Consider the following 144,179-nt stretch of genomic DNA (forward strand, 5'->3'; position numbering starts at 1 on the left):
GCAGAGGACTGGAAGCCATCGACGAAGTCAAGTTGATAATGGCAGAGGTAGCCCCCAAGATGGGGGCGTATAAACAATTGTGTAGACGTTACAAAAGAATGTCCGAAGAACTGAAAGCATGTTCTAAACTGGTACAACGCATGTCTAATGCTGGAGCTTTGAGCGACGAAGTAACTCTTGGAATCGACTCTTATATTAGCGATTTAAAGGTACAATTTGAATTTCAGAAGAAGACTTTGGAAACGATCCGTCGGATTCACAGTCCCTATACCAAAGAGCTCGATGAGCTATTGTTAAAATTACAAGATAATGTTAGTGTAGTCGATAAATTGATTCCTTGTGAATGTGATAAGGGTGAATGGGACCTGGATACGGTAGAAGCCAATGTAAATGCCATGGTTGAACAGGCCAGAAAAGCCTCTGCTAAAAAAGAAGAAAAGATTCCTATGATGGAACAACGACCTTTGAAACGTTCGGCAGGTGACATGCTGTCTGAAGCATGCATGGAAATCGATCACACCACTAAGATGGAGAAGTATATTAAACGTAAAAAAAGGGAACACAAGAAGGTCGAAAAAGAACTGGCCCCCCTGGCAACTCCGTTGGTATAAATAGAAGCTTGTACATAGCATTGTTAGATTGATGAAAAGGCATGGTTTAGATATGAATGTTTTAAACAAATTGTTAGCTCTGCTGTTTGCGTTGAGTTTGGTCATTTTACAACCATTTGTATATATTAGGCATGAATTGATACGTAGAGGTATTTTAGAAGAATGGACAGCCGCAAACTGTACTCAGAAATTAGTGCTTGGTTTAAGAAAAATATCTGTCACTCCAAAACTATAGAGGTACTACGTGAAATTATTGTGAACTCTTTGAGACGGTGTATACATCCGGGCGAATCACCACCTTCGTGTGCGCACTCTCCACATATTCCTCCTCCTCGAGACATCTATAAAACGGACATCGACACAGATCGAAAACCACATTCGAGAAGTTATACTCGAGGACGGTACTACTAGAAAGAGACTCTGAGCCAAGTCTATGATCGCCATGGGATCTTCACTACCTTTTTGTTTGAACAACCGCAGGAAGAGGAGCGCCGAGGCAGTACCTTCAACTGCCCCGGCGGACTACGAATGGTTGTACTACAGGCAAGCTGTCGCCAACGGATGCTGTCCCATTCTTTGCGAAGACAACAATTATTCGTCAGGCATCGACTTTGAATTGGACTATAACATATACATGGCCGATCAAACAGCCCTCGATGGGATACCCAGGACACCGCGCATCTTCAGCTATATGTTTGATGGACCCGAAACCCTGAGTTCAACGGGACAAAGCCTTCGCGATGTGGTGTTGGCTGTGCGGGATGTGACAGCAGGCAAGGTGACCATCGCTCCCTACAAAGTGTTGTACCACAAAGGCAACAGGTTTGATAACCACAGTCAGATAGAGGAAGACAACCTGTACTTTAATGCCATCCCTCGAGGAAAGCTGATGAGAGTGCAAGGAGCAGGGTTTACAGTCACCTGCAACCAGTTTCAAAACCTGCTGACAAATACAGGAACCAGTGTGTTGACTGATCTTGGGATCCCAACATCTTCTGACAAACCATCTACATCAGGGCTGAAGAGAGAGAGACCCATCACCATGTTTCCAGAGCAGAAAGAGGAGGAACTTGAAGAAGGAGAGATTCCATCGGGACAACCCCCTAGTGTGAAGAGATCCGTTCCCATGCTCATCCCAGGAGCCAAACCTCGACACAAGCTGATGCGATGAACAAAAAAACTCTTATTTGTATATAAATAACCATGTAGTTTGCGGCAGTGTAGTTAGTGTAAGATTTTTTATGATGTGGCAAGGTGAAAACGAGGGGTTTCTTGATGTGTCCGACACTGATGTGCCTTACGGGGGGTATAAGCATCCTTTTACAATGGTCATATCAGGTCCTACGGGGTGTGGTAAAACGTATTGGCTCTTGCATCTGTTAAAAAACGAAGAAACCGCTTTTGATGTGCGCTTTAAAGAGATAATTTGGATTTATGGGGCCGATCAGCCCGAATTGTTTAGACGTCTGCGCACTTTGTTTAAATCTAGGATCAAATTTCATAGAGGGTTGCCTTCGGAAGATTGTGAAGAATGGTTGGATAAACATGTAAAAAAACAAAGTCTTATTGTAGTCGATGATTTGTTGCATGAATGTAACGATAATTTGTTTGTACAGAATTGTTTTACTAAATATTCGCATCACAAGGATGTTAGCATTGTATTTATTATGCAGAATTTTTTTCACAAAGGCAAGTGTATACGTAATATTACATTGAATGCACATTATACCGTGTTGTTTAAAAATCCTCGAGACCAAGGGCAAATAAAATGTCTTGCTAGACAGTTTGAAAATACAAACGAAGGTGTGAATGCATTTTTATCCATGTACAATGCAGCTACTGGATGTGAAAGAGGGTGTATGGTGATTAATGTAAGGCCCGGGTGCAAAAATACTGCTTTGCAATACAGGGCCGAAATGTTTGATGGTGATGATTGGTGTCAAGATTTTATGGTGCGTCGTTAGATATAAATAGAGAGAGTGATTGATTAAAAAAGAGAATGATGGAAGATTTGATGTATAAATCGTTGCCTCTTTGGATCGGGGCTGCTAAGAGCAAATCCGATGCCAAAAGTTATTTACAAAATCATCCTAAACCTGTTGTATATGCTTTAAACCATATTAAAAAGGGAGAATTTGGTAAACCTGGACAAGCGGATATTGTAAACGATTTTGATCCTAGTTTAAAACAAATTCGAAAAAAAGCCAAAAAATGGAATCGGTTTTTGTCAGAAAAGAATGAAAAAAAACAAAAAAAGATTTTAAAACAGATGAAAGATGTTGATTTTAAGGCTGTGGGTAAAATTGTAAGCCCTCATGTGACTGCTTCTTATCTAAACCAGAAAGGAGGAAAAATAAGCGAAGGGGTAAAAAGTGCTTTGACCGATGTGGGGGTGGGGGCTGCCCAAAGTGCCGCATCTGCAGGATTGATGGCTGCAGGCATGTCCATGGGTCCCGCAGCTTTGCTACCCTTGGCTGTAGAGGTTGTGGTAAGGAGTATAAAGGAGGCAATCAAATCGGCAAACGACCCAAAAGGGACACGTTTGCGCTTAGCAAGAAAACCAGTTAAAAAGAGAAAGCCACCGGAAAAAAATCCAAGGTTACGGAGAAGAAATAAATTTAGGGCTGCTGCAAGGTTGAGGTTTTAACATGTCACAATTTAGGCAAATGTCATTGGTGCCTCGAAATATTTTAGACAAACTGGGAGGGCGCATAAGTCATTTGGAACAGATGATGGGAAGGGAAAGCGTTATACCAGCACCCATGTTTACAGGAGCTCAAGCTACTGCTTTGGACCAAACACCCACAATAAAAGGAGGGGTTACCTTGACAGCGTTACCCGACGACGACGAAGCCATCACTCTGAGCAAGAAACAAAAAGAAATTGAATCCATGTTAAAGCGTATTTCCAACAGTCGTTTTTTGACCCCTTCCCAAAAGTCTGTGTTGTTAAAAAAATATTTATACGATCAAAAAGTAACCCGCACCCAATTTACCACCCCCGCTTCCAACATCAAACCCCCATCTCGTTCACCATCTCCCACCCCTAGTGACGCAGAGCAAATTAGCGATGAAGAAGAAATGGATGTGACACCCTATACCCCCTCTACGTCCGCGGTTGGACCTAGGACTTCGGGTAGATCTTTGTCGACGTCTTATCTAAGAGACGCGAAACTGTCTCAATCGGTCCGTGAAAAATCGGAACCTGTTATAAATAGTCTGCTTGAAAAAAAATATGGCATAGATAAACAGGGATATTTGCTCGATCCGACCGGTCGGCGAATACATCGTTTAGATCCCATCTTAACTCACTATTTGGGCCGTGGACACGCACCTGCCCTAAGCCACGGACGTAAACAAGAAATTGACGGTTTATTCAAGGCTGCAGGTATAACACCTAAAATCACCTCAAAGTTTCCCGCTGTCAAAACGCCAAGTCGCGTTTCTAAACCAAAAAGAGGCGGTATCACTCCTCGTTTTGTGTCTGAACAGCTCTAAAATGGGTAATCTACAAAGCCTTAAGATGAAAAATAAGTTGGATTTATTGAGCGCCTGTTGTGGGGGGCAGGTAAACATCACTTCGAGACAAGATTCAAACCCTCGTTCGCGTTCTTCTTCTTTTTTGACGAGGGCGCTCAAATTAGAAACTATAAATAGGTGGAAAGAAAACCTAGACAATAAGAAAAGCACGCTATCTCAGCAGGGATAAGAGAGGATGGAAAATTTTTACATCACATTGAGTGGAAAAGGGGCCGGAGCTAACCATATTTTAACCACTTTAGATAGACCCGTTGAGTTAAAAGGAGCATGGTCTGTTTCGATGATCGACTTTGCTTATCGTTCGGCGACCTCTTATCTAAAATTTGCCACTCGTTTAGAACAACTAAAAGAAGAACCCGATGAAAACTATAGCTTTATCGGGGCTCAAATCAACCAGGGAACCATCATGTACGATGTTTTGGATAATGGTTCTGCATTATACCGGCTACAGATAGGAAATGGGAAACCGGTCCACGAAGGAAGAACTCTTCACGAGAGGACCATCGAGTTAGAAGCTCCCGATGCTCCCATTGCCATCAAGATAGCAAACGGACAATACCCTAGCCGCGTTCACGTTGCCCAAGCCGTTGTAGACGCAGTGCAATCTAATACCGTTATCAGCGAAAACTTTGATGCCTATGTTACCGACAGAGGCGAATTTGGATTAAAATTAAAATCGCTCGGCGACCAGGTCCATGCTGCCGGTCGATTTGACGGGCGACAGTTTATTTTTGCAGGACCCGTTGTAAATATTTTAGGTTTGACTCCCAATGTCAGTACTCAAGGTGCTGAGACCCCCATTTTAGTAAGCAACGTGTGCATAGGCAAGTCGCCCGCTTTTTACGACATCGATGACGCTAATAGTACAGACTCAAATTATGTCTCTTATCGCGATTATGGAAGAATACCTGTCATAACAGGAACTGGGCATGAGGTACCATTTTATAACATCAATTCGACAGACACGGACCATTTTATCGAAGGCAATTATCCCATTACCATACCCCATCGCGAAACGCAACTAGATTTGGTAGAAACCATATCGTATCCTACCACAACAGGGTCTGACGATGTAAACACACTAGATGGAACCGGTACCAGTACAACGTATACTGCTACCCAAACACCGCCGCCCATAGAAGCTATTCCTAATGCCACCTTAGATTATCGGTTGTGGATGATCGGGCATGATCACCGAGACATGATTCAAAATGCCCTTGTTCGGGAAATATTACCGATGTTGTTACTCACGAATCGGAAACTGAACATGAAACATTTGAACCCGAAGATGATGACTATGATCCCAATGCACCCATCACACATTGTACGGTAAACGGATATTATTCTGGTGACATTCGATATTATTGCGGTCACAACCCTGAAGTAGACAGTTGGGTCAAGATATTTAATAAATGGAACAACGCTATCGTTAAAATTTTAGAAAAAAACCGTTCTGATACCGACAGTGCTTTTTCTACAAGCAACAAGAAAAAAGTGAGAGTAGGATTGTTTTACGATGATGATGACACTCTAAAAACTAAAGCCACACAAACCCAATCTTATAACTATAAAGCTATATCTTCAACATATTTAACGGGCGACAGCAACCCCCACCCTCCTGATGAAGATTTTAACAGCGAAACATACAAAGCTTATTATTATAAATTATGCAATGTGTTAACGATCCCAGCAGGGGTCGATGTGTATACATTTAATAAATTAGAAGCCAGCAGTGGTATACAACTAGACCCTGACCTCTTTCCATCTTCATACAAAAGACTTCAAATCCAAACAGGATATCAAATCGGAGGGTCTGTGCAAACGCAAGCTACGTTGATCAATGCTACCGATTTTGGATTTGTATATTGCGATCTTGCGCAACCCAGTTGGGTGGGTAATGTATTGGTGTCCCTGGTAGGTATTGTCCCCATCAACCAAGGAGAGGCAAAAAGTATAAAACTAGGATCTTCCGAAGGAAAACGAAAACATTTTGTATCAAACAGCCGCTTTCAACAGATCGAATGTGTGATCGCTACTTCTAGAGGAACATTTTTTGAATTTAACCCCGGTAGCGAAGTATACATTACCTTGCAATTTACCAAAGAAGCATCTCAAAAAGTACAAAGCACCCACGGACTGTAGTAAAAATGGAAGATACATTTTATGTGGTATTAACAGGATACAGAGACACCGTGTCCGCTCTGTCCGTCAAGTTAGACAAACCCTTAGAATTAAAAGGAGACTGGGAAGTCAGCATATCTGATTTTTCGTACAGTGGTACCAAATCAAAGCTTGATTTTGTCTATGATTTTGGTGATGCTTTGCGCGATCCGACAAAATCCTTTATCGGGATTTGCAGGTATGGAGGTATCAACATCAGCAAAGACAGCCAAGGAAACGTAAAATATCATCCTCAGATTGCCAGCAAAGCGGGACTTTTTCCATCAAGAAATTTGGTGGGTTTTGATGCTTCTAATCGTGTGTTTTCGGTCATGTGCCCTCCGGGGTTTTACAGGACCAAAGAACATTTGGTAAAAACCATTCAAAAGTATATTCCACCAGCGTTAAGGGCCGAGTTTGCCATTTCAATCGATGTTCAGGATAATCTAAAAGAGGTTACCTTTGAATTTTATCAAACACCTGCAGACGCTCGAGCTGCTCCGGGCCGGTTTAACGGTCATCAGATGATATTTATCGGACCTGTTGTTTCGTTTTTAGGATTAGAAGATAATATTTACCGCGAAGCTGATGGAAGAGGGGCAATTTTAGAACATTTTCGAGATCTTGATGGTATTTTGGCAATTCTCAATAACAAATGGTTTGAAGCCGGAACCGGTTACGGAGATGTCTTGTCGTTTCAAGGTGTCGATGACATACCCCCCATCCGTTTGTTTCCTCCGTTTACCCGATACATGACCGATGCAACTGCCTTTACAGATCAAAGAATTGCATCAAATTATAATACCGTAAGATTACCGGGAGAAAGCGACCCTCAAACCCTTTCTTATAAATTTGTTCACCTGGCTTCTCACAATCCTGTCGGAACTAACGACCCTCAATTATTTAAAGGGGTGTTAATGCCATGGTTTTATCCCAATGGTAACACGGTTACACCCCATGTATATTTGCCAAACGCCCCTGACAAAGACAGTTTCTTGTCGGGATATAATACAGAATCGCTTAGCTATTCAAGCATGTTTAAATTTTTGGACAGATCGTTTTTGATAAAAACCCTCGATAAAAAGTATTTGCTTTATGCTCCCGAATTTGATCATGTAACAAGTGCTACAACCATCGATAACAGAGCAGGCACCCAGATGAATAATATGACTGTTGGAGTTGCTAACAGGTTCTGTCGTTTGATGCATGCACCCCCCACTGTTCCAGTCAGCATTGTCAACAAACACTCTATCATCAACCCTACAAAAACAACGGGAGATAGCCATAGTTACTATACCGTTCACAGCACGTCAGCCAAACCCATCAAGCTGGGTCAATTTCTTAACATCCCCAAAGATGTCAGCCATGCCGACGCGGCCTTTTTTTATTGCGATTTAATTTACCCTTGTTATTTAGAAAACAAACGCACCAACCTGCTCGATATCTTTATCGTCAATCAAGAGACAAGTGAGAGTGTGTCACTCAATTCTGCTTACAGTAAACGGACGCACAGGTTGCAAAACTCTCGGTTTCAATCTATTCAGGTCGATATTCGAGATAAAAACGGTCAACCGTTTGAATTTTTTCCGGAAAGCGAAGTGTATCTAACATTGGAGTTTAAAAAGGCTTCTAGCGTTTATACACAAGGTATATAAATAGCGACTTTACATTATTTTTAAATATTATATCATTGTCATGAAGACCAAAAAAGGTAAAAAGAGGGTTCCAAAGAAAAAAAATGGATCAAAAAGAAAAACCGTTAAAAAAATACGAGTCTTGCCCAGTCGGGGAAACAAACGAAAACAGGTGGTACATATAGGACGTATGCAATCGGAGGTCAAGTCAAAACAGGCAATGTTAGACCATCAAATAGGAAAAAGAAATTTAAAACGACAGTTTGGAGCGCGCCTCTCTAATCCTGTTCAAGAAAAGAAAAGAAAGTTGACTTCGGAATACGTTCCTTATTTTCCAGGCCATGTCTACACGCGAGGAAACAGCGCCCTGACACAAACAGGGTTGGGGGTTTCGCCTAATGTTCCGGTCTTTCAAAGAGGTGGTGGAATGCCCCTTCCTGTTTTTCAAAGGGGTGGTGGGGGTCTTCCTATGGCTGTTTATCAAAGGGGTGGTGATGGGACCTCTTTAGGAGGTTTTCAAGTGTTTAAGCAAGAGGGGTCTGGCAAAGAAATACCACTATCGGACGGTGATGAAATTGTTCAAAACGGGGGAATAAATTACATGCGTCCTAAAAGATACAACAGGTATGGTTCAAGACCCATGGTATTTTCAAATAATACATTGTACAGCGATCCAAAAAGACACGAACTGGTAAGTCAAGAAGGAAGCGGGTTTTTTAGTTTATTTTCGACAGGAGCCAAGCTTTTGGCAAGAACGGGTATTAGAGCTGCTGGAAAATCTGCAGCCAAGGCGGCAGCAAGGAGAATCGCAACAAGAGCATCTAAAGCCATTGGTCAAGCTGTAACTAAAAAAGCTGTCGCGGGCATGGCAAAAAAAGCTGCGCGAAAGTTGGTTGCATCGGGTAAAGATTTGACTAAAAAAGCAGCCACCGCTATAGCCCGCGAAGGTACCAAGACTGCCATGAGTGTATTAAGCGGTCGTAGAAAGCTCAATAAAAAAACGTTAACAACCATGACTAAAAAAATTGTGCGCGATGTCGGAAAAACGGGAGTATCTAAAAAACAATTAAAAAAATCGCTAAAAAAAACGGTAACAAAGGTCAACAAACAAGTTAAAAAGAAAGCGGCCAAAAACGTCAGAAAAGCCATTAAAAAATCAGTACCAAAAAGTGCCCCTCTATCGGTAGCCCAATTGCAAAGTTTGGGTGCTTCCGAAAACATGTTTTAGTATAAATAGACCTTTTTTTAAAAAAAATATGACACTATCGCTCAAAAGGTATATAAAGCCTCTACCATGGTAAAATCAAAACATCACAACCGGACCTACCGGAGAAAACACCCCTTACCCAAAAGTCGAGCGGCGATCAACAAGATTCTCAAAGCCGGAGGGATACTAAAAAAATTGCGAAATACCTTTAAAAAGAAGGCTGTAACAGTAGGTCGCCACATTGCAAAGGCAAGCAAAAAATTAAAGCGTAAGAGAAAGAGAAAGCGTTATTAAAAATGGCAGATGTCGATAACAGAGGAATGGCAGACCAAGTCCAGTTAGGTAATGTACGAAAACATGTCATGTCATCAGCCGTCGATGTGTGGTCTACCAAACCCTTTCAGGTAGGTATCGATCAATTTGTAGTCGAAAAAATATACCCACAACAGGCGATCAATCAACAAAATCAATCGAGTCAAATTGAATTTAAAATCGGTGCCAAACCGGGCCAGTTAATTGATTTGAACGATGTCCGTATAGAAACCAGTTTTAAAGTAGTTAAAGTGGCAGGGACCGCTTTAGACTCTACAACAGGTACCAAAGCCGAAGAATATAGTCTGGTTAATTATGTCAACGGTTCTCTATGGAAACAAGTCGATGTTTTGCTAAACGATGTACAGATTTCCGATTCATCTCCCCATTATTCATACCGTGCTTATCTCGACACACTTCTTCATACCACCAAAGACGAACAGATGAGCACTTTGTCTTCGGCAGGGTGGTATAGAGATTCGACAGGAAAAAATGGTACCCATGTAAACATGGAACAAAATACATTTCCCGCAACCCCTGTCCCCGCCACCAACGGTCAAAATTTGGGTGGTGAAAAAAGAAATACTCTCTATGTGGTTTCAGGAAGTGGTCCGGTGTTTGGAAGACTCCATTCGGATATCTTTCAACAGATGCGTTATCTAATTCCAAATGTAGACCTACGTATTCTTTTAAGGCGTCAAAACGATGCATTTTTGCTCATGTCGGGAGTGGCAACTGCCAGCACAAAAGTAAAGCTTGAAATAACAGGGGTGACTTTGCATGTTAAAACGTTGACTCCTTCTATCGATCTGTTTGATTCGATGGAAAGACGTCTTTTGAATAACAGTTATGCGCGTTATCCCATTACCAGGGTTTTGATCAAAACCCATTTTATTCCAAAAGGTGTTTTAAACTATCAAATTGCCAACATGGCAACCGGGGTCATGCCCAAAAAAGTTGTCATAGGGTTTGTCGAACCTGAAGCTTTTCAAGGCGACTACGAAAAAAACCCTTATAATTTTCAATCATTTTCTCTGTCTAAACTGGAATTGCTGATGGGCAATCGAAGGCTTCCCTTTACTCCTTGGGTTATCGAACCTCCTGAAACAGGTGCATCAGGTAGTGAAGTCGGTAACAGTACCATGAATGTAAGACCTTATTATGAATCGTTGGAAGCGCTTAAGTTTTCAACGTATGAAAAACCTCAAATCAGCTTGGAAGAATGGACCGAGGGGTTTAGACTGTATGGATTTGATTTAACTAAGACCGGGGATTCTATGTCGGCCCTGGATACCATGTCTGGAGGAACCTTAAATGTTAACATTCAATTTAGAGATGTGACCCCGGATGAAGGATACCAAGCTGTATTTTATTTGATGTATGACAATGAAATTGCAATAACACAGCCAAGAAACGTGGTAACCGATTACAATAATTAACACGTAAAAGTATAAATAGCCGTGTGTTATTTTTAAAAGATCCTCATTAAGATTTACATCCCTGTATTTTGATCGACAATAATTAAAATGACCAGCATTTTAGATACTAAGGTGCCTACGGCATCAGAATTGGGGTTGGGAATGTCCGATCGCTCGGCAACGCTTCAAAATGTCAATGTATGGACTCGAAGAGGATTTCAAACGGCTATCGATATGAATGAGATTGAAGAAATTTTACCACGTCAGGCGATCGGACAGCACAATCAGTTTAGCCCTTTTGAGTTTGTCATCGACAAACGACCCCATCAGTTTCTCGATCTAAATAATCTGTTTATCGAAACGACATTTAAATTAACCGACAACGAAGGGGCTAAATTAGAAAATACAACCGATAATAAAAAAACCGAAGAACTGACTTTGATCAATTATCCCAACGGATCAATTTGGAAAAATATCGATTTGTTTCTAAATGGTACACAAGTAAGCGACCCTCAACCCAACTATGCCTATCGAGCTTATCTCGATACTTTAGTACATGCCACCAAAGATCAACAGGTGGGAGAATATACCGCTGGAGGGTGGTTTAAAGATAGAGCGGGGTTAAGCGGAAGTAAACGCAACATCGAACAAAATAAATTTCCTACCACTGTAGCTCATACCACCAACGGAAACAATTGGGCTGCAGTGGTTCGAAACCAAGTTTACGTAAAACCGAGCGACAACGAAGTGCGTACTTGGGGAAAACTTCACATGGATTTGTTTAATCAAGACCGGTATCTGGTACCCAACGTAGAGGTCAGACTATTGTTGACGCGTCAACCGGATAACTTTATTTTGATGTCAGGAGCCTCCGCGCCCGAGTATATGTTGACGCTGACCAAGGTCAAGCTGTATTGTAAATTTTTAACACCTTCGGCAAGACTGTTGGATGCAACAGAAAGACAGATGGGAATCTACGGTAGCAGGTACCCGATTGAAAGGGTCATGGTCAACAGTTATTTTGTGCCCAAAGAGGCACTCGACCATCAAATCAAAAACATCGCCGTAGGACCCATGCCCAAACTGCTCATAGTGGGGTTGGTAGAACAAGGTACCTTTGCAGGCGACATGGCCACCACCCCCTATGATTTTAAACCGATGAAACTACAAGAACTAGACCTGCTACACGACAACGTCAGGATTCCATTTCATGCCTATGAACTAGACAACGAAGATGGTGCGGCAGCAGCCAACTGCAGACCCTACCTGGAAAGCATGCTGGCCATTCAATCTCGGTGGGATCACATTCCCCAAATTTCTCTGTCAGAATGGCACGATGGATACAGACTGTATGCCTTCGACATGACAAAAACGGGGCATCCTTCGGGTGCAGCAGATACTTTGCAGGGAGGAAATTTGGATTTAAACCTCCGGTTTTCAACAGCAAGAACCAAAAACACCCAAGTCGTCATCTATCAAGTATACGACAGCAACATCGTCATCACCCAAGCCAGAGACGTTTGCGTCGACTTTGGTCTATAAACAATCATGGAATATGACAGCACCCCCTTGGACACCAAGAACATTGTCAACATCATAGACGGCAAACTACCGGTCGGATACAATCAATATTTTAAAGGAGTTTTTCCCATCGACATCATGTATCACCATGTCGATGTATTAAACCAACCCCGCTCTTGTGTCATTGTAAACATGGCCCCCTCTAGCGAGATAGGATTGCATTGGATTGTATTGTTTAATGGCAACGAGGGTGCCATCGATGTATACGACCCTGCAGGGTCCGATGTGTACCAAGCGAGATATAAAAACCTGTGGACTACATTGTTTGCTCGCGGATTGATGTTGGATGCAAACATATCAAAGTTCCCCTTTCAGTTTCCAAATACAAACATATGCGGTCATTTGTGTGTTCATTATCTGTGTACCAGATTACTCCGAGGGCTCTCGCACAGAGACTATATAATCGAACATTTTACTGATCCAACCACACTTGCATTACAATCTATTCAATATGTTGGGAGGTGTTCTTAATACCGAGCATATGGCCGTCATGTCTCAAAATTTAGACGGCAAGTGGGAACTGTTGGCATCAAAGTTGGGTATAACACCCCAAGAGGTATATCACTGTAAAGCCGACAACCCACACTGTGTGACCAATCAAATCTATCAGATGCTCCATCTGTATAGGGGCAAAAATGGTGACAAAGTCACATGCACCAAAGTGATCTTGGCTTGTATAGAATTAGACAGACCCGAAGAGGTATACAGCATTTGTTATCATTGAATTGTAGTATAAGAGGTATCTAAGCAGTAGTTAAGTCGTATCTAAGCCATGCCTTACCTTGTATACTCATGTGTTCTATCTTGTTTTACACTGTTACACTGTTACACTGTTATCAATAAAAGACACGATGTGAAACATTGTTTTTGTTTTCATCGACAATGAAAATCATCGACTGCATTGTGCTTTATTTCAAGTCTTCTCTCAACAGTATTTACAAACAACACCGAGCCACATGCGGTGTTAAAAGGTACATGTATAATTTAATATCCATAAGGCAAGGTCCAACCATGTCCGAGGTCAGCAACCAACACTCTTTTAGTAGACAAGACCCTATATTCTTTGTCTTGTTTTCCGCTGACCAACCCGACATGTTTGTTCCTCTGAATCTTATGATTGTCAGTGACAACGCAACGTTCCATGTCTCCCAAGATCATTGTTTTGACAGTGTCAAAGTTAACCTTTTTTTGATTTTCGACATTCAAGGTAATCCCTCGAACCTTTACCACGTTCACATCTTCTTGGTTGGGCCGTTTGACTTTGTACGCATAGTTCTTGGGACCTCCGGCATAGAACTCGGATATGTAAGCCCCTTTTCCAAAATCCCCCATCACTTCATCGGTCAAATCACCTAGATAATTGCCCGTTTGAAGGGGACATGGAACGTCATTGCGTTGGATAAAAAATACACTGTCTGTATCATAGTACAATACTCTATCTTGCAAAGTTTCCAGGTATGTATACAGCTTCAATCTGGCATGAGAAGTAGTGTAAGCGGCCATGACCACATTGGTATTGCAAAATGCTGTTTCAAATTCTTCGTTTGGGTGACTGTGCACGCACATGATATCTGGGGTTAACAATTCCAAATCAGTTATTGTCTGAGTGCGGTTGTTCAAGTAATCATAGAAAGCATTGGGTTCGCAAAAATAAGTCTTGTTTGATATGTTGGACCGTTGACCCAACTTGCCCCATAATGAATTGAGGCACAATTTTGCCACCGCTCTCATGCCTGGATTCTTTGCTATCTTACAATAGTCCAACTGTACATTTTCATGGTTATAGTAATCTTCTATATACAACTGGCGACGAGATATCGTTTCTGCATCGCTCTCATCTTCCAATCCCGCAGGCCATCCCGAGGATTCTTGCTTGACCTTCATAAAGGTCTTCATGTAATTTTCAAACAAACTCTCTTTGTCTTCTTCTGTATCACTTTCTTTTTCTTTTTTTCCTCCTCCTCGAACCTCATCAAACTGCCAAATTTCATGAATTTTTCGAACGGTGTATCCCAACAAGGTTGCTTTTTGCAATTCCATGGTGGTCCAAGTACCTGTCATACACCGTTCATCATCGTTGTGAGTGCAGGTTTGCTGTTGCATGGATTCCATGCAACTTCTGCACAAGCCAAACAATAGTTTATGGTTGCAGCGATAAGGCAAGAGGGGGTGAAACAACCTGCGGGGAGGGATCACATCACACCATATTAACCCTTCGTACAAAAATACATTTTTTGCATCATATCGACGATGTCCCGGACGTATGACTGTAGGATGACCTACAGGATATTTACATGTTTTGTTGACCCATGGATACAGTGAACATACATCATAATATAAGATCTTCTCTCGTTCGTTTGTTTGACATTGAAGGCGACAAGGACCTGTACGCCCTCCGTAAAAAGCGTTTCTAGGATTCAGAGATCCCTTTAACCTGGGATGTTTGGTTATCAAGGTTTCTTTCCATGGTTGCAAAGGTTCAAAATCAATGTCATGTTCCCATATTTCGACAATATTTTCTTTGGGATCCATCCCTTTTTGTTTTAAGTATTCTATAATCTCGGCCCTGTTTGACAAGGCATCTTGGTAGGCCTTTTCAACGTTATAAACCTCAAACGGAACGAGAATAGACCTGGTGGGAAAACATTGAGGACACCCATGCCACACGCAAGGATGGTACACATACACTTTACCATCGCTACCTTCTCCTGTGGCCTTGACTGTTCCTGTCTCTCCCAAAACAATACAATCTTTTGTATAACTATACTTAAACTGGGTATCGTCGGTCGATTTCAATTTTTCATGTAACCACATTAATCCTTTTAACCGACTTTGATGGGTGGGATCGTACCCTTGAGGAGGGATGATCGGAATGGTTTCGGGTTGTAGATGGTTTGAACGAAACGTCTTCATACAAGCCCCTGCAATGGTAACACTTTCAAAGGGGTCTACCCCCGTCACCTCATAATACATTTTCTTAAATGTCATGGCAGCCCTGCACAAAACAAGCACATCGTTCTTACAATAAGCCAACATTTCATCTTGAAAATTCCAGGTATTGCCTACTTTCTTTTTTGTTTCTTCATGCCATACCATAAAATCAGCTACTTCTTTTTCTGATTTTCGGTACCCCAACCCGTAATACTCGGGATCTGGCAAGGGTCCGATGTAGTCTTGGTTTTCTTTGGTATTAAAGAAATGTGGAAAATCGCCCTTTTTAACATTCAATTCAAATGTCTTGCCCATCTTATTGAGTGACATGGGCAAAAAGTTCAATGTGTCCAAAAACAAAATGGTCTGATAGGATAATTTCATCAATTTACTACCGCATTCGATACCTTCGATAGCCACCCCTCTCTCGAAGAGGTATTGTTTGATAATCATCCCATCGTATCCTTTAAAGTTATGAGCAAAGGCTGTGCGATATTTGTTTGGGTTTCGCCCCATAAAATCAAAACAGGAGTTATCAAAGAGCCAATCGCAAAAAGGCACCTCACACCCATCACCTTTCCAAACCCACTCCCTTTGCTGACAAAGAAAACATGTTTCTTCAACGGGGCGATTCCAACAATAATCGCAGACTCTGTGAACAACAACCAAATTAGGAACATGTTTAAACAGAACCCCGTTTCCTTCATCATCATCGTCAGGATGCTTTGGTACAGAGCCTGCGTTACCCGCCTTTTTGGCATTTTTGTGTATTTCTACATCAACAGGTTCATCTTGGCGACATTCAAAATCATAGAATAGATAGGTCCCCACACAGTATCCATCTAGGACACCTTTGAAAAAGACACAACATTCTTGCAAAATATCTTTTTCGTTTTCTTTTTCTTTTTTTACTGTTTTCCATAACCTTTCTAGATTTTGTAGACAAGCATGCACGGGATCGGTATGTTGGTACATGTTCCAAGTTCCATCCAAATTTAGATGTTTCCAGACAGCAGACATAAATTCTTCGGCCTGTACAAGCGCTTCTTTTCGATCGGGGTCCCATGATGGGATCTCATCGGGGGTCTTTTTCTTACCCCTTCTTCGTTTGGTTCCTTTTTTTTGACCATCGCCAGAGGGTGGGTCGGTCTGTTCTTCTCTTTTCTGAAAGACATTTTTTATTTTAGTCATGTAACACCGATGATTGGCACATTCTGCCTGGGTCAGTTCAACGTGACATTGGCGGCAGTTGACAATGCCGCATTTATGCTGTCCTTTTTCAGACGAAATTATTCCGTTACACACCTTGCAACGTTTTAATGTCTTACAAGTCGATCTACCTTGAGAATCTTGTTCAAGATGTTTGACAAAGCACTGTCGGGACATAAGCCATCGATTACACTCTTCACACTTTATGTGTTCACTGCTTGGCCCTCGTTCACACTGACCCTTTTTGCACCCCGAACACACTCGGGTACATTGATGTTTGGTCTTTTTGTGAAAGTGTTGTCCGCACTGGGGACAACGATAGCCTACCCCAAAGAACGACTCCAATTTGGTCACAACACCACAATGATTCTTGTACATATACAGATTAAGTGCAACCGAGTTAGACTTGTTTTCAGGCTGTTTTCGGTAAATTACATGGTTCTTGTTTTCATAACTATAGACAGTTATGTAATAATGCCCTTTAAATTGACGTTTGATGTACTTATCGATGGTTTCTATGTCTTCCATCAAACAACCTCCTCGGTTTTCTACCTCGGTCAAAGAGACACCGCTCTCTTCTAGCAGGCGTGTGGCCACATCTCTTCGGATGGCTCTGTTCTCACGGGATGTCATCTGGCGGTATAGCTTTAGCGATTGAGAGTCATGTTCTTTTTTGGCATGGGCCATTGCCAGCGATATGGAAATTGGAATGCACAATACCCCAGGATCGTTGACCTGTAAAAACGACTTTGATTTTTTTAGATAATCTTCAATGTTTACAGATATAGGGTGCATCCCCACAGGACCCGGTCGTCTGATATACATAATATTAATGGTAAATCCGTCTTGGGCATCTCCCAACCCCATGATCCAGTCTTCGTTGGATTGTAAAACAGCACCAATGTTATTCATGATGGCGCCAATGTTCCAATTGGCTACTCTTCGCAACTGGCGGATATCTCCATGACGTAATCTAGGATGGGAGATATGGACATGGATCAAATCTTGGGGGCGCCTCTCTTCTTCGGGAGGTAAAAACTGATCGATGGCATCTTGAATCATAAAAGACACCACTTCATCCCCGTCATAATAGTTTAAAAAGTCATCAAGAGGTAACACTCTTAGTCCAAACAAGGTGGTTTGCTCACCAAACCTCCCTGGAAGACCCCCTTGTTGGACTCTATCCAAACGGTAATATCTCCTGACATTTTCTTCGGTCAGTTCAAAATTAGGAGGAATATCCCGCCTTTGTTGATCGTTGTCATCATCATCGTCATCATCGGCACCCCCCTGTTGTTGTTGGCGTTGCAATTCTTCGAGCAAGGCTGCTTCTTGAGCTTCCTGCCTCTGGCGCTCGTTTCTTTCCGCCACTTCTTGTTCAAGATCAAATACATCTTGGAGAATATTCTCCATTTCATTCTCTCTCTGGCGGATTTCTTCTTCTAGGTCGAGGATGTTGTTAAGTATTCGGTCATGGTCGGGGGGTCTTGCCAAAGCTTCATTTTCCATGTCTAAAACATCGTTCAAGATATTTTGTTCTTCTTGCCGGCGGTCTAGCAATCTTTCTTGGGCCAATTCTTCGGCACGTGCCAATTCGACATTTCTTCTTTCGATGTCTTCGCGCATTTCTTCGATGGCCCTTTCTAATCTCTCTTGCAATTCCAAATAACGGGCATATTGTTCGCCCTGATTTCGAAAATCAATCACATTGGCCATGTCATCTATTTCCTGATGCAAAGCCTCTAATAATCTCTCAAGATCGACAGGGTCTTGAACCCCACCCCCTTCATGTATTTCTTCTCGGACCTGGCGCACCTGTTCAAGAGCCTGTTCGTTTTGTTCCACCCCCTCAATAATCTCATTTTCTAAGTGATTGATATCTCTTTGGTGATGTTCCAAATTTCGTATTAGTTCGTTCACCTGGCGTTGTACCTCTTCCTCATCTCGGGGTTGTTCTAAAATCCCATCCAACTCGTTTTGATACCGTGCATGCTCCTCTACAATATCCTCAATGTTCAATTGATCTAACAGGTCGTTGTTTAATTCGATTTCTATTCTGACATTGGCCATTTCGGCATTGTAATTCTCGTATTCTCTGGCTAGATTAGCAGCCCTTTGACCGACTGCCATCCCCTCCCTTTGAACCTCTGCGGCTCTTTCCAATAGCCTTTCTTGTCCGTTCAAAATATCATTCAACCTGTTCACCTGATCAAATAGATCATGGGGGTCAACAGGGTGGTCCAACAACTCGTCTATTTCATTTTCAAGTTCTTCAACACCCTCTCTTCTCCTTTCCTGCCCTTCAGCCAACCCTATCTCTGCATCTATTCTATCAACAATTATATCTTGTTCTTCTAACACCTCTCTGCCTAATTGCTGTAAAGGGGCATCGTAAGGGGGTGGGGATAAAGGAGGCGCCACACCTTCTCTTTCAAATATTTCTCTTTCGGTTTGTTCTAAAGGGTCTCCCAATTCTTCTTCTAATCTTTCTCGTTCTCTTTCTAACCGGGCAGGAGAGATGGGACCCCTTAAAATTTCATCAAGGATGGTTTCATCCCCTTCTCTAAAATGCCAAGCCCTTCTCATGGCAGCTTCCAAATCTTCCCCCTCTCTCCTATCAATGTCTTCTCCATTAAACAAGATGGCTATTGCATTATACAGGTCTACCATTTCATCGCTCACAGCCAAGTTTACATTTTGGACCATGGGATACTCAATTTGCCCCCTCATCATCTCATCAATTTCTTCCGCTGTAAACCTTTCTCTTTCCCCCTCGTTTTTTTCTTCGTTCAAACTATCTATCAACCATCTAACATTGTTCAACATTTCTTCTCGCCTTTCCCTAACTTCGACATCTAAATCAAACTCGGGTAAAACATCGTCATAAGGTTCAACATTATTATTTACATTATTATTTACATTATCTCCGTACAACTCCACAAACGGAGGCGATTCATTTCCATATACATTCACAAAAGGGGGGGATTCGTTTCCCCCGCCATACAAATCCACAAACGGTGGCGATTCATTTCCATAAACATTTACAAAGGGGGGCGATTCATTTCCATATAGAGTCACAAAAGGGGGAGAGTCGTTACCGGTGCCGCCTTCCAATTCAGGAAAAGATGGCGATTGCCCCCGAGCTGCAACGCGGGTGCGTAAAGCTTCAAATCTACGAACAATATTGGTATAGATTGATTTCAAACTTCGATTTAACAACTGATAATCATTTAAAATGGGATATATTACAGTGGTTCGAAGTTCTTTGATCCAGGTTAAGGCTGTTTCTTTTTCTTGTGTTGACCCCAAAGAATCCAGGGCAAATTCGGTTAACTCGGCAATAAGTCCATTCACCTCTTCAATAAATTCGAGGGCTTGCAAACGTCGTTGAGTAGGAGACACCGGCGATGAAGGGGCTGTTTCCGCCATCTTTTCAGATGAATTTCTGCATAAAAAATATAAAGAAAAAAACATTAAGTATTTTTTTCAAACACACAACGCATCCATGCTAACATATAATTAGTTTTTTGGTAAATAAAATAATACACAAACAAATAGTTACCTTAATGACAAGATTTAGGACTCTTTCTTTTCAGGAGACGGGTAGAGCGTCTTCGATATGGTGTATCAGGGCGGAACTCTGTCAACAGATCCCGTCTAGCACGCTGTGGAGAGTTGACAATCTCTTCCCGATATACAGTGGTTGTGGGTTCTGAAGATAAAAAAGATGAATATAAAAAAATTTTAATCGAGAGGCCTGTTTTAAATACATTTCATAGCATATAAAAATACATGCATTTTTTACACTCTATTCGATACACAATTCTATAAACAAATACTTACGTTCAAATGGTGGAACATATCCTTCAAGACAGATCACATCGTCGTCTTCCTCTTCAATCGTTGGTGTTGGGAGCAGGTACCCCTCTGTTCCTCGGGTTGGGGAGTCTGGAATGTCGCGACGGTTGTAGCAAGGACTCCAAGGGGTCACAACGAAAGGTGTTGAGACCGGCAGATCGGTAGATGAGCTTACGATGTGTCTTTCATCTTGGTTCATGTCAGCATCCTCTTTGGCAGGGGTTAAGACAGCATCAACTTCTTGAACATTGAGAGCAGCAATCCCCTCGAAAGCGGCGTCTTCAAAGTTCCACTCCTCAAAGGATTCTGAGCAATCTAGCATGTTGGGTGGTGGTGTTGGTGGAACATGATCAGGTTTGGGTGTAGAGGTCCTGGGTTGTGGGGTGTGAAGAGCGGCTTCTGGTTCGAGAGTTGTAGGTCGAGAGGTCGATGCTTCTGTAAATAAATAAACAAAAAATAAACGATCGTTACCTTTTTTGCCAAGTTTTATAGATAAAACCAAATTGCAACGCAAAAAAATAATTAACTTTTACCTACCACGTTCTGCTCGGGGAATCCACAAATTGGCAATGTCGCGATGTTCAATGAGCTTCAGTAGGTTGCAATCGCTACACCTTTCGACCAAGGGCCTCGGTTGTTCAGGAGGGTCATCATAGGGATCACGGGGTATTTTGACCCGTTCCAGGTCTTCGATGACTTTTTCTTGGGCTGTCAGCTTCGCTTCAAACTCATCCCTCTCTCTCATGGCATACATCTGACGGCGCCTCGAAGCCTCTAACAGGACGGCCAACATCAGCCAGATGTCGTCTTGCCTGCTCAGCTGTAGTTCTCGGTCTTTGTCGTCCAACATGGTTAACGTATGAAGAAGGGTAGGAATGAGGAGAGTACTCAAGGTGTTGTATTTGCCATTGAGTTCCTTCACTACACCTGTCAGGTATTGGATTTCCCTTTCTTTTGCTACGTTTGCTACCAAGAGATCCCTTTCTGCGGGATTCTTGACGTTCAATTCAGTAATCTTTTTTGCCATGGACTCCGCCCTAGGATGATACCGGAAATAGGAAGGCATAAAGTCAAGCTTTCCACCACGCTCTACAATGGTATTCATTATCTCTTGGGCCTCTTTCACATATTCCGCTCGGGTACTCATGTGCTTATCCGCATCGTAGACAGTGCCAAAAACAGACTCCCACCAGGTATAATCTCTCATACCCTGGAACATGCTCTCGATTTTATCCACTGCCTCATTCTCAATCTTCTTACATTCTTCCATCTCCTGAGGGTTTGATTTCAGGTGTGCAATCTGACCGGCAACATACTTATCCCAAGCCATAAAGCCGGTTTTTCAGACAGTTTCTCAAACAGAGCCACGTAACTGATACCATAGCATTCGTCATACATTTCTTGCGCCTGTTGAAACGATACATACTCTTCTTCGGGGGCACGCCCCTCATCAACATCCAACCCGCTATTGTCAATCACCATCCCCTCATCCTTCTTGCTCGATTCGCCGAAAAACAAATCATCGACAATTTCATGGACACCTTTATCATGCTCGTTAGGAGAAGCGGGGCTTTCAAACGTCATACTGGTAGCGGTACTGCTAGTGCTGGTAGTGCTAGCAGTGCTACAGGTGCTGATGGTACTAGCAGGGCTCTCAGGGGAATTCATAGCATCATTCAAACAGGGATTTTTCAAGGCATCAGCCAAACTCACAATGGCTCCGTTAGGATCTCTAACACACAACTTTCGTCCTGGGGGTGTCATTGTTTCAGAGAAACGCCCCTCGCTCCTTTCACGACCGTCAGCATGGTCAACACACTCCCACCGGTTGTATAATTCTCGCGCCTCAATACAGTTTGCACATGGGCGTACCACCATTCTACTCACACAAGGGGGGGACAGATCCATTTTGACGCGGTCCATGGCAACGTAAGATTATCAAATATGAATTAAAACAAATTGACCAAAATTAATTGTTGGATTTCAAAGCGAGACCTCTCTGGTTGCTCAGAGCTAAAAACACAAAATAACAAAAAACATACAATTTATTCTTCATCACATGGACCCACAGTAAACATCAACTGTTCACAACGAATCGTCTTGTCATCTTCCGTTTGAAAATAAACACACACACCATAGGGTTCCCATAAATAACCAAAAGCTTTTTCGCGAGTATAATAAATGTGACAATAATCGCCTGCCCAATTTTCTTCTAAGCGAAGTAACACCTTACGAACGCAATAAGATTTATCATCGCATAATTCATATTCAACATCCGTGTCACTTTTCCACATGCAATTATCTACAAAATGAATTTCGCTATCAAAATTGGCAACTTCTTTCGAACCCATAATTTATCAGACACACGCTCTGAAAATAAGACTTAAATTTTTAACTTACCAATTAACATGTACAGAAAAAACCAATAATATCCAAAGCTAAACAACTGTTCTTGAAAATCTATCTATCCCTCCATGGATGACTAAACGCCATAGAATGAGCTTATCATTTCCATCCACATGCCTGCAAATTAAAGAATTGAAATACATGACAAATAAGTGCATCTTCAAAAGATATAAATTATGTACAAGTAAGATATAATGCAACCTTAGCCTCCACATACTTTTTACTTATAATATAATATACAATTTTCATTTGATGCAACCATTACCTTCTGGACACTTGCACGCTTACCATCATCAGGAATGAGATCAATCGCCGACATTGGTTTAAGGATGGAGACACTCTGTCTGGCATGGAGCAATATTGCTCCCAGGATCTTACCCAGTGCTCTCATCTCTCCATTTATTAGCCTGGAAGTGGAAGCAAGTGTTGAGGGTACCATTTTGCCTGCAATATTAAAATAAAAGAATGGCAAGTCAAATATTACGCATTCAACATTGTTTTTCCTTGCAGACAATCCAGATTTAGACACATACACAAATCAATTAGCATGGCAATTTGAAATGAATGCCAACTTTTGTTACAAATAAGTTGCATATTTCATTTACCAATGCAAACAGAATTTGCATTGGATTTGTACATACCACATCTGTAAAAAGAGCAAGATATGCAGTTCCCTCAAGGGCGTAGTACATGAAGCACAAGGCTTATCGAGTGTGTTTGCAAAGCACAGTATGGTCAACACTTTACATAAGTTACAGTGTATCTTTGATGCTTGACCATGTTCTATCCTGTATCCATCCACAAAGTTCTTTCCATATTCATCCTCTTGGTGAGTAGTTCCACGAGCTCTTGAACCAGCTTTCTTTCTCTTCACTAAACCAAAACACCCATCAATGCAAACAATCACTTGACCAGTGACCTTAAAATTAGATAAAGGCAACATCTTGTCAGCAAATAATATGGAAAACAAACTTTAGTACATGAATGAGTAGTTCTACCAGCACTTGAACCAGCTTTCTTTCTCCTCACCAAACCAAAGCACCCATTAATGCAAACAATAACTTGACCAGTGACCTTAAAATTAGATAAAGGCAACATCTTGTCAGCAAATGATATGGAAAACAAACTTTAGTACATGAATGAGTAGTTCCACCAGCACTTGAACCAGCTTTCTTTCTCCTCACCAAACCAAAGCACCCATCATTGCAAACAATCACTTGACCAGTGACCTTAAAATTAGATAAAGGCAACATCTTGTCAGCAAATAATATGGAAAACAAACTTTAGTCCATGAATGAAGACATTTTACCTGCAATAAAATTGGCAGAATTGTGATTTTATGTACCAATGCAAACAGAATTTGCGCATTGGATTTGTACATACCGCATTTGTGAGCAACTTTGGGTCTGACATGCACTTACAAAATCCTATATTGTATTTTTAATAATTGCTCATAGCTACTATGCTCATCATAGCTACTATGATCATAGCTACTATGCTTATGTTTGCTCAGAGCTACTATGAGCAAATTAACACATTAACTACATGTAAGCATGGTTTAAAGGGATCAATCGATTGTTCACCACACCAGCTAAGCCACTGCTTCCATGCCGACTCGTTGGTTCTATCTCGCCAAGAGGGGGCGATGAGACTTGAAGCGTGTTCAGAAAATCCAGCTGAGCGCCAACATTTGTTGAGATGATCCAAACAGTTAGCTTGAGGCCTGGAAATGGATTCCGATGCTTCACAAGAGGATTGGTTGGTAGGAGGGGTATGTCGATCAGAAACAGAAGGGTCTTGGGAAACCATGGTTGGCCCTCCAAAGGGGGGCGATTAACAACGCCTTGTCCACCTTGTCTTCTCGAAACTTCTGTAAGGAGACAAAATGGCGGAAATAAATACAAGATGAGCGAATGCCAAGAGATTGAAAAAGCATCCACCACAAATGCCCTTGGGTTACTCTTCCATAAGACATAACGTGGTAAGGTCCATACCCAGACCAAAGACGATTGTTGTCACGCCTGTGTTTTATCATCAGGAATGGCATTTATTCTTCGTAGGCTTGACACATTAGTGCTGGCATGAAACGTTTCCACTAACTGTGGTAAAGAGTTTTAATTTTTGTATCTAGAATATTACTAGACCTTGACCTAAGCTAGAGTGATTATACAAATACAAGCAAAGCAGCACAAATGGCAGCAGTTTTTTAGACTTCTAATTGTACTTCCAACCAAGTTCCAACATTTATGACTTCGATCATAGTTAGATTTCTACTCAGAATTTATAGGGTCTAGTTATTGACCAAATACTACTGAAATAAGTACTGGTAACTTGAGTTACCTCTACCAGTAAGAGTAAGTCTTTATAGAACATAGACTCTCAAGTAAATAATTACCAATTTTTATTCCCCAATCTTGCGGGCGCGTTGTCACCACCCCGTCTCTGAACTTCCTCACCGCCGAGGTGCAGCATCTGGTTCACACTGATCCGGGAGTAAACCCAATTGCTCTAGAGGCCGACCAACGCCAACTCCGACTTCCCCTGCTTGATTTACGTCTTCACCATCTCGCTCGACATCTGACTCCCACTCTGAATCAGTCGAAACGGGAGCGGGGCTTGAAATGGGCAACTCGATCTCGTCTGAATCCATCATTTCTTAGAAAGTTACCAGGCTAGGCCAGCGACAGAGCTAGATGATCATCATGCATAACATTCTCACATCTGAAAATTGGTCAACATGTTACGACGCAATGGCCATTGAAAGTTGAAGGTCACGCCCATTTTTATCAAAACAAGGAGAAAAGGGCGGGCTGTAGCGCAAGAACCGACGGACCGATTTGACTATTTTTTTTTGTTTTGTTCGTGGGCCATGGTGAATTTCATGTGTACCAATTTACAACGAATTCTGAGACGGTCGGGCGCAACCACTGGGTGAATCCAGATGGAATGACCCTACTTTCCTACTTGGTTAATTTTGGGTTAGCCTTTCAAAGAGGCCTACAATACTTTTTTTCTACTTTTCCTGTGTCTTGAATATTCAAGACTAGACTAGCGTTTTCTTCACTGGCTGAGGGTACATCAGGTTGAACACGTAAAATGCTGCCAAATATTCAGCAGTGGCTGACAATAATGTGCAACACTCAATCCTCTCCCCTTCGACACAAACACCATAACTGCACCCCTCCAGTGCTTCTCTTCCTTTGCACACAATCATCGGTCCCTCTGATGGTATCTGCGGGCAGAAAACAAACCACGGCATAGGAATAATTTTACCTGTCTGGTTAACTATCTGCGAAATTGCAGCAAATCATAAATTTTCTGTCACTTGGAAGTTGGAACAGTGTGTTTGTCATTACTAGAGGTATCTCTCTCCCTCTTCTTCCTTGCTTTCTACACAAAGCACTCTCCACCTTGAATAACTGAATTTAGGTAAACAGCATAAAATCTTAAACATACATGTATTTAGTGATACTCCAAATCATGCAACTAACTTGCTCACTAACAACTAGAAATATTACTAAAAGTGATTAATATCCCCCACCCAAAACAACAGAGTAGGATGCTTCACACTCTTTCCCCCGATTTATTGCCAGACTGGTCCAGAACACAATGAAAAATTCTTGACCATTCCTTGGGAAAGTTCGAAAGTTTTTTTTTATGTCATTGCTGCTTCTGAGTTTCCCATACTGTATTAAGAAAAATTGGCGATCAGTGGAAGAATTACCCAAGTACAAACGCCCTTATAGTGCCATAACCCAAATGGAATTATTTTGTAAAGTGAACATAACCAATACAAAATGGCTTTGTGTACTAAAGTACTTCCTTTCCAGAGGTGTTCAATTTCTATGTATCTGAATGTTTTAAGGAAACCATGTGAAAAAAAATGACATTTTGGATGCAACAATGTTTGTTTCATTTATCATAGATGTATACCCAGTTACAGGTTGGGTATCCAGACAGAGGAAATTAACTCTTATTTCAAAGAGAATGCAAGTTATGTTTCACGGAGATCCCAAAATGTACTGTTGACCACTTTATAAAGAAAAAGTAATCCCAATATTAACTTCACTTTATTTTTTTTGTGAAATCAAAGGGGGAAACAGGGTAGCTTGATTTTTGTTAAGTGTCCCGACACCCAACCATCATCCTACTTTAGGCACAACTCCACTACAGCAACATGCTGACCAATTTCTTTTAAAGACCCCAGCCAAAGAAATGTCATCCAATCTTCAACCAAGAGCTTAATAAAGTTACATTTAGAATACAAATATAGACGACTGAAATTCATATCACACTTCATTATTGCTCAAATGCCGGCTAAAATTGACTGTCCAACCCCTCTCAAGTACAGCCGTGATAGACAAAACAATGTCACTGTATTCGCTGACATGTTGTGTAGAGCAAACTTTATTCCCTTCAAAGATTAAATGTATTGCCTATGTACTTAATGAACATGTTTAGACTTTGTGAAGTGAAAATTGTTAATTTGGAAATTGAAGCTCATATCAGGCTGAAAATAGATACATCATAAATCAAGATAATACAGTATTCACCTTGATTTTAATAATTCTATGAAGTTTTCTCTGAATCCTCGTTTCTAAATAAAGAATTAATTTGATGTTCATTTTTAACAGAATTTGTTGATGTCACTAATTTCTTCTGAAATTGTGCATCACCCCAGTCACCCTGCAGTCTTTTATGATTCTATTCATGGTGCTGGGTTGTAAGAGGTGCTCCACATTTTTGCCTGTGACAAACAGTATCTTTGTGCCCTGAATATCAACATCATCATTTCTTATTTTTATTTCCATGTTAACATTTCAAGAGATTACCTTGAACAGTATTTGAAGAAACTGAATGGAAATCAATCCCATATCTTTCACAATCTGAGCTTATAACAATCTATTTTCCAGTCCAATACAATTTATATTTCCATATAATTGATTTTAATGATCAAAGTATATACATTTTACCAAGTACATTGGTAACATGTGTAAGTAGTGTAGGAGGTTTAAGATTACTCTACAAAACATGTCATCAAATGTAGACATACGGTCTGGTCTATCGTGGCCCTTCTACTGAATGATTGGACAGTCAAATTTAAGCCAATGTTTGTGCAATGATAACAGTTAAATATAACATTCAGTCATCTAAATTTGCATTCTACCTCTGCTTAGCTATTGGTCAAAGCGTGTTGAAGAAACAGGTGAATTTTCTCTTGCTGGGGTCTTAAAAAAAATGATGCGAACTTTGTGAAAATTGTTAATTCAACTTGGATTAAAAAAGAGCAATTCACACTTATGCTGTCCTCATACCCACTATCTAAGAGTTTTACCACCATCTTATTATTTACATTATATTTATTATAAGATTAGATTATTAGATTTTACTCTATTCCAACTGGGCTTTTTGACCCCCTCTTTTCACGGAGGGGGGGGGGTCAATCTGAATCCCCTTCAGATCTCGACCGATAAGTTTTAAAAGTCATGAAACAGCGGGCGGGATCATCTTGCATTACGGACTTATGACGTGAAATGTCGAGGAAGACAATTTACATCGCAATTTGACCCCCCCCCCTCCCCCTCCAGTTGGAATAGGGTTAAAGCCAAAAGTCTAAATCGACATTATCTTTGCAAAGACATTCGCAGAAAGACAGTGAATATTGCAATTGTAGCATAACTAGCAAAATGTTTCATGCAATATTTTTACCAAACATAAGTTTTAAAAAGGAAATCAGGAGATAAAAGAAAATACAATTCAGGCTAAAGGAGATGGGAGATAAGTTCTTTTGATATCTTCACAAATGGAAAAATATTTTCAAAGATATGGTACATCTTAAAATTTCAGAGTAGGTGGGTAACTTAAGTCTATGGCATAAATCAAACCCATTAGCAAAACACACGCTTTGGCAACACTGTCAATTCCATCCACAATCACGACATCAGCAAGAGGCTCTGCAGGTCCTTCTCCTTCCCTCCTCACCACGAGGATCTTCATAGGACACTGGCCAAGTTCTTCCATCAGGTTCTCATAGTCCTCTAATCCTTTAATGAAAATTATAATGTATACATGAAACAAAACATTTAATGATAGAAAAAGTAGAAAAGAATGCTGTGCGCAATGAGAGTATGTGTTATATTAATTGTTACAAGCAGTTGAGCAGAGCAGGTAAACAGAGGGGATTAAAAACTCTTGTTGGTCACAGTGGCAGAACTAGGGTGCCGTTATAAACCTGATAAGGCCAGGGGAGTGTTTCATGAAAGGACTTGTCGGACGTTCTATCCGACAAGTCTTGCTTTATCCGACAGTTACCATAGGAACTGTGTTTCTCAGCCAATCAAAATTAAGAAAGTTGTCAGATCTGACATCTTGTCGGACAAAAAATGTTGATGAAACGCTCCCCAGGGCTCCATAACACAAAGATTTGCAATCAATCGCAAAATATTAATGACCAATCAAAATCATCGTTGTATGTGCACTCGGTTTGAAATACTGACTGGGGGCCAATTAGTTCTTTCATATTTGCAATTCATCACAAACCTTTGTGTTATGGAGCCCAGGAGTGGAATCTTAACCACCCCCCCCCCCCCCTCCCCATCAACATTTTGTGCAACATATTACTTAGCAACTGGTACTTCGCATGGGCTTGTACATGTATGCATGGTATAATTGTTCTTGGGTTGTTGTGATTAATGTATTAGTGCTTTAATAAAAAATCTGATTTATAGAAATTGTAATTATAAAAAAGATATCTTATAATAATTGGTTACCATGGAAAATGTTACTTAGCAACAGTTGCTATGGTGCTCATTGTGTCTACCCATGGAAGCATTCATCACATGAGGAATCTATGGGACAGATTTAATTTCTGAGCTATTCTGAGTGAATAATAATGATCTGAACTAAGATAATGAATTTGTTGCTTAGGGAGAGGGTCACTTAGCAACCGTTGTTATGAATAAATGGATCAAAATTATTGTGATACAAAAGGAAGGTGCTTTAGATTAAAATTTGTATGACATATCGCCTGGGAAAATGTTACTCAAGCCCAAATAAGCTCAGTTACTAAGGTAAATATGTTACCTAGCAACCGTTGCTATGTTTGATGAACTTACATTGGCACCCCCTGCTAAAAATGTTTAGAATAACTCTCTACCTTTGTGCTGATTTTCATGCTTGTACCATTTTCTGAACATTTTTTTCACCAATCACCTAGACTACTTGTATATTGTGTATCATCCGTCTCACTTGGAACCAAGAACACATTCTGATTGTCCTCAAACCTCATGATTTTGTTGGGATCAATCTCAGATCCAGTTGCAATACTTGGCAGAAATCGAGACTAGAGCACTCTGTCCAGTCTGTTGTTGCAGACATCGATAAGACGTCTTTCATAATACATCTTCAACCCTTGTGACAATATCGACTAGCTGGTCCTCTCAAGGATCTGATCCTTCATTATGCGCATGGCAGATTCTGCGAAGTATTTTGTGTTGTTACGAATGTTCAGGACAGTTGGTAACACACATACAGCCCAAATCATCTTTCTGGCATAGATGTCCTCCAAATGCATATGTACATTTGCATTATGTCTTCGCGGTTTCATCATTTATGATTTCCTCATGCTTTGCCTCCAATGCTTCGACAGTATAACCTGAAGTGAAAAAAGACTATTTAATATCAGTGCCACATGTTGAGAAAATAAAGAAAATGCAGAAACAAAATTCACAACAAGAATAAGTGTCACATCCCCTCGCTGTATAGGATCAAACTGGGGCTGTATTTTTATGTCAGGTAGGGGAAGAAGGAGAGAGTGAACAGTTGTTTTGCCTTCTGCATGTTAGGACCAATATGACCAATAATCTTGTAGAAATAAGTAACTTGCCGTAAAATTCATTTATTTGGAAATATTATTTTTCCAATATGTAAATTTCTACCCCTCACAATGAAGGCATCGTCACCTTTGAAAAAAAAAAGAGTCAAATGGCTCAAATTGCCCAAACCTTGGGGGTAAGTTGAGCCCTTAAAAATATGTGCTAAAGCTATGTGGCAAGATTCGCAAGAACCAGCTTGACAATATTTTTTACAAAAAAAGTCTTTTCACTTGCTAATTCTGTATAAATAAAATCATCTACTAAAACAACTGTCTTGTCCTCTCTGCCCGCATTTCATTGGCTTTGTAAGAATTGTTTATATATACAGTTGAGGCCGGAAGTTTACATACACCCATGAAATTGAAATTTGTTGGTTTGCCGAACATCGTAAAATTCATTATATCTTCAGAAAAATAAATACTACCATGACGAATTTGGTGTCAAATAAAAGAGCATATTAAGCTCTTTGACATGATTGGAATGCCGCTGGGATTAAAGTGAATTTCAGGTGGAATTTTCTTTCAAGAAAAAAAGTAGGGGAAGGTGGGGCATAATGGAACACTTAATTTTAAACTTGCATTATGACGTCATCAAAGACACAAAAACAATAAAAACGGTTTGAGATGGGTGTTGTATGCACTTTATTATGTCAACAACAAAACAACAAAACCACTGTAAAATTCCAGAAAAACTCCAAACGAATTTTACAAAAGAAAAGTCCAACTTGCCCCATCCCTGGGGCATAATGGCACTCCCCCATGGGGCAAAATGGATCTACGGGTCCGTATTGCCCCTTCAGAATTCTAACGTTCTTTGTTGAGTAATATACCTAAGTATATTTGGTGGGCAGAACTGCATAATGAAAGTCTAAAGTAGCTTAAAACATTTCGAAAATTTATAGGACAACACTGGAAAGTAATCGTAGTAAACACTTGAAAAAATGTGCACTTCTCTCTAAATTTCTTAGAATTGAATCTGGGACAATTTTTGTTCTGATACAACCACTATTGTTAAATTATTGCATGCCGAGTCATTGTTTATAGAGATTGAAAATTCTAATTCCAAAAATATCATCATAGGATTAATTTATAGACCACCTGATACAAATATTGATCGTTTTCACGATGAACTAGAATATTTTCTTCATGAAATAGGGAATGAAAACAAACATTGTTTTTTGCTCGGTGATTTTAATATCAACTTCTTGCCCTCATCTCACATTAATAATTCATCAAATTTAATGAAATTATTATATTCGTTTGGTTTTATTTCTATTATTAATAAACCCACAAGGATTAACTTGAATTCATCAACTCAGATTGATAACATATTTTCGAATGTTCATAATAACAAAGCCATAGGAGGGATTTTATGTTCTGAAGTTTCGGACCACCTGCCTATTTTCTTAACTTGTGATTGTAAACTGTCTTACCCCAAATCAAACAAAGAATATACTTATCGTAAAGAATCTAAACAAAATATAGAATTACTGAAGCAAGATCTAGTTTTGGAAGAATGGGATGATGTTTATAATGAAGTAAATCCCAATATTGCATACAATAACTTCAATAATACATTAAAACATTATTATGAAAAGAATATCCCTATAGGTAAAGTAAAAAACCAACGTAACAAACCCAAAAATCCTTGGATAACGAAAGGTTTACTGAAGTCCATACAGACACGTAATCGCCTATATAAATATCACTTACGCAATCCAACTGATGATTCTTTAAAAAAATATAAGATATATCGTAATAAACTAACAAAATTAATTCGAATATCCCGAAAATTGCACTTTACTAACAAAATAAACGCTGCCAATGGAAATACAAATACAACTTGGAAAGTTATCAAAGAAGTGTTGGGTACTATAACACACCCCCCACCTAATGATAAAATCACTCTCAATGGATCTGAAATACTTGATCCCACTAATTATGCAAACTCATTTAATTCTTTCTTCACCAATATTGGACCCGAGCTTGCAAACAAAATTAATAGTCCCAACGCACATTTTACAGGTTACCTCACAGATCCAAATCAAGAATCTCTTTTTTTAACCCCAACAAACCCCTCCGAAATAATCACTATTGTTCGTTCCCTTCATAATTCTAGATCTTCTGGTTGCGATGGCATTAACATGTCTCTTCTTAAGCAAATAATCCACCCTCTTGCTAGCCCTCTTACTCACATATTTAATAACTCCCTATCCCAAGGTGTTTTTCCAGACTTATTCAAAATTGCAAAAGTTAATCCAATCTTTAAAAAAGACAACCCTCACGAAATAAGTAATTACCGTCCCATTTCCTTACTTCCAACAATATCTAAAATTCTCGAAAAAATAGTTTACACAAGACTTTGTAAATTCATAAACAAATACAACATTCTAAATTGTAATCAATATGGTTTTAGAAAAAATTATTCAACAGACTTAGCATTACTTCAAATTTATGACAAAATAACAAATGCCATAGCGAACAAAGAACACGTAATTGGCATTTTTTGCGATCTTAGTAAAGCGTTTGACACCCTCAACCATGAAATTTTACTTTCCAAACTCAACCATTATGGAATACGAGGTCAATGTCTCTCTTTTTTTAAAGACTACTTAAATAATCGAAGGCAATATGTCAATTTTAACAGTTGCGACTCTGATTCTCTTTTAGTTCGATGTGGTGTCCCTCAAGGTTCCATTTTAGGCCCACTTTTATTTTTACTCTACATTAACGACATTATTAGAACCTCCTCTATTTTATCCTTCGTATTATTTGCCGACGACACCAATATATTTTATTCTCATAGAGACCTTAATTCATTAAACAATATCGTTAATCGTGAAATAGACAAAGTGTCAAACTGGTTCAAAGCCAACAAACTCTCCCTTAATACAAAAAAGACACATTATATGTATTTCAGACACCATTCCCATAACATTAACACACCGATTCACATTAACATTGACGGCACCCCCCTTGAACAGAAAAACCAATCTAAATTTTTAGGTATAATTATGGATGAATTTTTGACTTGGAATCAACACATTCACCATGTTACGATGTCCGTCTCCAAAAGTATTGGAATAATTTCTAAGTTAAAATTCACTCTTCCTGACAAAACTTTATTCTTATTATACAATTCATTAGTCCTCCCTTATATAACATATTGTAATATCGTTTGGGCAAATTGTGGTTCTTTTAAACTAAACTCCATCTTTAAACTACAAAAAAGAGCAATCCGTATGTGCACAGGGTCACATTACTTGGCTCATTCTGACCCTTTGTTTCATAAACTTAAAACCTTAAAAATCTTTGATATCAATACGATTCAAGTAGCTATCTTTATGTTCAAATACTTTAATAATCAACTTCCTCCGTCCTTTAATAATATGTTTAGGTTTAACAGGTCTGTTCATTCCTACCCAACCCGCACATCAGGAAACCTTCATCTCACCAACCCTAAGTTATTAATAACTCATAAATCAATTCGACATTATGGTCCCGATATTTGGAACAACTTTCCAAACAACGTTAAGTCATGTTTAACAATATACTCATTTAAAGCCACTATTAAAAGAAAAACCATTGAATCATATGCATCCCCCTCTTCAAGTTAATTATTCAACTGCCCTTTACTGCACCCGCACCTGCATTGCACCCACTTGATCAATGAAAGAAATTTATGTACCATTTTACGAGGCCGCCATCATCTTCAAGCTTAACCGCTCACGATGGCGGTCTCCTGCATTCGTTTAAACTGTTATTTTATTTTCATTGAATATTGCTACTTTTTTATATTAATTTTTCATTGCTTTGTTATGACTATTTCTTAACTTGTTTTGTAAAACTCAATTGTATCACCTAGATGATATGTTGAATATTTATGCTGAGTGCAGAAATAAATTCAAAATCAAATCAAATCTATTGCATTGAAACCAACTGCTAGGCCCATGCATACTTTGAATTCTGCTTGCTTATAAATATTAAAAAAAAAATAACTGGGAAACTGAAAAAAAAAAAAAAATATATATATATATATATATATATAAAATATAACACATGTCTGTGTTTTTTACTTGAATCTGGGGCAAATATGTGTTGCGATAAGACTACTACTACGTTGAAACCAACTGCTAGGCCCATACTTTGAAAACCACTGTAATGAAAACCTTTGGAAAACGTAATTTTTCTTTCACCAAAGTGACAATGAAAAGTCATGTAAACGGCTAATGTATATCAACTTTAACACTGACAAACTATAATCCTGACACTGATGTCTACCTTGGGTCATATCTAGTCCTGATCTTAATGAAGTTTTTTTTTTTTTTTTTTTTAAGAACAGAGATCACATACGAATTCTTCATCAGAATCACCCTCTTTTCCCGTGCAAGCTTCATGTGCCCATCCAAAACAGAGTGAGCACTTGATCATGCCATCCTTGCCTGCACTCCACAGCTCACTGCAGTAGATACACTCGGCATCATCATCTTCATTGGATGAAGTGTCATTCTCTGCTTCTGGTTGTTCTGTCATGCGCTTTCTTTTCCCACCGGTCTGAGGCTGGACATCAGAAGATCGCTTGTTGCATGTGGGCGCTTTTCCTGAATTTCCCTTCTTTGCCCGAGTTGTCTTTGAGAGGATAAGTTCAGACTTGTAAGGGCTTTCTGTTAGGAACACAGCTTTGCCACGTCGTGCATTCGATCTCTTGGTCCTGGAGGTAGTACTAGCTTTAGGAGGTGGGGAAATGACAAATGGTGATTGTGTAATGTAGTGATTGTATGAATCACTACATATATGGACTAAAGGATTTGGATATAGGACTAAAGGGGTTTAATTATTGGGAAGGGGAAGGCAGTTCTTTGTTCTCTGATTGGAGTTTGTTTGACTATGAACAATAAGGGTTTTAATGGCTTGGATTAAATTAATGATAAGGGTTCTGAGAAGGGGGTTGAAAAGGATGGTTCTGAGAAGGGGGCATATACATTATGAAGTCTAGACTGTGTATATGTAGTGATTCATACAATCACTACATTACAATTGGTACCGAGAAGTTGAGGGACCTGCATTACCGTTGTCAGTATCAGGAGTTGTTGGAATGGCAAGCAGGTTTGGAGCCTTCTGTAGCTGCTCCATGAGTTTCCTTGTCAGGTTCTTCGGAGTCTACTGTGTCAGTCAACTCTGGAATGCCTTCTTCACCATCAACCTTATCCTCACAACCTGGAGCAGCTACTTCAACTCCTGATTCACCGTGTTCTTTGTTGTCTCTGTCATCCATGGGAAGATCTGTCACATCTGCCGCTAGGAATTCATGAGGGAGGAAGACATCTCTGTTGGTAGGATATATTCCTGTTTTGCGGAACCCACTAGCTGCCACCTGGGTAGTTGCTGCCCTCATGTATGCATTGCCAAACAACTCTGCAACCTGGAAGGACGTGATAACTCGACTTGGATTGTTTCTCAACCATTTTTCCAGTTCTTGGTCGTAGTATGATGACAGTGGCTTCATGAAGCTCACATCAAGTGGCTGCATTCTGTGAGAGCAATGTGGAGGCAGACACAGCATTACAACACCATTGTCTCTGGCAAGGTCTATGACGTCCAAGTTTCTGACATGTGTTGCATGGCCATCAAGTATCAACAACACTGGATTGTCCTTAGAAGCGCCAGACGAGCGGATGAAATGCTTGAACCATTTTGTGAATATGTCCATCTGCATCCATCCACTCTTGTGACACTCATGGATTGACCCTGGAGGAGCTTTATCCATTAGTTCATCTTCATTCTGACACGTGGGAAGACAAACATTGGTGGGATGAAAGACCCTGTAACGCTCATGCACGTTTCGACTGTGACGGTCTGACCACGTTCCGCTGAAACCAAGGACCCAACTTGTTTCCTTCCGGTCTTTGCAAGAACTTTTGATGGTCTGCTCTGCACAGTACTGATCCCCGTTTCGTCAACGTTGTAGATATTGTTTGGTGGAAACTTGTGCTTGTCCATAAGAGGTTCGAGCAGGTCAAAGAATATGTTTACTGGATGAAAATTCAGTGCTGAAGTTATTTCGCCATCTTCCCTTTTTCAAAGAATTTGCACAGAGGGCGGCTTTTTTAACATATGCTAATTTCAAAGTTCTGTTTTGCCCCCAGGGTCCGTTATGCCCCACTTTCTCCTACGAGCCGACGCCCTTTTCCACATCTGTGCAAGACCAATTCTTTGGCATGTCAAATCGTTCGCAACTGCTGCAGATACACCATAGGCAAGAATATTTCCCTGAAAAGATGAGATGCCCGTAATTTGAGACATTTCAAATCTCCTCCAACATACTTTTCAAGCAATATTTCTTTGCCATCTATGATTTTCAAATTCTTCAATTGAGTCATGGATGGCAGCTTTCAGAGCATTGTTCTTTTCTGGACATTTTGATGCGCACAGTATTGATCGCAATATTGCCCTCATCAACCTGCGTCCATACGAGGGAATTATACTTTCTTTTACACTTAAGTAGGCGCCTATATACCTCCCATCTACTTGTTTTATATCTATCATCAAATTTAGCTCTTGTCGTCTTTGTGTAACCTGAAATGCGTGAGTAAGAAATTTGTTTTCTTGAGCAGGAGAATGGTATTCTTTGACTTTCGTCTCATCCAATCCAATTCACCTTCTCCTTCAAAGTTTTCACTGCTCGTCAGATGTTAACTCTATCAACATAATTGTGATAATTTGCCAGATAAGGTGCCAGTATAGTGGCAACATTAGTATCATGGAGAGAGTTCGTGTATTTGGTTGTCAATGTGTACAAAGCAAAGTTATTCATGAACAGAGGAACTGAATGATGATATTCACTACTGACATTTAGACTACAGCCTACGAGATTGAATCCATAACATATAAAACACTACAAAAACTATTTGTGATGACCTGGTCAATGTAAATGTCACACATGAAACAGATAGCATTTCATGATATGCACATGTATGTATGGTAAATACCTTTAGAATCAAAGGGTCTTTCCATAAGAAGTCTGACAAGTATGACTCCGTCTAAGTATTCTTGTTTCATCATCCTCCTATACTAGTTGACCCTTTGATCAAATTAAAAGAATAAAAGGGTAACAGGTATTAGCTATGCCTAGTACTACTTCTAGAAGACATCTTTTCCAAATCTATAGTTAAATCAGTAGAATACTATTAAATGTGATGTTTTGCAAGAAAAGTTTCCAGTATAGTTGCAACATTATTTCATTGAGAGGATTTGTGTATTTGGTTGCCAATGTGTACAAAGACATTTGGAGTACAGTCTACGAGATCATATCATTCACACATATTACACTACAAAAACTATTTTGGATCACATGGTAGAAGTTTTATCTCTAAATATTTGAAGAATTACATATAGTGTAGATATGAAGTCTCTGGATGGAGGTCGCCATTTTTGCCGGGTTAGTTGAAAATTTTGACATCAACATTGAACTAAAACTAAATATACTTGCGTATTAGAGGAACTTGATTATTTGGAAATTTGGGGGAAAAATTAATATTGTAGTGAGTGGCGTAATTACCTATCTAGTACTTCAGCAGCAATTTTCGCATAGATCTTCCTCCATCAAATTCAAGAGTTGAAGAACCTCTTTGACGATGTACATACAGTGTGTCTCTGTAGATGTCAGCAGCATAATCGGGCAAAAAATCAGGCTCTGAAGTGGAGTGATTGCCAGATACTCTGGGTGGTATATCTTGCCCTTACACTAAAAAAAAGAAACAAGCAATCAAACAACGTAGTGTTTCTGTAGGCCTATATTTTGTGTAATTTATTTTTCTAATGGTGTAAAACATCCAATCAAAAGAACCAAGAGGGACTACTTTGCACGACATCACTAGAAAAGTTGTGGAGATGTAACCTCTGGCAAGGGAGTAAGGTTTCTGTAGTAGTCTACACACTAACATAAATATATGTGCTGCATACGCAATGTTCTGCTTGGAATCCTACCCCTCAAGTGTAGGACTAATACTCTGCCTTGGGTTCCCTGACCAAGAAGTCTCAAAATATTGCCCTGTGGACAGGTCATTACTGGAATTTGACAGAAAAAACAAAACTGATCTCGCTCAGTCCCGCAACTAGGGGTTTCTGGATTTATCCTAACCAATCGTTCCCACTTAGCCTTTGTAAAAGAGCTGGCACGTTTGGGTGTATCCCTACAGCCAACTTCCACCTCCCATCTTTGTGTATGGTGGGCTGTGGGCTTGCTCACTGGAGAGGAATTTGGGGTCCATATTAAAATGTGGGACACAAAAGTTCATGACCTCCTCCACCCCCCCCCCCCCCCCCCCCCCGCTCTACAGGGTGCTTCAACATCACTCTTTTTCCCTTTCTTTTCATATACCATCTACACCTTTTGGGATGAAAGTATATATCAAATCCTCTGGGCCACAACCATGTCATGAAGCCGTTCGGGGAAGGGTGAACAGGATAGGCCACATTTGTTTACTTACACATCGTCCATCCTACATTGTTTAGTACACTGGGCAGCTAGCTGTTCCCATCTGGGTCGTTTTGGGGAAGTCAGCTGTCCCCAGGTGTGCATGGGAAGGTCTCGTTTCCTTTTTTCATTTGGTTGCCAAATTTGCTATAAAGTGCTTCATTTAAAAAAAAAGATATTACATGAAGCAAGATTTACAAAATAAAGGTGTTAGGAACACCTTTACACAAGATATCAATTTGATTGATTAACTTTCTTGATGATGATGATGATTATGATCATGTTGAATAACATTTGTATAGTGCCATTTGTCCAAAAAAAAATCAATTTTTTTCATTCACAATAACCATTTGTAGATAATGACATTATGTCCTGTCGTACCCCAGGATATTTCCTTTGGGGCCACATCACTAAGGGTACTATGTAAAGTAAGATTTTGACTCCCTATTGGAGAGTATGAGCCAAGTCCAATTTACCATTCAGTTCATTGACATTAAGACTGGTTAATACATTCAGATGAATAGGCTTCTAATGAAAGAGGGTCTAATTTCACCTCGAAATCTGCAATGTCATTGAAAAGGCCATACTTTTTAAGTTTGTGTTTGCTCCAGTCAAGTCTTGTAGACGTCTACCTCAATTTCTTATGGTTACACTTTGTAATTCCGAAGGTTCGTATATCCAAAGGTTCTATATTCCGAAGGTTCGTAATTCCGAAACACGTAAATTGCCTATACCTCGATGTTCGTTAATCCGAAAACGTAAAAGGGTTCGTTAATCCGAACATTTTTGGCATTATTCCGAAGGTTCGATCATCCGAAAACGAAATAAGGTTTGATGTTCTGAAGGTTCATTAATGCAAAAACGAAATAAGGTTTGTTGTTCCGAAGGTTCGTTAGTCCGAAAACGAAATAAGGTTTGTTAATCATTGCATTTTCGGACTTACGAACCTTTGGATTTACTAACCTCATTTCGTTTTCTGATTAACGAACCTCACTCTTTTTCGGACTAACGAACCTTCGAAATAACGAATGTGTGCGATTTCTTACTATCCCATAATACTCCTTAGTGGTAGACCTGTTGCATTTAACCATAGTGGTGTGTACTTTGTCCTTGTATGTATGTATTTGCAATGAAATACTTATGAAAGAACAAGTCTGACAGGATCCAGGCCAGTGCTTTGGCCAAAATATGGATGTAACAGTGATGGTGATTGGCTGCTGCCTCTTGGCAATTGATTTTTATGCAACCCTTTTGAAATATAATCAACTGATAACTGTCATGTGCCTCTGCTTGGTTTCATTACTGCTTGGTTTATCAAAAGATTTTGATTTTTTTTCAAATAAGACTGAAATAACTACCAAAAATGTGTTTTACACTTTTACTTCTTGGCATGTATTGTACTTCTTCTTTTTTTAAAAGGATTTTGCTTGTTCCTTCAAACAAATGATTGAAAGAAAGAGAAGATGCGTTACACTTTGAATTGATTCAAAATTTACGTTCATTACAAATGGGCTTCTGTGTGAAAGTTGTGTGCAATCAGTTATCGTTATACATGGAATGAATAGTAAATGACTTGATAAATATTGGTTTTAATATTAGATCTTATGAAGATGTATGAGCCCATTTGAATTCATTCAGTACTTAATCTATTTCCCCTATAGTGACAAATATTGTACAGCTCGAGGAATAATTATTAGACCATAATGTTAAGGAGCTTAGTAGTCTAAAGATTATTTCCCGAGCTATATACATTGATGAATGTTTAAAAAAATCCAGTGTGCTGATGAGTATCATGTTTCTGTGAATGTTTAGTTGAACAATGAACAATGATAATAGAATCATGATGTCTGCAATATCATTTTTTTTTGTGTCTGGACAAGCTATTTGAAAAAATACAAAGGGTCAACACTGTGGTGTTAAAACTGACACCAATTGGTGTTAATAGAGGACCACACCCTCAGGTGTTAAAATTTCACCCTAAAGATTGAACATAACACCAAAGAGTGTAAATTAACAACAAAATGTGTTGTAATAACACCTATCGGTGTAAAAATAACACCACCAATTTACCACTGGTGTAAAATAACTGTTGTGGTCCTCTATGTACACCGGTTAGCACCACAGTTTTTGCTGTGTACGTTTCAATAATAGATGATTATAGTGAAAAAAAATGCTACGAAAAATGTAAAAAAAAAAAAAAATATGCACAAGTTGATTTGGTTTCTTCAGTATGGTATGACTGCAAAATGACTGTCATTTTAGGCAGATATGTTTCAAGGCATGAGGGTCTCATGTAGAACAAGATGATTTGAAGAGTGGTGCTACACTGTAAAAACTGTGGTGTTAAAACTGACACCAACTGGTGTTAATAGAGGACCACACCCTGAGGTGTTAAAATAACACCCTAGAGATTGAACATTGCACCAAAGAGTGTAAATGTAACAACCATATGTGTAAAACTAACACCACCAATTTAACACCGGTGTAAAATAACTGGTGTGGTCCTCTGTGTACACCGGTTAACACCACAGTTTTTGCTGTGTAAAAAGTTAGTGAACCCCACAAGAAAATGAACCTATTTCAAGTGTTCAAGTTTTAGACATTTTAATGTTCAAGTCGGGTGATAAAATATCACATTTATAAAGTTGGTTTTTCCTGGGCTTGCCGAACATTAGTCGTGCTGTCTCCATTGAACACTCAGCATGGAGGTGGGGTGGGTTCATTAACTTTTTAGCACCAATGTAGTTAAGATACCTACAATTATTGAAACAGCACAAAATGATTTCTCGATGTAAGGAAATTTAATTCCTGTTGAAGAATTCAATTTCTAAATCCCAAGTAATGGGATTTTTATCTGTCAAAGCGGTTGCCACTCTAATGCTGGCCAAAACATGTGAACAGCGCCTGAACATCATTCTGTAGCATGTAAACCCACAAAGTTATGTTCATTAAAATTCCTATGAATTATGATGCCTTCTTCATGTCAAACTCATTTTCATGAATTGTGTCTTTGAAATTATTTTTAGTACGGAGCAATGAATAAAATGTGCACTTTTTCTTATATTTATGAGTGAAGTTGTATTTTTATTGAATCGTGGACCTGGAATAATAATTATTTGGAAGGAGATGGGTGGATGTGGACATAAACTGGGTCCCGTAACACAAAGGTTAGCTATTGATTGTACGCTTGATTTTCACGATTGATTGTACATTGTAGTCATTGGAATCAATCGAAGAAAAATGTTCTACAATCATCGCTAAGCTTTGTATTACGGTCCCCTTGTGGAAAAGAAGCGAGAAATAAAGAGATTAAGAGAGAGGGGGGGGGGGTAGTGAATGAACAAGAGAAGGCGGCACGGGAGTTTGGGCACCAAACGAGTGTGTATTATGAAGAGAAAGGGTTGTGCGCAGAGTGTAGGTGTGTAAATGGATGAGAGAGGGAGAAGAGCGAAAATAGGAGCATGGCAGGGTGGGCACCAAATGAGTGTGGGTAGAGATGAAATGAGAGGGGGGAGGTACGTAGAGAGTCTGTGTGTGGGTGTGTAAGATGGATGAGAGAGGGAGCGAAAATAGAAAGGGAAAAGGGCAGGGTGGGTACGGAACGAGGGAGTATTATGAATAGAAAGGGTTTGGCAGGGAGTCTGTATGAGTGTATGGATGAGAGAGAGAGAGCGAAAATAAAAGGGGAGAATGGCAGGGCGGGTACCGGATGAGAGTAGATAGAGGTGAATTGAAAGAGGGGGAGGAGGTACGTAGAGAGGGTGTGTGCAGGTTTGAGATAAAGAGAGAATAAAAAAATATAGGACATGGGGGGGGGGCTACGGGATGAGTGTGGATAGAGAGGAAATAAGAGAGGGGATAAGGGGAGAGTGTGTGTGTGCGGAGTCTGTAGAGATTTTGTGGGTGTGTAAGATGGAATGGGAGAGTGTTGGTGCGTGTGTGTGTGTGTAGAGAGAGATAAAATCGGTACAAGAGTGGAAAGGATGAGAGAGAGGGTGCGTAGAGATTCTGTGTGTGGGTGTCAGGGGGTGCCATAAAAACCCGCCCCCCCCCCCTTTGATATTTCTACAAAGATTTAAATTTAAGAAAAAATGAAAGAGGAAAACGTGAGAAAAAAAGAGAGGGGAGACAAGGGAAAATAAACTGAAAAGAATTCGCTGTGTCATAAACCCTGATAATTTTTCAACCCCCTGTTTTCCATTAAAACATGAAGGGCGCCTTTTTAGTCACTTTGCACCCCCCCCCCCCTTAAATACGACGGCCATGGCGAAGAAATATCTTTTGGAACATTAATGTCACATTTCTTTATGAGGTTAATCTTGAAAAAAAACAATTATAGTAAAAATAGGGTAGCCTCAGACGGGAATGACCCATTATGGTTTGTTAGAAAAATCAATGAAATGTCATTTTCTCAAAAATTTGAAAACTGTTTTTATTTTACTTTCAGTTCATCAACAGACAAACAAATCATTTCACACCCGCTCATGATAGAAAAACATCTTTATTCATCAACCATCAATGAAATTGGAATTAATGCATTTTATTTTTGGCAGGTGCACGTATATGACGTCATTTTTTTCAATCTTTGATGGATTTTCATCAGACCTGCAATATTTCTTTTTCATTTTGGGGTGTAGGGTATTTTAACAAATTTATTTGTAGGGTTAACTTCCCATTTAATCATAGTTATTTATCATCCCCCCCCAAAAAAAAAAAAATGCCAGAAATTGCTGATTATGAGGGATACACTACATGTGTCAGGCCCATCGATGTAAGGCTGGAGAAAGAGCGAAAGATGGAGAGTGAATGAGAAAAAAAATTGATAAGTCGAAAGGTGCGCTTGTGTCGATTTACCACCTTATTATAAATAAAATTGCCAATTCATGCTGCAAATTGCCAACTGAAACTGAATTGGTTGCTTAAACATATTCCCTTTTGTTCTTTTCTCTGTACCCCCCCCCCTTTCCCCCCCCCCCCCTTCTCCCACCCCCTATCTCCTCCTCCCCTTCCAGTCTCTCTTAAAATCTGGCACTTGAATAGTAGAGATTTTACATGTTTAACGAATCCATGTTGAGAAGGAAATGAGAAAGAGAGAACGTAAATGTTGGTATAATGAATTTGAAATTAACTATTCTACTAATAGGTTTGTTACAATGAAAAAAATACAATGAAGAAACATCAGAAATTCGCACTACTCGTTTAATCTCTCATGATTTGTGAATAATTATTGAAAACGAAAATTTGAAATTCAAATGCTATATCTTAACATTAGAGAATGGGTTATGTTAACTAGGAATTATGACTGTTTTCCATAAATGACCAATGATCTTCAAGTCGCATTTTAGGAAGAAGCGTTCTGATGAGAATACATATTATGTTACGCTCACTGACAATTTTTCTATAATGGCTTTATTACCATTCTTCGTAAGCTTATTTCAGCTTTTGTTAATGAAATTAAGGAACCAAAATGGTATGAATCTCACTTGGCTTGGCTATAATTTTCTAGTCGTGGATAACTCATCAAAGAGATAATGGGGCATTCTTGGTCACGAAATGACCGAAATTATGACAAATCTTAACTTTATTTAGTTATGAATTTTCACATTTTAGAGATATAGTAATTCAATGGTTACAATAGCAACATGTTTAGTCAGCTATTATGGAAATATTTTTGTTGTCTTCAATATGCAGGTTCAAGGTCAGATGTCAAAAGAAGTGGGTTATCCGTGTGATTTCACACAGAAGCAAGATTATCAAAGTTTAATTCCATCGTAATTATTTACAATTCTCTATCTTTTTACATTAAGTGCCTGTAACTAAATAAAGTAAAGATTTATCGTAAACGTGACCAGAAATGGCCAAAGTTCAACTTGACATCAAGATAAAAGATCCTCAAAAATCAAATGGAAATCAATACTTGCTTGAAGATCCATGGCCCTACTTACATTTTTACTAATTTTTTTTTTATAAAATCCACAAAAAGTATGCATTAAACCCTTCAATTTCACTCGACGAAATACCAAAACACCATATGGACAAGCTCGCTCACTTCACTCAATCGCTTTTGAGTTTAAGAAAAAAACGTTGTGATGCCCCAGCGAAAAGTTTCAGCTTACGGCTATGTGCATGCAGATCTAAAGTAGATGTAGACTTATTGGTATTAGAACAAAGACAAATGTCGATTTTGCTATCACAATGCTAAATCAATCTTCTACCTTTTTTTACCTGATGAAAAAAAAAATACAATGCGGATTCACTGAAATCAACATGAAGTATTGTATTGTAAGATCTACAGTAGATCTAGAACTACTGCAGTCTTAAATCATAAGAATATTAACAAAAACAACAATCATAACTTTGGTTTATGTTATGATAATGAAACATTTATATTTTTTTGTATATCTATATTTTGTTTATTCGTAATTGTAAAGCGCATAGAAAACAGAACCAGCTAAATAAACACCTTATTTATTGTTAATAAGAGTAATAATGATAATAATTATCGATTCTATAAAAGAAAAAATATCATAGTATTTATGTCATTTATGATGTGGGAGATGCTAGCAAGTGACTTCACAAAGTCTGTTTTGCAAAAAATCAAAATGTTATTATTTGGGGAAAGCTCGTCAAACATCTATTGATGTTTCATCTTATTTTGTGCTATAATTCATAATACATGTAGATGATATTAATGTGGATTTTCATTAGCAGCTTCAATATTTGAAGGGAGAGTAAAGAATGCAACTTTTTTCTTGGGGGAAATGATTAAATTCATAAGCTTTCCGTAAGAATGATATATAAAGATGATTATGATAAAAAAAAACCTTTGTAAGGAGAGTCAAGAAAACTTATTTTCGGTGAAACATGATTACATTCATAAACTATCCGTTAAGAATGATAAATAAAGATGATAATAAAAGAAAACCTTTGTAAGGAGAGTCAAGAAAACAACTTATTTTCGGTGAAACATGATTAAATTCATAAGCTATCCGTTAGAACGATGAATAAAGTCGTAGATAATAACACAAAAAAAAACATAGTAAAATCACATTCATAATGTCAAAAGTACATTAAACTAATATAAAAATGATATCTTTGGAAATTGAAGCATTTAATGTACGTTCCTCAAAAAGTTATACGCCCGCAAGCAAATAATTGATTATTTCCATGGAGACCAATATTCCATTTCGGTATAATCTTGACTTGCGGTAAGGTTGTTCAGGGGTGTTCTGCAAGACGTGAACCAGACAGAGTCCCCAAGGTACTTAATATCGCCCTCCTCCCGAGGATGAATGTGAGGTATTGTCCTACACAGATCTCCTGGACGCAAGGGGTAGGTGTTGACTACCTCACCCCGACGTCTCCAGTCGTGGAATTTCCTGTACAAGGTCTCGTCGCGATCAACTTTCTGGAGGAATTCCGCAAGGTCCTTGATGTCCTCGAAATCACCAATATGGACAAAGGAATTTGGTGGTGCCACCTGCTCGTAATCCCTCTTGGGGGCACCTAGGACGAGTGGCACTGCACCGTACAGGAGAGATATCATCCAGAATTTTTCGGTGATGTAGTCGCGGCATTCAGAGTTAGGAATGGCCAGGAAGAACTTGTAACTAGCGAAGAACCTGTTGCATGCTTCCGACCTCCTCGGGAGGCACTTCTTGTGTCCGCACGCGCCGTAGTCATCCAAGGGTATTTCTTCGAGGATTTTCTGGATGAAGGGCATCCTCGGCCAAGACACTTCTTTACAGTTGCTTGCCACCCAGGAAAGAAGTCCTGTCCTGTTCCCGAAAAAGGCATCAGACATGACCGTATCATCCGTCGTGCCAGTGGTGTTGTCAAACTCTCTGTAATGCCCAAACGGAATAGGAATATCGGCTTCTCTGTTGTAGGTCATCAGAACGTGGTATTTCAAAGAAGCAATGTCAAAAGGCTGGGCCCAACGAGATACTCTGTAAGGAGACTCCGTACTGAAGTAGATCCAAGTTTGTGAGGGATCAGGAGATATATTCGAAATTATATGAAGCATGTCATGTCCCTTCCATATTGTAGGGACCATCCCAAAGATCACTGCATCTTTTCCTCTCATTGAGTGTAACCTGTCTCCGAGGGTAAGGACTATATCACAATGGTAACCCTCGGCCACGCAGTCGATGTCAGACTCGTAATCTGTCTTGGAGCTCGTTTGTAGAAATCTTCGAAAGTGATTCATTTCTGGAAACGTCATCGTGTGTTTCATACTCGAAAATATATGAACTCTTTTGATACATTTTGGTGTCTTCTCCGCCTCCAGTTCTGTATCATTGTCCATTTCCTCTTTCCCATCAATGACTGATGGGGCGCCCTCTTCAGGTACCCTACAGCTTGAAGCAGTTTCTTTATCAGCTAAATGTAATTGATGACATGTTGTGTTATCTTGGATATAATCAAAGTAAAGCCCTTGCAATGGCGTTTTCCTATGTAGATGTTTGTTAGCATGGTAGTGCCCATCGCTGGTAATGTACAGGCCCTGCGGGGAGTCATAATGTTTGGTATCTTCGTAAAAATGAATGAAGCCTTCAGAAGCCCGTCTTTGCGAATCAGGCTCAATTAAATCTCCACTGTAAAAGTCATGTTCCAAGATGGATTCATTAACTGGACGAACTCGGCATCTGATCTTCTCTTCAAATGGCTTGGTGACATCGGAAGGGAATGTTTGTGTCACATTCAGACCGACATGAAACACGATGCCAGAGAGGACGGCCACAACCAGCTTAGTCACCTAACATAGAAGAAAAATGTGACTGGAGGTCATGATGTAGACATAATACAGTTTTCATAAATAACAAAATTGGATACAGCTACATGTACGCAATCCAATACCTGTTGATTTATCGGAGTATAATTGCCAGATAAATATTCCCCGGCCGGGTAACAAGCCATTCGTAACCAGATTACAGGCCAATCATTGATAAAAAATTATTTCTGTAAAAAATACATATTGCTGTCCCTTTCGATCCTCTAACTGATATGATAAATGACCTTTTGACACAGTATTTTCATTTCATTTTTATTTATTCATTTTATTTATTTATTTTACTTATTTATTCATTTATTTTATTTTCATTATCTATTTAATTCTATTTTTTAATTTATTCATTTATTTATTTGTTTATTATTATCTCTTTTTTTGGGGGGAGGGGACCATTCAGCAATCCTTTTTTTATTAGTTAAATTTACACTGTTTTACTTATATACCTTTGTAAACTTATAGAAATACATTTTTCAAATCTAATTCATATCCAAACAGTTAAGAATACAAACGACTCTGTTTAAGGCATGGACCGTTGTTGGAGCGGTCATGGTCCGCGGTAGGGAAATTTCGCTCACAAAATTGGGGAAAAATCGAAAACATAAATCGAAAAAAAAAATCGAAATCGATAAAGGTGAACGGTAGCGAGCGGTGATGATTTTTTTTCTCTCTCTCCGCTCCACGACCGCTCCAACAACGCTCGGGCGGTGTGACCATGCCTTTAAATTACTTTAGCGCCAATTCATATGATAAAAAGCTGTAATGGAAACTGACAGTGTAAAACAATCAAGCGTTTGCCCCAACGAAAAAGAGAAAATAGGTCAAACATTGCCAACCTTATTTTGCCACACATGGAGATGTAAGTGAGAACAAGGTGTTCATTGAATGAGTGGCCTACGTCAGAAGAAGAAAGTTTAAAACGATAACTTACCAGACATCTAGAGACAGTGTCCATATTAATAAGATATTGCACGTTGTACAACGATGATCAACAAACTGCCGCAGTTATCATAATCAAATCCTCAGTGTTCCTGTACATATTATGAACATCATCAAGCTGAAAGCGCAGTAACCCTCCTAATAAGAAGCTCGATCCTCACGGAGATAGCTATTGGCGCCGCTTTCTTTATCAATAGACGTTTAAATACCAAGGTATTCATAGTTCTGTGGAGCCTCGTAACGAGACATTCCTTTATCATGGAATGACCATTATCCCCACAGGGGCGCATCCAGGATTTTCCAAAAGGGGAAGGGCAAATTTTCCCAAGAAAAATCTGAAAAAGAAAAGAAAAGGTTGTTACTATTGATGAAGGTCATTTTTTTTTAAATTTTGTTTCGCTTAAACCTTGGCAGGCAAATAGAAAAAAAGGGTCATTTTGGTATCAACGACATATTCCCATTAATAAATCTTTAAAATGTTTACTCTATCTCTCAAAGGGGGGTCCAAGATTTTTCAAAGGGGGAGGGCACATTATCCCAAGAAAAATCTGACCAAAAAATGAAAAAGAAATAATAAAAGGTCGTCACTAAAAAATGAAAGTTATTTTTTTGTCTCGCTTAAAACTTGACAAGCAAAAAAAAGGGGGGATGGTCCTCACTTTTATATCAACGATTTATTCCCATTATAAATATTACAAATATTTGCTGTTCCTCTCAAAGGGAGGGGGTGATTTCATTTGTGCTTTTATTTTCAAAATATTTACTTTGACTCTCAATGGGGGGGGGGCACGGGCCGGAAAGGCCCCCTCCCCTTCTGGACCCGCCACTGATACCCAGGGCGCTGTTTTCGTGTTCGTTGAAGCTCTGAACGACTTTATGCACGACTAAAACAAAGTCTTGTTCTTTGGTGCGAATCAGCTGCATAGGTATATCACTGATTTACCACAATGGTAATCCAGTCGCGCGTAAAGTCATTCATAAGTTAACAGCTGTGTGAAATACTGGATCCGCCACTGATGAACGCAGTCACTTCTATTAGAAAGTGTTAGCCCTAATGCTTTGGTCACAAATACCTTTACGAACACCGAACGAACGATCCCACATCATTTATTGCTATGTATATAATCGTTCGTACAAGGGGACGCGAAACGGGGGGGGGGGGGGGGAGGGGGGCTTCAGACCCCCACTTTTTTTTTCAAAACCATGTACAAAAACGTGTAAAATGACCATTTGATTGTGATTTTTTTTTGGACATCAAACAATTTGCTATCTTGGTTATATTTTGATCATTGCCCCGAGGGAATGGATACAAAAAAATCACTGAATAATTTTGGAGAAACTGACCCTACCACTTATAATTTACTTACCCAGTTGCCAATTTGAAATGTTCATAATCCTAGAGATCTCAATACTAATACAGCCAACATTTTCTGATTGTTTGTCCGATTTCTTTCAAACATTCACCATAATGTGGTGTTCTGTCATATATCTCTTTTTTCAGTAAATAACAGTTCGGAAAAATCTGAGAATATTTCATATTCAATATGCTAGAATACAAAAGGAACAGTGAGTGGGTTGACACCATCAATCCCTCATTTCCCTTCTGATCAGGTTGTGCATATAATTGTTTTATGAAATCCAGCAAAACTTAAAAATGTCATAACTTTATTTTACATCAGCTTTTGATGACATTTTCAGGGTAATGCTTGTTGTACTTGTTTTATTCAGATCAACTTTTCAATGGGGTGAACTTGTCCTTTAACAATAGGATTCAAACCTATCACATACCTTTAAAAATCTTAAGCAACTACATACTTCAATAATTACAAACCCAACATGAACACAAGGGACAAATTTCATTCTTTTGAAACCAATATTTATTTGTGAAACTAACTTTACCAAAATAAGCCACTTCCTTACATCTGTATAAAGCATTTTTGTCCCATCTTTTCAAATATATATATTTTTCACATTTGGAATGCCTCTAACCAACAAAACTATTTGTGATTAATACAACTACAAAACACACATACTTTTAGCTGTTATCATAAAACTCTACTATCAAGTTCACAATTACCATAAAGATTTTTTTTCGTGCAATTTTCACCTTTTGGTGTGCAACAATGCTAATCATACATAAGGATATTCATGATTTTGATGTCAAAAGCGTGTTTTGTTTGGATAAACTACAAAACCAACAATTGGCATTCCATATACATATCACGCATACATCTATTATGCTCATTCATTTTCAACTAATCCCTCTTAATATTTTTAGTATCATGAGATGTTCAGGCTTTTATCATTGTAATTTCATGTCATTTGATCACTCTTTTTCTAACTAAACCTATACATTAGCAATTTCTTTTGATCATTGGAAATGATGATTACGGTATTACTGAAGAAACTATTATAATCAATATTTCTAAAACGATTGATTTATAATAATAAAGCAGTCGAAGTCTATATGCTGAACTCTTCAATATATAAGGCAAAAGAATGATGTATGGACACTGGTTAAATAGACTCAAGTAATATATCCTCATGCTTGATCACTGTATATAACAGTTACACTATGTGAGTGATGTATGTTTGACAATGGTGTTAACTAGGTAAAGTGTTTTCAAGGTAACATGTTTACTTAGTAAAGTGCTAACTACATAAAGTGTTTTCCAGGTAAAGTGTTTACTTAGTAAAGTGCTAACTATGGAAAGTGTTAACTAGGTAAAGTGTTAACTAGGTAAAGTGTTAATTAGGTTAAGTTTTTACAAGGTAAAGTGTTCATTATCTAACGTGTTAAGTAGGTAAAGTGTTATTTAAGGTACTGAGTTTGCTTAGTACAGTGTACACTAAGTAAAGTGTTTGCTAGAAGGAACCCTTACTTAAAATGCCATTGAGGTGACAGCAGCAGAACTAACACAAAAATATGAGTGTTTAATTTCTTACACTGGAGTAGGTTAAGTGCTTTAACATGCATTTATTGATTAACCTTATGATTTCTACTATGTGGATAAAACCCTACACTGAATATATTGGCTGATGGTTATTACTCGCAGAACCTCTTTGAAGTCATTATATTTATGCGTACTATAATTATATTTTACGTTCATTTAAATTCAATTCATATTAATGCAGTGATTACACCGGTAACATGTGATGAACTCTAATAGTCAAATGATAAAAATATGTGCGTTAGGATTAACATGTACATTGAAACAGAAATCAATTTTCCATGACTCTATAAACTTGATATGTAATTCCATGCATATTGCTACTGCTTAAGCCCCTTTCACAATTGGTGGTGCGACTGCTTACAACCGTTGCGATTGCGTGCAACATATATTGTGACCAAATGATCGCAAACGATCGCAAGAGCGATTGTGAAAGCCCCTTGACATCCACAATAAGCTGATTGGCGTACACCTAGCTATAACTGGGGAAAAATATAAAATGCATCTACCACTTAAACCCTATAACCCACTGCTTCAGTAATCAGTACACAGTTTATTCAATATAGCATGTGTCTACACCCATACACCTTAAATACACTCCTTATAATTGTAGGTACATGATTCTAATACGAGCCACGTAACACACGTCCTAGCGATCGATCGTGGTGCTGACTTCCACGACTGATCATACACAATAATCAATGCAATCATTTGTACAAATCAAACCTACGATCGATTGCTAAGCTTTAGGTTACGATGCCCTGTACATAACACTCAATATGGATAACAGAAGGACTTGGAGCCTATCGCATATCCAAGTACCTGATTGAAAAATCTTGAGATTTTAAATACACCACTACTTCATGTCCTAAAAGAATTTCACCTGTGTATAACTGCAAAACATTGGACATACACTTTGGAGTAACTTACGATTGTCTCTTTGAAAACAGCTGTGCATCAAACCACTGTAAAGCGCATTAGGATAAACATTACAATGCACCTAGCAAATACGGGAAGTTTCAAAGTTATACATGACTTTATGAATAACTGCATATGAAGTGCCATCCGGTTAGCCAATTTCTTTTTATCATTTTCTTGTTAGAATAGTTTCAAATCAAACTATGCAGGAAAAGGTTAATTAAGGGCATATTAACATACACTGTGCTTCATTTTTAAAGTCACTCTAATTTGAAAGAAAAGCTCTACATTGCTCCTTTACATCTGCTTTTTATTGTGATTAATAATGCAACTCTAGAATAAGATATATATTTTCCTCTTATCACTGAGTGGAAAATAAATCAATGTTAGTCAGATCAGTTGGCATCAGCTTTTTCATCTAGAACAAATAAAAGTTCCAGAAAATACTGAAAACCGCATGTAGCATATCATAGTCCAGTCAATTGAAGCCATGCATAACTATTTGAAAAGTTTTGTGAAAGCGCTCTCCCTAATTCTGCACACCCAGCTCGCAGTTCCCTTACAATATCTAATAACAGAAACAAGACACACAGATACCAATATAAAAGGTCGAAAGACAGAATAACCAGTATTTTTGAGTGAAAGATCAGGTTGATAGAGGCATTGTATGGACGCAAAATCTGGGTAATATAACACAATTAGCGACTCATCTCAGTTTACGTACGAGTTGGACTGGTTAACATGTACAAATGATACTATGACGGCAAAGGTGAGGTTGCACTAAGACCTCGCAACATAGGAATGATTCTATTCACAAATCGGAAAGAAACGACACATCCCATAGGACAGTGTAGTCATATCACTGAGAAAATGAATTGAAGAAACTATGGTCTCATCTCAATTTATGTACAAGACAGACTAGTTGTATGTATACACAATACTATGATAGGTAGAGGTGAGGTTGCACAAAATACATCAAGACCTCGCAACTTTCCTAACTGACAGTATAGGAATTATTTGTTCACGAACTGGAAAGAAATGATATATTCCGAAGGAGTGAGTATTAAATAACATCCAAAAAATGAGAATATTCAGAAAGTCATCTCAAAATGAGCGTGGAATGACACAAAAATCAGATTTTTCAAAATATAGAATGCTTGTGATTGAATGTAACAGTACATATCAGTCATATGTGACTTGTTTTTTTAAATAGAGATACATTTTCCCACTTTTCTCTAATTTTCGTAAAAAATAAAATTGATTGAAGCCTCTTATGGTGTTCATTGTGCAACAACATGTATTTAGAGAAACATTTTGTGCAATGCTAAAGAGAGAGAAAAAAAAAAAACATTTCTCCTTACCAAACCGATAAACATACAGGATTTCACTATTAATGAAAGAACGGTTTTCTTTGGAATGGTTTTGAAAACAGAGTATTCCATAGAAGGCAAGTAGGCATCCTCTCTTCACAATGGTCACAACCTCTGGTAGAAAAAATAATTACGTGGAATGATCAATGAACGAAATTACATAATGTGGCATAGGAAATGATAACAAACCTATGCGAACCGAATAAGAATGAACAGCGTTGGTTTCAAGGGCATGTCTGGCCACAAATATAACTATGAAAATAAGCTTGTTAACATGGAATAATCATTTATTTCAAGTGTACAATATGACGTGGAGGGAGGGGGGGGGGGCACAAATATCACAATGCAGAATGGTCATTATTATCAAACACCTAAGCATTCTGTCTCCACACATTTGGCCCTAATCATACACTGGAAATGAAATTGTGCTAACACAACATGGAATGATATTGAACCCAAATATATAATATGAGAAAAAATAACACCTTTGCATGATCAAGTTTTGGTAACATTATCGCACATGAAAGTTTCCTTGGGGAATAAAAGTTAATTGGTCTGTAATCTATGATATAAAACTATGTAAACTAGTCATTATCAATTTCCACATTGTACAAAACGGCATCATACAATTATATCATCCCTTACAGTTACATTATCTGACATGAATGCTTACTCTGGAGATTCAAGTTCATTGATGGTTTATAATATACAGATATTGACTGATGGGGTGTGTAATATAAACATTCTTTGGACCGCCGGATTTGTATTTTCCCGAGGGGTTATATTTTCCCGAAGTGCGCAGCGCTGAGGGAAAATATGATCACGAGGGAAAATATTAATCCTTTAGGTGGTCCAAAGAATGCTTTTTTTTTACACATCCCATCAGTCAATATCTGTTATATTAGATAGCCTCTAATGATGAAGATAAAGTTAGGCCTAACGATGCGTGCAGATATTCACAGTGATTGATTGAACTGGTATAGATCTAACGTTAGATCTTGATCTATAAGTAACGTTATTCTAATCCTTTTCTATTCAAATCAACTTTGTTTAGGCCTAGCCCTAGATCTAAATCCAAGTTCGAGCCCAGACCAGGTCCAGGACCCAAGGCAGGCCGATAATGCATGGTAACATCTAATCCACAAGAGGGCGCCATACACGTAGAAAAATATATTCATGGACCGGTTGGTCAATATATTCATCGAAGGTGGACCGGCTGGGAAAATACATTGATTTCGATCATATCACGTGACGCGTAATGGACCAATCGCGCTCGGCTATCTGTCTTGGCTATCTAATATTTTATGATATAGAACTATCCAAACTATTCATTATCGATTTCCATGTTGAATAAAAGGGCAATATATCAAATCATCCCCTGTTTCAAGCTTCGAATATAATACCTAGAACTAACAGAGATACAACAGATACAGACATTTAGTTCATTTCATACATATAATATATATATCAACTGTGACTACATTTTGTGAAAACTTTTAAAGATTCTTAACTGAATTGTACATGTGACCCTGCATGCGTGAAAGAATGAAAACAGAAAGAAATGTACAACCAAAATAATCGGAAAATTAAAACCTACAATTTACATACGAAAGAAGTGGAAAGAATAGTACATTATAAGCATATATGTATATATATTTATATTTTTTTTTTACATCATTCAGGCAATGAGGGGGGGGGGGTCGATTGTGTTATGTACCCATTTCATATATTTTCTAAATGTAATTGGAATTCTTATTCATGGAAGAACGCGGAATTAATGTTGCAGATTCGGAGTGGAATGCCTTGCTCATTTCGAAAAATAGAATACCGGTATCAACGATTTGATGATGTAATACAATGTAATACAACTATACAAAATGTAATGAATCCGGCATAGCTGGCTCTATAAAATACTTATTTGGTTAAGTTCATGGAATATGATATTTTGGTGACAGAAAATCACATTCGAATAATTTTCAACAAAAGCAAATTCACCCATAAAGAAAATATTTTGAACTAACATGTATTTTAGATGTTGACGTTGCTGGCTTTCCATAATTACGATAACAGCCCTGGCGTTCAAAGCATTCAACAAAAATGTTCCTACTGGAACCAGTTTACACATAAATCCCGGGAACCTTAATTTTGCAAAGATCAACTAAGAATTGTGTACAACAGTACTGAACAAAAAAATACAAAGTGATATTTATAAAAAAAAAATACATATGTTGTAAACCATTACAAACAGAGATTCATTCAGAGAATGTCTAGAAATATCCCACAGGGATTTCTTTAACAAAATTATATATTTTTACATTCAAGAATGCAAGCATTGATCAACAAAAAAACAATGATAAAAAAAATAAGTACAGCCCCATTTTACATCTCATGACAAAACATAACACATTTATTCATCCAAAAATAAAAACAGATCATCTGCGCCAAATAAAAAGTTTACAAATAGATTTTTTCACTACACGCCTGTATGTACGTCTCATACTATTGACTTGATGATTGATGATACGAAAATTGATTATGTTGCTTTGATGATGATTAAGAAGATCTGTTGGTTATAGCTCGGTCGAGCGCCATCAAGCAAGCGAAGATCGTCATGACCATCTTCGGGTTGACCTCGACGATGTCGTCTGGGAGCGCATAGACCATGGCGCCGTGTTTGCGAGCAATGCTGATGGTGTACTGTGCATTCTTCATTCTTATGCTATCCCTTTCCTGTGGCGATAAAAAAAAAAAACATTCATTACATTTTCCATGTTGTAACCATAGCAACAAGCCTCAATATGACATTATTATATGCTTAAAGGGGTACTCAGGTGTGAAAATATTTATATCTAAATAAATAGAGTAAAATTCACAGAGCAAAATGCTGAAAATTTCATCAAAATCGGATAGCAAAAATAAAGTTTATAAATATTTTGCGGAAAACAGTTATATGCACATCGTCATGAATATTCATTAAGTGGACTGATGATGCTACACCCCCACGTTCCTTTTATTTTATTACATGAAATCAAAACTGTTTCATTTTTTCATACATGTGTGAATCATGTGTCTCCTTTATAATTGAATAAGTTGCAGCAATGAATATCAAATGCACTTAATCAGTTGTAAATCCAATTTTTTTCAGTTCTTGGTATAAAAAATTGAATAAACAATTTTATATAATAAAATACAAAAGAACAAGTGGGGGTATGACATCATCATTGAATATTCATGAAGACATAGAACTGTTTCACGGGAATAATGCAAATCTTTGAAAGGCCAGAACTTTGTTATTTCTTTTCCGATTTGGATAAAATTTTCAGTCTTTTGTTTGTCTGATTTTTCTCTACCTGTTTAAATCATATTATTTTCAGCCCGGAGCATCCCATTAAATGATAAATCCAAATGTACTTTGTCACATAATTTTACCCTTTCATACTTTTTTGAAGCTGGATATTCCGCTATTCATTATTTTGTTTGTCAGTGCAATTTATCATTGTTTGCCCGTACTAGAAAAAAACAACCTTTGTTTTCCCCCCTTCATATTGTGTGAACTCTATGTTCCCAATTTTTGTTTCCTTTTTCATATACTAGCACTAAAAAATATCTAAAAAATATGCATCTTCATTAGACATTTTTCAATAAACATGGCACATTAATCACTGCAAGAAATATGAATACATAATGAGTTCAACACACAGTTCTCAAAACCACCATTGCGAATTCAGGGACCCGTCTTACAAAGAGTTGCGCAAGATCTGATCAACCACAACTATGGACGGCCAGCAACATCATCATTTAAAATGGATGTTTGCCATAAATAGTTTCTAGATATGCTATAGATTCATGCATTCATCGTTTTCTTGAATTTCCAATTGCTTCTCTTTGTTTACAAAGGACATTGTGCACACTTTTTGTAGAAAGAATTATGACATTGCTGGATTTCCGTACAGTTGAGGTTGAACAGATCAATCGTAACTCTTTGTAAGGCAGGCTTGGGTTCTGTTTCATAAAGACTTGTTATAGTAACAAATGCACAATTTCTATAACAAATTTTCCATCAGCCAATCAGAAAGAATGATTTCAGTAGCTTTTAACTGTTATTGCAAAGTTGTTATTGTAACAAGTTTTATGAAACTGACCCCAGGTGGGTGTTTCATAAAGCTGTTCGTACGTAAAGTAAGTTAAGAGCGACAATAAGAACGACTGGTGATCCTTTCTTACGCACTAAATTATCTCCAATGAACACGCAATAGGAATATCATTTACCATAAGAAAGGATCCCGGTCATGTTTAAAGTCACTCTTGAATTACAAACAGTTTTATGAAATGGCCCCCTGGCCATAAAATGAAAGGTCAAGTCCACCCCAGATAAATTTTGATTTTGGTATAAACAGAAAAATCAAACAAGCATGATGCTGAAAATTCCATCAAAATCGGATGTAAAATTACAAAATAATGACATTTTAAAGTTTCGCTTATTTTTCACAAAACAGTTATAAGCAACTCAATGACATGCAAATTAGACTTTTGATGATGTCCCTCACTAATTCTTTTGTTTTTTTATTGTTTGAATTAAAAAATATTTCATTTTTTACGGATTGGACAATTATGACCAGCTTGACTGAACCATTTAATGCTAATGACACATGTTCAGTGAGGAACTAATCTTTGTTTCACTTGACAATGAGAAAATGAGAAAAATATCACATTTAATATAATGAAAAACAAAAGAAATAGGGAGTGGATGACGTCATCAGTTTCATCATTTCCATAATGACTAGGATGTGCATATAACTGTTATGTGAAATTAAGCGAAACTTCTAAATGTCACAACTTTCTTATTTTACATCCGATTTTGATGAAATTTTCAGTGTTATGCTTGTTGGATTTTTCTCATTTTATTCAAATGAGTTTTTTATTGGGGTGGACTTGTCTTCTGAAGTCGCCCTTAAATAAACAGACAGTTTCATGAAATGGCTCTACGGCCTTTAAGATTAAAGGTAAATGCCAGTTTTGGTAACTATATCAAAATGAGTTCGTACAGAATCCAATTAAATGATCACCAAAGTGTCTGTTTGTATAAATAAAACATACATGCCAAAGGATTCTGGAAGAAATTGTGTAATTGCTGAGAAATCAGCAAATAAGCACAGGATTCGGGTCAAGCGTCAGGCCCGACATTCAGAGCAATGATTATACACTGTCCCACGTGCGCTTATCTGTGTTGGGGATCTTCTGTGTGAATATGTTTCACTGTAGATTTCAAGACTTCACAAAGTTCAGTCTATGTGACTGTACCAGATCTACATCCTCGATGAAATACTGACAATTAAGCCTGGTTTTACACACTTTCTCATGAAATCAGTGTTTACTGCAACTACTGGCGTTTCTCTTTAAGCAATCTTACCTCGCCATTTTCTCCTGTCCGTGGATCGATGTAGAGATCATATCGGACGCTGCTTGGCTTAATGGCATCCACAAGGTCCAGTATAGGCAGGGAATCGGCGATTCGTGGATCTTTGAAGCTATTGATCTTGGAGGATTTCCCTGCTTCTTCGAGCTAACCAGAAAACACAAGATAAATCAAAATATGGCTTGTTAACCTCTTGAATGATTCATTATTGGAGCGGTTTACCGGGGCCTCGTTTCATTAAGAGCTGATATGATAGCAACTTTTTTGGGGAATATCAACCACCCTGATAACAGTGAAAATTCAGTTTTTTGATTGGCTTTTCCAATGACGACTGACGTTGCAGCAATAATTGCGATTGTAGTAACTTTTAATGAAATGGGTTAAGATCAAGTATCTGCAGAGAATCGGCGATTCTTGGATCTGATTCTCGAGGTTTTCCCTGCATCTCAAGCTTACTAGAAAATGCAAGATAAATCACAATATGTCTCAAATTATTTACTACTGGATCAGGTTTACCAGATCGACTATCCACAGAAAATCACCGATTCCTGGATCTTTAAAACTACTGTTTATTGAGGTTCTCCCTGCGTCTCAAGCTACCCCGAAAATGCAAGATAAATCATATTATGACTTTTTAACTTCTCAAATTATTACTACTGGATCAGGTTTACCAGATCGACTATCCACAGATGATCACCGATTCCTGGATCTTTAAAACTACTGTTTATTGAGGTTCTCCCTGCGTCTCAAGCTACCCCGAAAATGCAAGATAAATCATATGACTTTTTAACTTCTCAAATTACTACTACTGGATCAGGTTTACCAGATTGACTATCCACAGAAAATCATTAATTCCTGGATCTTTAAAACTATTGTTTATTGAGGTTCTCCCTGCGTCTCAAGTTACCCCGAAAATGCAAGATAAATCATATTATGACTTTTTAACTTCTCAAATTATTTACTACTGGATCAGGTTTACCAGATCGACTATCCACAGAAAATCACAGATTCCTGGATCTTTAAAACTACTGTTTATTGAGGTTCTCCCTGCGTCTCAAGCTACCCCGAAAATGCAAGATAAATCATATTATGACTTTTTAACTTCTCAAATTATTTACTACTGGATCAGGTTTACCAGATCGACTATCCACAGAAAATCATTAATTCCTGGATCTTTAAAACTATTGTTTATTGAGGTTCTCCCTGCGTCTCAAGCTACCCCGAAAATGCAAGATAAATCATATTATGACTTTTTAACTTCTCAAATTATTACTACTGGATCAGGTTTACCAGATCGACTATCCACAGAAAATCATTAATTCCTGGATCTTTAAAACTATTGTTTATTGAGGTTCTCCCTGCGTCTCAAGTTACCCCGAAAAAGCAAGATAAATCATATTATGACTTTTTAACTTCTCAAATTATTACTACTGGATCAGGTTTACCAGATCGACTATCCACAGAAAATCATTAATTCCTGGATCTTTAAAACTACCGTTTATTGAGGTTTTCCCAACATCAAGCTAACCTGGGCCCCACAACACAAAGTCTAGAGATTACTCGCTAAATGAAATGGCCTATCAAGAGTATCGTTGCATGCACATTTTACCCAGTAGACTGGAGGATCTGCATACATTGTGTGCGGGAATGACTAACTGGATCCAATGACCGGGGCAATAATAATTCTGTAAAAGCACTTTAGATACATATAATGTACCAAAATATTTGTTAAACCATGCGGTGTCATACAAATAATCAATTCTTATGAGTGCCATCATTCAAAATATCACATTCGGTGCAAGTTTGAGCAGTCTATTTATCTCCGCTTTGCGTCATTGAAAAGCCTGCTCAAACTTGCACCGAATGTAATGTTCGAAAGGTCGAACGAATGACAGAACATTGTAGATTTGTTTCAATCAACACCTTATTTGTACGCATAGTTTAACCAGGGAAGTGGGGTATGGTTCCCTGGTCCAAATAATCAAGGAAAAGAAAGAATAGGGCTAGCTCGGGTCTTTCTTTAGAATTTCATTTTGCTGAATTGTATACCTGCGCGTGGTGGTGTATGCAGCGCGGTGATGCAGGTACGTGCATGCAGGTAGGCACAGAGCATGGTATGGTACGTTGAGTTTGCGATTTATGGCACTGCTGGTTCCCTCGCTCGAGAATGCAATAGTGGACTACTGTCCCGCTGGCACATTTGGAGGAGTGTGCAATAGTCGACTATTGTGCGGGTGTCATGTTTTGGCGTGCTATAGCCGATTCCTCTGAATGTCATGTGATGCGCATTCATCCAATCAGTTGACGAGGATCTATGTATGTGTTGTATAAAGCATGATATTGCATGGTAAGTTTGAACATTATTAAAGGACAAGTCCACCCCAACAAAAACATGATTTGAACAAAAAGAGAAAAATTCAACAAGCATAACACTGAAAATTTCATCAAAATCGGATGTCAAATAAGAAAGATATGACATTTCAAAATTTCGCTTTATTTCTCAAAATCAGTTATATGAACGAGCCAGCTACATCCAAATGAGAGAGTCGATGATGTCATTCACTCACTATTTCTTTTGTTTTTTATTGTTTGAAATATGAAATATTTTGATTTTCTCATCATTGTCATGTGAAATGAAGTTTCATTCCTCCCTGATCACGTGGAATTCCATTATTTTAACATTTTGTGCTTCAGGCAAGGAGGTCCTAATCGTCAAATTCGTAAAAATTGAAATATTGTATAATTCAAACAATAAAAAACAAAAGAAATAGTGAGTGAGTGACATCATCAACTCTCTCATTTGGATGTAACTGGCTCGTTCATATATCTATTTTGTTAAAAATAAGTGAAACTTTGAAATGTCATAACTTTCTTATTTTACATCCGATTTTGATGAAATCTTCAGCATTGTGCTTGTCTGATTTTTCTCTTTTGATTCAAATCAACATTTTTCTGAGGTGGACTTGACCTTTAAAGCACATGAGGAATTTGTCAGAATTCAGTGCATTGCGCAATAGGCTCTGATATTGCACAGGCAAGCCATGCTGACCAAAGTATGCATTTTGATGTACTGCTAAAAGACCATATAAAGATGAATAATAATATACAAATAGGCCCGAGTGTGATGGATTTCGCAGGAGGTGAAAGGATAGTCTCGTTCTTTTTATCGAATGCAAAATGTCATGCCATTGCACGAATATTCGCTATTTTTGTTGGACAATGCCTCGGAAGTAAAAAATAAACAAGTGGAATGCCTCTGGCCGTCTCACCTGCATCACGCGGTTCAATATAGCAGCAGTGCTGACTTTGAATACTACTCTAACTCGCACAAGATGTTCAGTGAAACATGGTTACTCTTATGTCCACTTTTTATGAACTAGACCAATAAACTAACAGAGATATGATGGTTATTCAACAGATACACCCAATTCGGCCAAAGTTCATTGACCTTTGACCTTGGTCATGTGACCTGAAACACGCACAGGATGTTCAGTGATACTTGATTACTCTAATGTCCAAGTTTAACGAACTAGACCAATAAACTTTCAAAGTTATGATGGTAATTCAACAGATACCCCCAATTCGGCCAAAGTTCATTGACCCTAAATGACCTTTGACCTTGATCATGTGACCTGAAACTCGAACAGGATGTTCAGTGATACTTGATTACTCTTATGTACAAGTTTCATGAATCAGATCCATAAACTTTCAAAGTTATGATGGTAATTCAACAGATACACCCAATTCGGCCAAAGTTCATTGACCTTGGTCATGTGACCTGAAACGCACACAGGATGTTCAGTGATACTTGATTACTCTAATGTCCAAGTTTAACGAACTAGACCAATAAACTTTCAAAGTTATGATGGTAATTCAACAGATACCCCCGATTCGGCCAAAGTTCATTGACCCTAAATGACCTTTGACCTTAATCATGAGACCTGAAACTTGCACAAAATTTTCAGTGATGCTTGATTACTATTATGTCTAAGTTTCATGAATCAGATCCATAAACTTTCAAAGTTATGATGGGAATTCAACAGATATCCCCAATTCGGCCAAAGTTCATTGACCCTAAATGACCTTTGAGCTTGGTCATGTGACGTGAAACTCATGCAGGATGTTCAGTGATACTTGATTAACCTTATGTCCAAGTTTCATGAACTAGGTCCATATATTTTCTAAGTTATGATGACATTTCAAAAACTTAACCTCAGGTTAAGATTTCGATGTTGAGTCCTCCAACATGGTCTAAGTTCATTGACCCTAAATGACCTTTGACCTTGGTCATGTGACATGAAACTCTAGTAGGATGTTCAGTAATACTTGATTAACCTTATGGCCAAGTTTTATTAACTAGGTCCATATACAATCTAAGTTATGACGTCATTTCAAAAACTTAACCTCAGGTTAAGATTTGATGTTGACGCCGCCGCCGCCGTCGGAAAAGCGGCGCCTATAATAGTCTCACTTTGCTTCGCAGGTGAGACAAAAAAATTATCAATTGTTCCCTATGTTTATCTAGAGAAATGAGAAAGATGATTGAGAAAAAAAAAGCACAATCCCTCGAATATACATGGGAGTGTTTCATCAACATTAACATCCGACAATTTGTCAGATCTGACATCTTTCCATGAATTTGACTGGCTGAGAGGCACTGTTCCTATGGTAACTGTCGGATAAAATGGGACTTGTCGGATAAAACATCCAACAAGTCCTTTCATGAAACGCTCCCCTGATCTGCAGTAAGCAATGTGCATTTAGTCAGTAAGCCCTACATGGGATACACTTGCATTTATTCATCAAGCGCAATGAATTGAATACGTCAAGATCGCGCAAAAGTACATTTTGGACTGTACAGGTGCAAAGGTAAGTAGGCGTTGTATGATATCTTATAACCAACTCCAGAGCATGCACTATTACAGACTATTTACCTTTGTATTTGCCCAGCTGACGATCTGTTGATCACTAAGGGGCTTGTCACTCTGGTTGATCTCCTGTAGCATACGCAGTGTATAGGCTCTCAACAGCTGCCATACAACAGCTGGACAAAACAAAATAAAAACAAACAAAAAAGGAACAAATCAAAATTAAGTCAATTCAACAGCCTAAAATGGGGCATCGCAAGGAAGTTTTGTTCCAATTCCAAATCAAGCACAAGAACTGTTCCAAAAATAACTTGTGTGTGTTAATTCTTATTATTACCTGAATGAGGCATTTTGGAGACATGATATAAACGCGTATTTTGTCTGGCTAACTGGTTAACTCAACATAAACTACGTCACAATGGCTCGTTCAGCGATCAGCTGAATGACGAGTGACCATAACAACAGCTTGACAAAACAAAATAAAAACAAACAAAAAAGGAACAAATCAAAATTAAGTCAATTCAACAGCCTAAAATGGGGCATCGCAAGGAAGTTTTGTTCCAATTCCAATTCAAGCACAAGAACTGTTCCAAAAATAACTTGTGTGTGTTAATTCTTAATATTGCCCTCAGTGATGTGTACATATATATAATATCAGGCTATTTTTCGGGTTTGTGAAAACTGTTCCAAAGGTGCCTTGTGCGTGTTAATAAAAGCAATATTGACTGGCCTCAGGGCGATACGACATATATTGCCTAAATCGTAGACTAGGGTGATATCAATTTAGTGAAGGCGATATATGTCCTTTTGCCCCCAGGCCAGTCGATATTGTTATTATTAACCAAATCAGACGTCTAGAGCAAAAATCTTTAAAGTTTAAGAATCGGAATCTATTTTGTCATGTTGAGCAGACTGGGCCTCTGAACTTTGCCATTGTGACGTAATAGAAATGACACCTCCCCGGCCTGGGGACGCATTATCTAGCGTTGTCTCAACTTGATTAGCAATGTGACGTATAGCACTGCGCGGTCTAAGGTCGCATACAAAAGTGCGTAGAATACCCGGATGTTAACTCTGCCTTAATTATTGCCCGCTACATTTACACGCATTTTCTCATTGACTTTCCTGAGCGGGCAGTAAATTTGTCCGTGGTTAAACAAATTGAAATTCATTGACCGACAACTTTATCCCAGTCATAAACAGGCAACAATATAGTAAACCTGCCCTGCTTAGATGTCTGATACGTTTCATACATGTAATTCTTGATATTGCTGTCAGTGGTGTGTATTATTTGTATAATATCAAGTTATTTGCCATTAGAGAAAAAGTAGGCAAGATAACGAAAATCAGGGTCGTTTGGCGCATCAATAATATCAACTTAAGAATTTAAAGTGTGTACTTGGTGTAGCAAAGGTAATCAATAATGGGACCATGGCATGAATGATGTTTTACTACGCCATTTGCCAGTAAATATAAGACAAACCTGGGCAAAATAATGAAAACCAGGGTCGGCTGACAGATATTTGGGGGTCAAATTTGAATAAAATAAAAGTTGGCAGGTTTGACAATGGTCAGATCGTAGCAAATTTTTTGTTTGCCTTACCGAGAGTGAGGGTGACAGTTCCATCACAGATGTCCTGCCCTCCGATTCCAACAAGAGAGAAATTCATTTTGCGTCCAAGCTCGACGCAGTAGTTACAGTTCTCAATCTTCTTCATCTTAGCAGCCATCTTGTACGGAGGTCTGTTGACCTTTTCCCAGTTGACGATACCAGGGTTGACAATGTCAAACAGCTAATTAATAAGAATAGTAGCGATAATAATAATAATGATAACAATGATAATAGTAATAATGATAATAACATTGTCATCATCATCACTCATTATCATCAAAATCATCCATCATCATTATAAGAATCAATGCCACCGAATATCCTAATTATCATCATCACCATCATTACTATTACCACCATCATTACCATGTCATCATCTTCACCATCATCATCCACTTCATCATCAGCATCATCATTAACATCCTGATCACCATCATCATTGTCATCATCACCATCACCATCATCATCATCATCATCCTCCTCCTCATCACCATCATCATCTTCATAATCATCGCCATCATCATCTTCATCATCACCATCATCATCATCTTCATCATCAAGATCATCATCATCATCATCACCATCATCATCATTTTATCATCTTCATCTTCATCGTCATCATCATCACCACCATCACCACTACCATCTTCATCATGATCACCAACACCACAATCATCATCACCATCATCATCTGAATGCAACCCCTTCACTGCAGACATCACTGACCTCTAAAAGGACGAGACCATTGGACAGATCGCTGTAAAGGTGATTCACATATGGTTTCACGTTCAGACTGTTCATCCAGTTACGGTATGCTAATTATCGAAAGATAAAACAACAACAAATGGTCACTGGACTGTTCTAACCGGCGACACAACATTTGCTCCAGCGACAATTGCCCTGGGCTTTGTTTGTTTCGTGTAAAGGTATAGGCCCGTATTCTGATAGCAGGTTTGACTTAAACTCAGGTTTAAAGTTGTGGTTTAAGTATGGGAAGCCAAGAGTATCAACATTTTTATTAAGTTGTATGTTTCTTATGTTTACTGTGCTCTTTCCTGATTCATCGATGGTGAAGACAATCATCTATTCATACTTCCTGGACAATTATGCATGATTTGAGAGCTGAATGAGCGGAAGTATGTTATCTCTACTGTTAGTGATTTATGTAACAATTGGCTATCCATACTTAAACCACAACTTTAAACCTGGGTTTAAGTTAAACCTGCTATCAGAATACGGGCCATAGGGTTAGGATTGCAATAGGGTTTTATGTTATGTTTAGGGTTAACTTCAGGATAGGGTATAGTGTTAAATCCAGGGTTGAAGTTGGTCATTCCATTCATGTGTGGAATTTGCAGTGGAGCAATTATCGCCGGAGCAAATGTCATGGAATCGTTAAAACAATATTACGGTACATTATTTACAAGAAGACAAAACAACAAATGGTCATTGGGCTTTCAAAGCCATATCATGGTATGTGACTTTAAAGGAAGACAAAACAACAAATGGTAGCTTGGCTGTTCAAACATTTAGGTATGAAATTTACAAGAAGACAATACAAAAGATGGTCGCTGGCTGTTAAAACCATATCACGGTACGTTATTTAAAAGACAATAATACAACAAATGGTTACTGGACTGGAATGAACAATATTATAAATGGATGTTATTTACAAGATATAACAACAAATCTTAGCTTGGCTGATAAAACCTCGTATCTCAAAATCAAAAGGAAGACAGTTCAAAATGTCTATAGGAATGTTACAGTTTAGGCTGATTTCTTAATACAATTTTATTTAGCAAGAAATGTACCTTGTGGGCAATACATGTAGTTACTCTACATGTGGAATCGTATCCATTATGAAATATAATCCGCAAATGATTCAGCACATGTATGTTCATTCAACACAGACTGTTTCAGGAGAATGACATCACACATAAAGTGCATGCTGAAATGTGACACAATTATCTGCATGCATCTATTGTTTTAGCCGATGTGTACTTCAGTAATAACATTGATATCGTCAATTGTAGCCTGTAATATTAATCAAGGGTCTTTAAAATTCCAATTCCAATCAAGCCATGGGAAGGACTGGTTACACTATGGCGCCCTCAGTGCCAAGAATATGACAATGTTGCTTCAGAGCGATGTCCCTCAGCAGAGTATGAAATAATTTTCATGATTTTCCTTTTTTCTACATTCAGGAAATTTCAGAATTTCCGGGGCTATATTTCTTTGGACTACCTTTAGCGGGTAACAAGCAATTATGGCAGCAAAAGCAAATAACACTATTCTGCCAAGCCTTCATTACATGTATATTGATTTTCTAAATAATATTGAATAATGTTTGTGAAAGATCTTAGGGTCAATGGTTGCCTTAAAACAAGCATTTGGGGGGAATTTCAGGGCCCCGTTTTACAAAGAGTTACGATCCATCCGATTAATCACATCTATGGACGGCCAGCAACATCAACATCTAACAAGTGGAATGCCTCTGGCCGTCTCACCTGCATCACGCGGTTCAATATAGCAGCAGTGCTGACTTTGAAAACTACTCTAACTCGCACAAGATGTTCAGTGATACATGGTTACTCTTATGTCCACTTTTTATGAACTAGACCAATAAACTTACAGAGATATGATGGTTATTCAACAAAACCCCAACATGGCCAAAGTTCATTGACCTTACATGACCTTTGACCTTGATCATGCGACCTGAAACTCGCGCAGTATGTTCAGTGATACTTGATTACTCTTATGTCCAAGTTTCATGAATCAGATCCATAAACTTTCAAAGTTATGATGGTAATCTAACAGATACACCCAATTCGGCCAAATTTCATTGACCTTTGACCTTGGTCATGCGACCTGAAATGCGCACAGGATGTTCAGTGATATTTGATTACTCTAATGTCCAAGTTTAACGAACTAGACCAATAAACTTTCAAAGTCATGATGGTTATTCAACAGATACCCCCCATTCGGCCAAAGTTCATTGACCCTAAATGACCTTTGACCTTAATCATGAGACCTGAAACTTGCACAAAATGTTCAGTGATGCTTGTTTACTATTGTGTCCAAGTTTCATGAATCAGATCCATAAACTTTCAAAGTTATGATGGGAATTCAACAGATACCCCCAATTCGGCCAAAGTTCATTGACCCTAAATGACCTTTGACCTTGGTCATGTGACATAAAACTCAAGCAGGATGTTCAGTAATACTTGATTAACCTTATGTCCAAGTTTCATGAACTAGGTCCATATACTTTCTAAGTTATGATGTCATTTCAAAAACTTAACCTCAGGTTAAGATTTGATGTTGACGCCGCCGCCGCCGCCGTCGGAAAAGCGGCGCCTATAGTCTCACTCTGCTACGCAGGTGAGACAAAAATGCAAATTTGTTCAAAATATTTTATAGATATGATGTAAATTCATACATTTATCTTTCTCCTGAAGATTCAGAGTGGTTCTCTTTGTGGAGACTGTGCGAATTCTTTGTAGAGAACAAGCCAAAAGACAGTTTGTGTCTCGCCCACTTATGAAAATAACCAGAAATATCGCGATTTGCGAGGGCATGCAAGAGAATTATATCGAAACTTCATTGTGAAATGACTGGGTTGGAATAACACTTGTCATAAGAGCCTTGCACATAAACTTTAATGTTGACCTGAAAATGACCTTTGACCTTACCATGTGACCTCCGACTGCAGCATAACATGCAGGTCCCCCAAGTCCATCTACCAACCAAGTTTGGTTGAAAAGCGACTTACGGTTGCGGAGTTAGGTGTCATAAGAGAGTCTTGCATGTAAACTTTAACGTTGACCTGAAAATGACCTTTGACCTTACCATGTGACCTCAGACTGCAGCATAACATGCAGGTCCCCCAAGTCCATCTACCATCCAAGTTTGGTTGAAAAGCAACTTACGGTTGCGGAGTTATGTGTCTTTACAGGTTTATGACGGACGGACGACGATGATGGTAGTCATTGCATTTGGATCCCTAAGTTTCGCCCTCACCTCTGGTGGGCGAGACAAAAATTATGACACTGATGCATTTCCATAAAGATATGATTGATTGGATCAATCGTAACTCTTTGTAAGATAGGGCCCTGGGGTGATTTGGGCTGTTAGGAGGCCGAAATTGCCATGTCACGTCAATAGATACGTAAAAATATATAAATACATATATATATATATATATATATATATATGCCTACATTCTACATAAGGGCGAAGTCTGTGAATGGGTTGGGTTTATTCAATTATAATACACATATAGACGTAAATATGAAGGTAGAGGGCATTCAAGGCACATTACGAACATTGAAAGAAGACCAAAAAAAATCACCTGAAACACAGATGTAGAAAAATATATAAGTATATGAATAAAATATAATTCTGACTTACTTTTCTCCTCCCGCGTTTCTTCAACGTTTTCATACTCCATTTCCTCTGAGGGGACCAGGCCGTGGTGGTGGTTGAAGAGATTAGCCACGAAAGCCATATTCAGCTTGGAGTTCCCAGAAACAATATCCTACAAAAAAAAACAATACCAATCATTTAGCCAGGTTACGCGTTTCATGAACTGTTCTCCCATAAAACACTTATGTTCTTATTTTACCTTCTCCATTCTCATTTGCCGAGTGCCTGACAAGAAGGCAGAAGGACCCATTTTTCATTTACATGTAAAGTGGTACCCTGGGCTGAAAATATTTATATCTAAATGAATAGAGTAAAATTCACAGAGCAAAATGTTGAAAATTTCATCAAAATCGGACAACAAATAACAAAATCATTGAATATTAAAAAAATAGCAATATTTTATGAGAGCATTTTCTACCAGAATCATTTGGCACGTCTGGGCCCCCTTAACACGAATGTTAGGGATGGAATGTACACTTGATTTTATGCGATTAATTGTACATTACATGGTAGTCAATGCAATTGATGGTAGTCACTGCAATTGATGGTAGTCGATGCAATCGATGGTAGTCGATGCAATCGATGGTAGTCGATGCAATCGATGGTAGTCGATGCAATCGATGGTAGTCGATGCAATCGATGGTAGTCGATGCAATTGATGGTAGTCGATGCAATTGATGGTAGTCGATGCAATTGATGGTAGTCGATGCAATTGATGGTAGTTGATGCAATTGATGGTAGTCAATGCAATTGATCATAATCAATGCAATTAATCGTGATCAATGCAATTGATCACAATCAATGTTCTAGAACATGAAACCATTGATATATAACAAGGCAAAAGCGATTTTGTGTCTCTGCCACTTATGAAAATAACCAGAAATATTGTGACTTGCGAGAGCACGCAACAGAATTGTATCGAAACTTCATTGTGAAATGACTGGGATGGAATAACACTTGTCATAAGAGTCTTGCACGTAAACTTTAATGTTGACCTGAAAATGACCTTTGGCCTTAACATGTGACCTCCGGCAGCAGCATAAGATGCAGGTCCCCAAAGTCCATCTATCATCCAAGTTTGGTTTAAAAGTGACTTACAGTTGCGAAGTTAGGTGCCATAAGAGAGTCTTGCATGTAAACTTTAAGGTTGACCTGAAAATGACCTTAGACCTGACCATGTGACCTCCGACTGCAGCCTGACATGCAGGTTTCCGAAGGCCATCTACCATCCAAGTTAGGTTGAAAAGTGACTTGCGGTTGCGGAGTTAGGTGTCATAAGAGTCTTGCATGTAAACGTTTAACGTTGACCTGAAAATGACCTTTGACCTTAACCATGTGACCTTCGACTGCAGCATATCATGCAGGTCCCCCTAGTCCATCTACCAACTAAGTTTGGTTTAAAAGTGACTTGCGGTTGTGGAGTTATTTCTCATAAGGTTTGTGACGGACGGATGGACGACATTTGGATCCCTAAGTCTCGTCTTCACCTCTGGTGGGCGAGACTACAACTGGATAGAGCGACAATGCACTCTACCCAGGGGTCACCGGAAACACTTTAGCGTACTCCAAAAGGTCGAGCATGCACAGAGTTCCACACCTTTTTTCGGCTGCGAGTGCATACATGTATGTGCCATGTTGTTTCTTATGTGTTAGTGTGGCCCCATATACTGCTAGTTGTGTAATGGAGTACTTTTCATGTACATGTAGCCTCAACGTTGTGTGTGCGGCAGCATATATCAATGAAACAACATCCGTGACCTACCTTCGGTGTGACAAATGCTCTGCAATCAAGAAGTTCAGCATTGTTAAGGACCTCTTCGGCACGAGAATCCATACTCTGATATTTGACAAAAGAAAGACACAAACAAGGAAAACCAAATTAACAAAAAAAGTTAATAACAATTGTACATTTATGTTGTGCGAAATCCTTATTATAAATGAATGAATAGAAAATTATTCAAAAAATAATAAAAATTATCACCCGTATCAGACATCTGAGCTGGTCATTTACAAAACCGTATTGCCCTAGATTCATAAATATCGGGAAGGGATAGGTATATTATTTGTATTTTCCTCGGTCTCATTGCGCATATTTACTTTGCATGCAGAGACGACGCAAAATATACCTTTGTATTTTCCCTGGTCTCACATCCGGGCATTTGTGGATGCGTATAAAGAGATACGCTTCATAGGATCTGCGCGCCAACAATATACGTCATAATAAAGACACCACTGGATCCAAGCGCTTGCAAGTACGTCATAATGGTAAAGTGCAGAGCCTAGACCCTTATATTAACAAGACAACTATTTTAAAAAGAAATATCACCATTATCACGATTTTTGCTCTAGATATCTGATTTGGATGATAATAAAAATATTGACTGGCTCTTCTTTCGGGGAACATCAAATATATTGCCCTTAAAAGCCCCATATTGCCCTCGTCTAAAGACTCGGGCCAATATGATTCTTTTGCTGGCAATATATTTGATGTTCCCCTCAAGGCCAGTCAATATTATATAAATATTTTGAAAATCAGAATTCCGATTTAAATCAGGAGAATATCGTGCCTGTAACATTGCTAGGAAAATACCGGAAATTTGATGGAATTGCATGCTCACGTACTAATTTTTCTTTTCAGAAATTACGCATATCTTTCCACAGCCGTTTAGCAAATATTTTTATTCATACATACCGGTCTGTTCATATGAGTGTAGCTTAGTTCAATGTCTTTGGGAGCTATCTGTCTCATTAGGCAGTAATACACCTCCGAATCCTTGATGTCCTCGGAAAAGTTTTTGATGCGGCGAGTAGATCCTGTAATTAATTGATTTGGGGAAAAAATAGTTATATGGGTGTTCTGGGCGATTTTGCCCCATAAATCCTCAAAAGAGCCCTGGGGGGTGTTTCACAAAGATTTAAGTATGACTTATATCGCTCTTAAATCCTGATGTGTACATGATATGCAACACACCATTTTGCCCCTTTTTGACCAATTTTGACCAATGCGTCATGCCTTTTCTACCACACGCAAATGGGATATAAATGCGACTCTAAGGGTGTGTTTATGCTTCCATTACAAGGACAGAATCAGCGTTTTCAAACGTCGATTCAAAACTCCGATCGTAAATGTGGTTCTGGGAGTGCTGTTTATGCTTAACTTTTCAGAGGCAAAATCACGATCTCCAGCTGGCTTCGCATCATAATTTTCATTGAGCTGGATAGCGAGGTCAAATTGGGCGCGCCTTTTTATGAAAGTTTTTTTTCCAAGTGTTGTTGTTACGTGGAGATAACACGGAGCAACGTGACTGTAAAGTATTTTCCCACGGATTTTCATCTCACCGAAGCATGTACCAAATGACGTCATTTAAACACGTTTACAACCGTGGTTCTGTTTATACTTCCCCAGAAAGTCTGATTCTGGTCAAACGACGTTTACAAACGCACCTTTTTGTGAGTTTACAATCGGCGTTTTGAATCAGCGTTTAAATGAAAGTAAGCATGGACGCAACCATGTTTTGGACTAATCACGTTTGGAAACGCTGATTCTGGCCTGAAAAGTGGAAGCATAGACACAGTCTAAGTCACACTTAAATCTTTGTTAAACACCCCCCTGGAAACTCAAAAAAGAGCCTTGGAAAACCCTCATTCACTGTAATGTTAAAGCATATCCAATGTTGCATATTTACTAAATAAGTTGTGAAAAGAATGACCCGAAAATGAAAATGCATTCAATATGTGTTGTACCTGTTTTCATCATAAGGGAGACACAAGTATGAAAAGAAGAAATAATTATGATTATGTTATAGTTATTATAATCATGATGATTATATGATTTTTATGATTATAATAACATAAGTGGGGATGTGAAAACACCAGCCCACCTAATGAATATTCACGACATTGTGCATATATTTTCACAAAATATTGAGCATAACTTTAAAATTCAATATCTTCATTATTTATTTGTCGGATTTTAATGAAAATTATCGGCAGTTTAGTCAGTGAATTTTGCTATATCAATGTAGTAGACATAATTATATTCAGCCCAAAGTACCTCTTTAAAAAGGGAATATCTGCTACACTATATGCAATCGCAATGTAAGTTCGCATTTATGATTTATACTTGCAAAGATTGCTACTGCCCTTATTCGTATACGTCAGAATAGAAAAAAACAGCAGACGTTTGCTCCATGCTATCGACGCATACATACCAGCACATAAAACTACCCCATTGCGCAACTCATATTAAAGGTATTTTTTAACTTTGTGAGCAGCCGATTTAAAAAATTCTCAAACTAAGATGAAACATGTGTACAAGCGCATGTATTAGAACTAATAAACCCTGAAAACAACCATTACTGAGAATGAAAAGCTAAAACTACAAGGTAAACCCTGATTTTGTAAATAGGTGTCTTATAGACGCCTAAATACTACACATAAGTGTATGGGATAAAATTAAGATGGTGTTTCCGGTCACTTTATATTTCAATTTTTGAAGCACTACATAATTAATTTTCGAACGCAATTTTTTTCTGGGCTTCATGTTTGTAACATATTGCAGACACAGGTGACGAATGTGACCTAGCTCAGATGTTTTTAAAGTCAAACCAATGTTAACCAATCACTTTAAAGCAGCAAGTGACATCAGAATCTGAACCTCACCGTCTTGCTCAAGATGGTAGTTGACCCATCTGATAAGGAGCTCCTCGGGGGACAGTTTCTTGAGATCGTCAAGTGTTTCACCCTCGTTCAGGAGAAGGATCAGCTCAGGCCGGAATTGCAAATCAATATTCGCAAACAGTCCAATCTACGTGGAGGCAATAATAATAATAATAATAATAGGCATTTATATAGCGCCATCTATCTAGAAATATTCTATTCCGAGGCGCGTTGTTATTATTATTACCCCGGCTTTAGCTCGAGCTGCCTCTCAGCGCTCATGCATTCAAGGAATTAATCCTGCCGGGTACCCATTCACCTCACCTGGGTCGAGTGCAGCACAATGTGGATAAATTTCTTGCTGAAGGAAATTACGCCATGGCTGGGATTCGAACCCACGACCCTCTGTTTCAAAGTCAGAAGACTTATCCACTGGGCCACAACGCTCCAGTACAAAAGACAATACAAAAGACAATGAATTATTGCCTTTAAAGGTAAATGCTAGCTTTGGTAACGTTATCAAAATGAGTTCATACAGAATCCAATGAAATGACCACCAAAGTGTCTGTTTGTACATTGTAAAATGTATGTGCCAAAGGATTCTGGAAGAAATTGTGTAATTGCTGAGAAATCAGCAAATAAGCACAGGATTCGGGAAGAGCGTCGGGCCTGACATTCAAAGCAATAATTATACACTGTCCCACGAGCGCTTATCTGAGTTGGGAGATCTTCGGTGTGAACATTATCAGCGTAGATTTCAAGATTTCACAAAGTTCAGTTTATGTAACTGTACCAGATCAAGATCCTCGATGATATACTGACAATTAAGCCTCATTTTACAGACTTTCTCATGAAATCAGTGTTTACTGCAACTACTGGAATTTCTCTTTAATTAGGAGTGGGCTATACATGGGTCAAAAATATTTTTTTTGTAATTTCAATATGGGAACAGCTTTTTCTTATTCCTTGTAATGTATCTCAACATGAAATGACAATATTTTTTGTCTCGTGTCCAAGAAAAAGTGTGCCGGGCCAAAATCCAAAATGGCCACAACTTCTTTATTTGGTGGTCTTTTTCTTTGGTTTTGGTGTCTATTCATATGTATTTGGGGGCAGGCAGGCCATATGTTCTTCCTATAATTAGTACTCTTAAACCATTATTTGTAGAGTTAAAAGGTAATTATACCTAAATTTTTCAATTTTTTATAGCCTTTTTTTCAGCCAAAAAGTAGGTTTTATTGTCCTGGGGTTATTGGATATTAGATGATACGAGGTCAACAATAGCAAGCAGCTTAATAAAGCTATACTGCTGTTAATCCTCTACTATGGGTTTTTACGGATATTTTTGAAATATATATTATTAAATAAAAAAATCAATTATCCATAGGGGCTATACAGTATACAATGTACTGTACATACTGCACTGCATAAATACATTGGCCACCATGACAAGGCCTGTATAAACTGTAGTGTTATACATGTAGAAATGAGCTCTTTGGTTTAGAATTAGATGCCTCAGAAATTGAAGATATGTTTTGTCTCAGAAACTGAGGACATATTTTGTCAAAAATGCTAATTCAGGGGGCAGAGAAAGGTAATTAGCCCCACATCATGGCATTTACACTGTAGCTATTCTGGGCCCGTTGTATGAAAAATTACCATTATGTTAACTAAATGGTAACTTACACGGAATCCTTGGTTCTGATTGGCTGTTGATCAACGTTACCATTATATAGTTACCTGACCCCATAAACATACATGTAGGCCAGTTAGACACCACAACCACGCAAAAAAAAGCATCCAACTGAAGAAGATATGGCTACATAATGAAAAATGTATATGGTGTGATATTTTTATGTGCAATTTACGTTGCTGGTTTCATCAATTACATGTACATCAGCTGACAAGCAATAAAATTCACAATTCACAATCTAATTTTAAACCTTAGGAGCTTATTTCTATGACACTATAGTTTATATACAGGCCTTGTCATACATGTACATGGTGGTCAATGCATGGATATACAGTGTAGGCAGTGTAGTGTGTACAGTAACAGTACATTGTATACTGTATAGCCCCTTTATGGATAATTAACATTTTTTATTTACTAAGATATTATATTTCACAAATATCCGTAAAACCCATAGTAGAGGAATAAAAGCAATGTAGTTCTATGAAGCTGCTTGTCATTGTTGTCCTTGTACCATCTAATTTCCAAGAACTCCAGGACGATAAAACCTACATTTGACTGAAAAAAGGCTATAAATAAAAAAAAATTGGTATAATTACCTTTTAACTCTACAAATAATGGTTTAAAGTGCTAATTATTGGGGAAAAAAATGCCTGTTCCCCAAAACATATGAAGAGACACCAAAACCAGAAAAAAGACCACCAATAAAAGACGTTATGGCCCAAACTGTGATTTTGGGTGGTTTTGGCGGCCATTTTGGATTTTGGCCCGGCACACACTTTTTTTCTCGGACATGACACAAAAAATATTGTCACTTCACGTTGAGATAAGGTAAAAGGAACACACAAAAAATATTCCCACAGTAAAACCAAAAATCACCCATTTATAGCCCACTCCCACTTTAATACATACATTTACAAGTACAGTATATTTATGGATATAATTCGGGCTTGAAATGATGATCACTGTTCTGGCTTGAATTCAAGATCAATGTTCGCAAACAGTCCAATCTGTTTGAAGTTCATACAAACAGACAATGAATTATGGCATTTGATACATGTATGAAGAGGATATAATTTTGGCCTGTTGGAAATGCTTATCGTCGAATAGGTAGAAATCGCACGTTCTCCTGCAACTTTTTGTCGCCCATGCCTTATTTATATTTTATGCATAAAGTCTCACAAGGAAAAGAAAAAGATGGATATTCAAGTTATAACTTTTCCAAATAGATAGCAGTAGAAGCCAGAATAACTCATTTGATATCATGCTCGTGCAAATGAAAATTTGATAGCACCCCTATCCATGACCCAGGGAGCTCTGGCCCGCCAAGCGGGCCGGAGCAAAACAAAATGGCCAATTGAAACTTAAATTTTGAAAGAAGGAGAGGTATCGCAACAGAACCTTTCATTTTTTGAGGTTCCAGTCTGTGCCTCGATGTCAGGATTTGTAGGTCACGATAGACCTTCATCCATATAATCATGGTAAGTGCATAATTTCTGTTTCCACATTTTATTCGGAAAGCTATTGCAACCCCAATCTACCCCAGTCCCATGTTTGCCTAGTTATGCATGGACGAGTCCTGGGCCGGAGCTCCCTGGGTTACCCTATCCATTGTTCTAACTACACTGTACATGTAAGTCATGCGTGTAAACTACAAGACTGTAAGTTAAAACTTTCAAAAAATTGTCAGTTTTCACTACCTGTAATTAATTATGAAAAATATGTTTTATTTTGGCCCTTATCTGAATATACAGTGCGTCCCAGAAAAAACGAAACCGAGATTTAGCGATGATTTATCATTGATTTCTCCTTTAAATATAAATGAAATGGAAACTATAGTAGGAGGAAGCCAAGATAGAAATACAAGGAAATTAAATGTACACTTTCAGTTTATTACACTTTCTATACTGTACACATATATCAAATTATTGACTGCATCCCAGTGCATATTACCATATATGTACTTCGCCTTTTGGCAAGGTTCAGTGAGGAAAAGAGGAAATGGTAAGAACTATTCTCACGTTGCAATGCAGGATATTTATAATATCCTTTTGGTTTCAGTGCCAGGCTAGTAGTACCTGACAGTACATGTAGTTTACGAGCAGTATGGTGTAGAAATTGGAATAGATGAGGGAGGGAGGGGGGAGAGGGGGAGGGAGGGGGGAGAGGGGGGAGGGAGGGGGGAGAGGGGGGAAATAGAGGGGGAGAAAGCGTAGGATAGCCTCGATAAAGTCACAATTTAACTAAGAGAAAGTAATTGCAGCACAGAATTACATGTATTCCATGAGAAAGCTTGTAAAATCAAGGTTAATTACCAATACATGTACATGTACATATCATAGTGGACTACATGTAGAAATGGGAATAGATGGGGGGGGATAAAGAGGGGGAGAAAGCATAGGATAGCCTCGATAAAGTCACAATTCAAAGGTAAGAGAAAGTAATTGCAGCACAGAATTACATGTATTCCATGAGAAAGCTTGTAAAATCAAGGTTAATTACCACTACATGTACATGTATATCATAGTAGACTACATGTACATGTAGAAATGGGAATAGATGGGGGGAGGGGGAATAAAGAGGGGGAAAAAGCATAGGATAGCCTCGATAAAGTCACAATTTAACGAAGAGAAAGTAATTGCAGCACAGAATTACATGTATTCCATGAGAAAGCTTGTAAAATCAAGGTTAATTACCACTACATGTATATCATAATAGACTACATCAGGGGGGGGGGGTGTTTCATAAAGCTGTTCATAAAGTTATGCACAACTTTGCGCTCGACTGGAACATGTTCTTTGGTCACAACTAAATTACACAGGGATAGCACGAGAAAGGATCACCAGTCATGCGTAAAGTCATGCGTATCTTACGAACAGCTTTATGAAACACCCACCTGGTACATTGAAATCAACTCAAATCATGAAATCTTAGCTGAAAACCGATAATTCTGATGATAGCTAGTCAAAAAAAAGGCATGTACATGTATGCATGTGGGACAGTGTATTAATACCTGATGGCCTTTCATGGAATTCTGTGCCTATTTTGCTCATTTCTCAGTAATTACACACTTTTTCCAGATCCAATTGGCACATATTTTTTTATTTATACATGCAAACACTTATGCATGGTTCAATTTTATTGGATTATTTTTTAATTCATTTTGAGATCATTACCCCAACTGATACATGCACACCATGTAGAAAAGTTGTTGTGCGACTGTAGTCTGCAGGCACAGACCCTGATTGAAACTTTGATCAGCAAAGTGTGTCTCCACGCAAAGACTAGCACGTACAAAACTTGCTGTTTCAATTTCTGAGTGACAGGGCCTCTAGTGCACAAGGCATGGGTAGGCTGCACATTCAGACCCTTTTATGACTCGAGTGAAGGGTTTGCACAGCAGAATAGTGCAACTGCGACACACATGTACATGTAGCCCATGATCGTTGCATTGCCAATGATATTTCCACATCATTAGTAATGTCCAATGCTCATAACTTTTTAAAAATATTTATCAAACTTTCACTGATTTGCTTCTTTGATTTTTTTTTTTCACACAAGCTAGCTCGGTATTCGGTAGGGCGGTATTCTGAACATTGTCTTTTCTCCATATTTTATCTTTTCTCAGAGATGTGACAAAATCGGTATTCTGGTGGATGTCATAACTTTTGTCACAAAAATTGTCATAAATTTTGTCTCTTCTCTTTAGCGCGCACCAAAAATATGCGGCTTTAAATGCGCGTAATCCTTTTATACAAGTAAAAGATATGACAAAAGTTATGACAGGGGGTAGCAGTCATAAATTTTGTCATATCTTTTAGTACCAAATATCTCGATACCCTGCCGACTGAATAACAAGCATATAATGATATTATTTAGATTAGATTGTGGTATTAGTTTCACTCATCATCCATGACAATTTTCAATATTATATTTTCATGCTACAATTAGTTAGGCCCTACATGTACATATTTAATAATTCTTTTTTTTTCTTTGTTTTCCTTCTTTTTCTACTTCTCCTCTAAAATCTATCACAGCTCCCCGTCTCTCTTTGTCACTAAGCGCATCGATATTCGCGTAGTTGCGTGATGCCAACAACTGTATTGGGGATACGCCCTACCTGTCACGGGGCCTTCCTATTGGCTAGAATGGCTCCCACTGGGAACTAACGATGATTTTGATTGGTTTGCTTCCGAAAAGATGGGCGGGAACTTATAGAGATATGACAGGGAAAAGACAATGTTTAGATACCGATTTGTGACAATCATAGCGGTGTTACATCTCGGAGAGAAAAGACAAAATTCATGACAAAAGTTATGAAAATGTTCCAGAATACCACCCCAGGATTTCATTCTCATTTTAAAGGCATTGCAAATAAAAACACACACAAAAGAAAGGGGATCTAGGGATAAAGAACTTAAGCAAATCAATCTGGGAACAATGTTTATCAAATGACTTTAAAGACTGCATGACAAAAGAATGGATACCTGGGGGGTGTTTCACAAAGATTTAAGTATGACTTAGAGTCGCACTTAAATGCCTAGTTACGTGCAGTATAAACGGCGTGACAGCATTGGTCAGATAATGCCAAGAGGACGAGCACTACTGCGTATTGATCAATAAGATTGCGCATTGCATTTAAGTGCGACCTAAGTCATACTTAAATCTTTGTGAAACACCCCCCTGGTCATAGAACTGGGCAATCATATGTAGAATATGGAAAGAATTTAACTGCACATTACAACCCTATCAGTGAAAATACATTGGGATTACCTACTTGTAGCTTCCACAAAAACTGTATTAATAACCCTTTTTGTTCACTGAAATACTTTTTTTTTAAGTATGGAAATTTGGGAGAAGAATAAAGGGGGGAATTCAAGAGGCGGAACAAAATAGAAGTACACGGAAGTTTAGGAAAAATAATTTAGTCAAGAAACATCAGCTATTCTGAGCAGCAATAGTGACCTTCAAAGGGCAAAGAACTTTTTCCTATTTCCTTCTTTCATAATCAACAATTACATACATGTATAACAAATATGAAACTAACCCTTGAAACTAGAGCACAGATATTGATGCTAGAACTAATAAATGGAATCAAAGCGAAATGGAAAGTTATTTAAAACTAGAGGAAAAGGTAAATCAGGCCTTCTATACAATAAATACAAATAACAGACTATATATTATTATTAAACAACATTAATCTTCAAAAGTTGTAAAACACTTGTAATTACTACAACCACGGAGACAGCAAATTTGGAAGGCATTTCACGAAACAAACAATGCAAGATTTCCAATGATAATTGGTTGTAAGCTACTAAAATCCTTGCATCTGATTGGTTCAGAGCAAAAATTTGAAATCTGGGACACCTACCCGGATGATCTGCCAGACGAGACCCAGGACCAGATGCTTCGTCTTGTTCTGTATGTCCATGGGGTCGATGTTGATGACGCTGCAGCCGATGGCCTTGGCCGAATTAAGAGCCAGGGTCAGGTTCTCAAGCTGGGTGAACTTGTTCAGCTTGGTCGTGGTGATGACCCTTTCGTCGATGGTGTTTGGAACCGAACTGTTGATCATTTTGCTATTAAGAAAAGAGAAGAATTTGATAGACTTAAAGCAAAGTCTTCATAGTCTAAAGTAAAGCCACAGAACTAATTTCCAATTTGCTTTATAATCACTTTGCACTTATTTTATGAGAAAATTTGATTCATAAACAATTCATCTAAACATAGGGACAGGAGGTGACAGATTTAAAGCATTGTTTAATAGACCAATTAGATATCACACAAAATGGGTACAGCCTGTCCGAAAATTTGACAAATGAATGATCTACATGGCATTTAGATCGATAGTAGACACATAAACTAGATGTAGATTATGCAGAATAAAGTAAAGTTAGACTATAAAAGCAGTGATAGACCAACTGCTCGTTTTTTTTTGTAATAATAATCATTCAGTTCAAAATGAAAGTGATGGTACATTGTAAAATATTACAATTCAATATTAACAAAACACTGTTCACAAAAGACAAATAATTATCCTTAATACAAATAATCCTACAAAATGTATACATATACAGTAAATAAATTCAGTAACAAAAATTAATCATTTAAACCAATGTAAATTCACAAAATCATACAATAGTTATGCAGAAAATTGATTGCTCAACATTGATTAAACTGAATGAAATTTACAATAAAAAAAACGGAAAAGGGTTCGAGTGCCCACTCCCCCCACAGACAGGACACAAAACAATTAGACAGTACAAAACAATACCCAAAAAAATAGGAAAAGCAGAAAGAAAGAAAGGAAGGAAGGAAGGAAGGAAGGAAGGAAAGAAAGAAAGAAAGAAAGAAAGAAAGAAAAAGAAAAAAAGAAAGCAAGCTTGTGCTTGAAGCAACATGCAATCGCTACTTTTTTATGCATCTGACCCATTGCAATAGCAGCATGCTATGCGTTCCATGTAGATATGGATCTGTGTGTTATTCTAGTCACCTGGGGCCCATAACACAAAGCTTAGCACTCATCGTGTTGAACATTTATCTACAATTGATTCCACTGACAACAATGTACGATCAATCAGGAAATCAAGCGTACAATCAACCTTTGTGCTACGGGACCAAACTGATCAATTTATGCATCCTGCTATATCAGAAACACTTACGTAAAGCATTGCTTTGAAATTTAAAAGAATTGAAAGGTTGTTTGGAGCGCTGTGGCCCAGTGGATAAGTCTTCTGACTTTGAAACAGAGGGTCGTGGGTTCGAATCCCAGCCATGGCGTAATTTCCTTCAGCAAGAAATTTATCCACGTTGTGCTGCACTCGACCCAGGTGAGGTGAATGAGTACCCGGCAGGATTAATTCCTTGAATGCATGAGCGCTGAAAGGCAGCTCGAGCTAAAGCCAGAGTAATAATAATAATAACAACGCGACTCGGCATAGAATATTTCTAGATAGATGGCGCTATATAAATGCCTATTATTATTATTATTTTTCGAACAACTTGCCCTTGAGGTATTTACGAACTGGCTTTTAAACATTTCACCAAAGTGAGTAGTCAGCCTGTCGGGGCAGGCTAAAAGAAAATATTTTCTTTTTATCTTCGGGGGATATTCATCATAACTCACTACCTAACCCCCCATTCAGACTGTCCCCCGTCACCCGGGACATCCCCGGAAAATCGGCAGTCTGGACGGTGTAGAGGATTGTCCCCCGTCTCCCGGTTCTATCCCCTGGGTTTTTTTAAGGAAGAGCGACCAAGTAATTGCATTTTTATGTTATTGTGTGCATGCGCACCTTACGTAACCATGCCGATGACCTAGCCCACTCATCCCCGGTGCCAATCTCCCAGACACAGGGGGATGTCTCCCCCTTACCCCGAGTGACGGGGGACAGTCTGAACAGCCTGAATATCTGCAACATTAGATAAGCTTTAAAGCTTGTGTATAGTTTTGGTAAATCCACCAAAATGCACCTATCACTATTCCAATTCATTGCTAGCTAATATAAATGGATATGCCCTATAACAGTTATGATGTGAAGGATATGAAATGAAAATGTGTTTTTCAGGATAGATTTTGCGATTTTACATGGAGATTTAACTTGATTGGGTCACCCGATCAAGTTAAAATATCTGTGTGTTTTTGTCTTTCAATTAAATCCTATTCCAAATCATGGAATGGGCTGAAACTTTGAAGATATGTTCTTTGTCTGTAACTTTTGGATATCTAATCACTAAATTTATAAGATAAGTGCTTGAATGTCCATTTTTTAATTTAAAACAAGCATCGCCGAGAGAGGGCGCTACATGTATATATCCAAGATTTGAATATTTGAAATTTTCTCAGAGAAGTGCAGTTGGAAAAAAATCTTACGGTCTCTACGCTTCAGCAAGACTGTCATATTAGATGATATTCGATTATCAATCACATTATTGACCCTTTACCAAAGCTATACACAGGCTTTAAAATGACGATGAATGGGGTTTCCAGGGCTCTTATTTTTTTATAGCTTCCAGTGCTCTTTTGAGCATTTCGGGGGGTGAAATCTTCCCCCAGCCCCCGTCTAATCATTTCCCCTAAGTCAGGGTCACTTACCATAGCAATATGCCGTCCACCACAGCTTCAAAGAGCCCGCTCTCCACACTTATTGGCAATTTGGAAGCAAGGGCGGGATCATTCGTTAAGTTGAGACCGTCATTGATGTATCCTTTAAACATGAGGGAAAAAATAGAATTTGGGGGTTTCGTGGTCTTGTGGTTACAACTCTCAACATGTATGGCAATCAGATGAACAAGGGTTCAAATCCCAGCCATGACGTGTTTTCCTTCAGCAAGATTACCCACATTGTTATTATTAGAAAAGGATACTGTACACTGCATCAGGGCTCCAGGGGGGTGTTTCACAAAGATTTAAGTATGACTTAGGTCGCACTTAAATGTCGACGCGTACATGATATGCAACGCGCAATCTTATTGATCAATACGCAGTAGTGCGCGTCCTGTTGGCATGATCTGACCAATGCTGTCATGCCTTTTATACTGCGCGCAACCAGGCATTTAAGTGCGACTCTAAGTCATACTTAAATCTTTGTGAAACACCACCCAGACTTAACTAGCATCTTGAACTTGCCCAAAAGAAAAACATTAACAATCAATATTCCTTCAGATTTTATGACGACTGACGATTTTGGGGGGCGTTGAATGTCTTATATTTTAATTACAGTTTTGAAAAAGATACTACTGGTACATGAATACACTGTATCTGCCCTTATCCCTCCCTTCCCCTCCACCCCCCCCCCCTCCCCAAAATTCTACTCTTTCTATACATTAAATACAAAATACACTACATGTACATGTAGGCACACTTGGTCACTAGACATAGATGACAGTAAAGTCAAATTACACAAAAGAATGGAACACAAAGAAAAAAAAACAAAAACAAAAGATGAGAAAAATAAAAGGAAAGAAAGGGAAAAAAAAACAGGAAAGAAAAGAAAAAAAACAGAAATAAAAAGAAAAGAAAAGAAAGACATTTATAAGACAGAAATGGAAAGAAATAAACTAAGAAAGGAAAAGAGGAGTATTAAAAGAACACAAAAGAAATATTACATTAAGAGAGCTACCAGTCATCCAAAGAACAGGAAAAGACAATAAAAAATAAAACAAAATATAAAAGAAAGAAAAAATAAATGAAAAAAAACCCAGCCTTTGACGTGATAAAGAGAAACACAATTTTTATCGTACTTGTGAAAGCTGCAGTCTCCTCCTTTGAGAAGGAATGAGTTGTTCCTGCAGCGCTTACTTCTGATGTTCCTTTCTCTGCCTGGATGCCTACCCTGGCTTTTACTTGAGTGAGAAACCCTGATGAAACCTTATTCTTCTTGATGTCGTCATACAGCTGTCAATAAAGATATAGGATTGAGTGAATTGAAATTGAATCATCAGTAATTGGTCAATTCCAGCGTAATCGACATGACGTTCAGAAAAAAATTTGTCATTCAAAGGTTTATACAGTAGAATTAGACGTCTTTTGATAATTGTTAATAAGCTTATCAGACACATTTAAGTATCGGTTACATACACATAAAATTTCAAATCGTTTCGTTGAACAGTTGCGGAGAAATTGCACTCTTTGTGAGCGTAACAGACATGACACGAAATGGACGAAGCATTTTTACCTCCTATTGGTTATCAAAATTCCTGTGAATTCTTAAATTGCATGCACCTGACGTTGGTGTTAATTTAACCTTTCATAAAAGATCATGCTCTATCCATTGAGTGAATCCTTTTTTTCAGATCTTCCAAGTTGTAAATAGTGCTGCCATTCTCTGGAATCAGCTGGATAGTGGTACCCGTAGTGCAGGAGGCAATCCTTCGCTACATCTTATTGGAGAGCAAGAAACTACTGAACTAAAACTGACTACCCCTATCTGGCTGGTTCCAGGACAAGCAATCAAATAAACACCAAATTAATAGGGAATATACTTATCTGGATTTGCTTAAATGCACAATTTATATTTTGACTTTTGTTCTACACATGTACTGTACATGTATTTCAGTATGTCTGTATGGATGTTGCTTGTCTCTTTGAACATATCTTCTTATTTGTTTAATACATGTACCTTTTCATTGTGTGTACTTGATAATATATGTATTTGTTTAATACTTGTATGCAGGGCCCCCAAGAAAAACAGTGCTTAGTCCACTGATGGGGTTACCCTGGGTAAACAAAATGAAATAAATGAACAAATAAATAACTTTAAATAAATGAATAAGAATTTTCCAGCTCTGCCTGTTTTTTTTATTATTATTTTTTTGGTGAAACAACATTTGCTCCTGGTTCAGAAATTCTGAACAATGTTTTATACAAAATACATGTAGGTGATTACATGTACATTGTAGGTGGCCTGTAATGAATTCAAAGTACGTATTATAATAAAATATCAAAAAGTATCAATGGGATGTGCACTTTACAATAGAAATATAGAGAGGGGAAAACAAATTACAATCGAACATACATGTAGCCTACATGTATAATATGTAGTGTCAAAATTCCTCAAAATTATAACAGGAACAAATCCAATGAAAATTTTATCTGTAGTCTACATGTGATGCAGTATTTGGTACCCTGGGGTACCAAATAATAATCCGCCATTTTGTTGAATTATTTATTTTATTTTTTGCGCTGTACCCTGGGTTACCAAAAAATGTGTACAAGTATATTTTAATGTTTTGTACATATTTTTTTTCCTTTTAGTGATCTTATGTAACAATTAATGCATGCAAATGATAACTTTATTCTATTTGTTTACTATTATTGGCATTAGATTGTATCAAAGAAAGGAAATAGGCGTTGTGATCATTGTCCCCATTCATTGTCATGATTGTCGCACCGATCGTACGACCGTGATCACCATGACAACAATGTAACTGTACACTATTACAACACGAGATGGCGCTGCACAACGCCGTACCCCGGGGTACTACGGTACCCCGGTGTACGGCGTGGTGCATCATGTGTAATCAAAGCCATGTACATTCCTGCATCATTATATTAACTTTTACTGATTAGAATCAATTATTAAATTTCATGTTGTTTTAATAATGATCTTAGAAATAAAAATGTAATATAAAAGAAACAGATGGATTTAAAAAGAATAGGCCTATATATGTAAAAAGAAAACATGAAATTTTACTGATCAAAATTTTTTTATGCACATTTGATCACATTTCCATAACACTTCAATGGTCTTCAAATTGTAGATTTACAGTCAATTTCTAATTTCATGCATAAATTTGCATCATTAATTAAAAATAAATACATGCATGAATAATTTATAATGAACAATCCAAAATACGATTCTGCAGATTGGGTCATGGGCGACGGGCTTGTCGATTTCCATGGTGATCGCACAAAATTGCTGAGGTCGTTAAGGGGCGTGACAGTCTTTTCAGCCTCCAAATGTACATGAACCCCCCCCAAAAAAAAAATGAAATGCATGTCATACCTTCATAAACTCATCAAAAGTGAGGGAACCGTTTTTGTCGGTATCGTACTCTCTGATGAAGTCCCTGCATTTGTAGGCAGGAAAGCTCTCGCCCTTGGCCTGGAGGATCTCCTGAATTTCTTTGTCCGTCAGAAAGCCATCACGGTTCAAGTCCATCTGAAACAATGATTGAATTGAATTGAGTTTCAGCATACTTACTATTGTTTTATACATATATTTCGTTTATAATCATTATCGTTATTCATTCCGCATTCTATTAAAACAAGTGCGAGAGAATATTGACAAAATTGTAGAATATGACAGATTTTCTTTTTAAGTGCTAGCATCGCAATCAGCAGGTTAAGCCTGCTTTTTAGCAGGGCCAGATAGTACCGTAGTATTTACGGTGATAGACCACTTTGGTCAAACTTGGTGTGAAACCGTAGTGGGCCTTCAGGCTTTAACCCCAGGAAATACATGTATGTAGATGGGGCTATGGGGGGCGGGGGGGGGTAAATATTCGCTGCTAAATGATATGTGCCATATGAGCTATAAAACAACAAGCAATGTTTCCATCATAATGTAATATTGTTTACGGCACAGTGCGCTCATCACAAGCTGTGCTTTCTGAGTTGCTACATGTACAGGTCTCTATTGTTTTATTCAAGTTCTTAAAACCATCCTTTTATCGTTGGAAATAAATGTATTTTCATTCATTCATTCACGTTCACCTGTATTATACACTCAAGCACTGGGTCTGGAATGTACACTAAAAACTGAATGGTTTTGTTTACCTTATTCCAAGGATAGGGTGCAATGATTATTTACATTTACTTCCTGGTGTAATGATATACAGTAGGAATAAGGGTGATCAAATTCCACAATTGCCCAATTGGGTACTGGTACTCCACTGACAATGCACAAACCCACTCCCTGTGACAGTGATACAGCACGAAAATGAACTGATAGCACACAGTATGGTCTGATGATAATACAGTACATGGATGAATTTTTCCTTTCAATCATGTTCCTATTTTTTCTTCTGATTTTCTTCCCCAAACCACTACTCCATCCTCTTCTTCCCCTAATTCCTCTTCTTCTCCTCCTCCTCCTCCTTTTCTTCTTCTTTTTCTTCTCCTCCTCCTTCTTCTCCTTCCCCATCTCTTTTTTCTTCTCCTTTTTTTTCCTTTTCTCCTTCTTTTCTCCTTTTTCTTATTTTCCTTCTCTTCCTTCTTCTTCCTTCTTCTTCCTTCTTCCTTTCCTCCTCCTCCTTCCTCACCTTCTCTTTCTCCTTCTCTTTCTTCTTCTTCTTCTTCTTATTCTCCTTCTTCTTCTTCTTCTTCTCCTTCTTTTTCATTTTGTATATACATGTACATGTATATACAAAATGAAAAAGGAGAAGAAGACAAAGAAGGAGAAGAAGACGACGAAGAAGAATTTTGTTTACATATGTACTTTGTATCATGACCTAATGTTTTTGTTAGGTGATGATGCAAATAATGGTTTGTTTCACTATTGTGTACAGGGCGGCAGGCCGACAGGCTCCATTTGAAATATTTTGCTTTCTTTATTTTCACCATTTTATTTCCTTGTTTTAATGGCTTGAGCCCTTCTTTATGGACATGGACGCCCAATGGACAGACTATACTTTCAAGGGATGACTTTTATTTGACTGATTTGTATGATTTTCGAGTTCAAACCATGTTTCAAATCCTCACATCACATGTACAGTATGTACATGTACATGTACGCCTACAAGTAATACATGTTATACCCTTTTTAGACAGGCTAAGATTTCCTTAACCCCGTACTATTGGTGGGGCTAAATGGCAATTTAGCCCCACCTATAGTACGGGGTTAAGCTTAGCCCACTTTAGTTTTACACAGCGTTTTTGCAAAGTGGGCTAACCCCACCTATAGTACGGGATTATTTGGCCCTGCAAAAAAGCAGGGTTATCCCACCAATTGCGGTGCTAAGAGCAATAGTACGGGGTTAAGATCGCATGTGTAAAACGAAAGTGGGCTAAGCTTAACCCCGTACTATAGGTGGGGCTAAATGGCAATTTGGCCCCACCTATAGTACGGGGTTAAGGAAATTGTAGCGTGTGTAAAAAGTGTACGAGTGATTGAGTGAAGCACTTGTACTACGAATGATCGAAAAAAACCGCTAGTCCGGGGTTAGCGAGTTTCATGTGTAAAAAGCAAGCATTCCTTATCCGGGGTTAGCAATAACAATTTGGCATGTGTGAAAAGGAAAAAAAATAGTACGGGGTTAAGGATAGTACGGGGTTAGCGATAGTCCGGGGTTAAGAAAATCCTGTGTAAAAAGGGCATTATTGTATTGTTGAGATGTCAAATATTCTAGGGGCCACCCCACATGTTGGTTTTACAAAACAAATATAGAAACAGAATCTCTAGCCAAAGAGATTGTTCCTTTTGTGTCTTTACAATGATATGTACATTTTACTTCCCTAAAAAAAAAACTAAGCAAAATTGCAGCATCGAATGTGCATACATGTACATGTAGACTTCCGTATGACTGAAGATTTACAAGCCCTTGCTTTATCAAAGGGAACAGTGTCTAATACCCCTTCATAAACCCAATTATGCGGCTAATGGCAGCATAATTTGGTCGTAAAATCGGAGGACTAGAGTTATCCGCATTATTTTGATGCTGCAATTATCCGCATAATAGCAGCATCGGGACCAGATTTTGACTTTACAATGTATGAACGCATTTCGAAAGTAATGCGGATAATTGCCATGGAGCGGACACAAGGTCACCCTTTTCCAGGTGGGGGTGTGTGCGGTTGCCACGACGATTATCCTCCATTTTCAGCACGGGCGCTCGTAAAAATAGTGCGGATTATTTTCGGAGTTTACATGTATGAACGCAATTTTTATTGAATTATCCGCATTACTCTTTGGCGGCTAATTGGAGGATGAAACTCATGAAAGGGGTATAATTTAAAGCCTACTTGATGTACATACTGAACTAAACTGTGTGTTGGATGTCATATGCTTTTCACACTGCACTTTTTGTCCTACCCCGGGTATAATTTAAAGCCTACTTGATGTACATACTGAACTAAACTGTGTGTTGGATGTCATATGCTTTTCACACTGCACTTTTTGTCCTTAACCCCGGGAAATTGTTGGGGCTAAGGGGGGTCTTAGACCTACCAATTTCCCGGGGTTGCTAAAACGTAGTGTGAAAACGAAGTGGGCTAAGCTTAACCCCGGGAAATTGGTGGGGCTAAGACCCCCCCCTTAGCCCCACCAATTTAGGACAAAAAGTGCAGTGTGAAAAGCATATCAGTACATGTAAATGTAAGCCGGATGGGGGGATCTATTAAGCTACACACTTTGTTTGCAAATGATAAAAACTAGGCCAATTTTAATATTTTAACAAATCATCTTCACAAATATGTGTTCAATATTCTAAAGATTCTAGAAGAACATAGCACAAAACTCACTAAAATCCCGCCGTGTTTTCCAAACAACTTTTGATTTCGCCATCCGATATAGAAGGGGTCCTAAAGCTACATGTACGCACTCAATGTTCATATTCTTATAGGAAAATATGAAATCAAAGTAAATTTAACTACAAAGTTCCAAACAGTAGCTGGTTTTCTCTGTATTTACATGTAGTGATTTATTGCAGCCTCTGTAGAAAACAAGTGGAATGCCTCTGGCCGTCTCACCTGCATCACGCGTTTCAATATAGCAGCAGTGCTGACTTTGAATACTACCCTAACTCGCACAAGATGTTCAGTGATACATGGTTACTCTTATGTCCACTTTTTTATGAACTAGACCAATAAACTTACAGAGATATGATGGTTATTCAACAAAAAACCCCAACATAGCCAAAGTTCATTGACCTTACATGACCTTTGACCTTGATCATGTGACCTGAAACTCGAACAGGATGTTCAGTGATACTTGATTACTCTTATGTACAAGTTTCATGAATCAGATCCATAAACTTTCAAAGTTATGATGTTAATTCAACAGATACACCCAATTCGGCCAAAGTTCATTGACCTTTGACCTTGGTCATGTGACCTGAAACGCGCACAGGATGTTCAGTGATACTTGATTACTCTAATGTCCAAGTTTAATGAACTAGACCAATAAACTTTCAAAGTTATGATGGTAATTCAACAGATACCCCCGATTCGGCAAAAGTTCATTGACCCTAAATGACCTTTGACCTTAATCATGAGACCTGAAACTTGCACAAAATTTTCAGTGATGCTTGATTACTATTGTGTCCAAGTTTCATGAATCAGATCCATAAACTTTCAAAGTTATGATGGGAATTCAACAGATATCCCCAATTCGGCCAAAGTTCATTGACCCTAAATGACCTTTGACCTTGGTCATGTGACGTGAAACTCATGTAGGATGTTCAGTGATACTTGATTAACCCAAATAGCTCTATGATTAACCTAATGTCCAAGTTTCATGAACTAGGTCCATATATTTTCTAAGTTATGATGACATTTCAAAAACTTTAAACCTCAGGTTAAGATTTCGATGTTGATTCCTCCAACATGGTCTAAGTTCATTGACCCTAAATGACCTTTGACCTTGGTCATGTGACATGAAACTCTAATAGGATGTTCAGTAATACTTGATTAACCTTATGGCCAAGTTTTATTAACTAGGTCCATATACTTTCTAAGTTATGACGTCATTTCAAAAACTTAACCTCAGGTTAAGATTTGATGTTGACGCCGCCGCCGCCGTCGGAAAAGCGGCGCCTATAGTCTCACTTTGCTTCGCAGGTGAGACAAAAACTGAATAGGACTCGTTCATCACACTGCAGTCACAGCTCCATACACAGAGTGCGCATTTTGCAATTGAAATTACATGCGCATTGGAGTGGTGCGTACATTGTAGCTTTAGGAACCACATAGCTTTGGGCGGGTTTGAATGATGAATGAGGAGGGATATAATTCTCAAAAATTACATTTATAAACAGTTACATGTACACTGTACAGGAACTTTGGTGATCAAGTCGATCTGAAAGCCACTACCGGTACTCAAACTTTCCATCCAGTTTGGCCTTGTACAGATCTAGATCTGATTCTGATGTCAGTGTCTGTCTCATCCCCAGAGGCTATTCCATGGCCATGACTGACTCATGCCTCAAGACATTAGCCGTTTATAGGTCAGTCTCGGTCCTCTCGGATTCACAAAATCAAAGGGGCCGTTTCATGAAGCTCTTTGTATAAAAAGTGACACACAACCTTTGTTTGGCATATGACGAAGACTACATAGTATACAAGCGCAGACTCATACTTGCCACTAATTATACCATGTCTAGAGTAAAGACTAGACACCAAATGCTCTGTCTGTATTTTTCATTTTAACCAATAAATATGTCTAGAGCACAAGACACTCGTAGATGCCAAATTCAAATTTGTCATTTTAACCAATTACAGCTTGTCGAGAGTGAACACTACATGTTATACAGCTCTCTGTGACAGACAGCCACAGCAATACCGTACTGTAGGGCCTACATGTTATACCTCGGTCACTTTTGCTCTACGGCGGCGGTACGGCAAGTCGAAAACAAGCGTTTAAAAATTTTTGTACCAGCTACATAGGTGGTTTGAATCAATTTCATAAAACTGCTGTTTTCGACTCGCCATAGAGCAAATGCAACCGAAGTATTAGTTAAAGGAAACCAAAACCCAAGAAGAGAAGCAATCTTATTGGAAAGAGTAAAATGAGAGGAACAATTTAAAAAAAAGTTTCATCAAAATCGGTTATGAAATAAGCAAGTTATGGACGATTAAAAAGTCATGTTGTTCTTACTATGTGGATCCTCAAATTGGCAAACATGCTTCAAAATGGCTGATTTTGTGGACAACTCTCCATTTGTTTTGTACACATATTTTCAGATTTTCCCTTTTATATGTCACATTATCTCCTCCTGACCTTGACATATGTGGATTATATTTTCCCATGACATGTGTTGTGCTCAGGAGGCAAGATACAATTTGAAAGATGAGGAAAATCTGAAAATTTGTGTACAAAACAAATGGAGAGTTGTCCACAAAATCAGCCATTTTGAAGCACGTTTGCCAATTTGAGGTTGCCCTTAGAAAGTACAAGGTCATTTTCAAACAAAAGTGGACATGGGGGTGAAAATTAAAACTTGCTAGAAATCATTAGGCATCAATGTTTTTTGAAACTAGACATCTTAAAGTATATTTTTCCATTTCATTTACATAAAAGTATTAATTATGTCTTGAGATACAGTGAATTTTACGTATGCAAGGGAAATTAAATGTTACAAAATGTTGATTTTTGCATTAAAATTCACATATTGCCTATCACAATATAAAATTTGTATTAGAAGCACATTTGTTGGCAAGATACAAGCTGTGTATTGTATCTAACTCCTAAATAGCAAAAAAAATTCTGTGAAGTGTTTTTCTGAAAAAAATTGGGTTTCGAAGTTTTCAAAACTGGTTGTCGTGTCACTTACGTTTTAAATGCAAAAAGTTTTCTAGAGCTGTGTATTCTGAAAATTAATTTATCCCAGTACTGGAGCAAATACAGTTTATCTGTACCTTATTGTACATGTATATAAAGTAACTTGGTCCAATGTGTTAAGGTAAAGCTAAAATTAACTGTCAAAGTTGTGTCGTGTCACTCACAATGTCGTGTCACTCACGAAATGTCGTGTCACTCACAGTATTATATTGTGTATAAAAAAGGACATCCAGTAATTTTTGAAGCGTTTTACCAGGGATACAGTCAAAATGTTGTTCCTGACATCATTTAGGCCTATTTTAGGCTAATAATTTCCTCCATCTTCCTAATTTTACTCCTTTTTATGGAAATATTGAATTTGACATTGAGTTCATCCACATGTATTTTCTCTCCTCTCCGTGGTTGCCTTGGTTTAAAAAATCCTGACAATTTTCCATTGGTTTGAAGACTCGGATCCTAATTCATATTTTGGTGAATGTACTGTGATTAAGAATATAACAACATAATCAATCAACACAAAATTATGAATGTATCAAGAGAAAAACCACTATACTTTAGCAATGGACATATTTACAATGCATAAAGGGTTGGTGATGGTGATGTTTCAAGTCATACCTAGGTATTACTCGAACATTCACTGTCTCCATTTACAGAAATGAGTAGAAAGTTCACCTTTCTTTTGAGCAATGTTATTTCTTTGTTTATACTCATAGAGCTTTAGAAATGTAAGGGATCCTTTTTGAAATTTGCAGAAATTTAGTGGTAAAGTAGTGTACATGAGATATAAGAGATCACCATGAACACCAAACATTTTTTCAAATTCAGAAAAGAAAATATTTTTCTTTTCCTTCTGATTGATTAAATCAACCTTTTCATTTGCCATAAAGCTTGTATTCCAGGACATGAAATAAACAAATTTGCAAGAAAACAAACATTTCAGGTGAGAATGTACTGAGATTTGATAGAACATTTTGGATATTGCTTGAATCAGCTACATGCCAAGTTCAAAATCATTATTTGTTCGGCCACCATTCATACCGCTAGTGATTAACTACATGTAGGGTCTGAACAGCAAACTACCATAAGTGGGCCGATGTGTGTTCAGAGCAGATTTGCAGTTACACATATTCATTACAACAAAATGATGCATGTTCATGTAGGTCCCAACAAGTCCCAACCGAGACCGCATTTTGATTTGAGCAACTTTGGATGGGTTGCCATGTACCAGTAGATCAATTTTTGTTTTGGGGGGGTACCCTGATTAGAACAGAGCTGGACCTCGAGGGGGAAAAGCTATTGAGGTATAAAGGGACCATGCCAGATGATGTTAGCGACTATTGAGAATACCTTTCTTACAAGGAAAAATTATTCCATCCGTTGTGGATGCTGAATTGTAGGAACCTGTAAACTTTCATATACAGATAGGGAGAAAGAGTTAAAGTTTTGAATGATATCAGGCCACAAAAAGAATGTTTGAGTTGATGTCAATGCCAAGACCTTATAACACCTCCTTCAAGTGCCCCCTCCTCCTCTAAAGAGGAGAGTGGTAGAAGCCCTAGTGTGACAATGTGGTATGGTATAGGGAATGTGAGTTGATGGGCAAATATGACCATAAACCAAGAATAAAACATCAGGATGACATATTATGAACTTTAAAGAAAGCAGTTATTATGTAATTAAGCTTGTTTTTTTATTAATGGTATTTTACTTTTCTAGATCATGCAAAAAATACTTTCAATGTTGAGATAAATGTTGTATTTTTGCACTTGTCGTGTCACTCACGTTTTGCATGTCGTGTCACTCACGGTATATACATGTAGGAGGGTACCATTTTCCATAGAGAAGGTTTGATTGATTTTGACTATATGTGTTAGATAGGTACACTATTTATGTCCATTTACTGGTACTCACAGTACTCCATGACAATTACTTGGGCACGAATCCAACCATATGTGTTAGTGGTCAGAAACCCATGTCCAAAATTTGTCGTGTCACTCACGCACCGTTTTTTAATCATATCTACTAAACAAATTGTTGAATTCAAATCAAACTCGCAGTGGCCCATGCCAGTCCTACATTGTATATAATATAGTAGTCATGATTGATTCATAACCTTTAAGTTTGAAGATATGAGCCCTTAAACCTCTCCGATTGTCGTGTCACTCACGTTTGAAAATGACCACAAGAGTTTTCAAATTCCCATAACTTGCTTATTTCTTAACCGATTTGATGAACTTTTACTCTTTTCAATAAGATTACTTCTCTTGGGTTTTGGTTTCCTTTAATCTAGTCTCACTACTTATGCCCTACGCATCTTCCGAAAACCAAAGGTCTGTGCCTATGGACTATTAAATGGAAGACCTGTCCCCCCCCCCCCCCCGTTTTATGAAGAGTTACAACCGTTGTTACTTATTATGACAACTACCATGGCAACAGGGCTCAACAGCCAATCAGAATCAAGGTTACCATGGTAGTTGCCATAATAGCAAAGCTACAACAGTTATAACTCTTTGTGAAACCATGGACCATGGTGAAACAAGCCTCTGTTCTTGGCACTTCGAATTATTAGCTTGTCCATATTTTTTCCAGATGGGATTTTTTTTTTGGGGGGGGCTAGATAGTAAACAGTGGTACATGAATTTCACAGTAACATTTCCCTTGTGAGAAGACAAGGAGGTCTTTGAATTGAAAGACTGAGAAGTGCAGTATTCAAAGACCAGATGCTTTGCCTGAATTCAAAACAAAGAAACAAAGAGTGAAAGGAAAATGAGATCTCCAGAAAATGGATGGTTCTGGAAAAAAAAAGACTCATCAGGTGGTTTCAAACCGCCTCGATCACAAGAATCCCCATAATTACGAGATCTTTTTTAGGCTAAAAATAGGCCTACCCACTAATTATTCCTGCATTCACACCGCCCTGAAACATACCCTTTCGGGATAAGTTCCCAAAGTTACGAGCATGCGCAGTATGGTCTGATAAGCAGGCAAGGCGCGAGATTCAAAATCACTAGCCCCGCAGCCACCCACGCCGCCGCGCCCAACGACACGCTGGGCTAAAAGTTCCCGTAAATTGCTTTCACATTGCCAAAATACGTGCAACCTTGGAAAAATCCCCGCGAAAGTTCTCGTAATTTTGCCAAGTACCAACTATTTTTAATAGCGGGTATTTTCTTTCGGGGAAATTACGCGGACATGTAGTTTGCTTTCACATCACCAAAATATCTGGTATTTTCTGATAGGGGTAAATTTCCAGGTCAGAGAATACCTGGAACTGATGAACTTCGAGGCGGTCTGAAACCACCTTACGTTTTCCCATGGACCTACGGTACTTCATGTTGGTCCATGGTTTTTCTCATATACCCCTATTTCATACTTTGAGAAGGAAATGTGGCAAATCAATCATCAAGCTACGTGTACAGTTCATGTAATGAAAACCAATTAGGCCTACTGTCTGAAGATTTCTATGTGTAGCCAGCCTGTACCTTCAAAATAACACTTTTCACATTATACAATTTTCAAAGAGGTCAAGTAAAACAAAAAGGGATACAAAATCTGTACTTGATCAAATAAATTGACCCCCCCCCCCCAGTACAATGTTTTCCTACACGTACTAGTAACTAAGGGTTTAAACATCTGAGTTTTATATTCAAATGCCTTTTTGGCATTATTTGGCTTACAGAGTACATTGTAGACTTTATTCGTATTGGCTTGATAAAGTTTATTGTAATCTGAAATTCTGGATAAAGCAAACAAAAAAAAGAAGAAACACATTGCTATTTTATACATCAATCAGTGCTCGAGAGATAATACCGCATTCAGTAAACTCGCTGATCCAGACAGATATCATCAGGCTAAGTTGTCAAATTTTGAGTTTACATAGAATGGTGGAAGCTACATCTCAAGACCAGGGGGGTGTTTCACAAAGATTTAAGCATGACTTGAGTCGCACTTAAATGCCGATGCGTACATGATATGCAATGCGCGATCTTACTGATAGATACGCATTAGTGCGCGTCCTCATGACACGATCTGACCAATGCGGTCAAGCCTTTCATACCGTACGCAACTCGGTATTTAAGTGCGACTCTAAGTCATACTTAAATCTTTGTGAAACACCCCCCTGGTAGGTGTTTTATAAAGCTGTTCTTAAAGTTACGAACGACTTTACGCACAACTGGAACCTGTTCTTGGGTCATAACTCAATTACATAGGGATATCAGATACATGTACATTGTAGCACAAGAAAGGATCACCAGCGAGCCGTGCATAAAGTCAATCGTATCTTACGAACAGCTTTATGAAACCCCTACATGTGCATGTACCGGGCTATTGGACGCTGCTGTGCCCAAGTTTTTTTAATGAGTGATCATAAAAATAGCGCCAGCTCTCCAATATATTAATAATACTGAAGTCTGCAGGGCTCGAATTAATCCAAGGCCATCCAAGGCCATGGCCTTAGATGCCCTCACAAATGGCCTTGATGCTCTTTCAAATATTTGTAGACTTAAGGCCAAAATAACTGCCCTTTTTTGCTGTGGCCTTGGTGCCCTGCGGTAATCCAGTGCGTGCCCCATTGAAAAGTGCATTTATTATTGATGCCCTTTTTTTGGTGGCCTTGGATGTCCCATAAAGTGAAAACTGCCTGCCCTTTCCCTTAAGTGCCCTTTTAAAAAATGGCCTTGCCCCTTTAAATTCTTAATTCGAGCCCTGAGTCTGAATGCAATGGTTCGGACTATTTTTAGCACGGGCCTAATGAGGTGCAAAAAAAAAATTCATTATTAAACTTCCGTTAATACTGAAAATGGTATAACATACCAGCCCTGCAATACAGACTATACTCCATGTACATGTATGTACAGGTAGCTAGCCAGCAATAACAGTGAAGGTAACCAGATATAGTCACATGAGTCATCCACAGCTGGGCAAGGTCTTTTTTTTGCTTGCTACTCAAGGTTTAAAGTAAACACAGAAAAACCAACTGCGTTTTTATAGAGACCACCATTTCTGATGATAAAAGTTATCCAAAAAATATCAATAACTATTCATTCTGTCCTTTATAGCGACCGTATGTGTATGTACCTTGAGCTGTTTCATGAAAAAAAAATAAAGAAATCATATTCATGAATTTTCATGAAGAGATAATAAAGAAATTACATTACTGTTACATGTACATGTATTACCCCCCCCCATACAGGCCTACTTTGGCTTGTTTCATGAAGAAATAAAAAGAATTGCCCCTCCCCCCACCCTGGTCCCTTGTGTATATCCTGTTTATAAAAAGATAGAAACGTACATGTACGTATGCGCTATACATGTACTGGGAGTGGGACACTTGTCTGGGGGGTGTTTAAATGCTTCCATTGCAAGGACAGAATCAGCGTTTTCAAACGTCGATTCAAAACGCCGATCGTAAACATGGTTCTGGACTGCTGTTTATGCTTAACTTTTCAGAGGCGAAATCACGATCTCCAGCTGGCATCGCATCATAATTTTCATTGAGCTGGAAAGCAAGGTCAAATTGGGCTCGCCTTTTTTGAAAGTTTTTTTTCCGAGTGTTGTTACGTGGAGATAACACGGAGCAACGCGACTGTATTTGCCCGCGGATTTTCATCTCACCGGAAGCATGTACCAAATGACGTCATTTAATCACGTTTACGATCGTGGTTCTGTTTATACTTCCCCAGAAAGCCTGATTCTGGTCAAACGACGTTTACAAACGCACCTTTTTGTGAGTTTACAATCAGCATTTTGAATCAGCGTTTAAATGAAAGTAAGCATGGACGCAACCCTGTTTTGGACTAATCACGTTTGGAAATGCTGATTCTGGCCTGAAAAGTGGAAGCATAAACACGGTCTGAGACTCTGAGTCAGCTTTGCTCATTGTGTGTGTGCAACCGCTGGAAGGTCATGTAAAATAGGTCAACTGTTTTTGTGATTTCTGATAAAAACAGGAACCATGACTGTTTGAAATAAACTACCTTGGCAAACAATCGAATGTTAACAGCCTACAGGAATTTATTTATTCATTTATTTATTTATTTATAATTTATTTACTTAGTTACTTATTCATTCATTCATTCATTTATTTATTACTTTATTAAAACATTATTCAGGTACAAAAGATCAGAATAAATCTGTTTTTCATCAAAGACCTGATGAAAACAAAAGCACAACAAAAATCATCATATCATCCATAAAAATAAAGTCAAAATCTGAGTCAAAGATAACAATGCTTGGTAACATAAATAAACAAATATTTCTACTTAAATGATAATATTCAATAAAACTGAAATATTTAAGTTACATTTATCAAAAACAAACAGTCACTAATTATAAAACTAATTGTATAGAGTAATTTTAATATTCACTGATAAAAAAACAATGAAATGATAGCAATGAATTAAGTATTGCATTATACATAAGTGTAGGAAATATATATAAAAAAAAACAAGTGAAACAATTACAATCAGTACATGTCTACAAAGGGTTAAAGGTCAATACAAATAATAGCAACGTGACAACAATGTTAGTGGTGAATAAGGAAATTTTAAGATTAATATTGTACCGTACATGTACGTATACAGTGCGTATCAAAAAAAAAAACGGGACAGATTTGAAAAGTCTATAAAATTTTTGTTTCAAATTATGATCTCTATATTTTGGTGTCAATACATGCTCTGGAGTCTTATCCTTCAAATGCCATTAAAATAATTTAGTTTCGTTCATGCTTTAGCGAACACGGAATGTTTTTGTCTGTGGTAAAAAAAGGAGGCTTGCGCCAAAATGGCATAAAATGATAAATATGCTGGTCGGACTTCTTGCTAATCAGCAGACTTCCTCTTAAACTTTTCATTATCTTTGCCATAATTTTCAAATTATGCGGTCAAAATTCATTTCCAAATCTACATATTTGCTTGAATGGTTCTGTTGTTGTTCCTTTTTTAATCTGTTCTCTTTTAGCTTTGAACATTCCTTCTTTAGGCAAGAACATTTTTTTTTAAACCAAAGTATGGGAGAGCGTGTTTTTTTTCAAATCCTTTCATTATGTGCTACAAAGGTTATGGTGCCCTTGAACAGCGGCATACTGAAGGTGGGGGCTCGGGGTGCTCCCCCCCAAAAAAAAAATATTACCAAGGAAAAAAGGGAAAGGAAAATAACAGAAAACTTAGAAAGTGAAGTATGATATCATTTTCTGAATATTATGTCAAAATCACAAGATTGGATATTTTAATAAAAAAGTGGACATTTTTGCTTGCTCGCTTCGCAACTTTTTAATACATTTTACCCGATCTGCCATATCTTGCTCCTTCAAAATTGACTCAATACACCATTGCCATTGAAAGACATGAATCCTTTCATGTTTGTCCTGTCCAGCACATAATCAAACTTGGTGAAGGATTCAATAACCCCTTGAAAATAGCATTCATGTCTTTTCTAGGTACCATAGCATAATTTGTTTCACCAAATAATTATTTAAGGTACCCTAACATATTTTGTTTCACATAATAAAAGGATTTAAATAATTACAAACTTTCCCAATTATCAATGCAAATCTTCTTACTTGGGTTGACAAAAAGTCTCTTCTTTTCTTACTTATGAAGGAAAATTCAAGGGTAAAAGAAGTTTAAATGAAAACAATATAATTCAGGTAAATGAATAAATTTGCAAATGAAATTTGACAGCATAATTCGAAAATTATGGCAAAGATAATGAAAAGATTAAGAGGAAGTCTGCTGATTAGCCAAAAGTCTAATCATCAAACTTCTCATTTCTGCCATTTTGGCGCAAGCCTCTTTTTGAACCCCCGACAAAAACGTCCCGTGTTCGCTCAAGCATGAACAAAATTTATTTCCTAAATAGCATTTCAAAGATAAGATCTTAGAGCATCTATTAACATCAAAATATAGATATAATAATTTGAAACAATTTTTTTATACACTTTTCAAAACTGTCCCGTTTTTTTTGATACGCACTGTATAATGGTGCTTATCACAGGGGGCAGTCTCTACATGTATTTTAATTTTGGGTCACCAGAGGCCGATTGCACGAAATAGTCTTTCCAAGGACCGTCTTTCGTGTCGCCCATCTTTTATGATACGCTATACATGTAAGCAGGGGTGTTTCTGAAATTTATGATAAAGAATACGATTCGTTAGCTTGCTTTTAATTCAAATTTTATACAATTTCATGATACATCACATTTTATAAACAAATATTTTGTTTATTTTAACGGACGAATGAAATATGTTTGCAGATGATTCGTTTAAAATGCCTTTCACATGGCGCATCATAAAAGATGGGCGACACGAAAGACGGTCCTTGCAAAGACCCTTTCGTGCAATCGGCCCCAGAGCTAAAAAAACTTACCTGATTAAAAATCTCCCTGATTTCCTCAATATCATCCATTCTGTTGGTTTATTTCCTATCTACTGTAGCTATGAAGAGGCGTACTGTATCCCTTTACTTCTGTCAATTCCTGACGTGAAAGATCTGACCAGCTCTGCATGAAAATGTACATGTGCCACTCAGAAGCTGCAATTGATGATAAAAAGGAGAATATAGACTGATTTATCAATCAATCAAGCATAATGCTAGAAATTTCATCAAAATCTGATTGTGAAATAAGAAAGTTTTGCTTATTTTTCATAAAACAGTATACAAATCTCATGCAATATTGGTTGTTTTTTGGTTTCAATATTTAAATTCACACAGATTTGACAATGACCAACTTGACTGAACCACAAAATGCTAAAACAATGTGTTAAGGGAGTATTATAGTCAATTGACTGCTCTCCCGGGGAGTCAAGGCGAAAGGTAGGGGGGGGGTCCAATAGATACATATATATTGCTATATATCACCTCCTCTGTTTGAGGGGATTTTATTAATTGTGGCATTGGGGGGTACATTATAGGGCATAATAGGCGGTTTCAGACCGCCTCGAAGTTCGCCAGTTCCAGGTATTCTCTGATCGGGAAATTTACCCCGATCAGAAAATACCAGGTATTTTGGTAATGTGAAAGCAAACTACGCGTAATTTCCCCGAAAGAAAATACCCGCTAAATAGTAGGTACTTGGCGAAATTACGAGAACTTTCGTGGGGATTTTCCAAGGTCGCAGGTATTTTGGCAATGTGAAAGCAAATTACGGGAACTTTTATCCCAGCGTGTCGTTGGGCGCGGCGGCGTGGGTGGCTGCTGGGCTAGAGATTTTGAATCTCCCGCCTTGCCTGCTTATCTGACCACACTGCGCATGCTCGTAACTTCGGGAACTTATCCCGAAGGATGTGTTTCGGGGCGGTGTGAATGCAGGAATAATTAACGGGTATTTTTTAGCCTTAAAAAGTTCTCGTAATTTAACGGGGATTCTTGTGATCGAGGCGGTTTGAAACCACCTAATGATGACATTGGTAGCAAGGAGAAGGGGTGGTGGCAAGAGGGGATGAACTGCTCCATTATTAAGGGGCGCAGGCACAAGGGGGGTGCAATAAATTATATATAGGCCCCTATTGCTATATAACACCTCTGTTTGAGGGGATTTTATTAATTGTGGCATTGGGGGGTACATTTTAGGGCATAATGACATTGGTCATCCCTTGTGCCTGCGCCCCTTAATAATGGAGCAGTTCATCCCCTCTTGCCACCACCCCTTCTCCTTGCTACCAATGTCATCATTATGCCCTAAAATGTACCCCCCAATGCCACAATTAATAAAATCCCCTCAAACAGCTACATGTAACAAAGGAGGTGATATATATACTATACTCTATAGCAATATATATGTATCTATTGGACCCCCCCCCCCACCTTTCGCCTTGACTCCCCGGGAGAGCAGTCAATTGACCAGCCAGGCCGATAGGCGATTGAGCGCGCTCGTACGTTCCGGCCTTGTAGCTTGCAGACGCGGACGACTTATTCTCATTGTAAGTGCATTTGTGACTTTTGCCTGAAGTTAGCAACCTAAAATAATTTGGACCGCTAAAACAGAGCCAGAGGATTACCAATTTAGACCCCTAAAATACAGGATTGTCACTTTGCCTTTGGAACGTACGGTATTTCTTTCTTCTCATCTCAGCCGGCCTCAGCCTGCGCCTGAGGCTCAGCGCAGGCCGGCGGCGGGCAGTGGGCGCAGCTCACTCCAGATCCAGTGAGACACGAGTCGACTACACTGTAGGTAGTGGGCGTGCCGCAGACACAGCTGGCTTTGACGGGGCGCGCTCCGAGCCAGCGCGGGCAGTCGGTCACGGATAGGTGGCTCGCTTAAGCCGTGGGCTTCGCTTCAACAAGAAAAAAACACCTCAAACATCCGAGGGTAAGATCTACATTGTAGTCAAAGATATCACCTTCCAATAATACCTGCAGCTTTGATGTTTCTTTTCCTCGAGATGACAAGTGAATAAATCCTGATAAAAACCACAAAGAGCCAAAATATCGGTTTACTTTCACAAAGAAACAATTCCTCTCACACGCACGACAGCTTCAGTTATTTCGCTGCATGTATATGTACCAGACCGTCGACCACCTGTGGATGTTCCGCATTGCCAATTTAACATTACGAAAAATAATGTATGAGTTTTGAAAAAAGAAAACAAATTAAAAATTTATATTGCTTGGATTACAAAATCCATACAAAAAATAAAATATTCATAAAATCATCATACTAATTACAATAAAAAATTAACATTATATTTATTAACATCAAAAATATGATAATTGCTATATTATGCTAGCAAAAAAATTGGACTTTATAAATGGTCCGCTTACATTAGTCCCAGAAGAGGAGGAAGTTGGAGAGGGAGAGTAAAGAGATAGAATAGTTCACCAAATAAGGAAGTCAAGATAAGTTGCGCCAGTGCCAACCCGGAAGCTGCGGAAACACAAGGGGAGGGGGGGGGGGGCTGCAGATCCCCCCCCCCCTCTCCCAACCCTCTACCCTTGATTAAAAAAAATATGAAATTTTAAACACTTTTCAGAGACAATTGTCAATTTTCAGTTATTATGCCCCTACATGTAGACAGATCCAGCGGCGGTATCTTTTTTTTTTTTTTCCTTTCTCAATGTGGGGGTTGGTCAAAGACACATTCAGTATTCTTTTTCTTTTCAGTTTTAGAAAATTATTGAGGGCAAGAAGGGAGGTTCAGGGGCGGAAATCTCTCCCAAAAGGTAGGGGGACAAGGGGCTGGCAAAATTGAAAAGTAAAAAAAATATATATATATTATCCCCAAAGTAAGGTCATCTCGTCCTAAAATAGATGTTTTATTTCAATTTTGAATAAAGTTCTTACCATCATAAAATACCACAAATAGTAGGGGGACAAAATATCAAATGCCCCCTACTATTTTGAGTAGGAAGGAAGTTCCCCCCCCCCAGTCCCCTGGGATTTCCGCCCATGGAGGGTGCAGCACTCCGCACTGTTGGGCAAAGAATTCCCCCATATGCTTCCTCCTCAATGGCTGATGGGTGGAGTGAGATCCAAAACGAGTGGCGGAATGACCCAGATATTTTGCAGGGGCATGTAAGCGGGGGGGGGGGCTATAGGGCTTCAACCCTCCCCCATTTCTTCAAATCCCGTACAATAAGGTCAAAATGATGACCATAGGTTTGTGGTTTGTTTGCATGGTGAGATCAGCCCCCCCCCCCCACCCCCACTTTGGAAACCGTTCCGCGGCCCCTGTTTTGAGGAGGCACAATGTGACGGAGGCCTATTTATGAGAAGCTTCCTGAAAGTAGATGGTGATCGAGAGAAGCGAGTGAGAGAATAAGTTGGCCTTTTAAAACCGATTTAAAATTAATTTTGTGATATTCAACAAAATTACCCTTTCTCTTCGTTTCGTTTTCTTTTTCTCAATCCTCTACTGTTGGTGTTGCTTTTTTTGGGGGGTGTATATAGAGCCACCCAAGACTCATCTTTTTCACAAGAGGACAGATCGATGGGCCCATCATTGTTTATTCATGTATTTATTTTAAGTATTTTTGAATAATTTTATTTATCTATTCATTTAATCATTTATTTGTTTGGTTGGTTGTTATTAGTATTATTTTGAGATACAGAAATCGGGGTGGTGGGATATCAAAGAATTTTTCAGGAGGAAAAAAACGAATTCAGGGATAACAATATCTGCCCCTCACGCATCAGTCGCAGTGTTCAATTTTTTTTTTGGGGGGGGCAAACGCATGGAAACTTAACTTATTCTTTCTCTTCTTCTTCGGCTCTTCTTCTTCTTTTTCAACTTCTCCTCCTCCTCCTCCTTCTTCTTCTTCATAATCATCACCATCTTCTTCTTCTAATTCAGTCTCCTCCTCCTTCGTCTTCTCCTCCTCCTCCTCCTCCTCATTCTTCTTCTCCTTTCCCTCCTTCCTCCGTCTCCATTTCTTCGTCTTCTTCTTCTTCTTCTCCTTCTTCTTTTTCTTCTTCTTTCTTCTTCTTCTTCTTCTTTTTCTTCTTTTTTCCCTCCTACTCCTCCTTCTCTCCCTTTTAAAAACTATATTATAAGATCTCTGATTTCAGTTATCTTTATCATCAAGACATACTGCCCGGCAACATAGCAGAAACAAAAGACTGGTCATCTTTGCCAATATTGACAAACGAACGATACATAAAAACTGTAAAAACTGGTAAAACGTGTATAGGACCGCGCGACAGAAGGGGGGGGGGGGTCGCCATATAGCAATAGGGCAACTTGAGACCCAAACCCAAGATTATACGTGAAAAATTACCCACATGTTATATATATTTTAATTCCCAGGGCTTATTCAAAGTGTAAACTTTTTATACGCACTGTATTAGCCCTTGGCCAGATTATCAGGATGCCTGCTATTACTTTCATCTGTTTTAACTTGCTTAGGATTGTACACTTGAATGAGAAAAAAATGGAAAACAATGACTTGCCATACTCGGCGGGAAACAAGCGCGTCTATCAGACAAACAGCGATAAACTATCGGTTGTCATGGAAACCATGGTAATATCATCTCGTGATTACATAATCAGTAATCATACAATGAAAATTTGATGAGAAAAAAAGACAATGGCGATTTATTGTGAATAGAGCTTTTGATAACGGAAAACATCGTCCTTGTAGTACATATCGCAAGTTGGAGAGAGAGAGAGGGGGGGAGAATAATGTGCATGGAACGAAGAAATATGAGAAAAGGAATGAAGGGAAAGGGGAAAAGAAAGAAAGAAAGCAAGCAAGAAAGATAGATAGATAGATAGATACAGGGGGAGGGAAGTAAGAAAGAAACAGAAAAGAATAACTTAAAAGAAAAGAGAAAAACGAAAGAAAAATAAAAAAGAAAGAAATTCCGATCATACAAAAGAAAAGAAACAGAGACAGATTTAAGGTGTGTGGGAGAAAGAGATTGAGAGAGGGGGGCGGGGGAGAAAGAAAGCATTCATAGGACATTAGCTTTTTATTTTAAAAAAGATTAGCCACTTTATTTTTTTTTTTGCTAGGTTGAAGGCCTTTTTATTTTTTAGACTTTTTTTTGCTTGTTATTTTTTTTTCTTGTACGAAATCCTTTATTTCTGGTCGAAGACATTTTTTGGGGGGCTTGACAAATATTTTTGGCGGACGAATTTGCCCCCCCCCCCCCTGTGGAAAATCCTAGGTACGCCACTGTATGACACATAACTCAAATTGTGTGAACATGGGGAACAAGTTCGTCACTCCCTATACTTCAACGTTGAAAAAAAAAACAGAAAAGAAAAAGAATCATATATATTTCGAATCGGCCATCTGGCAGGCTCTCGATAGCACTCAAACCATGATAGTATGATATCATCTTTCTAAAATAATATAGAAATTAAAGTCATTGGTACGTCATGTAATTCATTTTGCTGGTATATGGGTAATTAAAATTGAACAAAAGTATATTCTAATGTAATCAATATGATGATAATTATGATGCAATAAAACATATATGTACAGTCGGCCTTTTTCGTGAATCGCCTTGTGGGTATTTAAAAACATGGCCTCATCAGGGACCGCGCAAGCGGGGGGGGGGGGCTGGGGGGCTTCAGCCTCCCCCCACTTTTTCCCCCAAAACCGTGTACAAAAAACGTAAAAATGACTATACGACTGTTATTTTCGGCATGGTCAGCCCCCCCCTCCACACGTTAAATGGATATATAATAAATTACATTTCGTAGATAACGACATCATGAGAGAAAAAAAATTGTGAAGAATAATAATTTTGATAATAAAGATAATTTATTATCACCTGTCATTATGTTGTTTGTAAAACGTTTATAGCATCCCATGCCAAGCGATAAAAAAAATTATTCGTTTGCTGACATGATGATAATGTCAATATGCTTTTGGTACCACAACACAATATTATCTAGAAAAAAAACACTATTAGATATCACGGCTGAATGAATTAATAACACGGTGAATCAATAAATTGTACTTATGAACCTCCATTATGTTCTAGTAATAAATCTACCAAGACAAACATGAGACAATGGAGTTTCACCAGGATCTGTATCTAGCGGGTGTTTGGGTAGAGGGGGGAGGGGGGGGGTCAGACGATAGTATACCCCTCCTCGATCAGACCAAATTTCAGAATGTCGATGACTTTTTTAGATGATGATTGATGATGAACAACATTTTTTTTATTATATGTTTTATTAGGAAATCAATTATATCAAATCACAAAATTTACAAACAATATGTCTCTAAATTGGAAAAAAAATACAAAAACAATTACTGAACAAGTAGCAGATTTACACACAAAATCAGTGAATAGAAGACTATAAATGTCAGAAAGAATATATACATACAAGGTGCTACATACAGGCACTTGTCCGACTGCCCGGGGCAAGTAAGTGTTTTGGAGAAAAGACCAAAACTACTTGCCCGAATTGGGCAAGCAAAATTCTCACAGTATAGAATGGCTAAAATTAGACCCTAAATTTGGTCATGGCGGACCAGATCGAATCACTTTGGAAAAAGAAATACACGAACGAGGTACATCAGTTCATGTCAAGAGAGAGAAAGAGATGATGGGGAATAGCAGCATTTGTTTGATGCTATTTATCTGTGTTACTAGTTGATGCCTTTTTTTTACTGCTACACTATCCTTCGACCTGCTCATTGTTTACCCCGTCATGTATACGTAGGCCTAACTATGGTTCGCTATCTCTTTGCAAACAGATCACCCAAAAGATAAACATTAAGATTTGCTGCTTAGAATTTGATAGTCCTATAACCTCCGATCAGTTCATTATGATCATTTCCGTTTCATTAATTCAGGGAGCTGCTTTAATCAAGTATTTTGTTCATGATCTCCCTCGACTTTGTACTTGATTATAATTTATATAAATGATTTATTAGACCCACTGGCATACAAGTAAAGGGGGGGGTGGCCTTGGGGCCAAGGGACCTGGGGAATTAACGACTAAGAAAAATAGAGGAAAGGGACTGAAAAAAAAGAAATATGACACTTCTTTGGATAATACAATTAAAAAGTCAATTTTGTTGCTCGTTCGCTTCGCTCCCCACCTTATGATATAGATTTCGCCCCCATATGTCATATGCCTACCCCTCAAATACTTTGGCTCAATAGCCTACGCTACTGAGAATATCTACAATCTATTATTTCTATAAAAAAAGTCATATTCATAATTTGAGCAAGTTTTCTGTATATTTGTTAATATATCGTTTATGATTTTTTTCCCCAAATTTAACAAACATGCGGAGACTCCATCGGGCCTCAATCTAAAAATTCAGGCGGATGATAAAATGACCGTAAATATTGCATTTCCCCTTTTCCTTGTCTTTCTAAAAAGATATTTGATGACCCAAAACAGCGTGAAACGGGAAGTAGTGTCGTTGCGTATAGGGCAAATGTCATGACCATGATCATTTTTTTTTTTGTTTTCCTTAAAGGGAAAATTCACCCTGAAGAAAAGTTTGTTACGGAAATTCTTTTATTCCTTACTCAATTTGTCTTTTGAACCATTAGATAGAAAACAAGTCACCTAATTGCAGAATTACACTTACTTTTCAATATTGCCATCTATGCCTCCTCTTAAACACAATAACTGCCACAAATGTAACGAATAATGATAGTAGTAGTATTAATAGTAATAATAGTAATGATAACAATAATAATAACACTCTTTTAATATTCTTATGTATACGAATGAATGCATTATGTGCATGCCAATATTTTGCATTTGTCTCTCTTTGATTATGTATATTTTCTTATGTGTTGTAATTTGTATGTTTGCATGTAAACGAAATGAATTTCCATTAAGTTGGAAAATAAAACATTATATCATTATTTATTTATATACTAAAGGTACAGTATTTTCCAATTTTCTCAAAAAATGACATTTCATTGACTTTTTACCATACCATTGGTTTGGAAAGCTGCGCCCATATGACGTCACAAATCAAATAATCAAAATTCTAATAACTTTTCTATTTTCTGATAGACTTTTCTCAAATCTTCGGCAATATAATTTTTTCCCCTACTACCTACTATTTTAAAAAATATAGTTTTGTCAGCGTGAACTATACCCCTTTAATAATTTTCATCTTCATTTCTCATCAGATCAGCAGCGGAATGAGACAAAATTTAAATGCGAGAAAGCAAAATGAGCTAGCAAAAATTTACCTTTCAATACAAAATTCTAATTTTGGGATAGATTTTGACATGATATTCAGAAAAAAATAAGACCCGGCATATTCATTTCACCGCTTTTCCTGTAAGTCAATTTCTCTTCCACCACCGGCACCGTCACCACCAGTGGCGTATGAGCCCCCCCCCCAACAAAAAAAATAGGGGGTAAACATAATGTATGGGGCAAATTAGTTTCTTAAATTTCGCGAATTAGCAAATCGAGGAAGAATGTATATAGGCTTACAATTTTCTTTGGAAAAGCCTGATTTTGTGATTGATTTCGACAACGTATTACAAAAAAATTTAGTGTTTTTTTTCTTTTCCCTACCCCCCCCCCCCTTTTGTATACTTCGTCGTGGAACATTTTATGTTCTTTATATTTTCTCTTGGGAGGGCCGGGGGGAGCGAGGCATGGCCCCCAACTATACGCACTTGTACTTATATCTATTGTGGTTTATTTTTAGTTCCTCAACACGCAAATTGTTTCTTATGTTTCCTTATCAAGCTATCTTAAACCAATGAGGAAATTGAAGGGCAGAAAGATCATGGATTGGCGGTGAAAGATAAGCCGGCATATAATCATCAACCTGTTCAAACCGATCAATTCTAACCCCTAATCCGAAAACCGGAACCGATCCCATAAAGGGAACATTAATTAATGAGAAAAGGAAGTTGTTGCGCGAAAGGAGAGACATGGAGGTTTGTGTTAATAGGTCCGTGGAGAGACAAACACGATAAAGGGAAAATGAACTTCACAAGATTACACTGTTACATAAGCATTGACGGATCCATACAGACGGAGACGCATGCGCGTTATCCCCTCGATCATTGGCGGCGGAAGCCAACAAAATTAGGAGGGGTCCACCTGAAATTTTGTGATGGACACAGGTAAAAAAAAGGTTATCAACTAAATTTTCTTTTTATATTATTTTTTTTTATTTATTTATTTATTTTTTTATTTATTTATCTATCTTTTTTTTGGGGGGGGATCGCCCCCCACCTCAAATTTAGGGGGATCTGTCCCCCACCCCCCCCCCGCTTCCGCCGCCTATCCCCTCTATTCTGTATTAAAGCGACCCTTTGGAATAAACATCTTTAATAGTAAATGATTGAGGAAAATTGTGTCATATTCTATATCGAAAAATAAAAGAGTTACTTCCCATAAGACATGTCTATATGAGATAAATCATTGATTTCAATTTCTTTAGCATCGTGTAGGCCGATGGCATACAGAAAATATCAAAACTCAATATATGTTTTCAAAGAAAATATCAGAGTCCCCCACCCCTTCTTTTGTCACGGGACAGCATCATTGTGAGAGGGAGTTTTAACTTTAGTAAATATAAAATATTGCAGTTTGTTGCTTGATACATATAATTCATGCTTCTCCATTATTTTTTTTTAAATTATGTTTTTATTGTTTTCATAAATAATCAATTACAAGAAATCACAATATTTACATAATAAGACATGATCGTAAACAAACAAACAAAAATAAAACAACAACATTGATAAAGAAGAAAGAAAAAAAATGACAAGTAACATAATCCAGAACAAACTAAAACAGTCTGAACATATCGTACAACCAATATCAGGTAATGAGCCGTGGCAAAATATGAACCTGTACTTGCGGGGTAAAAAAAATGCAACGTGTTTTACAAGTGAACTTCTTCAAAGCCCAAATCTCCATTTTTTTAATGTAAAGCGAGCTTGTTTCTTTTTTGGGCCATATTTCAGTTTCCCCTTTGAGATTTGATAAAATTCTTAAAGGATTCAACATTTGGAGTATCACCTCTAAATTTACAAATACATATGTAATATTTCACAATCAATAAAATGTAAGTTACAAACTTATCAGTTATTATACCAAACAGTTCTTCAAAATTCGCAAGATTAATAACATTGACTTTGCAATGCTTCTCCATTATGATCATCACTCCATTTAAAAGTCCCTTATCTCGGTAATATAGAGAGTAGCCTACTTCACTGTACTGTGTTTTGTTTGTTAAGCTGTTTGAAAAAGGACCGCCTTTAACAAAATATTTTGTTTGAACATCACTCCAAAGTTCTCTGCCTGTACACAAGACGCCAGTCATAATTTGAGGAATATTTATTTTGTGGGTTACTACCTTTTGACCTTGTATTATGAGCAATGAGCAATATACGCTTTGTCTCCAAGTACAACAAAATTTAGTTGCAGCCAGTGGCGTACCTAGGATTTTCCAGAGGGGGGGGGGCGGGGAACGGTCCGCAAAAAAAATTGACAAGCAAAAAAAAAAAAAGGTCTTAATTCAATCAGAAATAAAGGATTTCGTACCAGAAAAAAAATGAAAAAGGGGGGGGGGAATAAAGGACTTAAAACTCACTCGTCAGGGGGGGGGCATGGATACGTCCTTTGAATGGGTTGTGGCTCGTCGGGGGGGGGGGCAGTGGTTGCAGCAATTAGTATCCAATGCATTAATCAATTGTCTCTCCATTTTTTTAATTGGAGGACGAAATTTGAACGAATATAATTTCGCATAATAACATACAAAAGAACAAGACGCACCCCAAAAGGTAAAGCGCGTGATATTAGGATTCAATGGGTTTTTTTGCGTGTGAAGAGACCAACCGGTGACCAATCAAATAACAATTAATAAATTCAATTAATTCATTTAATACTTCCATTAAAAAAAACAAACATATAAAGACATAATGACATAAACAAGATATAATACAAATAATAATGACATTAAAAGTAAGCAAACGGTGAAAAATAAGAACAAGTGTATTTACTTTACTCGGACAGAAATGAAAGTGAAGGGTTAATACTGAGCCTTATCAAAAGCCATGCTCAAACAATCACAACCAGGAAACCATATTTAGGTTTTTTTTTCTTCAAAGTGATAGCGAAAACACACATGATTATATCACGTTGTAATAGATCTAAAAAAAAATGAAACCATATAACACCACGAATACCGAATCGAAAATGATTGGATACGCCCTTAAAATAATATAAAATCTTACTAAAACTGTCATATATTCATAAATGAAACAGGTACTTTCGATAAAAATGAAACTGTGTAATACCACGAATTTCACATCGAAAATATAATTGTATACGACTATTGATAGCCCTTAGAATATAATATCGTGATCAAAATGTCATATAAGTACTTTCATTTTATCCTGAGCACAACGACTTCTTGACATAAATATAGATGACTCATAAAATGGAGGGAAAGTAATATAGGCCATTATAAATGTAGGATTTAATTAGTTTGATATTAGAAGTATAAACCTCCATGTTATTTCCCCGTTTCATATGCATTAAAGGTCATTGCAAAGGGGGTGTTCACCCTGATGAGAGTTAATTGTAAAAATATCAGATATAATAATGAAAAAAAATATATTGGTGAAAATTTGAGGAAAATCCATCAACGATTAAGAAAGTGATTACAATTCGTCTTTTATTTTGTGACGTGATATACAAGCAGCTGCCTCATATTATGTTATATAATATGAAATGCCAATTTTTTGGTAATCATCTGAGACACTAGCGTACCTACGGGGTGGCAGACGCCCCCCCCCCTGACGACTCAATGCAAAGGACGCATCCCTGCCCCCTGACGAGTTTGAAAGACCTTTTGAATACCTTTACTGCCCCCTTTTTTGTTTTTTGATTGTCTTTTTTTTCTGGTACAATATCCTTTATTTGTGATTTTTTTTGCTTTACTTGTAAAATTTTTGGCGGACGGTTTTGCCCCCCCCCTGTGGAAAATCCAAGGTTCGCAACTGATATAAACAAAAATCTGTCAGGAGCGGATGTGAAATATGTTGCCTATTGATACATTGAATGTATAATAAAAACCATTATATATATTTTTATGATAAATGACAATTTATTGATTTCAATTAAACTCTACGATAAGTGGGGAAGTTGCTCGCATAAAACATGACGTCATAAAAAAAGAAGTGCCATTAACTTTTGTAAAAATATTGGATAATATTGGCAATTTTGCAAATATATAAAATGGTTATTATATATAAAGTCATTTGTCTCAAACTTTCACCAATATTTTATTTACGTCACAAAATGAAATAAAAATTCAAATAACTTTTTGAAAGCTTTAGTGGATTTTTATCAAACCTCACCGCTATTTTTCAACTATTTTTTTTCTGCTGTTTATACAACGAACTTTTTTTCAGGGTGAACTTCCTCTCACATGCTCAGTAATCAAGGTAATTACCAGGAAATGAAATAGAATGCAAAAGTGTGGGGATATCAATATCAGTCTGGTGGCCGTATATGGACATTGGTGGCGGACATGGCGGAAGGAAAAAAAATAGGGGGTGTCCACATGAAATTTGATTTGATTTATTGTTTTCTTCTGCATCCATAACATTTGTATAATACATTTTTCATAACATGCTAAACATAACATGTTAGCATTTTGGCATGAATTATGAATAAAGAGTACCAAAAAGATAATTCCAGACAAAACAAAATGATTAACTATATGATATTCACAATTTGCAGGAGAAGGATTGTCATCATAAGCAGACTCGATTGCTTGAAAAAGTGACAATCCCAAACTTATACTAATTGAATTAATTAATACACATGTATTTATAAAGCAGAATGGGCATATATTTTTTTGGATGGACATATTTTGGGATGGACACAGGAAAAAAAATTGACAAGCAAAAAAAAAGTTATCAAGCTATTTTTTTTTTTTTGGGGGGGGGTCAAATGAGTTTTAGGGCGGGGGTCCACCTAAATCTAGGGGGGCGACGCACCAGTCAGCTTTCTATTCCAATTTCATGCATACTCACTAAGAAATGGGGGTTATTAAGCACCCCAAAGGATGCCAATTAGTGCAATTTTGAGCACCTTTACGGGTGCCATTATCAAGCACCCTTTAGTGTACAGAGATGAACCATGCAATGAAGGCTCAAATTTGAATCTTTTTTTAATGTCGAGTATGATGCACCTCAAAATATTCCAGTTTGCACCTTTTAATACGGAGCAAACAAGCATTTATTGGTGCAACTAACGAATAAAAAAGAAGCTTTTGCACATTTTGGTACAAGCCAAAAAAAAAGGGTATTCATTTATACCAGAAAAAAATTTGACAAGCAAAAAAAAAAAGGGGGGGGGGCCTTCAAGCTCGTCAGGGGGGGGCAAAATAGGTATTCAAGATCGTCAGGGGGAGGGCAAAAAGGTTTTCAAGCTCGTCAGGGGGGGGGGGCAAAATAGGTATTCCAGCTCGTCAGGGGAGGGGGCAAAATAGGTATTATCGTCAGGGGGAGGGCAAAAAGGTTTTGAAGCTCGTTGGGGGGGGGGCAGGGATATGTCCTTTGCATGGGTTGTGACTCGTCAGGGGCAGACTGCCCCCTTCCCCCCCCCCGTAGGTACGCTAGTGGTGTGTACCTTTAAACTTCAAAGGTACAGATTGAATACAGTGTATATTTAGCCTAAAGCAAAGGTTGTTTTGACATCCTGAAAGTGGCCCCACAAACTTTTGGCCTGTATACTGTATATACTAATTTTCATTTCCTAGTAATTTTTAAATCAAACTTCCCTGTGCTGTATGTTATCATTGTTATAGCTCCATATACCGTCAACAATCCTTATTTGGCTCTCAATCTATCCCGTCTATAGCAGACATGAATTACTAGATTTCAATGCCGCAATGTGCAGGCCATTCTTACAATAATGAATGCAACTTGCCACCCGCAAAAGTTCGTCGTCTTCAACACATAAAAAGATGGCATTTCCCCGTGAGAAAATGTGTTTAAAATCGGCAGACCCGGAACATGTTTCATTTAAAGATCCAATACGATTGAGCTATACGGAAATAGTATATTGAGGGGCGACGCTCGCTCGGGGTTATAGGGGCGACCGACAGTCCCTGCACAGTAAACACGTTTCAAATTTTATACAACGCTATTTAGTTGTTTAATAGTTTGAACAACTATGCTTGAAATTTATTGAGAATCAAGTATTAAGTTAAACTTTGTTTGAAATTTTAAACACTTGTTGAAACTATTTAAGCAACTATATACTGTAAGGTTCATATAATAGAAAAAAAAACAGTTACTTGAGGAGTGCTTTAACTGTGAGCGGCTTATCAGGTTGCGAAAACAAAACGAAGAAAAATGATGAAAAGTGAAAATAATGAAAAATGAATAGAAAGACAAAAAAAAAATATTCAGAGAGATTTTTAGTAAGCAATGTTTAGGATAACGAAGACAAGATCCCATGACTGATAACATATAGTGTAAAATAATGTCACGAATTAATATGTATAGTATTCTTTCTTATGTCTCCTCCCCCATTCTGGATGAATATACACCCTAGCGCAAGTTGCATTGATAGTATTTTGAAAACAGCCACGCCTTGTTTCTAAATATCCACGTGAAAACATTGATCAATTCAGTAACCATGGCAACCACTAGCAACATCAATGAGCTACATCTCAATACATTGTCTGATCGCATACTGTTTCATATCCATGCACACTATTACTGCGTGAAAACCTATCGGCCAACACGTAAGTACTCAAGATAATTATGTTTGCCTGGTACTTAATGTACTTCAAAACTAATCATTCTTATCACACTGCTAATAGTGATCAAGGTCACAGCGTCAATGCAGAGATAATTGCCAGCCAAGTGGTTTGATACATTTTCATGTTAAAAAGAACATCATAGCCTACCCTCATCTCACCGCAGTCAAGGAAATGGTAATCCGTTAATGGCGTGAGGGGTGGGACATATCCCATAAAACCTGACCAATGAATCAATATGTTTCAGAAAAAAATACAAAACAGAAAAAAATATATATATGTATATATACATCTCTCTTAATTACGTGGTTATTAATATATGGAGTTTGAATGTCATTGCGCCTATATACTCTTTCTTTATAACTCTAGAACCACCCCCCCCCCCCCCCATTTGCCTCCACACGGTAAGAAATATTTGTTGGATAATTTTGCAATTTGGCCTCCACTCATCATTCTCTTTAAAGCTTTATAGTAAAATTGTTGAAATGAAAGAGGCTCGAACTGATACAAAACAATTCACCAATTTGTATATGCACCCATTTGATGATTTGTGTTTGACTGAGACATATACAAAATAAACTTACCGAATATTTTTTTATCCAATTATGCTGAATTATATTAGAATGTTCCTCGCATTATTTGCTCCTTGCTCCTCATCAGCTATTCAATATGTGTATGCGTCAAGAAGACTTACGGTTTTAAATCCTATCTAAAGGCCTCATGCAATCAGGAACAATACCCCGGCTTCTAAATTAACGTCAAGCTTCCGCACCGGCTCGGCTCGGAATAACTCTGCTCTTTCTACAAAGCGATTTAAAGCTGTGATTTTCTACACTGATTTCCTCAATCTGCTTCTATCCACAATTTGTATTACGATTGCTCCCGGCGATTGCTTCATGGGAGTTGATGGGCGGGAACGCTAAAAATCTAATAAAGAAACGCACAATATTACCCAAGTATTAAAACAGTTAAGACCAGGGGCGTATGTTGGTAGATTATTTAGGGGGGGGGGGTGGGGTGACGTTTGTGACGCCCGACTTTCGCAATTGAATATCATTTTTTTAATTTCAAAACTGTATCTTACTTTTCTTTTTTGCATAATTTTAGGCGGAGATGGGGGGGGGGGTCTACTACCACTACTACTACTACTACTACTACTACTACTACTACTACTACTACTACTACTACTATTACTATTACTACTACTACTACTACTACTACTACTACTACTACTACTATTACTACTACTACTACTCCCACTACTACTACAACAACTATTACTACTTCTACTACTAATATACTACTACTACTACCAATACTACTACTTCCGTATCAGGACAACTACCCCCTGGACAATTACCCCCCGGACAACTACCCCCCGGACAATTACCTCCCGGACAACTACCCCCGACAATTACCCCCTGGACAACAACCCCCGACAACTACCCCCCGGACAATTACCCCCGGACAACTACCCCCTGGACAATTACCCCCCGGACAATAACCCCCCAGGACAACTACCCATCGAGGACAATTACCCCCCGGACAATTACCCGCCGAGGACAACTACCCCCAAGGACAATTACCCCCCCCCCCCGACAATTATTTTATTCTCGAGTATCTTCGAATCAAACGATCACAGCTGACAGAAGCCGTAAAAAGTCGGCTTCATCTGCAAATCTTAATAAGTAGGCTTGTGTCGAAACAGAAAAATCAGAGAATAAGAACAAAGAAAATTTGAGAAAAAATGGACAAATAATGAGTAAGTTCTGAGCATTTGAATATTGCAATCACTAATGCTATATAGATCATCCCACTGGCAATGCGACAAGGATGTGTGATGCCACATGTGAACAGCTTTCCCTTTGATGGACTATCAAATACCCTCAAAATGTCTCTTTTTGCTTTCTCTTGTGGTGATACAAACTTATTATCCATGATGCATTTTATAAAAATCTGTATTACATGTCCTCCTATAGAAAGAACACATGATCTACTGATAGATGTGATAAAAGAGGCATTTTAAGTGAACAAAAACGAAAGTAATGGGGAGAGTTGTTTACAAGTGACTTCACGCATCTTTGTCGCATTGCCAATTTGAGAATCTCTATAGCATTAGTGATCGCAATATTCAAATGCTCATAACTTTCTCATTATTTGTCCGATTTTTATCAAACTTTCGTTGATCTGTTTCTTTGATTTTTTCTGTTTTCACACAAGCTATCTTGTTCTAAAGCTTTCATTCTCATTTTACTATACCATGGCGGAACACTTATCTATCTCTAAATACATTTTTCCATGAACGATCAAAATAATTTAAAACTTTCTTAATAGTGATACTCAATTTGTCCTTCACTTAATTAATTCGATGTAGTGTCGAAGTATTTTCTATTCACAATGTTTTTTATGAGTTTTATTTCCAATTTACATTTTAACATAAATATCTAAAAAACAGATACATATTCTTTTACATTCATATAGATAGACACCTTACTAGGTTGAAGTAATATACAACAGATCCTATTCAAAACAAAAAAAAATTGTATCACCATAGAAAGACAAGCTGATGAAATATATAAAGTACATGGTCAGCCTTCAGGGACGCAGTGTCCGATTGTAAAATTTCCTTGAAGTTCTGCTTATTTGTTATATATCAAGTTTAGAACAAAATTTTAAAGTGATATTTTGCGAAATTATATAGGCCTATTCGCAAAAAGAAGAATGTCTGAATGTATTTTACGTACACAAGTCTAACGCCAAAATGCCCAGGTCAAGTAGCTTATACATGTAATTCGAGATTCTGATTTCTTTATCATATTTCTTGAACTTCCTCACAATCGTCTACTCTTATAGGGTAAATTTCAAGCGTCAAGAATAATTTGTAACGTAAACTTAAATGTTAAGGATGGTATACGTCACCTTAAATAAATGAGAGATCGAAGTACATTAGTTCAAAGATCAATAATTGCAGATATCATACGAAAACCTATTTATGCTGACCTCGTATCATATTATATTGACTATTATATGCATTGAACCATTGTTTAGACAATTCAAAATCTGGACGACGTTGGTCAAACGTCACAGATGCAATGGACTCAGTTGAATCTGTCTAGCTTGTTGTATGTTTGGTGTTTGTAGTTTTTTAAAATATAGTTTCTTTGTTAACCCATTCATGAGAGTAGTTGTTCGGGGAAATTAAGATAATCCTTTATTCTTCAAATTGATAAGAGCTGTATTTTTTGTTAATAAGTGTTCGATACTATAAACAAATTGTATATGCTTAACACTGTCATGATTGCTCATTTGTATGTAAACCACTGTATTTGATTATGTCATAACGTTTGCAATTTAGTACTTAGTTTCCTTCTAATTACTTTCACCCTTAATGGTAAAGTTACATGGTGATCCTTTGCGTCTATTATCTTTACTTTAAAGTTGTTAAACTGATTATATTACGTTAATAAAGTCACGTTTGAATGTGGAATGTGCACCAATTGTTTCATAATTCTTAGCTTCTTGTTTTTTGAATTGTTTTAAATAGCAGTTTTATACTTGTCATTGTTTTCATGGTTGCAATATCGACTTTCATTATTTCTACCTATGAAGGTGTCTTTTTAATATTTTATCTATTTTCCTGATTTTTTTCATGAAAGTAAACCCAACATCAATAAAAAAAATAAGATCAGTTTGAATCAGAGATGTTTAGCATTTGTGATTATTATGTGTAACCGTGTCCTTTCATGAATGTTCGATTGTTTCATGAAAACTTAAAAATAAAAGGTATTATGAGGATTGCTTTATTATCTAATGCATATGTGCACAACTGAATGGGAGGTTTGGAGGCGCAAGCACTGAAGTAAAATAGGAAAAAGAAACAAAAATGAGAGAGTAAATAGAGAGAAAGAGAGAGAAAAGGAAAGAGAACGTTATTACGAAGTACAAAATATTTCGAAAACCTGTGCCACTGGCCAAGACTTACATTACAATAGGTCCCGCTTGATTCTAACATCGATGCTGGAGAGGAGGGGGATGGATAATTGTCATCGAGGGTAATTGTCCTCGGGGGTAGTTGTCCTCGGGGGGTAATTGTCCGGGGGTAGTTGTCCGGGGGGTTATTGTCCTCGGGGGTAGTTGTCCGGGGGTAATTGTCCTCGGGGTAATTGTCCGGGGGGGGGGTGATTGTCCAGGGGGTAATTGTCCTAGAACCCTACTACTTCTACTACTATACTGCTACTACTACTTCTGCTACTACTTCTTAGAAGTAGTAGCAGAAGTAGTAGTAGCAGTAGAAGTAGTAGCAGAAGTAGTAGTAGCAGTATAGTAGTAGAAGTAGTACATTTACTACTACTAATACTACTACTTCTTCTACATTTACTACTACTACTACTTCTACTACTACTACAACTACTACTACTAATTCTGCTACTACTTCTTCTACATTTACTACTACTACTTCTGCTACTACTTCTACTACATTTACTACTACTTCTACTACTACTTCTACTACTCTTACTACTACTACTACTACTACAACTACTACTACTACTACTACTACTACTCTTACTACTACTACTACTACAACTACTACTACTACTACTCCTACTACTTCTGCTACTACTTCTTCCATATTTACTACTACTACTTCTACTACTTCTGCTAGTACTTTTACATTTACTACTACTACTACTACTACTACAACTTCTACTACTACTTCGGCTACTACTACTACTTCTGCTACTACTTCTTTTACATTTACTACTGCTACTACAACAACTACTACTACTACTTCGGCTACTACTTCTACTACATTTACTACTACTACTACTACTACATCTGCTGCTACTACTACTTCCACTATTAATAGCACTAGTACTACTAATACCACTAGTACTACTACTGCACTAGAAGACAATGAAAATAAATAGTAATAATCATAAATGTGATAAGACAGAGAAAGAGAACAATGATATATTTTTTTAATAAGCACTATTTATTTTTTTAGAAATGTAAGCGAGTAGTCCTCACATCTTACCATTGAATTCGCGATTTTTTTTTTTTGGGGGGGGGTGGAAGACACTCAAATTGACCTGGGGTCCGTTGCAGAAACAGTTGCAATCGATCGCAACTTGATTTTCAACCAATCAACAGCGCGCATTTGGGACTTGCAATTGATTTTTGGGGGGCTTGCATTTAAACGCAACTCTTTCTGCAACAGGATCCTGATCTTATTTCATTAAACAGAAATTATGTTGAATAATACAATGACAAAAACAAGCCTTAATACTTATATTAAAAATATCATTTGTCAGTATCATGATGTTTCTCTGAATATCCAAATCGTAGAGTTTATTCTTGACATATAGCTATAAAAAATAAAAAATTGAAAGAAGATTAATACTAAGTATTTTTTTATTGTCCCCTTGAGTACAAATAATGTTAGTACTGTTTGAATGTCTGTGTTGGAAATATTTACATGGTCACATACACTATTTTGTTTGGAATCATGAATATACAACACTAATGATAAAAAATACAATAACAATGAATGAATTGAAATTTTTAAAATGCCTGAAAAAAGATTAATATTGGCGTTAATAAATAATACCAATAATACTTTTAAAAAACACATGAGCAGACTCAGCAGACTTACACTGTTGCTTTAAGAGTTTTCTTATAAACTGTATAAGTATTGGAATCATGAATATACAACACTAATGATAAACAATACAATAACAATGAATGAATTGAAATTTTCAAAATGCCTGAAAAAGATTAATATTGGCATTAATAAATAATACCAATATTATTTTAAAATACACATGAGCAGACTTACACTGTTGCTTTAAGAATTTTCTTATACACTGTAAAAAAGGGCTAAATTGGCACTTACAGTGCTTGTGTAGTGACTGCACTACGAGTGCTGATTTTCTAGTTTAAATTTGAACTTAAAAAATCAGCACTCGTAGTGCAGTCACTATACAAACACAGTGTACAGTGAATTATTTGAAGCTTGATTTCTTTTGGGGAAAGTTTTCTTCCTCAAATCGGCAACACTATCGTTTCTGTGCCATTGCTCATGATAGTGTCACACTGAAACAATCCAAGTTGTGTTGTTTTGAATTGCGCTCTCTCCAGACTGTTTGGAGTCCAATTCTTCAGTGAGACTATAAGTGCTAAAGGGGAAGCTCACCCTGTCAAAAAGTTTATTGTAAAAATAGCAGAAAAAATATTGGCAAAGGTTTGAGAAAAATTCATCAAATAATAAAAAGTTATTAGAATTTCATTATTTGATTTGTGACGTCATATGCGAGCAGCATTCCTACATAGCGAATGATAAAAAATCAATGAAATGTCATTTTCTCAGAAAATTGAAATGGTTTTTACTGTGCCTTTTGTATATCAAATCATTTCACACCCGATCATGAATAGAAACAAAATTAAGTCATCAGGTACCATACAAAACTTGAAATTCATGCATTTTATATTACGTAACACATGGGGCAGCTGCTCGTTTATGACGTCACAAATCCAAAATTTTGAACTCTAATAACTTTCTTACACTTAAACAGATTTTCCTCAAACCTTCATAAATATTTTGTACTATTTTTTCTGCTTTTTTTACAACAAAGTTTTCTTCAGAGTGAACTTCCTCTTTAAGGGGATGCTCTAGGCTGATATATCTAATTTAATGTTTTTATATAAATAGGATGGCTGTTGAAAGGGTTTCTTGTCTTATAACCTTTCAGGTCTTTTTCAAGCTGACCCTTTCTACACCTTCCCCCTTTCCCCCTTCCTTCCTTCCCCTCCATCCTCTCCATTCCCTCACCCCTCGCAAACACCCACCTGATTGCATGCCACTTTACCTTAGGCTCCTATAGGTTCCCCGGTCACTGTTTCCTTCACGCATTTCTCCCTAACAGTTGTCGATGGTATTCATTTTTCCCTCGCATAGTTGAAGCTCTGGCATTAACGTATGTTGTTAACGTTCGCTATGGATCAACTTTTTTTTTTTTTTTTTAGTACACTCATTTTTTGCACCTGTTCTAAGCGTATTCTGTATCTTTGCATGTTGTCTTTTTTACATCCTTATCTTCCATTTCTTACCTACGTGTATGTCGTTATGTTATGTGTCATTACTGGGCAATTGTTATTACATCAAGGCAATTACGGGATGTCAGCACTCAGCAATAACGTTTGTATTTTTCATTTTTCCTCTATAACTATGACGGTATTTCCCCCATCCTTTAAATGAACGACTCTTATAGCTTCCCTTTCATGACAGTTGATGATGACAGTTTCTCAGAAAGCTTGCTAAGTACCCATCCCCCCTCTGATAGGAATAATGCTCTTTTTGAAGACCATATCATTAGAGAAATTGGCAATTATGTGCAAGAAGTCAATCACATCTATGATATTAATGACTCTGCCACCCAAATCCCTTCGTCTTCTTATTTAACAGAAAATCATTTCAAAAATTACATAGACTCGCAGAGGAAAAATGACATGTTTTTTCTCCACTTAAATATTAGAAGTGCTCACAGCAATTTTGACAAGTTTCGTTCCTTCCTTGAAAACGTAAATCTCCCTAAGACCTCTATTATTGGTTTGAGCGAAACCTGGTTTAGTGAAACACCTAATTACTTATACTCACTCCCCGATTATAATATTGTCACAAAAAATAGATTATTGAAAAGGGGTGGCGGTGTTGCGCTTTTAATACCAAACTGCTTTCATTTCTCCATTTTAGAAGACATATCTTATATCGATAACACAATCGAAACTCTGTTTGTTGAAGTTCACATCCCCAGACGTAAGAACATGATAGTTGGTGTTATATATAGACCCCCTCAATCCAATTGTAATAATTTCAATTCACAAATTCAAAATATTTTGTCAAAACCTTCTATAACTAATAAAGATTGTCTAATTATGGGAGACTTTAATATTAACCTTCTTACATGTACCCAGGAAAGGGCAACTCAAGACTTCTTAGATGTATTCTTGTCTTCATCGCTTCTTCCTGTTATAACCAAACCCACTAGAATAGCGGATACTTCTGCAACCCTTATTGACAATATTTTTATGAATTTCCATCCCTTGCTTCGAACTGGACTTATAGTTACTGATATTTCTGATCATTATCCAATCTTTGTTAATTTACCATTTGAACCAATTTCTCAAAAATGCTCTAATCAACCTAACAAGTATAAATTCACCGACGAAAACATCATCACCCTACAAAATAATTTAACTCATACTGATTGGTCCACCATATACTCTAGTGAAGATACGAACGCCTCTTATGGTTCTTTCATGACCACTTTTACCTCCTGTGTCGATAATACCATCCCTCGGGTCAAACCAAAGAAATTTAATCGTAAAAAAACTCCGATATCTCCGTGGATTAATAAATCTTTATTGCGATCGATTAACAGGAAAAATAATTTATACTACAGATATATATGCGATCAATCTGATTCTAAACCTGACCTAAAGCAGAAATATGTCAAATATAAGAATACTTTAACAACTTTATTACGTGTGGCGAAGAAGCAGTTCTACGCACATCAGTTAGCTTTATATAAAAACGATATGAAAAATACCTGGAAAGTAATAAATAAAGCACTTAATAGATTTAAAAAGACCACTCAAATATCTCAATTAAATATTGATGGTAAAACTATTGACGATCCCCACGCTATGGCGGAATCTTTCAATTCTTATTTTTCTTGTATTGGTGAAAATCTTGCCCGAACGATTCCTAACTCATCTAAACAGTTTCATGATTTCCTAACAAATCCTAACCCCAACTGCTTTTTTTTCAAGCCTACTAGTGCTCATGAAATTATCACTATAGTAAGTAAACTGAATTCCCATAAAAGTCCCGGGTGTGATGGGATAAATAATCACCTTTTGAAAAATGTCATACACCAAATCGTTGACCCCTTAGTTTATATTTTCAATTTGTCCCTTTCTAATGGTCAAGTACCCAAAGACATGAAAGTTGCTAAAGTCATACCAGTCTTCAAAAAAGGTGACAATGACTTAGTAACTAATTATAGGCCAATTTCATTATTAACTTCACTATCAAAGATCCTTGAAAAAATCGTATATACTCGTATAACTACTTTTTTAAATAAACATAATATTCTGAATAAAGAACAATTTGGGTTCCGTGAGAAACATAGCACATCTCATGCTCTCTTAGCATTTACTGATAAAATTGCAAGGGCAATTGACGCTTCTCACCATACTGTAGGCATTTTTTTAGATCTGTCCAAGGCCTTCGATACTATAAACCATAATATATTATTACGTAAATTGTCACACTATGGAATTCGAGGAAGACCTTTAGAGTGGCTTAGTAGTTATTTAACTAATCGTCAACAATTTGTTTTTGTCAATGGTGTATCTTCTTGTAGTAAAGTTGTCTCTTGTGGTGTTCCGCAAGGGAGCTTATTAGGTCCACTTCTTTTCCTCATATATATCAATGACATTCGAAACTCTTCTAATTTCTTGGAATTCATCCTCTTCGCCGACGACTCTAATATTTTTTATTCCCATCCTGATCCAACTGAATTGATCGACAAAGTAAATGAAGAACTTTCTCATGTTTCAGAGTGGATAAAAGCCAATAAGCTATCCTTAAATCTGCAAAAGACAAAAAGTATGCTCTTTAGTAATACCCTGAATAATTTTCCCAAACCTGTTATATTTGATGGTATTGTTATTGAAGAGGTTACATCGACCAAATTTCTTGGAGTCACAATAGATAACAAACTTTCCTGGAATATACACATTGATAATGTATGTAAAACAACTGCCCGTAACATAGGTGTTATTATGAAACTTAAACATGTCCTTCCACAAACCAATTTACTAATGCTCTATTTCACACTAATTTCACCTTACATCAACTACGGGATACTTGCTTGGGGCAATGCCTGCTCTTCGTTACTTAATAGATTATATTTACTTCAAAAAAAGATACTTAGAATAATATTTAATGCTGAACCCCGATCTCACACAAGTGACTTATTTCGAGGAAACAAACTCTTAAAGATATATGAGTTATATCAGTTACAACTAGGCCTCTTCATGTATAATTTACATACGAAAAACCTTCCGTCCATATTTTCTCCTATGTTTGTTTCGAATAACTCGATCCATTCATATCCTACCCGACAGGCTAGCTGCATTCACTTGCCATTAAAGCGTACTCTTTTTGCTCAAAAGACATTTGTTTATACAGGACCCAAACTGTGGAACTCGCTACCGAACGAAATTAAAAAATCTCTCAGTGTTCTCTCATTTAAATGTAAATTGAAAAAGTTCTTACTTCAAAGATATTAAACTACTCACAAATGCGCAAGCTTACATGACAACACTGTCATCTCAAATGCTGTTGCTACTGTCAATAGATAATCTGTAAGCTGACCTCTTATTTCTTGTGTTATCTTACTAGCCCTATATGTGATCATATGTAATTGCATTGTTGTGTTTTTGTCTTCATGTTATGTCATGTCTGTTCTACTTGTCCCTCTCTCATGTATATCTCGTCTGTCTGTCTTTCTCTCTCTTCCTCCTTCTGTTCTTAGTATCAGGTGCACTATTATTATTCTATTATATTATTATTATTCTATTATTAATATTCTATTGCTATATAAGTAGTAATATATATATTGTTTCCCTTTTCCTTTTTTTAAACTGTACCTATAGCAAGAATGTCCGTTCTTATTGATTTATTTCCTGTTTAAGGATAACTTATGATTATTACATACTGTTATTTTAGGGAACTTGCCTTGTAACAAGCTTTGCTTTTTTTGCATGTTCCCCCCATATCCAAATCTGTTCATTATTATTATATGCTTTATCGTTCAGTAACATCAATTGTGTAATTTGTATGTATGAGTTATATTATATACTTTGTGATATCATGGATATGGAAATAAATGAAATGAAAATGAAATGAAATCAAAAGATAGAGTAAAATTTGAAGAGCAAAATGCTGAAAATTTCATCAAAATGTGATAATAGCGAAGTTATTAAATTTTAAGGTTTAGCAATATATTGTGAAATCAGTTATATGCACATTGTCATGAATATTCATTAGGTGGCAGACGATGTCACATCCCCACTTTCCTAATTTTTGTGTTACGACACGATATCATGTTTGTTCCATTTTGTCATAGATGTGTGAATGATGAGTCTCCATTATCCCTAATTCTCCGGGGGGGGGGGGGCCATTATGGCCCCCCCCCTCAACAATTTTCGCGATATATCTGCTGCGCGAAAGTTTTTCACCTCGCAGCTCACTGACTTTTTACATTCAAGTCTCGCACAAATTTTGAGACCAAAGTTGTGACGCCCGGGTACGCGGTTACGACATTACGCAACATTATGCAAGTGCATGTCAGACCCAAAATTGCTCATAAACGTGATTTCATGTACAAATCCAATGCAAATTGCGTATTTAGCCAAAATTTATAAATGTATCATTATTTCTACTTTTACTGATTAAACTTAATTAATTTTGCCTTGTTTATGATCAGAATTATGTCTGGAACAATTTCCATTGAAAAAACAATAAAAAACAAAAAGTAAAAAAACAAAGAAATACATAAGAAATTCATAAAACAATAAAATACATAAGAAATTTATTTCCAAACCAAAGTTTATTTGAATTACGATTGTTAAGAATGCGGCAAAGAAAATTTTTACCAAAAATTAGCATTCTAGGAGCTTTATATAGTGAATTAGAGCAAAAAGTATGATTTATGCATAAATTAGCATAATTAATTCATATAAAATAAAATCATTATTTTGGAAAATTTTACCATACAGCCATGTAGATTACATCGCACACTACCAGCGTGCAAATTTTTGCGCAATCGGTGGCCGAGATCTTAAGGAGGGGCCATAATGGCCCCCCCCCCGGAATGACAAGAATCAAAATACCCCGGGAGATTTAGGGTTATAATAAAAAGGCGCAGGAATTAACATCTAATTCACTAAATGAGTTGTCAATCCAATTTTTTGTTTGGTTCTTGAAGGAAAAACAATTGAATAAACCTAATTTGATACAATAAAATACAAAAGAACAAGTGGGGATATGACATCATCAGTTTGCACATTGAATATTCATGAAGACATGCCTAGAACAGTTTCACCGGAATAATGCAAATTTTTTAAATGCCATATCTCTGTTATTCCTTGACCGATTTTGATCAAATTTTCATTGTTTGTTTGTATGATTTTTCTCTATCCACTAAAATCATATTAATTTTAGCCAAGAGAATCCCTTTAAAGAGGGTACTCCAGGCATAAAATAATTTTGAGTTGAACAGATCTAGAGCAATGTGGCCCGGTGGATTAGTCTTCTGACTTTGAAACAAAGGGTCAAGGGTTCAAATCCCAGCCATGGCATAATTTCCTTCAGCAACGAATTGATCCACATTGTGGGTCTCTCAACCCAGGTGAGGTGAACGGGTACCTCAAATAAATTTCATACCTTGAAATGCAGAGCGAATAACAGCTGCTCTGCTAAAGCCTGATTGCCCTGGCTAAAGCCACGGCAATCAGGCTGCATTAATGTAGAGTGCTTAGAAACTTATCAAGTTAATGTTAAGCACATGAGATCATATAAAATCACACAAACACAACACTAAAACCTTCATCATAATCGGACAAGCAATAACAAAGTTATGACATTTAAAACTTTGCATTATTTGGTAAAACAGTGTTAGGCATGCCTTCATGAATATGCAATGAGCAAGCAGATGATGTCATATTCCCACTTTAATATTCTATTGTATTTTATTATTATGTGAAATTAAAATTTTGTCCTCCAAAAACAAAGAAAAAACCCGGGTACTATTTATTTTGTCATAAGGGAGACATATTATACATACAAGTATAAAGATCTGAAATGATTTGATACAACATCAGAAAAATGAAAGAGGGGACATGACATCATTAGCCCACACACTGCACATTCATGCCGGCATGCATTTAATCGCTTTCACAAAATTAAATTGTTAAATTTCAAAATTCAATGATTTTACTTTTTTTTTTTACAATGCTAACAGATTTTAATGAGATTTTCCAGCGTTTTGCTTGTTGAATTTTAGATTATCAGTGTCAGCTTGGAGCATCCCTTTTATGTTGTATGATCTGAAATAAACTGAGATTGATAACAAACATAAATACAAGTTATAAGTGTGCCAATTCCCATGTAAAATGTTTTAACATTTCTCTAGCACAAACACAACTGTTCATATACTCTCAAGGTGTTTCTACATTGATTTGATCAATACTTTAAACAAATATTCCACAACATGAATGGCAATTATTAAGGCATTTCCATGTACATTCCGTGATATCTGAATACACATATTTTTTTTTCAGTTGGTAAAAGTATCAAAACAATAAACATGTACGGATATTATTAAAGGTCAAGTCCACCTCAGAAAAATGTTGATTTAAATCAATAGAGAAAAATCAGACAAGCACAATGCAGAAAAATAAGAAAGTTATGACATTTCAAAGTTTCGTTTATTTTTAACAAAATAGTTATATGAACGAGCCAGTTACATCCAAATGAGAGAGTCGATGATGTCACTCTCTCACTATTTCTTTTTATTGTTTGATTTATACAATATTTCAATTTTTACGAATTTGACGATAAGGACCTCCTTGCCTGAAGCACAAAATGTTAAAATAATGGAATTCCATGTGTTCAGGGAGGAATGAAACTTCATATCACATGACAATGAGGAGAAAATAAAAATATTTCATATTTCATATATGATAAAATACAAAAGAAATAGTGAGTGATGTCATCAGTTCCTCATTTGCATACCGACCGAGATGTGCATATAACTGTTTTGTGAAATGAAGCGAAACTTTAAAATGTCATAACTTTCTTATTTTACATCCGATTTTGATGAAATTTTCAGTGTTATGCTCTGTTGGGGTGGACTTGTCCTTTAAAGAGATTCATTTAAAATAAAATAAGCCAGACAATGTAGTAATTACCATTATACTACTTAATATTACAAGCAACACAACTTTTAAGAGATGCACACCAAATTGTGAAAAAAGTAAAGATATACAGGTAAGTTTGCCTAAAACAGATAATCTTTTGGGTCTACAATCATAAATATGTAGACATACAGAGAAATTTGAAGAGATAAATGTTCATATCACATCTTTGCCTAATTTAGGTAAATAGTTTGTCTACTGCCAAATCATCCCCTCACCATATGGACTAGCTTCATTTAGTCTAATGCCATTCCGTCCATCAACATTTCATCTAACAACCATTGGGTCCAATAACCAATTTTTCCCCCAGTCATCTCTTCGTCCAATCACTAGTTTGTCTATGACCATTTATACCCCTTTCATAGTGAGAGCCGAAGTGGAGTTAGTCCGGAGTCCAGGAGTTACTCCACTTTGGAGGGCAATATGACAATTCTGAGATTAGTTCGATCCGGATTCAAAGCGGAGTACTCAACCCACTTTGAGAAGAGGGTTACAAACGGAGTTACTCCGCACCGGAAACACGGTATGCGCTTATCGCTGTGATCTCGCCACACGTATGGCGCGAACTCGCTTGGAAATCATGGCAACGACTGCGGATACACCGCTGCGGTGCTTGCGAATATGAAAGGGGGCTTAAAGTCGGTCTGCAGTACAAGCGTATAAACTCAATCCGGAGTTATTCCGGAGTAACTCCACTTCGCCAGTTGGTCTCACATAGTATATCCATTTTACTTTCATTCATTTCGCTCCGATTAACATTTTTAGTCCAATTAGACCAAATGGCAATGGACTAAATGGCTATTGGACCAACTGGTTATCAGGTGAAAGAGTGAGGGGACGTAATGGCAATTAGACCATTTGGATAATAATAATAATACATACGATTTATATAGCGTCTTTTCCATTTTGATTAAATGCTCAAGGCGCTTAAAGGTATTGTTTAACTTTGTGAGCAGCCGATTTAAAAAATTCTCAAACCAAGATGACACATGTGTACAAGTGCATGTATTAGAACTAATAAACCCTGAAAACAACCATTATTGAGAATGAAAAGCTAAAACTACAAGGCAAACACCGATTTGGTAAATGGGCGTCTTATAGATGCCTAAATATTACACATAAGTGTATGGGATGAAATTAAGATGGTGTTTCCGGTCACTTTATATTTCAATTTTTGAAGAACTAAATAATTATTTTCGAATGCAGTTTTTTCTGGGCCTCATTTTTGTAACATATCACAGACACAGGTGACAAGTGTGACCTTCTAGCTCAGAATTTTTTAAAGTCAAACCAATGTTAACCAATCACTTTAAGAGAGTAAGACATAAAAGTAAAGAGAACTAAGAGAAGTACAAAAAAAGGGCAAATTTAAAAATGAGGAAAAATGACTGTCTTCAAACCTAGTACCTGCTGATGAACAAAAGCAATTTCAGTTAGCCCTTAAAGGATGTTGCAGAGTTTGGGTTCTTCAGCTCCTGTGGTAGTGAATTCCACAGGGCTGGTCCGGCATGAGCAAAGGCTTGATCGCCCCAGGATTTTTTAGATAGTGGGATATGCAAGAGACTAGATTGGGATGATCGTAGTGTGAGTGCAGGTTGATAGTGGTGTATAAGAGACTTGTTGTAATCGGGTGCGGATAGAGTATGAACTGATGGTAGACCAAGAGAGAGTAGACGAGTTGGTAATTTGACGAATTGGCATGAGACCAATTAAAAATAATCCCATTTACATGTACACACAAACGGTATCAACTCATGCAAATTTATGTATCAATTATCATTTTACCACTTACTACGAACACATAACAGATATACACTGAAATGTTGAAATATAGATATACATATATATAAATGGAATACTAAGAGTTGATAACACCAGAGCTGCAAAACTGAAGTCTGGCTGTACATAAATTATTTGCACCTTTTTACTGGTGCTTGAGGCCTAGATATCAATCAAAGCACAGAAAATGAATCAAATAAAAAAATATATATATATATATACAGTTCAGGCCAGAAGTACATACACCCAGGAAATTCAAAGAAAAGTTGACACTTGCGAAACACCTTGAAATTTACTGTATCTTATAAAAAATGGGCTATCATGACAAATTTGGTATTAAACAAATGAGTACATGTATGTCATGCCCCTTCATCACATTGCTTTGTCATCAGGAGCTGAAAAATATTTAGGTGTCATTTTTTTCGCCCAAAATGTTCACATTTTACAAAAAAAACCCATATTTGTGCTAGTTACTTCTCAACACAAACATTCAGATTACACCTTTTGTTTAGTGGTGACATAATGTAGAAAATGTAATATAAATCATAGATTTGACATACATGTATAGTTCTATGAGTCAATGTAATACGTTCAGGAAAAATATCATACTTCAAAGAAAATTCCGCCTAAAACATAATTCAATCCCAACAGCGTCCCATTCATGTGAAAGAGCTCAAGACCCTCTTTTATTTGATACCAAATTCGTCATGGTAGTATTTATATTTCCGAAGATATAGTATTTCTTTTTGGCAGGTGAACAAATTGAACTGAATGCCAAAGCTGTGTTTAAACTTTTGGCCTCAACTGTATGTACGTGTGTTTTTACTAGACTTTCTCTTGAAAAAAGAGTCAAATTAAGGAAATGCATTACACAAGTAAAACCCAATTAGTTTCATGTTTTGGCAAAAATATTTATTTCCTTGTATCAAATGCCAATTGCAGTTTCAGAAAATCTTTAAAAACAATCCAAGACAGTTTTATATTTTGGGGTTAATGAGTAGTGATGCCACTTAGAATTGATTATAAAAGTGGGAAAATCATCATCAATTATAAGTTCTACAGTAGAATCTACACACAAAAAGTGTTTCTTTGGCTGAAAATATGATGTCTGAATCAATTTAGTCTCAAACTGTGGCATCCATGAGTGGCACTCCATAGTTAAGCTACATGTTACATCAACTGGATTAATGCTATGGGAATACCAGACAATGTGAATATTTATCATTCATGATATCCAAGGCTTCTAATAATTTCTAGGAATCTCTAAATAAAGTGAAAGGACCGTGTAGCGGCAGATCCGGTGCTTGGCAGATTCGGTTCTAGGAATACTATCTGTTGGTGGATTGTGTTCCAACTTCGGCAAATTTAGAAGTAATTTTTTCTTTGGCAGATATTGTTTTTGCTATCGTTTCGAGATCTGCATGTACAGGCTACCCATTTCCTTCAAAATTATATAGGATCTACCATTTTCATTGATCTATTTTAATAGGAAAATAAATAATGTCAAAATTAAAAACCACATCAATCTGGCAGAAAAGGTTCCGAGTAAAAGGTTGATACCTGCGTAGAAGCAGATCTGCCGCTACATCGGCCCGTTTCCCAACAACTTGGCAATTCTGTTACTGTACAACTAGTCTGCATCGCAGTCCTCAATATTTGCAAAACTGGGCCTACTTACAAAGCACTGTGTCGGCGCAAGAATGCCCAAAGCAAAACATTTTTGCAGACCGTATTGTTGCAGAACATCCTTACGCACTGAACTTTAAATGTATGCTGATAAGGGCGTTTCAAGAACCGGCATGACGAAATGTGTCACTCCCGGTTATATGTTTAGAATACTGGTTTTAACACAAAATGTTACATTAATATCTATGACCATGGAAAATATTTCCCTTCATTTTGTTCTTTAAAATAACCAGTCAAGGATGATGTAAACAAGAAGAGTTGTGTCAGTTTCTCCCCTGAAGACATTTTGGCTGAAGACATCTTCCTCTGAAGTATTGCAATGAGGAAAGTTGTGTCGGTTTTTACAAATTCAATCTTTGAACGACACAATGAAGTATGTTGTATTAGATTTCCTTTAACATTTTCCCACATGATTCTCAATACAATGACAAAGAAGAAAGATGTGTTAGTTTTCCTTTTATATCTTCTCATTTGAAGACACCATACTCAATATTACGATGTCCTGGTAAGTTGAGTATTTTTTTTCCTTTAGTTGGTTTGTTTTGAAGACACCATGCTCAATACTTTGGTGATGAGGAAAGTTGAGTCATTTTTTCCTTAGGTTAGTTTTCTTTGAAGACACCATGCTCAATACTATAATGTTTATTGGTAATAACATCATTACACAGTGAACAATTGTGTACAACGGATAGCGGAGCGTGAACGTAGCGGTCATGTACATTTTTGCTTATTACATGACGTCATCCAGCCACTGCGGAGAACCAATTTATGAATGAAAATATAGTAAGCATGCGCAGTGCAAGCCTTTTATTTCCCAAAACAGAATTCCACCAAAAGAAGTGTACAATTCCCTATCACCTCGTACCAAAATCGACCTAGAATTTCACTTTCCTATATTTTATATGAATTATGAAAGATATTCTCGGAGGATCTATTTTCTCACCGATACCGGACAGGTAAGCGAATTTCGATTACTTCTTGCTTTTCCGTCAAAATCTTACGAATTAGCGTCTATATGTCATTGTGTTTGTTGGAATTTGCAGAGTCTATCGCAACGTGCACAAAGTCAATTGGCTTCCGGATTTCGGAGCGTCACGTGAATATGCATGAAATTGCAGAGTTTCGATAATTTTCGATCGATACCGGAGCGATCCGATCACGAACCAAGACCATTTACTGCGTACACAACGTGACTGGATATCGTTATCGCTATCGATACTTACGCACGCAGTCCGAAGGAATTATTTTTGGGACCACGTGGTCATGACGTATTCTGCGCAATTGAACAATCAGCGGTCTTCGAATCGCTGTGCGAAGACGATCTTTCCGTTGTACACAGTCTATGGACAATTGTTCGTTGTGCATTATGTGAGAAGTGAGATTTTATAGATGGAGTCAATGGCGACAATAGTCAAATATGACTAATCGCCACTCAAACCAACTAGAGAAGACGATGTTGAAGAAAGTTGATTCAGTTTTTCCTGTAGCTGGTTTGCTTTGATGACACCATGCTCAATATCATGATGTGGAAGAAAGTTGGGTCAGTTTTTCCTTAGGTTGGTTTGCTCTGAAGACACCATGCTCAATACTATGATGATGAGGCAAATTGAGTCGGCTTTCCTTTGAAGACACCATGCTCAATATAATGATTATTGGTAATATTCTTTTATACCAAGTTTTTCTTACCCAACTGATAAGCATGAATGACTGTGAGCAAGCAACCAGGGGACCAACGGCTTAAGGTCCTCGCCGAGGGACCTGGTAATGAAGATAAATGCCTTACCAAAGGGCACTAGTGCATCATTTAGGAATCGAACCCCGGTCACCGGAATCCGAAACCCCCGCTCTACCGACTGAGCTATCGCGCTCCTCTAATAGCATCATGTGAGAAGTCAAGTGTGAGTTTTGTATAGATGGAGTCAATAGGGACACCAGTAAAATATGACTAATCGCCACTCAAACCAACTAAAGGAGAAGATGTTGAAGAAAGTTGAGTCAGTTTTTCTTTAGTTCATTTGGTTTAAAGACACCATGCTCAACATTATGATGTTGGCGAAAGATGAGTCAGTTTTTCCTGTAGTTGGTTTGCTATGAAGTTTGAAGACACCATCGTCAATATTATGTTGAGGAAAATTGAGTCAGTTTTTCCTTTAGTTGGTTTGCTCTGAAGACACCATCCTCAATATTATGATGACGAAAGATGAGTCAGTTTTTCCTGTAGTCTGTTTGCTTTGAAGACACCATGCTCAATACTGTGATGTTGAGGAAAGTTGAGTCAGTTTTTTCTTTTGTTCATTTGCTTTGAAGACCCCATGTTCAATACTATGATGTTGACGAAAGTTGTGTCAGATTTTCCTTTACTTCTTCAGGTTTAAAGACAGCATGCTCGTTGATAATTCCAGTAATATGGTCAGCAGGAGTCACGTCAAGTTTTCATTGAAGACATCATCCTGACTATTATGATGTTGAAGAAAGTGGAGTAAGTTTTTTCTTTAGTTGGTTTGCTTTGAAGACACCATGTTCAATACTATGATGTTGACGAAAGTTGAGTCAGTTTTTCCTTTAGTTCTTCAGGTTTAAAGACACCATGCTCAGTGATAATTCCAGTAATAAGGTCAGCCGGAGTCACGTCAAAGGCAGGGTTCCATCCAGAGATACCTGAACAAAAAAGTGAAATAAAGAATAACATGACAATTTAAAAGATAAAAGGGAGCATCTAAACTGGGCTTTGAAACTTTTTGATTTGCGACTCTAAGTCACATCCATGCCCATGTGTATCAGTAAATCACGAAATGTCTTCAAAAAGAAATATCAACATTTTCTTACTGGATCAGTATTATTTGAATCTCTATATAGACTCTTGTATTACAGTTTTGTTTTGTTTAGGGTTTGTTTGGCTTTTGTTGTCTCAATTTTAGTGTAATATCTGTTATTTCAATTGCTGCCATTAGACCTAAACCCCCTTCGACATTAATCGCGATAAATCCGCTGCGCAAATTTTTTTTACCGCGTTGCTCAGTGCTCACTGACCTTTTACTTTCAAGTCTTGTGCAACCTTTGACACAAAAATTGCAACCCCCAGGAACGAGGTTCTGAAATTACACAACATTCAGTTAGTGCATGCAGACCCAAAATTGCTAAAAACCGTGAATTAGTGTACAAATCCAATGCAAATAGTGTTTTTAGCCAAAATTCATGAGTGTATCACCATTTTTCCTTTTACTGATTAAAATAAATCCATTTCATCTTTTTTTATGGTCAATATATAGCCCCCGACAATTTCCAGTGAAAAAAAAACAATAAAAACAAAGAAATATATACAAAATTTAGAAAACAATAAAATAAATAAAAAAATAAATGCCATGGGTAACACCCATGTAAATTTTCATCGCAATCGTGCGATCAACGGCCGAGATCGGGGGGGGGTGGACATCACAGATTTACGCCCGTGACATTCCATCTAACAACCCTTTGGTTCAATTAACACTTGTTCCAATAATCACTTTGTCTCATTGCCAGTTGGTCTAATTAGGAGTGGGCTATACATGGGTCAAAAATACTTTTTTTGTAATTTCAATATGGGAACAGTTTTTTTTTATTCCTTGTAATGTATCTCAACATGAAATGACAATATTTTTTCTCTCGGGTCCGAGAAAAAAGTGTGCCGGGCCAAAATCCAAAATGGCCGCCAAAACCCCGAAAAATCACAATTTTGGCAACAACTTCTTTATTTGGTGGTCTTTTTCTTTGGTTTTGGTGTCTATTCATATGTGTTTGGGGGTAGGCAATTTGTTTTTCCTATAATTAGTACTTTTAAACCATTATTTGTAGAGTTAAAAGGTAATTATACCTAAATTTCCCAATTTTTATAGCCTTTTTTCAGCCAAAAAGCAGGTTTTATCGTCCTGGGATTCTTGGATTTTAGATGGTACGAGGTCAAAAATATTCCCATTTCTAATGTATGACACTATACAGTGCGTATCAAAAAAAACGGGACAGATTTGAAAAGTCTATAAAATTTTTGTTTCAAATAATGATGTCTATATTTTGGTGTTAATAGATGCTCTAAGGTCTTATCTTTGAAATGCAATTTAAAAAAATAAATTTTATTCATGCTTGAGCGAACAAGGGACGTTTTAGTTGGGGGTTCAAAAAGAGGCTTGCGCCAGAATTGCAGAATATGTGTAATACAATGATCGGACTTCTTGCTAATCAGGAGACTTCCTCTTGACCTTTTCATTATCTGTGCCGCAATTTTCGAATTATGCTCTCAAATTTCATTTACAAAGTTATTTATTCAATTGAATTATTTCGTTTTTTCATTTAATCTTCTCTTACCTTTTAATTTTCCTTCATAAGTAACTGAGAAAAGAAGATTTTTTTGTCAACCCAAGCAAGAAGATTTGAATGATTAATTGGGAAAACTTGTGATTATCAAAATCGTTTTATTATGTGAAACAAATAATGTTATGTACCTTTAAAAGACATGAATCTATTTTTCAATGGGTCATTAATTCCTTGACCAAGTTTAATTGCTTGACAGGAAACACAGGAAGGGATTCATGTCTTTCAATGACAATGGTGTATTGAGTCAATTTTGAAGGAGCTAGATATGGCAGATCGGGTGAAATGTATTAAAAAGTTGTGAGCGAGCGAAGTGAGCATGCAAATATTCCCACCTTTTTTTAATTACAATATCAAATTTTGTGATAGTTTTTGACATAATATTCAGAAAATAATATATTTTACTTTCTATCTTTCCTTTTATTTCCTGTCCACTTTTTTTCTTGGTCAAGATTTTTTTAATTTGGGGGGGGGGGGGGGCAACCCGAGCGCCCACCCATCTGTGTGGCTTTGTTCAAAAGGCACCATAATCTTTGTAGCACATAATGAAAGGATTTGAATAAAAAAATCCATGCTCTCCCATAATTCGGTTGAAAAAAAATAATTTTAGCTTGAAGAAGGAATATTCAAAGCTAACAGAGAGCATATTAAAAAGAAATAACAGAATAATTCAAGCAAATAAATAGATCTGAAAATGAATTTTGACCGCATGATTTGAAAATTATGGCAAAGATAATGAAAAGGTTAAGAGGAAGTCTGCTAATAAGCAAGAAGTCCGATCATCATATTACTCATATTCTGCAATTCTGGCGCAAGCCTCTTTTTGAACCCCCAACAAAAACGTCCCGTGTTCGCTCAAGCATGAACGAAACTATTTTTTTAATAGCATTTGAAAGACCAGACCTTAGAGCACCTATTAACACCAAAATATAGACATAATAATTTGAAACTAAAATTTTAGACTTTTCAAATCTGTCCCGTTTTTTTTGATACGCACTGTAGTTTATATACAGGCCTTGTCATATGTCATGGTGGTCAATGCATGGATATATATGCAGAGTAGTATGTACAGTAACAGTACATTGTATACTGTATAGCCCCTATGGATAATTAACGCGGGTTGCCTAGGGCATAATCTACAAGATTGTATAGTAATTTATTTCATGCGAATCGCCATTAAGTGATTATGCTAATTTATGCGTAATTAGTATGCGAAATCATACTTTATCCTCTAACTCCCTAAATATAAAGATCCAAATGTACTAATTTTTGGTATAAAACTCTTTGTGGTGTTCTTAGCAAGTTCACATGAAAAAAATTGCGATATCAAATCATTTTCTTATGTATTATATTGTTTTTTGCAATTTCTTATGTATTTCTTTGTTTTTTTATCTTTTGTTTTTCCAATGAAATTTGTTGGGGACTCTTCTGTGATCATAAAAAGCATAAAATAAATACTTTTAGACCAGCAAAACTAAAAATAATCATGCATTTATGAATTTTGGTTGAAAACACAATTTGCATTGACTTTGTACACGAAATCACGTTTTTGAGCAATTTTTGGTCTGACATGCACTTACATAATGTTGCGTAATTTCGGAACCACGTACCCGGGTGACGCAAAATTGGTCTCAAAAGTTGCGCAAGACTTGAAAGTAAAAAGTCAGCGAGCGGCGCGGTCAAAAATTTCGCACGGCGAAAATATCGCACAATTCGTTGAGGGGGGCCTCCGAGGCCCCCCCCCGGCCTAGATAGGGTTAACTTAGACTATGGTCTAACCCTGTGCTAAAATTATTGGAAGCCAAAATTGTCAAAATTATTATTAAGTTGTATGTTTCTTATGTTTACTGTGCTCTTTCCTGATTCGATGGTTACCCATACTTAAACCACAACTTTAAACCTGAGTGTAAGTTAAACCCAGCTTTGGAATACAGGCCATTGAAAATAAACCGACTTGGCAGCCCTACATACCTGGAGCGGCAATCTGCATGCCGTTGATCTTTGTCAACTCTCCCTCTGGACGCTCCTCAATCACGATGTCATCCCCAGAGGTCAAACTGAGGTCGCAAGAGGTCACGGGGGAAGCGACGTAGAAGGGAACGTTGTGATGTCGGGCCGCTATGGCAAGCTGGTAGGTCCCGATCTTGTTTGCTGTGTCACCATTAGCTACGACACGGTCAGCACCAACGACAACAGCTGTCAGGAGAAAGAAAGTCATATAGTATAAAAATAATACACATCATCGAGGGCGTTAGTAAGAATTATACGCACTAGGCACCTTTGTAACAGTTTATTTCCAAAGGCACTAGTACAGTTTCAACCCCGATCCCTACATTATTTCTTACAAAAATGAATAGCAAGAGTAATGATAAGAGATCACACATGGGAAGCAGGATCGCCAAAAAATGTGTTACAAATTAAGAAATCTGACTTTTATTCCGAGTCCGCGAACTTTCTCGCAAATTTAGGATCATATCTTCAAAATGACTGATCAAAATACAAACCTAAAACCACATAAGCAATGAATTCGCACAGAAATAAAGTCAAGCTTCGGGGATTGCATTCATACAAGGGCTCCATGCGTAATGAGGGAACAAATGTCTGCTGGAACTTCTAACATTTTACGAGCCCGTGATTCCATGATTTAAAACTGTGCTCATCATACTTGTACTTGGATTTGAGATATAAAGTTATGATGCACATATGGCTTCACCGTTCCCTTACAGCAGGCCCAATTACCTGGAAAATATTTCTGCCTGATCGTCTAGAATTTGCGGCTTTACTGGCGCAATCGATGGCCTCAAGAATGCAAATTTGCACCCCGTGCCCGATCATTTCAGGGCTTGGTGTTCATACAGAAACCTTCCGCACCAATTACTGGTGTAAACTCACCTGTGACGCCTTTCTTGGGCATACAGAATGAAGCCATGCTGTCTGTAATAAGTGAAGCTGGGATGTGTTCATACACGAGCTCATAAGCGGTTAGACGTGCTCCCTGGTTGTACGGACGCGTCTCGGTGCAGTAGACGTGTTCCAACTTTCCTCTTTCATGAAGAGCGCGGATAACGCCTGGAAAGGGAGAACAATCAGCAGAGACAAAAGTGGGCGGGGGGAATGGAGGGGGGGGGGGGTGGGTGGTGATTTCACCTCCAAAAAGAGCCTTGGAAACTTAAAGGACAAGTCCATCCCAACAAAAACTTGATATTTTTCTGAAGTGGACTTGACTTTAAAGAGGTGGCTTTGAAAATTGTTCAAAATCTGTAATGCTCCATTATCTATTACGCAAACCAGCAATGTATCAGCGGAGGGGGTCCAGATGAGGCCCCTGGTGGGGGTCGAGGGGCAGAGTCCCCAGAAGGTTTGGAATATGAGGCCTTTTAAATTGCCCAGAGGGGCTTAAATTAACATCAACAGAAGAAATACAAATGCCAACAAACTACACAATATTAACATTAAAAGAAAAATGACCAGTGACTTTTTCATAACATGCCAATGATACCACGAGTTTAGACTGTTCTGCACCAGATCTATTGTCTGAAGCAAGTGGTGTAATAGTAAAAAAAAATGAAGGGGCTAGATATGGCAGCTGAAGCAAAAAAATTGAACTTTTCAATACAAAAATCTATAGTTTGGCATAATATTAATAAAATAATAGAATGTTCTACTCTTTCCCTTTCCTTTTCTCCTTTTTTTCTCGACCGTGAAAAACTTGGGGGCCCCCAAACCCCACCCCCATCTGTATGCCAGGGGCTGAAGTTACGTTCCCCGATTTTGCAAGGGCTAAAATCATGCGTTGCACTGCACTAATGCCCCAAACTGCTCCTCTCTCTCTCTACAACTCACGTGCCGTAACATTAATTTGGTTCGTGTTAATAGTGCACGCAGGCAATACATCTTAACATATTTCACTTTTACAACTTCAGATTTTAATCCGTTCCGGAAACGAAGTTTCCGCTTGTTATGTCCCAAAGTCATAATCTTTTATGATCATGTTCTTTAAATATCATATTATTTCATGTTTAACTCTTAACCAAAACTTATACTCTGGAAATGCAAAATCTTTCGCTGTTGAAATAGAAATCCTACAAACAGGGTTTTCAAATTACTTGTGTGGCTCATAAACTTTGTACAGCATAGAATAAATAAAAAGTAGAACACCATCGATCCTCCATAATAGGGGATTATCGAGTGCTCAATTTGACAAAATTTGAGGAAATCAATTTTAGCAATTAAGTGTCAAGTAAAGAGTTTTTGGTTTCTCTCTGTATTGAAATGATCACCAAATCCTTTTCC

The 144,179-nt window shown here is 37.6% G+C and overlaps 7 protein-coding genes across 10 annotated transcripts in view; 1 reads left to right on the plus strand and 6 right to left on the minus strand.

Annotated features, from left to right (window-relative positions):
• Window positions 1-2,742: 2,742 nt before the first annotated feature.
• LOC121417330 lies at window positions 2,743-20,244 on the minus strand. The gene is made up of 2 exons (XM_041611000.1): window positions 20,165-20,244; window positions 2,743-20,047 (listed from the first exon to the last, which is right to left on the minus strand). Exon 2 carries the CDS (start codon window positions 20,029-20,031, stop codon window positions 13,447-13,449), a length of 6,585 nt encoding a protein of 2,194 aa, XP_041466934.1. The 5' UTR covers window positions 20,032-20,047; window positions 20,165-20,244; the 3' UTR covers window positions 2,743-13,446.
• Window positions 11,116-12,423, plus strand: LOC121417696 (uncharacterized protein F54H12.2-like). Its single transcript, XM_041611429.1, has one exon. The coding sequence runs from the start codon at window positions 11,116-11,118 to the stop codon at window positions 12,421-12,423; it is 1,308 nt and encodes a 435-aa protein (XP_041467363.1).
• LOC121417331 lies at window positions 20,114-21,792 on the minus strand. The gene is made up of 3 exons (XM_041611002.1): window positions 20,998-21,792; window positions 20,446-20,895; window positions 20,114-20,314 (listed from the first exon to the last, which is right to left on the minus strand). The coding sequence occupies exons 1-3, from the start codon at window positions 21,788-21,790 to the stop codon at window positions 20,166-20,168; spliced, it is 1,392 nt and encodes a 463-aa protein (XP_041466936.1). The 5' UTR covers window positions 21,791-21,792; the 3' UTR covers window positions 20,114-20,165.
• Window positions 21,793-35,390: 13,598 nt separating this feature from the next.
• On the minus strand, window positions 35,391-36,817 carry LOC121417332 (jerky protein homolog-like; the record flags this gene model as incomplete). The annotated part of the gene is given in 2 exon segments (XM_041611003.1): window positions 35,391-36,511; window positions 36,514-36,817. Coding segments are annotated over 2 exon segments (996 nt in total), but the record flags the coding sequence as incomplete, so codon positions are not given.
• A 7,579-nt stretch (window positions 36,818-44,396) lies between these two features.
• LOC121417333 (4-galactosyl-N-acetylglucosaminide 3-alpha-L-fucosyltransferase 9-like) lies at window positions 44,397-49,145 on the minus strand. Its single transcript, XM_041611004.1, has 2 exons — window positions 48,935-49,145; window positions 44,397-47,973 (listed from the first exon to the last, which is right to left on the minus strand). The coding sequence occupies exons 1-2, from the start codon at window positions 48,956-48,958 to the stop codon at window positions 46,375-46,377; spliced, it is 1,623 nt and encodes a 540-aa protein (XP_041466938.1). The 5' UTR covers window positions 48,959-49,145; the 3' UTR covers window positions 44,397-46,374.
• A 7,516-nt stretch (window positions 49,146-56,661) lies between these two features.
• Window positions 56,662-118,837, minus strand: LOC121417334 (plastin-3-like). 3 transcript variants are annotated; one of them, XM_041611005.1, is made up of 15 exons: window positions 118,616-118,837; window positions 103,218-103,382; window positions 88,359-88,514; window positions 86,095-86,248; window positions 84,947-85,058; window positions 82,223-82,430; window positions 75,165-75,309; window positions 73,195-73,316; window positions 72,265-72,339; window positions 70,488-70,614; window positions 66,804-66,892; window positions 66,069-66,258; window positions 64,532-64,641; window positions 59,592-59,744; window positions 56,662-56,911 (listed from the first exon to the last, which is right to left on the minus strand). In XM_041611005.1, exons 2-15 carry the CDS (start codon window positions 103,254-103,256, stop codon window positions 56,735-56,737), a joined length of 1,857 nt encoding a protein of 618 aa, XP_041466939.1. In that variant the 5' UTR covers window positions 103,257-103,382; window positions 118,616-118,837; the 3' UTR covers window positions 56,662-56,734. The 3 variants fall into 3 exon arrangements, with proteins under 3 accessions (XP_041466939.1, XP_041466940.1, XP_041466941.1); XM_041611006.1 differs by lacking the exon at window positions 118,616-118,837 and adding an exon at window positions 105,204-105,355; XM_041611007.1 differs by lacking the exon at window positions 118,616-118,837 and adding an exon at window positions 105,191-105,328.
• Window positions 118,838-138,030: 19,193 nt separating this feature from the next.
• Window positions 138,031-144,179, minus strand: part of LOC121416591 (methylthioribose-1-phosphate isomerase-like) — a 15,852-nt gene continuing 9,703 nt past the window's right edge. For both annotated transcript variants that reach the window (XM_041610084.1, XM_041610083.1), the window contains exons 5-7: window positions 142,779-142,955; window positions 141,858-142,082; window positions 138,031-138,200 (exon numbers count right to left, since the gene is read on the minus strand). In XM_041610084.1, the coding sequence (XP_041466018.1) occupies window positions 138,070-138,200; window positions 141,858-142,082; window positions 142,779-142,955 (533 nt within the window). In that variant the 3' untranslated portion in view covers window positions 138,031-138,069. The remainder of the gene's footprint in view (window positions 138,201-141,857; window positions 142,083-142,778; window positions 142,956-144,179) is intronic.

The sequence above is a fragment of the Lytechinus variegatus genome, chromosome 6 (assembly GCF_018143015.1).
Source record: "Lytechinus variegatus isolate NC3 chromosome 6, Lvar_3.0, whole genome shotgun sequence".
In the NCBI taxonomy this organism is placed as follows: Eukaryota; Metazoa; Echinodermata; class Echinoidea; order Temnopleuroida; family Toxopneustidae; genus Lytechinus; species Lytechinus variegatus.

Coding starts and splice junctions, on each gene's coding strand:
- LOC121417696 (XM_041611429.1), top strand. CDS start 11,116: ATGAATGAGATTGAAGAAATTTTACCACGTCAGGCGATCGGACAGCAC.
- LOC121417330 (XM_041611000.1), bottom strand. CDS start 20,031: ATGGCGGAAACAGCCCCTTCATCGCCGGTGTCTCCTACTCAACGACGT.
- LOC121417331 (XM_041611002.1), bottom strand. CDS start 21,790: ATGGCTTGGGATAAGTATGTTGCCGGTCAGATTGCACACCTGAAATCA. Junction 20,896..20,997: donor GATTCCCCGAGCAGAACGTG/GTAGGTAAAAGT, acceptor ATTTATTTACAG/AAGCATCGACCTCTCGACCT. Junction 20,315..20,445: donor ATATGTTCCACCATTTGAAC/GTAAGTATTTGT, acceptor TTTTATCTTCAG/AACCCACAACCACTGTATAT.
- LOC121417333 (XM_041611004.1), bottom strand. CDS start 48,958: ATGGACACTGTCTCTAGATGTCTG. Junction 47,974..48,934: donor ACACTGTCTCTAGATGTCTG/GTAAGTTATCGT, acceptor CTTCTATGTTAG/GTGACTAAGCTGGTTGTGGC.
- LOC121417334 (XM_041611005.1), bottom strand. CDS start 103,256: ATGGATGATATTGAGGAAATCAGGGAGATTTTTAATCAG. Junction 88,515..103,217: donor TCAGGGAGATTTTTAATCAG/GTAAGTTTTTTT, acceptor TCATTGTTTCAG/ATGGACTTGAACCGTGATGG. Junction 70,615..72,264: donor GAGCATTTGTCACACCGAAG/GTAGGTCACGGA, acceptor TTTTTTTTGTAG/GATATTGTTTCTGGGAACTC.